Raw genomic sequence first — 114471 nt, forward strand, 5'->3', positions numbered from 1 at the left:
GGTTTAATTTCTTTTTAAAATTATTTTTTAAAAAATAAAATAGCGATGAAATCATTAAAAATCAAAACAGAGACTTATGTGTGGTGTGAGTGTAATAATGTGAATTTATATATGTTCAAATTAAAAAAAATGAGCAACCGATAATAATGATTAAAAAGAAATCAGGAATAAGAAAAATTTGTAATATATATATATATATATATATATATATATATATATATATATATATATATATATATATATCTTTTGAAAATCAGTGAAAAGGTTTAAAACAAAAAGAGTTGATGAATGAATTAAGTTAAAATACGTGGTTTGCACAAGAGTGTTGGTCCAGTTGTGAAAGGCAGAAAGCTTGAAATTCACGATCGACAACCCCACATACAGCATCAGTTGTGCCTTTAGCTGTGAAGCAACAGCAGCAGCTAGGGTGTAGCTAGGTGGTAGCCCATCCCCCCTCAAGACCTGCATGCATTAAATGCTGCATTTTGCTTTCCTCCATCACTCAAACACTACTCATGTGCTGCACCTGGAAATGGAACCTGTGACCAACCTCACTCACTCCTACACTTCTCCTTCTAACCAAGTTTTGACTTCTCACTCACACCACCACCAAACCCCACACATATTCCCACCAACTCTCATCCTTCGTACAACACATATATACACTATTATTGCAAACCGCCAACAAAATACAAACTCACCGTACACTGTCATCAAAAACTTTTCAAACTCCTTCCTCCTTTTATTCATTATAAACAAACAAAGTCCAACCCAAGTTTCTACACAAAATGATTCCCTTCGTAAACTCACAATATAAAATTCTACTAAATAGTAAAACAAATCACAAACCATCACCCTTGTCTTCGCATTTTCAACGCTTTCCCATTCATTCCATTACCACTACTGTTTCCGACCGACCTGCACCTCAGCGTTCGCCGTTTCGACCACGCTACCTTCTTCCCATGCTATTTCCAGAACGACTCTCCAAAAATTAAGATATATGATGCACGCCGTTTCATACCCCGCCTCGCACGTCGTCGTTTTTTATTCTTTTAATTCTAACGCGGTTAGTAACACCAGGTGTAGATTGTTGACGCACGAGGGAACTTGAAAATTGAAATTGAGGATCAAAAATCGAATCAATGTCTACTTCATGGTGGTAATAATAGTAATTAATACATTCAAATATACTAACACTATGTACTCAGGTGAAGGGAGAATTGCAGTGGTAAATTAGAGGGGTTGATTGCGGTGTAGTGCTATTTAGATTTTTCAAATTAAAATATTAGAAACGCTGAGAAACGGAAACGTGACGTCTTCTGATGTGAGGGGAAACAATGGAGATCAGGCCACCGAGTGGGGGCCGCATCTTCGACCTGTAAACCATTTCGTCGTACGGTCTTCTGTAGAACTTCACATAGGGCAAGAACGATTCTCGGCACCTCTCTCCCTTCACGGTCGCGTGGCTCTCTCGACGGAAAAACGTTGCCGGCGACTGCAGGAACGAGGTCCTCGGCGGGGCCGTCACTCGCTGCGGCAGCGGGGTGGAGGGGAAGAGGCCCTTCCTGGTAGCCGGGGGGCCGCGGGGGGTCCTCGCGACGGGCGAGGCGAACGAGAGCGAGCGCGCGTTTAGCGGCGAGATCAGCGCGGGAGAGGGACTCGTGGGTCCCACTTTCGATGCTGACGTGTCGGCCAGGCTCAGGTACCAGGGCTTCAAGGAGTCCAGGTGGTGAGAGACGGTGAATGAGAAGCGGGAAGAGGAGCACGAGCCTATCTTCGCCGTTGATTTAACGCTCGAGGCATCGAATCGGAGGGACGAGGCTCGCGGGTACGCCGCGAAGTCGTTGAAGTCGAACGATTCTTCGAAATCCAACGATGATACCACCGTGGTCCACGATGATAGCTCCACGAACGGCCTAACACCCTGCAGTCCAGTGCACCCAACATGAGAACAACACACACGATAATTGCTATTCTGTAATTAATTTATTGCAATTGATTTGAACTAAATTACATTGATAGGGTACAAAACTAGAAATAAGTGGCATACGTCTTTTTCAATCCTAGCAAAAACCACGTATAGTGTTCCCTCGTACCCTATGAATCTAACGGAGAGAAGTAAAATAGGTTTGGGTTTTCAATTTCAATACGATATGACACGTAGCCGAGCAATATGGTGTTGTGCTGTATTGTTGCGTTTGAATTTATGATAATGAATAGTAACGGGAAATACGGTACTTTTTGTGCATGGGGTACATTTTTCATTTAGTTAAGGAGTGGGTTTGGATATGGTATGGCATGGGGTAGTGGGTGGACCACCAAAAAATCAGGGGAAATGGTCCATTAATTGGCGTTGGTCAAAGAAAGTAGAACATGCATGATCTGAAGGTATGATGATGCCAGAAAGGGTGCATTACATACCCAACCAACACACATAAGAAGGAGACTAGACTAAAATGTGGTGGAACAGTGTTTGAGTTTAACTGGCACTTGGTAAACAGTACATGGTAGACTACCAAAACTAGATACGTAAGGATTTTGAATTGTGGTTACCTTCCACAAGTAAGCGAAAAGTGAGGGAGGGTCTATCACAAAGGCTTTGCATAGTCTTCCTGGGTAGTACTCCGCCACAATTTTCAGTGCTGGTAGCAATTGGTTCATGAAAGCAGATGCTGATCTGTAAAAGCCTGCAACAACCAAATAAACAACCCCTTGTTAATTACATGTTTCCCAGATGTGTTGAATCTTGAGATTAGCTCACGGTTTAGTTGCTTAAAAAATGTGATCATAGTTTATTATAAAATTGTTGGGGGTGAGAAAAAAGGTAAAGGGGTACTGGCAAAAGCTAAAAAGGAGAATCATGGGTTGTTCCTCTGATGCCTTGTGCTACTGCAATAGCATAATTTAAGGAAGCATTAAAGATTGAAATGGACCAATTCGGGTAGAGAATGTCAATAATGACTCCAATTCCCAATAATACCCTTCCTAACATGGCTACATTGTTAGCCTAGAGTCTGAGACACCCCAGGGGCACTCCGGACACTTTCTGTGTGCCCCTCAGGCCCTGCCGGTGATCCCAACAGAGTTCCATATCATCTCTGCCCTCTCATTTATTGTTCTGATCCCTCAATCTTTTCTGTTTACTTCTTTTGTTTGTTTATCAATAATTGCTTCAAAATGGCATTATGGAAATTTGGCTAATGCAACCATCCGCACTTACTTGCGTCAAAAAGCATCACAAATTGCTCTACGTTTTTTGGCATCGTCGAAATAGCCACCTCCATTGTAAATGCCAGCAAACGAGTAAACCTTCAGGGATTAAAAGAAAAAAATTAATAAATTAATAAATTACAATAGCATCACTTTATTTAGTTGCTTCTGCTATAATAATTAATACCACTGATGAAATTGTGAAAGCGTTAACAAACTCTTGTCTCGTGTCTGGTAACTTACATTTTCTGGGAATGCAACTTTTGATAGTCTTGCTTCAAACGAAAAATCTGTCACCACCCCAATTCAAATCACGAGTTTTATTTCAAGTTACCAAATTAAATAATACTATAAAAAATAAGGCAGAAACCCAAAGTCCGAAATGAAGAAAAGGTTAACGAAATTACCATGACAGGTCTGGATTCGTCGTCATGACCAGCCACATAGGCCAACCCATCAGCCAGTTCTGCTGAGAAATCATCCGCTATCAAGTGATCTGTTTTAAAATAATCCCATCAGTTAAAAACGGTATTTACATTCAAAGTTTCAACAAAAATAAATAAGAAAACCAAAAATTTAATAAAATACAAGTACTGCTAATAATATTTTTTTGTGTGTGTTTGGGGGTATACGGAGAAGGAAAGAAAAGGAGAGTGACCTAATGATTACTAGAGTGGGGTGCGTTTCACTTTAACGTTTGTTTGGTTCAATGGAAGGGAAAAGCAAGATTCTTTGGCGAGAGAAAACAAAAAGAGAAGTCGGCTTGTTTTCACAACGGGCAAAAGCTTTTGCAAGAAAAAGGAATTAAGGAGATGAAGTGGGGAAGGAGAAAGAAGAAAGAAGAAAGAACTTGTGGAATATACCAGTGATTACACTCTCTCTCCAGGCAAGACAGGCCTTGAGTTGCTTCGAAGCTTTTTTCACACTATCCCCTTTTGCTTTCAAGAACCGTTTCACACAAGCGTAGTTGCAAAACTTCTCCTACACAATAACAACAGCAAGAACAAAATAACTACAATTTAAGTCATCCTCAAATCACGTCAAGCAACAAAACCTATGAGTGAGTACTGAAAAAGTAGAGGGAAGAGAAAAACCTGCTTAACAGTGAGAGGGGTTTGTTTTCTGAGAAGCTCAAGAACAGCTTCGACTTTGGCTGTCTCCTTGTGATCTCCGAGCTCTGTTTTCTTCCCCATTTCGAGAAACACTAACTTAGAAACGTGAGGAGTTTGCAATAATTACCAAATCTCCAAGAAGGTAGCAAGCTAGAGAGTAGAGAACAGAACGACTATTATTCCAAACTTCTGCTTCACGCAACCATTAATATAAAGCAAAGGGCAGGGTTATTGTCGCTGATCTGAGAGAGAGAAACTTGAATTGAATGAATGTAATGTGAAGAAGGAAGTTGGAGGCTTTATTTATAGCTAAACGACGGAAAATAACGCCGTTACGCAGGATGGGGGGAAACATTAAACACTTATACGAGAAAGGCTTTTTGAAAACGTCAACACTTGTGTTTGTTATTACCCTTGAGAGTCCACAGTGGTTTTTTGAGTCAATGTCCCAAAATGGGTCCCCACTCAACACCGCAATGATGCCCCCGACAAGGATTCGTAACGGAAAACGCCGACTTTGCGTTCTTAAACTAGTTTCAATTTTTCCTAAGTGTTTTAATATTTTCCCCAAGATGTGCCCAAAAGTTGTAAGTGTAATTACACATGAAAAAGAAAAAGAAAACAAATAACACTCTACTAGTTAAAGAGAAAGGTAAAATATAAAATATAGACAAAGGGCAGAGGAGATACAAGACAAATAAAGAATTTAAAAATTGATAGTTGTGAGATATCAAATCATTTAACAGAAATCGAATATAGGACTTCTAAGTTTTTCTAATGCGATGTCACCGACTGACCCATTTTATTAGTCTTTTCTCTATAATTGTGAAATTATTCTAAAATCATTTTTGTCACCATGCAGATGAAATATTCTTGAGAGTTACAGTTTTCATACAAGAAAAGATAGATTTTCTGAAAGGAGTAATTGGGGTTCTCATATCTATCACAATCAATGATTATTAAAAATGTTAAATTTTTATAATCAAAATTAATAGGCAAAACTTATTAATGACTTTATAATATAATAAGGTGGTCAAATTTAAAGTTAATTTCATTTTATTAAATTAATTCAATAGAATAAGATTTGTTTTCAGTGTATATTATTTGGTCTAATTTATAGGTGAGGTGAATTTTTCAACATATTCTCCTGCACCGTTAACATCCAATATGAAAATTGAGAAAAGTTCGATAGACTCAAATTTTAGCTATGATAAGTTTTTAATTTTGATTATAATAGATTTTTAATAACTCTAATACTATATTATGCTTTGGTTTTTAATTCTTATGATAAGTTCGATATATATACTTAGAAGTTAGTTTTTACTTAATTTGAAAAACTTTTAAATTTTATTTATAAATCAATTACTTGAATTATATTATTCAGTGTTAATTATTATATTTTTATATTGTATTTCTTTATTGTTAATCTTATGCACTGTCTTAACATATATTTAATTATAGTTTCAAATAAAAACACCATAATTAACCAAAACATTACTGTCTAACTATGTTGACTTGTGTATCGTAAGTTATAATAAAAGTTTTACCCTTTTTAAAATGAATAAAACTGCCAATTTAATAAGTATTATTACAAGGATAATAAAGAAATAAATATAAAAAGTTAGAATCTAATGTTTTAAAAAAATACTGCTAAAAGAAATTTGTGTACCAATTAAAATAGTTTTTCAGCTAAAAAAATTAGAAATGAATTGAAAAAGCTTACCAAACAAAACCTAGATTTATTATTGTATAGTATGAAATATTAACCGAGTGGTTACAAACAACCAACCAGATATTCAGGTAATCTGTTTATATCTTATTCTGTTTATATTTTATTGGGCTTATATCAGCTTAGGATCCATGAGGTAAATTATAAATACAAAGCCAGGGCCAAAGGCCAGGTATGTTCCACTTACGCATTATTCACTCTTGGCTACTCTAAAATACTCAGTAGTGAAAATCATTCACTAAACATTCAACTAAGAGCCGAGGCTCCACAAAATCACACGCCTAACTTGAGCGTCGGAGTACCTTTTGCAGGTACATCCACCCCCGTCCAAAAGGAGACCGATCGGCTTGCGCCAACACCGATCGGCCAGCAGCTGGAGTTTGGAGGCGAGCGAGCGGCCCAGACGCGTCAGCAGGTTAGTCTCTCGGTCCCCAAAAATATCCACCGAAACATTTTGGCGCCCACCGTGGGGCCGAGCGTCAAACCCAATGATGACCACAAGAAACCAAGACAAGCGTTCAGTATCGACATCACTATTTCGGATCAACACCAGAAAATTTCGACAAAAACTACAGTAGATGAATCATCATCTCTACGTGAGACGTCGTCAACAAGATAAGTATTTTTTGAAATATGAATATTTCATAAAATATCTAATTGATAATAGATATTATAACAACTATTTTTATGTTAAATATATATGTTATAATCCATAATATATTATATGATATATGATATAGTATATAACTATAAATATAGTTATCTAATTATTATAACCGAAACATTTTTTGGCATGATTAAAATAGTGAAAGATATTGTTGTGTTAGAGATAATTATCAACAACAATATTATAAAATCTCAAGACGGTTTAGATACCTTGTTTATTATATATGTTATTTATTCGGTGCAATTCATAATATCTGGTAACCGAATCATTTATTATACGGTTATATACCATAATCATTTTAACAAGACAACATCTTGAAAAAATATATATCAAAATCCACGCCATCAACTATGCGAGTGCAGACTAAGGTCTAGTCATAAACGGACTTCATGCTTAAAGTATCATGGAATTCAATTAACGAAGGAGAGGTCTCCTATTGCAAACACTGATTGCCAATTTCGTCAGCAAAGTTCATAATTAACGATCAAGTCCAAGACCGAGCGGTAAATCCCTCTCGGGAGAGAGGTAAAGCCCTCTCAAAGACGAACGGTAAATCCCGTTCACTAGGAAACAATCCTAGCTCAAAACAGAGGTAAAACCCTCTCAAAGCCGAACGGTAAAGCCCGTTCCCTAGGAAGCACTCCTAGGTCGAAGACCGAGCGGTAAATCCCCCTCGGGACAGAGGTAAAACCCTCTCAAAGCCGAACGGTAAAGCCCGTTCCCTAGGAAGCACTCCTAGGTCGAAGACCGAGCGGTAAATCCCCCTCGGGATAGAGGTAAAGCCCTCTCAACGACGAACGGTAAATCCCGTTCACTAGGAAACACTCCTAGCTCAAAGCAGAGGTAAAACCCTCTCAAAGCCGAACGGTAAAGCCCGTTCCCTAGGAAGCACTCCTAGGTCGAAGACCCAGCGGTAAATCCCCCTCGGAAGAGAGGTAAAACCCTCAGACGAATGGTAAATCCCGTTCACTAGGAAACACTCCTAGCTCAAAGCAGAGGTAAAACCCTCTCAAAGCTGAACGGTAAAGCCCGTTCCCTAGGAAGCACTCCTAAGTCGAAGACCGAGCGGTAAATCCCGCTCGGGTAATGTCGAAGGTCGAGAGGTAAAACCCTCTCGACAAATGTCGAAGACCGAGAGGTAAATTCCTCTCGGTTCCTGTTGAAGGACGAGCGGTAAATCCCGCTCGGTTACTGTCGATGGTCGAGAGGTAAAACCCTCTCGACAAATGTCGAAGACCGAGAGGTAAATTCCTCTCGGTTCCTGTTGAAGGACGAGCGGTAAATCCCGCTCGGTTAATGTCGAAGGTCGAGAGGTAAAACCCTCTCGACAAATGTCGAAGACCGAGAGGTAAATTCCTCTCGGTTCCTGTTGAAGGACGAGCGGTAAATCCCGCTCGGTTACTGTCGAAGGTCGAGAGGTAAAACCCTCTCGACAAATGTCGAAGACCGAGAGGTAAATTCCTCTCGGTTCCTGTTGAAGGACGAGCGGTAAACCCCGCTCGGTTACTGTCGAAGGTCGAGAGGTAAAACCCTCTCGACAAATGTCGAAGACCGAGAGGTAAATTCCTCTCGTTTCCTGTTGAAGGACGAGCGGTAAACCCCGCTCGGTTACTGTCGAAGGTCGAGAGGTAAAACCCTCTCGACAAATGTCGAAGACCGAGAGGTAAATTCCTCTCGTTTCCTGTTGAAGGACGAGCGGTAAATCCCGCTCGATTACTGTCGAAGGTCGAGAGGTCAAACCCTCTCGACAAATGTCGAAGACCGAGAGGTAAATTCCTCTTGTTTCCTGTTGAAGGACGAGCGGTAAATCCCGCTCGATTACTGTCGAAGGTCGAGAGGTCAAACCCTCTCGACAAATGTCAAAGACCGAGAGGTAAATTCCTCTCGGTTCCTGTTGAAGGACGAGCGGTAAACCCCGCTCGGTTACTGTCGAAGGTCGAGAGGTAAAACCCTCTCGACAAATGTCGAAGACCGAGAGGTAAATTCCTCTCGGTTCCTGTTGAAGGACGAGCGGTAAATCCCGCTCGGTTACTGTCGATGGTCGAGAGGTAAAACCCTCTCGACAAAATGTCGAAGATCGAGCGGTAAATTCCGCTCGGTTACTATTGAAGGTCGAGCGGTAAAACGCTTTCAGTTCCGCCAACGCAGCCTCCCTCAAACTCATCAGTCCTATAGTTAACCACGGCTAAAGCCAACCGCTTAACTCGGACTTGGGGGGCATAATGTATAGTATGAAATATTAACCGAGTGGTTACAAACAACCAACCAGATATTCAGGTAATCTGTTTATATCTTATTCTGTTTATATTTTATTGGGCTTATATCAGCTTAGGATCCATGAGGTAAATTATAAATACAAAGCCAGGGCCAAAGGCCAGGTATGTTCCACTTACGCATTATTCACTCTACGCTACTCTAAAATACTCAGTAGTGAAAATCATTCACTAAACATTCAACTAAGAGCCGAGGCTCTACAAAATCACACGCCTAACTTGAGCGTCGGAGTACCTTTTGCAGGTACATCCACCCCCGTCCAAAAGGAGACCGATCGGCTTGCGCCAACACCGATCGGCAAGCAGCTGGAGTTTGGAGGCGAGCGAGCGGCCCAGACGCGTCAGCAGGTTAGTCTCTCAGTCCCCAAAAATATCCACCGAAACAATTATGAATGTCGTTCTTATAGTGGATGTTGTAGGTGAACTACTCATTATTGTACTTCAATTTATTGAAAACACCACAGTAGAAAATTATAACTCCTAAGAACTTATACTTTCTAAAAGCAGAAAATTACTAAACAACCACTTGGTATTTTATTTAAACGACGATTATTAAATATTAAGTCAACCTTTGGAGTTAATTTAAACAAACTCAAATTATAAATTGATATTAGATCGTAGAAAAGCAATTTTTCCAATACTAATAAAATCACTTGTTATTAAAGTAGTCATAAATGTATATTCCTACAAACTTCATATTCAAGATATTCAGTTTTAACTGTAAAAGAGTACAAAAGAACTCATTATAGTATTTAATAGTTAGTAGGGATTTCTCTTTTTGCGACAATTTTCAAATCTAAAAATGTGAAATTTGAAGTAGACTTTGGAAAAATAATAAAAAGGATAAACCATTAGTCGAGAATCAAACTGTTACTAAAACTCTATGGTGACGTTTTCACTAATTCTTGATATTCCTGATTATATATATTTCGCTTGATTTTACCAATTACACTATATGGATATATGAATGACTATTCAATAACTTTTGGCCACAGAGATTGAGTTGTTCCTAAAGCTATTTCTTTTTTATTATATAAAAATTAAATGCACAAAAACATTTAGTGCATATATAATGTGTTTCTAGTTGAATATGGAAATAGTGTTCGGAAGAAGTAAATTTTTATAGTGTACATTAATATTTATAGATATCATTTCACACAATTGATTATTTTAAAAATATTTTAAATTTTCTATTTATGTAAAATTTTATGAATTTTTACTTTCTATCTTAATCTTTTCTACCTTTTTCTTGAATTTGCATTATATTTCAATATAATTGAAAAATAAAAAATGTAATTACAAATAAGATTTTTGAAGAAGCTGCACCATAATAACCAAACAATTGAAGAGAATTGTTGTTATTATTTTTGCATATTTCACTAATTTAATTATCTGAAAGTAAAAGGAAAAAAAGGAACAAGTAAAAAAAAACTAAAGTGTATGCACTAAACACAATGTCTATAAAACTCTGGATTCCAAAAGAGTTTAACATTTAGGCCCTGTTTTTTGAGTGGATTTGAGAGGATGGATTTGAGGGGATTTGAGAGGATTTGAAAATAATTTTTTTTGTCGTTTATTTGAGTGAATTTGAAGGTAAATAAAAGTGAATTTGGAAATAATTTTTTTTAATTTGTCATGTCAATACAATTCTGTACTAATTCTCATAAATTTTATTTCCAAATTCACTCTCATTTACCTCCAAATTCACTCAAATAAACGACAAAAAAAATTATCTTCAAATCCTCTCAAATCCCCTCAAATCCATCCTCTCAAATCCACTCAAAAGAACAGTGCCAAAATGAAAAATCCATGAATCCCGCAAATGATCGCGCAAATTCAATCACAAATCCGTCTGCTCAAACAAACATAATTAGAGATAATATTAATATAAAATACATAAGTTGGTATAAATATCGGTTTACAGATAAGATTTATGATTTGAATTAAATTTAAACTCTATTTCTTGATATATTTTTCCATGGAAGCATCTACTTCTAGCGAAGATAATTTGAATGTTTATGAGTATTTTACTGAATTTTGAATTATTTAGGATGAAGTAGATAACTATAAACTAGAACCCACTGTACCCCGCTACTGTCTGCAAAACAAAATGTACCCGGCATATTATGAATAATATCTTGGAAAGAAAGAAAGAGCATCAAGTTATCTAAGGGACTTTTATATTGCTAAGATAAATTCTAACCATTATTCTAATATTAGATTAAAAGGTGAATTTTAAACTTAATTCAATCACACGAAAATCTTAAGAAATCTGCAAAAATCTTAAGGAATCTGCAAATTTGGACTTGAGTGGACAATCAGTAAAATGCTAAAGTTGTCCATTTTTTTCAATTTAAAATTTAAATAATAATTTTCTATTATTTTCCCTAGCAGATAATTACTTTAGCCTTGTAACTAATAGAAGATACTATAAAATCATTTTTGAAGGACTCTTTGATTTAATTTTTTAAAAATCCATCATCGCCTTTCGGTCCATAGTGTGATTCTCTACAACATTGACATGAGCGCAATTTAAACTTTTTTTCTATACGCAATTATTATAATAAAGATGTATTTTTTATTTTAAATTCACTGGATAGAGTATTTTCATTATAGTCTTGCAAGGTGTCATTCAAAAGTTTCATAAATAATTGAAATTTCATCACTCTCACCTATTCACAAGACATAAAACAAATGACAACCTTTTGAAATAACAAAAGTGTCTCTCAATCACTTCGCAATCTTTCATACACAGAAGTATAAGTGTTTCTTGAAAATTCTTCTGACTCATATCACAAAACATGTATTTTATTCAATCTTACATCATAACATCATCCTATGGAATATCAACTACTTTGTTGTGTCATGTCTATAGTGTGTAATTCTTCAAAAATTTCTCATAAATAAGAAATCTTGTATGATTTTTAATTACAAGTACTTACTCATTCATTAAGTCTCAAACGAGAAAATAAAATTCATTCATGAACCTTGTTATAAAACAATAAAAATCTAAATGCATAAAAATGAAAAAGTTAAATGGCAAATAAAATTGGACGGAAAATACCTTACCCTAACATATTTTTTACTTTTATTCAGTTTCCTTTTCATGCATATTTTTCTCTTACCATTATTTTTGACCTTACTTATTATGTGGGTTTTCCACTTAAACGTTTCTAATATTATATTCTAACTCTTCTTCAAACTTTTCTATTTTACACCTTTCATTACAAAAGATTATTTATATGGACAATTTCTTCATCGTTTCAACCTTTTCACATGAATGAAGAATAAGTAACGTAACCTTTTCTAAATAAATACTACTATATTTCATATAAAAGAACTATGAAGCCAACAAAGGTGCATGTGTAGTGTGTGGTTATCATCGGCACATTACCTCTTTTATATACTAGCAACAACAGATTTTTAAATGAAAACGACAAAGTTTTTGTTATTAACTAAAAATAAGAAAAAAATATAATATTTGTAAGATTTAATTTTTATTTTACAAGTTAATTTTATAAAATTGAATTATACTTAACTTTTCTAAAATCATACTAAGATTATTTAAATCTTATTTTAATCAAATTCATTATGTGACAATGATATTGACTCATATTAGACTATTTACTAATATTTAATCTCACACAAAATTTTTATTCCTCTACATGAAGAATGGGTTTTAAATTCCACATAAACTATGATCGAATTAAAACATAATCTTCACCTTTATGAACTTAATTGTACATAAACTCAATTACTGAGAATTGGTGTATGAAAAGATAAATTTTCCTGATATTTAATCAATATATAAAATTTTTAAATGTGTAGAAGAGACTATGCCTTCTTCAAAGGCCTATTTTTTTTAGCTAATCAATGTAGAAATATCTTGTTAATTCCTATTTTTATATAGTATTGGTAGAGATTTTCAGCCTAATCTCCAAGAAGCCACGAACCAATTCTGTTTTTCCTTAACAATGGACTTTAAATTATTTATAACAATATATAAATCAGCACATATAAATCAGCACGTAATCTTCATAATTATGAAATATAAAGCTGTAAACCAATACATATAATAACATAATTAAGAATCATTACTAATGTATAGTGTATAAGAATTAAACCGTTTGTTTTCCTTCACCATTTTTATTTTTTATCCAAACACAAGAAAAGATATATACGCAAAGAAAAGAATTGTTATCTGTTATTATTAGATAATATATGTTTTGAAAAGGAAAGAAAATGTAATATTAAGTGGTAGGATTTTTTATTTGCGTGTTTTTGATCGTGTGTCTTTGGACAGTGGTTGTGGTTAGGAAATTATGATAGCACAGGAGATGCATATATTCCTTTACTCATGTAGCAGCTAGCGGCAAAGTGGCATTGAATTTTCATAGTGACAGTTCAATTATGATGTGTGAGACCTGAAGTGTGGTGTGTGCAGTGCAGGTCGAAGGGAAAGGCTGCAGTGATGGATTAGGCTGAATAGGAGAGTGACTGTGCGGGAGAGTAATTACTCGAACAAGTACATGATCATTTTTTTGGAAAATGGGATCATATAAGAACTTCTAAGTATGAGGCCAAAACAATACTCGAGCACGTGAACGGATATTGCGGGATAAGTAGAACTATGATTACTATCTATGTGTTACAGAGAGAAGGGTGGATGATTTTGTTTGTAGTAAGTAACTGCTTACTCATTCAAATAATAGAGCTACTACAATACAACCATCTTTCCCTTATCTATGCCTATCTACCTATTAGGTATACCTATCTGTAGCTACCTAGCTTCCTTCTGATTTTGTGAACTGTGGTGTCTTTCCTTTGCTTTGCGTGTCTCCAATCAACACTACTAGTCTCTACTCTTGTTCTTTGCTTACAAGTGGAAAATGGTGAATCCCACTTTTTCTGCTCTCAGATTGTTCTTATTGCATGGGGGGTTAAAGGGAATATTCATTCACCATCTCCACTCTCTGTTGAGATTTTATGGGAGATTCTCCTCTTCTTTTAACTTCTTCGTACCACCTTCCTAACTCTTTTCTCCTACTTTTTTTCCCCTCTCCATGCTTGTATGAATCATTTGGATATATTCTACATATGTCCATTCTTTCTTCAATCATTATTCTCGTATACAACAATCTCTAAGTTTTGTTCCTTCAATTCGTTACTCATTCAACCATAATGCATGCATCACCAATGGACTATAAAACATCAAATCACCATTTTACTAAAAAATCCAGCCAGCCAACCCTTGATTTATTTAATCTAAGCTATAACACCTACATCTTTATTCAAATCAATTCTCCTTTGATTGGTATGCAAAGGACAAAAACATTTTTTTCATTAGCATTATATCAAACAGACCTGATAAAAAAAATTATATCAAACAGCACCTTCAAATAATATCATGACAAGCCACTTTTTTTGAAACCCTAATATCTTGTCATCATTTGAAGCAGTTGTGTAATAGTTAAAAAATTCTGTCTGCTTCCTACACACACATGTCTGTATATATGTACTATATGTATGTACTATATATCTATATATAAATATATCTATATATAAATATATATATATATATATATATATATATATATATATATATATATATATATGTCTCTATATATATATATGTATACATGTATATATGTATGTGTACGTATTATATGATAATTAAGCAATTAATGGAGGTGTTTGGTTCTCCTTAATTAGACCTCATGAATGAGACGCGTAGATATTTAAATTTACTTTTGGCATCATGAAGACAATGAACCACGAACAAGGGAATTCGTACATATGGATACAAAATAATGCATGAAATAGGTGGCTAACACAGTAAATCAGTCGTCCTCATGCATTCCTTATATTATATTTATCGAACACACTGTTTTTGGACGACAAATGCTTGTGAAAACAGTGTTGGCAGACTCACACGGAGAGAAATTGTTCAACACAAAAAATTAACTTTGTTCCATAAGTCAAAACCTTGATACTTGTTCTTCCATGCTATTTAAAAAGACACTTACATAGTAAATGATAGACTAAATAAGTTCCATGTTCATAGAAGTTCAAGCTCCGTTGTCCTTACGGCGGTGACCCACCAAAGATAGAAAAAGAATTAAGAGAGAGAAATTGATGCCCGGGACATTCTCTACACGTCAAAAATTTAAAAATGAACATTTACCATTGCCGAATCGTTTTTTCTCTTATTTAAATAAGTGGGTTTTTGATTTAGGAATTTTTTATGTAGCCATCAACCTCTGCATTCCTTAATTAATTGCATGTGTAGAAGAACGTAGCCCGATTTCGAAAGCCAAAGTCAATATATATTGAAATAGATTAGAGAAATAAAAAAATGGATTAAAGAAAAGAAATAAAATCATATGAAGAAAACAGTACATTTTGTGGGGCTGAGGAAAAGTAAATCACGAAGCTAAAGCGGTGTTTAGGCTGCTAAGTTGGGCTTCCAAGAAGAAGTTGTAAGCTTTATCGTTTTGGTTAAACTAATATTGATAAAGGTGGAATTTAGTGTGACATATGTTTCACTTGTCGTCATTCAAATATCACAGAGATTCTGTTCTCTCTCTTTCCTTTTTTCAACTTCGTTTTATTTTATGATAATTAAGAAAGTGATAGTTAAGTAATGTTTGAAGTTTTGGGTTAGGATAATTTGAATATAATAATAATAATAATATAAGAATGGGGTGAGGTTGGCTTAGTTGAGCTAACTGGTGAGTCTTTGGGAAGAGATATTATACGTATAGTTGGTTGAAATAAATCTGTCCCACGTGGCCAAGTTTTACTAAAGTCGCTTATCTTGTTCTCATCTTACTCACCTACCCTGTGTCACAAAAATCTTTCTTCACTTTCTCTAATTTCAAAATTTGAAACACTACCTCTCTCCCTCCCTGTTGCCCTTGTGAACATAATGACCAATGCATATCGCACACCGCACACACCACTTTTCTTTAACTAAAACCACATCATCATTGAATCATTACTCCCTTTAAATTCAAAGTGCACGTTCCTTTTCTCTCTCTCCTAATAGTAGTTCTCACTGTTTAAAAGATTAGAGAGACAGCGATTTTGCTAAAATAATAGAAGCAAGTATGTAATTTGACTAGAATTGGAGTGAGTGGGGCATGTGTGTCTGCTTTTATGGCCTGAAACGGACAGAACTTATGAGGCTTCACATTACTTCAGAGGACTATCTTCATATGTAAAAGGACTCATTCTGGGACACACCAATACCACATTCATAAATGTCATGTTCCCCACCTCTTCCACTGCAATTATAACTATACTCCTTTTATTTATTTATTTTATTATTATTCATCATGCAACTCATCATCTTACTACTTCATATAACTCTGTCATTAGTGCTTATATAATTTAAGAGGAGCTTTGATACCTAAGTTCAAGGCAAGACAATCTTTCGCTAATTTCTTGTAGGATTTGCATTGAACCCATCTTAAGTCAAGCTTTGACCATTTAATAATTTATTCTTCTTGCGGTTTACTAGTTTTTTCAAAACGATACTCAATAATTAAACATGTATGTTAAAAATTGCAATAGTTTGCATGATAAAATAATGTCAAATTATAATCGTATCATATGATAACAATTATTGTTACCATATATTTTTACGTGCAAACTACGTGTATAGTCTCGCATAAATATATTATAAAAATTCAAAAAAAAAAACTAAATACTAAGCTGGTGTCAATGAGTATCGTTATTAAGCAGAAACAATGGGAACGAAGGACCTGAAGCACATGAAGTAAAGTGGTGATATATTTATGCCAGCTCATTAGAGATGTAAAAATATCAATAGCAATTCAAATTAAAATTTTAAGGAAGTGATCGTTGTTTACTAAACTTTTAGTTTTAATTAACGACTATTTCTGCCACTTTGCTCCCTTTTTCTTTTTCGCCATAGTCGCCAATTAGAAAACTTTATCTAATGTTTTCATATTTGATCCTACCTTCGTTATATCGATATATATAAAACATGAGCTTTTGAATAATGTAAAAATAATGAATTAATTAATCCTGTTCGATCTCTAGCGACAACGTTATTTCCAGTTTTTTTTATCAGTATGAACAAAGACAAGGTTAGCGACAAGATAATTTCCAGTTACAAATAAGAACTCCTTCTACGTTATTATCTTATTGGTATTTTGTTTAAAAAATAATCTTTATCTATTTTGGGAACATTGCATAAATATATTATGTATATACATCCATACTCCAAGTTATTATTATTTTTTCTTCTATATATGTAAGTGGTCAGCACTCATTTAGAAGTTTTCTTAATAATGGAGAGGCAAGTACATAGGTCAAAACGGGAATGAATAACTCAGTGCATCAAAGTTTTGAAAACTCTCTTGCGTATCTAAATATTGAAAATTTAGATTGGCATTAATTAATAGAAGGTAGTTCGCAATAGTTAGCCACATCTCTGAATATAAAAAAAGAGTTGTCTTGTAATAAGAACCTTAAATACAGATACATGGAATGATTGTGAGCACAAAAAGGAAGTTTAAACTTTAAAGTTTAAACCCAAAGTAACAAGCAATCGTAAAGGGGCAAAATAATTAATCAAACGGTAACTTAAAAGGGTTTTCCATGTCTTGCAAACTTTTCTGATCACAAAGACTTTACCCAATTATTTGCTACCATTTTGAACCTAAACCACCATATCCACGGGGATTTTCCTTTTCCAAAAATAAAAAACGTTTGACTAATTTAGCTACGTTGGCTTGTTAATCTTTACGAAAGTAGCTGTAAATTAAGGGGGGAAAAGAAGGTACTATTCACGCTAGAAAAGTAGATGATATCGTTGCATAAAGTGAAACAGTGGATTATGACGTGGACTTGGAACTTTGGTGGAACTGAAATTGACATAATTTGTGTTCTTTTTCTTTTCCAAGTTTTAATTTGTGAAGATATTATCATGCATGCGCACAAGTGGAATAGTTGATTGTTAAGGAACCGTTGCAAAAGCGAAAATAAAAGGGGTGAGGTAATTAGTATTGAGAACCCACCAATAGCACTAAGTTATGATTTTAATTGAGTGGTAATGTGGTTGGAGCAGGCCATTATTTTGTCCTGAGAGTTCAATCGATGATCCACTGTGAACAACTGTTGGACACTTGATGCATCAACACATGGAGAACTGGATTCTCTCAGAGCCTGATCGATCCGGATCCAAGCCTTTTTCTTCTGCATCTGCAATTTTTCTGCAACTTGGACCCCCTTTCAACATCTATCTTTTATTTTCCTTTCCTTTAATTATTACATTCAAACATCTACTTAAACTAATTTAGATTACCAAATAAGAGTGAAAGGAAATAAAATTTTTCAAGATAACTTCTCTTTCTAAATGATGACCAATATGTACACAGTTTGCTTTTTTAAAATTTTCAAAAATGATAGTTTGACCATCGATACAACCAAATCTTACCTTTCTGCGTTTCACAACTCTCGTGTAGATTTACCTTTTGCTTGTAATCAATATTCCATGCTCATAGAGAAGTTTCCGAATGTACATGTGTATATTGTTATGAAAATAATATGCAACTATTCTGAATAGTATATAATATAATCTTCAACGTTATAAAAAACATTATAATAGTGAATTCTAAACAAACCCGTGACAGAGGATGAAGAATGCAATATGAATTAAGAAAAAACATATCAAAATATTGAAACAAACTTCATTATTTAATATTTCAATATGCTACGAATAAGAGAATTTATTGTTATACAAAATCAAAAATATCGCAGGAAACATAAAAGTCGGTTTTGTAGTTGTTTTAAATGAATGCTTAAATTAGCAGATGTATTATTAGTGCATTAAGCTGTAGCAGTGATTTGCCATGAGAATTGTTCTTTGTAGGGCTTTAACTCCAAAACCATTTTCTTTTATTCTATTGCCAATAAGAAGACTCAATGTTGGGCTTTAACGTGAAGCCCGCGAGGCCCAAGAAACTGTATTGTATATTAAAAAAAATTGGAGGCAAAGCATGCATACAAGTAGCTGCTACAGTATTACATTAATGATTTTTTTAGAGACTTGAACACTTTTCTTATATGAGAGAATTTCTATCAATTAAATCAAACTAATTTTAATTTATGGAAAAATTAGTTTATTTTGTTTGAAAGTAATTATGAAAAACTTATCCAACCATTAAAATCCTAAGATTTTTTTATTTGTAAAGTAATACGCAAATCGCACTTTAAAATGCAAATTTAAATTATATAATTTCATTAAAACAAAACAATTTCATAGTTCTAAAGGCAATATCTGATAGATACACATAGAAATACTACATAAACCTGATATAACATATCATTTTGATTGAGTACCAAGTGATGTATGATGTGTGCTAGAATCATCCTTCTATGCTCTCTCTATATATCTATTTTTTTCTTTATATTTCTTTCAGAAATCTCTAAGCAGAGTATATGTTCTTGTACAGCGTTAAGTCTGTGTACTTCCCTTTATTCTTATTACGGATGAAAAAGAAAGACATACCTTTTTCATTTATTTGATTACGCACGAATTTGACAATAGGGAACGCATCTTATTTAGTGGTCCAGAAGGCAAATTGCTAAATCCTCGTGATTTAAAATGCAATGGACATGCTTGGAAATGCATGTTTGTAGTGATTTTTTCAGTTGTAGATGGAATGTTTCTTTCTGTGGTGACCATTTTCAATATTTGTCCAACAACGAGTGTTAGGTGAGAAATGAATAAGCAGAGCATTTATATAAATTTTTGGTTTTCCATTAACATTATATATAGTAAAGAGGTCGTCATTACAAACAACCAAAGCCCATTTCAGTATACACTCAAAATCAATTCCGATAACAATTTTCCAAACATCATTTAAACGCAAATCACACCATTATTGTAAAATTAGATTTTAGTAACACTCATTTAATCTTTAACTTATGCATATCTAAGGAAGTAAATCTATTCTTGAACAGTTAGGAAGAAATTTCAGAAATTTTCAGTCTTATAAGGCATCTTAGTGGTATGTGGCAGACTTTTAAGAAAATCAAGGAAGCATGTACTTGCTTGAAATGCAAGAGGGCAACCTATATGTCAAAATATGAAACCTTCCAATGTGTTTCTTTTACCACCAAGTTATGTGCCACATGATGGCAGAAAATTTGAAACATATCTTGTGGAATAAGGCAGTGGGAAATGTGAAATGAGCACCAAGGTATTGTGTGGTGATCAAAGTGTGAGATGAGATGCATGGGTGATTGGTGGAGTGGCTTCTTCTTGTGCAAGGGAGAAAATGTTTGAAAGGGACAATGTACCAGCAAGAAATTTTAATTCACGAGTGACCTATTATGGTATTTAAAACGTCCCAAAATATATAACAGTGACCTTGCAAAATCTTCACCCTTGTCTAAGAAAAGCCTAGATGGTTCCTCTTCATCTCTCTTACCCCTCTTGTTATCTCCTCCACTTTACTTCTTCTGCATGAGCCACACCCATTTCTTCACCAAATGGGGTGGCTGCAATCCCTCCTCTCTCCACTCAAGAAGTTCTGGCTCCGCTTGAATTCAACTCAAAAGAAGAGTACGTTCCACCATCATCTTTTCTCAATACCAACATGCTTATTCTTTCTTTTCTGCATCTACTTTTAATTAATCCACCACTGCTTCTGTCCTGTTTCTTACATTGCTCAAGTACTTTACACAAACCTTCCATTAACCGATCATCTAATACACCAATGTTCTCTTTCACTTTTTTACCGTTTCATTGGGATTTGAAATCAAGTAAAGACAATGCAATTTAATTCATGTTCTGGGAAACGTGCTTTTTACACAAACACACTATACCTTTTTCTTTGCTAAGGAGTAAGGAGGGCACTGCATGATTTGATTCTTTTTTCCCTCTCACTCCCACATGATCATTTTTTTTCCAACATTTCAGGAAGAGGGATTTACATTCTGTATGAAGATGTCAAGTCTTGCCCCTATGAGGACGTGCACGTCCTCTGGTCAATACTGGTGGAACCGCATTCACCTTCTATGCCATCCAAAAAAATGAAGCCTTTGGACCCAAGACAAAACTGAGAAGTGGCTATAGTAATGATGTACATAATAAAATATTTTGTAGCACCAGTAGCATACAGTGACTTTTGCTTTTGAAGCATCTACCAAGTTCTTATACATAAATATTTACTTATCTTTGTACCCTCTTGAATGCTTTTGGTTTATTATCAAGAAACTTGGCTTCGTGTTATTGGGGAGAATGGGGTAAGAAAGAAGAAGTTACAAAATTTTTCTTTGAAAGGGGTTTGTTTCACATGTATTGCTAGTTAAGGAGTCTATTTGAAGCTGTTGATATGGAAGTTTGTTCCTTTAATTTCCATTGTTGAAGTTGAGCTATGAAAACACATGCTTAAACCTAGTCAATCTAAAAATAAGTGACATGATGTTAGGTAAAATGAGAACAGGTCTTCTGGTTTAATATGTAACATGCTGAACGTGAAAGTCTTCTATATTATGGCTCTTCACAATGATGGAACAGTTCACACTGGGCCTTTTGTAGCAACCACACAGCCTGGGATCAAAATAATTTCTTTACAGCAGAAGCTAATTTAATTGAAATCACTAGCTTTCAACTAATATTATAGTAATCTATGTTAGGAAAAAGTCACTGCTATGTTAGGAAAAAGAAGCATCACAAAGAGTTGATGTGATGCTGTAATTAACTATACAACACACGAGCATTTCATGGAAAAATTTAGTTTTCAAAAACTTAAATTAGAAATGTCTTTTAAAGAAATATTGCACCTAATTATATTATGATTGCTTATGTTTTGAAGTAAAATTACATTCACCTCATCTGGTTTAAACACACATCATATTTTATTTTTTAATAAAGTAAATTTATATTATTTTTTAGAAAATATAATACAACTAAAAGTTATGTAAACTTATGAAATTTAAAATTTAAAGTTTTAAAATATATTAATTAGATATTTTATAAAAAAAAATACAAAGTGTGTGAATATCATATTATAAAAATATTAAAAAAATAAGTGTTTATTTTAAAATTAAACATGTCAGAATCATTCATTGTGACTTGATGAGTGAGTTTATCAGTTATCACTTGTTTTTAATGGAATAAGTTCGTTTTTTGATGTTTAGTTTATCACTTTCCTAAGGTAGTGTTTATATTTGGGATGACATAGGAATAGGTTAGGCCTACGTCTCATTAGCTATCATTTTCAAAATAAAAATTTAAATTCATTTCCATATATAAAATATTATCTTACTTTTATTTTCACTTAATAATAAATATAAACATATTCTTCTCGTACTTGTTTTCTTATTTTTCTAATATAAATATTTAATGTTAAACAGACATTATTTTTCAATGCCAATTTTTAAGTTAAATTATAATGATATAAATGTTCAAATCAAAATAATAAATAATAACTAAATAAGAGTAAAAGAATATATTAAGTAATTACGCACCACTAAAATTTCACAACTAAAATATTTATTAATTTTACAAAACACTATTCATATAATGAAACAAAATTGGTAATATTAATTCTTTTTAAAAAATTATAAAAAATAAATAATTAAGTTTCAAAATATTTTTAAATATTTTTTACTTTCTTTTTCTAAATTTTAATGAGATATTTTTTTACTTTTATAAAGACTATCATATATTACTTGAATGAAATCAAATTAAGAAAAAAAAAATTAATAATAATAATTCAAATTTAAATAATTTTTTTTTTTATCTTTAGAACTTCAATTTATTTAGAAGTTGATAAACAAAATTTGTAACATTAAATTACGATATTATAATACATGAAAAAAAAATTATATAATTGCAAAGATAAAGTTTGTTAAGTAGAATGAAAATAATGCATCTTAAAAGGTCCTACATCACTTAAAACAAGTAAGAGAATGGGTTTGATGAGTATATAATATTCTAAATCTTTAGTTTTAGTCACTTTCGACACTTTGAGTTTGTGTTTGGTTTTAACTTTTTTATATTATTGTACTATAGTGTTGTGAGGTATACTTAAACTCTAATATATATATATATATATATATATATATATATATATATATATATATATATATATATATATATATATATATATATATATATATATATATATATATATATATATATATATATATATATTACAAATAATAAATATTATATTATTTATCAAAATAATAAATACACTTTTATTTGTAAAATATTATTAAAAGAAAATTATTGTATATAAATTTTATTTATAATCATATATTTATCCTTTTATACTTAAAAAAATTAATGACAAAATATACTAATGTATTATAACTAAAAATTTCATATAATTTTTAAATTGTGTAATGAAGAAAAATAAAAGAATAATAATAAATTCTTAGTATTGCAAATAATTCAAATATATTATAATTAGTTATTTGTAAAAATATAAAATACATTTAATTATTTTTTCTTTAAAGATAAAATTCACACTTATAATATATTAAAATTCAAAATTATAATATCACAATTGATATACAGAATATAAATCACAAACGTTTAGGTAAATTGTAATTATTTTTAATAAAATACAATGCAAAAAATTGAAAACATAAGTGTATATAATTACTTTATTTATAACTAGTGGAAAATAAAAGAGTACATAAACACGTGCACATGTGTCAACTTTTTTAGCAAAAATTTATTAAATTCTAAAATATTTTTATTAAAAATTATTATAAAAATAAATAATTTGTATAATTTTTTTATTATATAAATAATTTTTTATTGTAAATAATTATTTAAATTAAAAAAATATAGTTACATGATATAATTGAAAAATAACTTTTTATTATAGATAATCATTTAAAATTTGAAAAATGTTACTGTAAGAACATAAAAAATAGAGTATTGGAATTTATAGGTGTTTTAAAATAATGAGATCGAGTATTTTAATGGCAAAATAATTTAATAATATAAATAAAATTTCATAAACACATCTTATTACCTAAAACACTCATTATATTTTTAGAACTCTTTCTCTGAGTTCCCTCTCCTTTCTGTCTAAGATTTTTGACTCCTAACTCATTTGTTTGACGATTAGGAGGTGTCTAGGAGATCACAATCATGAACTCTTCATTCTCTACTAATTGGTTTTTCATATGGAGTAAGTAAGTGTCTACTCATTTTTCTTTAATTCTTAATTTAAGACACATGCAACTAAAATTTCTCGCATGTATCATCTACTATCTTTTTCTATCATTTTGTCGATCAAAGGTCCTAAAAACTTACTTTGATCACGATTATGTGGTTCGTAGGCGTTTCTAGAATTCTCTGAGTTGGGATAAAAATAGTGTGCTTTATAAAGTTGTGTATCTTCCCAACCAGGTAAGGGAAGCTAGTACTTGTTTTTATTTTGAATTATGAAATATAAATTGATAGTTATTAGTGTGAGGAGTTATTGTATGTTGAATTATTATGCATGAAATGATTGTTTTAATGTAAATTGTTGTGGCGATCAATGACAATCAGTGAAACCTGAGTTCTAGAAAACTGCTCAACTGCAAGGAGTGGCGCTTAGGCACCAGGTTTGTGAGAGAAATATCGCTCAACAACGAGGATGTGTTGCTCAACGTCAATGCCTTTTGTTTGCACTCATTGTTGTTTCATTTTTTAGCTTTTGTGGTTTATTTTAATGATAGGTGGTACTTCATGACATGTTTAGTATGCTTTATGAAATGTTATTAAGGATTTTTGAATGAGGTTGATGTATCTATCAAGGTGTGATTGAATAAGAGTTTATAAAGAGGAATTCTAAGTGATTGTATAAAATGTTGTTTGTATGAATGTAGGAAGCACAGTTTTGGGGATTTTCCTGATACTTTAATGGTCATTCATTCTCAACTAGAGATAAGTAACACATGTGGTAAGAGTAGTAAGATGTCTTAGTCTAAGTGCTCTTTTATGGTTTGAGATGCGGAACAAACGAACCTAATGACTCTACAAAGCAGGAGAGACTACCACAAGTGCATGACCTATCATAGCTCAACATTCATACTATATCCAAATAGTTAGATCTAAATTCATAGTATGCTTAGCATGTTTGTTTAACTTGATATGAAATATGATGAATCTTAATATTTTGTTGTTATTTTTTTTACATTAGTTTACCTTTTGTATGTTTATTTGTTTAATTGTAAGTGGTGTATATTTGGTTATTTTTATGATGATAATGGATGTAAACAAAGAGTGATGAAACAATATATATATATATATATATATATATATATATATATTAATTTTTTTCTTATTTAAATATTTCAATGGATGTTACCTTACTAAATTATAAATGAAGAATATGTTAATAAGAGAAACAAGAAAAAGTATAAAATCCCCGAAGCAAGGTTGCCAACCTTCCTTGTTTTCTTTTATAACTTTCCATTTCTCTTATCTTGTTTAATGATATGTTTTTTCATATGTTTCAACAAGCATCTTATATCATAGAGCATTATTATCTGTACTAAAACAATTTCATATTATAAATACCAATTTTGTGATAAATAAAATTTATTTTAGTTTTTTAAATAATAAATAAAAAATATATAAAATAAAATAAAACAAAAACAAAAAGAAAATCAACAACCCAGTCAGTATAGGGGAAAGAGACACCTTTTTGGAAAAAAACAATCAGACAGATTTGTGAGCACCAAAAGATCAGTTCTTCCATCATTACATTCATCTCCACCATTTTTCTTCATCTTCATCTACACGAGCTATCTGCACTCCATCACCAACACATCCAAAAAAACAGAAAATCGTGAGAGAAAGCAAAAGAAAAATAAAGGAGGAGAAGCTGAGAAAAGCGAGACAGGGAGGTGAGGAGCATCAGAGCAACTAAGAAGAAGAAGAAAGAAGTAGCTCCTAAATTGGTGAAGGTAAAATTTCCTGTTTACTATCTCATTCAAGCTTATTGGTTCTATTTTGCAATTGTGGATGTGGATCAATATCAAGTTTCCACATTCTCTGCACTACATCTTCTTTGTTTCATTAGCTTCAAAAACCAATCTTTAGCCACGCCTTCACTCTCCCATCCATCATCACCTCCACTTTTCATCTCTATTCATCTTCATCATCCATCATCTTCTACAGCTCCACACATGCACAGGGAAATCCCAATAGAACATAACAAAGAACTCTCAGCATCGAGAGTATGAAGAGAACCGGAAATCAGGGGAAGACTTGGCAAGACTGAGAAGAAAGGAGGTGAGGAGCAGCGGCCCCTGAATCGCAAAAACCCGTTTCGGGTCTGCGTCGGTGCTCCGGTGATAGTGCTCGGCCGTGCGACGGCCACGGTATTGTCTTGGTGGTGACTCCAGATTGCGCGGTGGCGCTGGTGGCGGAAATCGCGGCGGTTTCCGATCTGGGTATTGGGAGGTGGTAGAAACACGTTTTTAAAGAGGAAGAATACGGAGGGAGATCATGTCGTCGCCAGCAAAGCTTCCTGTTGTGACCAGCGTCGCTAGCGACGGCCCTGGCCGGTCGAGGAGCATGCGGCGACGGGAGGGGCTGCTGGCAAAGGTGGTTCACGCGAGGAAGATGAAGAATGGAGACCTTGAAGGTTTTTTTGGGGTATATTGACGAAGATGAAGTTGGGTTAGCCCAACAATTTGATTTGTGCACCCCATTTTAATTTCTCTGCACCCACACGTGTTTATATTGTGGCCCATAACTGCTCGCTATTTGCACCTCCATTGGGTTTCACTACACACACCTCTTTTATGTTTTGTTGAGCTCTTTATAAATGGCAACAATCTTATAATGTCCATTATCTTTTGAAATTGCTGCTTCTAGAAGTAGAGCGTGTATCACACTATTGTCTTTCTACTCTAAAAATGACTCCATTTGCAGTGCACATGGATTTTAGTTGTCTTTGAAGATAGATAATTAAACAAACTACTGCGTGTGGGGGGTTTTGAGAGCAGTTTCATCTTTTGAACAGCTATAGATTGGAATTCTCCTCCTTTCATTGTCTGGAGGCTTAACAAATGTCAGCATCAAGGTATCTCCTAAGTAATGGTATCCTTTTACAGTCCTCAGATGTTCCTCCAGTCAGAAACTTCCTTGAAACTCATCCAGGTACTTTCAAAATTAGTAACAATTTAGTAAAATAAGTAATTGAATTATAGCAAGATTTTCTTATACATATTTTGTTTATTTTAAAACTTATTTAGCTAACTTCTGGTCTAGGTGCTTACACAACATCACGTACTTACAACAATGCTTCATGGCTGTTATTTTGGGAAAGGCACATGAAAAGACTTTCAGAATCTATACAAGTTCTATCAAATGTTGCGCCATGGCTTCTATTTAAATCTAATCATCCTGCAGTTTTGTCACCGTCATCAGCAACCTTGCCAATATGGCAACCCACTGTTCAGGTGCTTGTTAATGGTTCTCTATGCAAAGTCTTGCCAATTGCTCTAAAAGAAAGGAAAGATGGTGAGGAGCTGGCCATTACAACTCTTGTTAGTGGTAATTTAGAGGAATTAAATGCATGTGAAACTGTTAGAAAGGAAAACATGAGTAAAATTCTCGATGTGCATGTGCATGTTGAAACTTATGTTCCTCCTACATTCGGTATTTGGGGAAATGGTGTACATTTGGCTTTGGTGGGCTATGGGAGGAATGTCGCAGCTGCAAAATATTCAGATTGGGTAAGGTTAGTTTGTGCATTTTGAATTGGAAGCATTATTAAGCACTTACTTTTTCCTTAAATCCTATGTTAAAAAAATGGCAGGATATTAATGAATAAAGATATAAACACTGAAAGGCATGAACATATAATATATATATATATATATATATATATATATATATATATATACATATATTCTCTATTATGGTTTTCTTAAATTGCCTTAATTAGTTGTCTAGAAATTACGGGCATTGTGGGTTGTAAAGTTCAAGGGGGACGCATCTAGGAAATTATTAATAATTATTTATATATTGTCTTAGAATACTCTTTCTGTTTTACATCCATCCAACATGTATTGCCTAATTAATTCACATCTCAGGTTTGATCTAATTTGGTTTTTTGGAGACACTGGTGTCTTAATGGTTTGATTTCCCAGAAATTGTATAGGATCTGTCGCATGACTATAAATTAAGTTATGTATTAATGCTTGGTTGGAACCAAGCCAATTATTTTTACTAAAATAACCCCTTCGTTTTTAGTGACTATAACTCCAGTAATGAATTGAGGATAATCGACTTTTCTTTTAAATTTCATTATTAATATTTATATCTGCAATCTGCTGTCTATGACAGTGTAAAATTGCATATTTATTTCATTTTCTTGCTGTTTGTTGTGTTGATCTTCCTTCAAGTTAATAGTTGGAAATTTTTCTACAATGCAGGATTAGGAAGCCTCTGGAAAAGCTCAGGCCTCCCTCAGTGACAGAACTGTTGCTGTCAAATGATGGGGATCAGATCCTGGAAGGTTGTGTGACAAATTTTTTTGTTGTTTGCTGCAAGGTGGGCTTATTTTATCTATCAATTTAACTTCTAACTTTCTATCTTACTGTATTCATACTTATCTTATGCTAGATTCTATATGCCTGTTTTTTTAGTACACATATATTGCATCACTCTCAATAATCTGAACCTAAAGCTGTTGCTAAATAATGGGGTTGGATTGAACAAACTTTAATATTCTAGTAAGACTTTTTAAATTTGATTTGTTGTAATGCTACAACCAATGCAACGAGCTTTCTTTAAATAGCGGTGTCTCTTGAGTGGGATGGACCATTCTTTGTTTTGAAAAAGATTTACAAGCATACCAATTTATTAAAAACCTTTAAGTTCATTTTCTATTCGTTTGGCAGGATGGAAATATTCAGTATGAATTCCTATTCTTTGTCATATTGATGAATATACAGTACTCGAATACTCATTGAGTTTCAATCCTTTTTTATATATTTGTGTTCTGTTTTAAATTTTTATGCTTTGATGTTCACTACACTCTGGTGACTGCAAAGGTACTGATGCCATCATTTGAGTTTCCCCTACTCTTTTCCTTTGCATGTGCATGTGCGTTCTTTGAAACATTTTATGAAATAAACTCGTGCATTACTTTGTACTTCTTTTTGCTTTTGATGACAGGCCTGTGTGACTTTTAGTGTTCATTTCTTGTTTCATTTTAGGTTTTGGATTCAAATGATGGGAAGGCCCTCTGTGATTCTTTTGAACTACAAACAGCTCCTATCAGTGATGGTGTCCTTCCAGGAACAATACGCCAACTAGTTCTTGAGTACGGTTTGATTATAAATCTTACTGCTAAATTTTCTTTGACCATAAAGAAACCATGCCCTCGTGTAGGATTTATGTTATTTAATATGGCCTATAGTTTAACAATTTTCTTGACACTAGCATAAAATTAGGGCTGTATCTCGTATTGCCAACAGTTAGACTTAAAGCATTGCCTTTCTGCTTCTGTAGTGTTTGAATATTGTATATATGATATATTGTCTTGTTTGGTTAGTTTATTGTTGTCAGGAAGATGTGATGCAAGAAGGGCAAAAGGAATGAGAAGAAATGGGGGGCCAGTGTATAGGATAGAGGCTACTGAGAAGCACTAACAAGTTGTTTCTCGTGTGATTGAGCATTGACTTGCATTATGTGCAGGGTATGCAGGAGTGAAGGAATTCCATTTCGAGAAGTTGCTCCCTCGTGGTCAGAACATGAAATCTGGGAGGAGGCATTCATCACGAGTACTGTTTTGGCTTTTCAATGTTTTCATTTAATTAGTATTCAAATGCTTAAGAATAACATATTAAAATATGCATTAGTTCTTTTAGAAATTTCAGTATCTGTCTAGACCTAGTGTCTAATAAAACCAAATGGTGGCTAAAGAGTGAGGATTGTTTCTGATAGCTTTAAAGTGGTTCAGACTAATAATTGGCCGCAAGAAATAAACTCACTGCTTTCTACATAAGGATAAAAATCTGTTTTTTAGGCCGTGTTTGGTCACAAACACAATATTCCTTCAACATACACGGAATAACAATATGACACCTTTATTTATTTTTACGAGTCCATAGCACAACTTATGTAGTTATGTATTACTACAGCTGCCACATAAACTAGAAGAGTAAGGTATAAATAAATGCCTACTGACTTTGTTAGGATATGAGGTGGCAAGGTATAATGGGTAATGGATTTAGGATAGAATAAAGAGCGGGAAAGTTTGTTAGGCTGTTAAGGGGAGAAAGAGAGTATAAATAAGTCTTTTGGTAATTCTAAGAGAGGGGAGTTTCGAATATTATTTTAAATCTGGACATTGGCCAGAAGAGGGGAATTAGGCCTCCGATAGGGTTAAGAGGGGGATTAGGCCTCCATTAACGTTATCAGTGTACTCTGTTCTCAATTTCAATACAGAAATTCATTCTTTCTTTGTTCTTTTGTTTACTGTGAGCGTTGATAGTTAGGTTTCCAACCCAGAAACCTAACAGACTTCCTAATAGAGATTCATAACTGTCTAAATCAAATGTTGGCCTATCATATTCTACCATTCACTTGGGACTAATTGTCATTGCAGATAGCTTGAGGCTTTTGCAACATGTGGATAGTATTCAGGTTCCAACAGAATGGAAATCAGCCCATTCTAAAACTTGGAAGGAAATATCATGGACAAAAAAGCAATTTCAGGTGGTACATTTCTACTAGTGCTGCAATTGATTCAGTTTTTTTAAGTGATCTTCTGAACTAGAGTAACTGTAGGGTGGACCAGGAAGGATCACAACTGTTATCGAGGTAAATTATTTATCACTTATATGTAAATTTCGAAAGGAAAAAGCAAGCAAAATAAAACGCTAATCTTCTACCATATATTTTACAAGCAAAATAAAACTTTGATTCAAAATCAAGCTTTGCTTGTCTTTCTAAGATTTCTTGTTTATTAATAATTTTTCACAATACTGCAATCACAAAACCGAAATTCCCTTTCTTTTAACCAGGAAAAGATTAAGGGGAAAGCAGTTATGGAAGGATACCCAATAAGGAACATATATGCTTGTTGAAAATCCCACCGAGTTGATAATACGATGGGATGAAACGGACGATAGTTGACATTCTCCTTCTTTAGTTGGCTTGTACATTGGCTATTGGCTCATCCACTACATGAAAATGTTATCTATTGGAACGTGGCCATTTTGTTCAATCTGAAGTCTGAATAACTTCATGAATTAGTTAGAGATCGAATAGAGAGAATAAAGGAACAAAAATAGAGAATCCATCTCTAATACTGAGGTCTGGCACTATTTTATTTTCTCGTCGTACAATATTATCCTCTTGTATCTGTTTGTGTGGAAAATGACTTGAACGAAACAATGTAATAAAAAAAGTCTTCTAAAAATCTAACCTGTTTGTTTTCAATCGTTGAAGAAAATAAATGGGAAAAGCTAATCTACTATACTGGATTCCCATCACATATATGGGCATATAAGCTTTAGCCGATCAATCCGCGATAGAGTTTAACTCAAAAGGATAAGACTTTTCTGGTGTTGCTCTCAACTGAAGCAATCAAGTGATGGTCATTGAATTAGAAATAGAATGATACAAGTTTCCTTATACCATCATTCTAAGCTGGTCTAAAAATAAAACTGTACGAAAGGGTTAAAGCTGGATGAGATCTCCTGGGATAGATAGTCCATTAATCTACAAAGTGGGTTGATCTACGCCTTTTATCAAGTTGGTTATATTTATAAAAGAAAACAAATCATTTTTTAAAGTTTATTTTCATGGGTTGACATAATTCGAAAAGGCTATAGGGGCTTTCCTGTGGATCAACTCAATATTTTTTTCTGGCTCTTACTTCCTGCATCCTCTCAACTTCTTCACACACTTCCTCAAATTTTCAAAATACCATTTTACCTTCTTTGTAACTGACTTCCAGAATACATTGAAATCTGGAATGAAATTTTGGAACAAGATTCCCATAACAAAATCTTCTGAAACAAATTTTTGGATGTAGTCTGAAAAGAGCTTTTTGGAACACATGAAATATGGTCTAGAAATAGCTTTCTGAAGCAAATTTTTTTCCGTATTTTTTCTCTTCTTCCTCGGAGTTCTTTCTGTTTCCTTCATTCTCTAAAGCGACGGGGATGGTCAGAGTGACGGCGGTAGCACAAGAGTGGCTAAAGCTGTTATGTGGTGCAGTAGTAGAGATGAGGTGCACGAAGCAATAGTCTACTTTTCTTAGTAAAATAAAAAAAAAATAGACAGAAAAGAGTATTACTCCCTCCACCAACACCAATTGCTCTCTGCATCACCTCATATTCATTTTATCCTTAATATAAAACAACATCCGTTTCACCATCCCATACCCAATTTTTTGGCTTATTATATTCAGAGAGGTGCTCTCTCCACTACCACAGAATCCCTGCACCTCCCCAACTTTTTTTTAAATTCCAAAATTATCCTTTTTATTTTTAATATTTACCTTTTTTACTTTTAAGTTAAAACCCTAATTACCCTACACCTCCTCCTCATTTCACTCAAAGTCACAGCCCACCCCCCAACTCTCACTTCCTCTCTTTCTCTCCGTTTCTTCCCCTACCATTCTCCATTTCCGATTCGAGTTCCTTCCTTTTTCTTCTCCATTTTGGTGCATTGGTGGTGTGTTGGTTGTATGTTGGTGGTGCGGTGGTGGTGGCGGTGGTAGTGTGTCGTTCAGATATTGCGAGAGTGACAAATCTGTTTCGTGACCCTGCGAGTGGAAACTCAAATTAGGTGAGTGATGCAATAAATATTATATCGAAAAAACCCTAGGCGTGACGTGAAAACGAATTTACCGGTTGTGGAGGGAGATTGTCGTTGGAGCTATAGCAGAAGGTGTAGGGAGAAGAGTTAAGTTGCTTGCGAACGGGAATGCGAAGTCCATTTGAACCACCGGAACGACAAGGAAATAGTGTGGCGAATCAACATTTCCGTTCTTCGGAAAATTGGGAATGTTGCAACACACAAATATGAACGAATGTTCATATCTGTTTAAGAATCAAACGTGCATTGACATCCGTTTGATTAATAAAATAAAATCAAGAGTCTTCTTCAACAGAAACCAGGAAAACAAGATTAGAAGAACAGTGCATTCTCTGAACAAAGTAATTATACTAATCAAAATTGATTCCAACTACTGTTTGAAGAATAAAAAGACAAGTTTAAAAACCCTAAAGGTTTCGTTAAAAAGTTCTGCCACTTTACTCTTCCTCAGAAGCAATTTCTCCATTCTTCTTGTTGTGCTTCTTAATGTACCTCTGATTCCTCATAAACTTGGGTTCATCCCTTTGGTGGAAGCGTGGTGATGCCTCTTAGGCTTCTTGATGCCATTTTTGTGGGTCTTGAAGGATTTCCGTGTAAGTGGTGTATTTAGGGGTAGAGACCATTAATAAGATTTAATGAAGTTGTTAGATCTCGGTGAAAGTTAAAATAGAAACTAATATTTTACAAAAGGATAAAAGAGAGATGGGGAGGTGCAGTGAGCACTATGTGGTGGTGGAGTGAGCAACCCCTTATATTCAATGGATGTGTGGCAAGTATTTTTTTTTAATTTTTTAAATATTATATTTTAATTAATTTATAAATTACTTTATTTTTTTATTTTTTATAATATATTACGAAAATTAATTTTATTTTATTTAATTAAATAATTATTATTGATTTAATTAAATAATATATATATATATATATATATTAATTTAAAATATATAAATTAATAAATTATAAAACATGTGGTCAACGGACGTAGCACATCCGTTTATTTATAATATTTATATTAAAATAATTAATTAAATAATAATATATAAATTAAATTAATAATAATTATTTTATTATATAAAATAAAATTAATTTATATATAATTATATAATAAATTTAAAATTAAATTAAATAATATTTATATATTAATTTAAAATATAATAAATTAATAAACTAAAAAAAATTACTGAAGATGATGTGATACATTCATTTACTTAATAACATAAAATTTTTTATAATAATTAATTAAATAATAATATATAAATTAAATTAATAATAATTATTTTATTAAATAATATAAAACTAATTTATATATAATTATGTAATAAATTTTTAAAAAAATAAATAATATTTATATATTAATTTAAAATATAATAAATTAATAAATTAAAAAAAAAATTTACGAATGTAACGTGGCAACTTAATAATATAAAAAATATTATAATAATTAATTAAATAATAATATATAAATTAAATTAATAATTATTATTTTATTTAATAAATTTAATTTAATTTATATATAATTATATAATAAATTTAAAAAAAAATATTTATATATTAAATTAAAATATAATAAACTAAAAATAAATAAAAAAACCTTGTGGATGTGGCCACATCCGTTTATTTAATAATATAAAAAATATTAAATTAATAATTGAAAAACTAAAAAAAAACTTTAAAAGATGTGACATATCCGTTGAAGAAAAAATGTAGAGATGTAAGATATTTTAAAATATAAAGGATAATTTTGAAATTTAAAAAAAATGTGGTGTTGTAGGAAACAACGTGGAAAGGTGTACGAGTAACCATCTGCAGAAAATATGTGGAACTGATGTTTGTTTTTTTTTCCTTTTTCTCAACACAAATGTATTAAATCATAACTATAACAAATAAAATCTGTTTTCATTTTACGTTACAAATATGTAATTTAATTCCTACCTTTATTGTTTCCAAAGTTTGTATAAAAAACTATGAAAACAGAATAAAAAATTCACTACAAATTCAAACTTGAAGAAGTACGAAGCAAATAAAACAGAGTGTTGCTTTGCAATTAGGAAAAAAAAAACTTTCTTAAACTAAAACCACATTATTTACCAACATATTATTTATTGGAGTGAAATTCAACCACTACCACCTATGAAAGTTTCGAGTCAGCAAAGGAAAATAAATAAAAAATAAATAAAGTGACTAGGACAGAAGATTAGATCAAAGTCAAAAGTAACCATTAACGGAAAAAATACTTCTAACCAATAAATGGAAAAAAAAAATAAAGCACTTGTTACTTTTTGCTTTTTTTCCTTGCAACTTCTTGAAGCTACAAAACAAAATAAAAAACAACGTAAAGATTATTAGCTGTGTTCTGTTTCGTAGCAAACCAAAAGATTCAATTTAAGTCAACAAAATCTGGCTGCATGACAAGAGAAATTTGGCCGTTAGCAGATGAGCCAGGTTTCAAGTTCTTAAGAAAAACAGTAAAATGTATGAAAATGTCACATGCAAATATGACAACAGTGTTGAACTTTGTCTTTAAGCTGATTGTCAAAATCAGATTACGATTATTCTATGGAAATTATATCTGAAGTGTGCTACTCGAAGAAATCGGAGCAATGAATTAATTGTGATTTTATTCTTTTGGTTTTATCTCATGTTGTGAACATAGTGCCATGTGTAGAAACCGTGTTGGTCACTCCGTGACATAATCCAAGTCCAAAGATCAGATAGCACTAGAATGTTTTTCTTTTTCTTAAAAAACTATTACTTCCATAAGATCTGAGATTACATAACTTCGTAAGAGGATTCTTCGGCACATTCATGCTAACTCTACATGCAGCTATTCTTTTAACAAACAAATACTTCAGACATTTATATTTTAATAACTCGTTTCTTAATATTTTTCCCCCTCATCAATCAACACAATCTTTTAAACATATATTTTATTGGTTGAGACTTAATTATAGCTATAAATCTGAGAGAATTTTATTGAATATTGTTTTGGGTTGAAGGGGGCTGAATTCGAGATTGGAGATAATCCAGGAGCTATGTAGCAAACCGAGCAAGACATGCAGGAAGCTGATCGAATACTGTAACAGACCAGGTAGAATATGCAGGAGACTGACCGAATATTACAACAAACCAGATAGAACATACACGAGACTGATCGAACACTATAATAACCAAATAAAACATGCAAAAGAGTAACCGAACACTGTAACATACCGCATGGATTACTGAGGAGACTCACGAGCTATTACTTTTCAACCACTAGAAAAATGGTTTTAAAAATGTTTTCCTATGGTAGTTGCTAGCATTTCTCAACAAACAAATCCTCATACCAACATGAAGGAAAGAGAAAGAGACACACCCTACTTGGTTCAGAGGCCAACAACAATAAAAACAAACTTGGTTTTCTAAATTATGCTACTCAACGAGTTTAACAGACCACCATCACATGCTACGCTGTAGATTATGTAGGTTTGAATTTTCACATAAGACAAACAAGCTAAAGTACAAAAATGAAAAAACAGTTATTTAAGTTGGTATCATACTGTATATACAATGTTCATACACAAAGAACAATCCAACCGTTTTCTATACATGTCTATTTCCTTTTGAGTTTAGAAGAATTTGAGATTTACCTAAATATCTACCCATAACAGAATTTCTAGATGACATTGGTGAAAAGGATGTAAAAGCTAGCTATACTAGTGTAATTAAAGCTAGCGTCTATCATTTATTTCTTATGGACAACCAAACATGCCATTAGTTTCTTTCTTTTAAGTTATTCACCAATTTTTAATCACGATATAAAATTTTAAAAATATATTTTTTAACTTTTATCGTACGACAATAAAGAAAATTATAAGTGTTTTTTTTATACTTTTTATTTTTATTTTATTTTAACAAAAATACACCTAAAACACAAATGGTTGCTAGTTGTCCGAAACCACCATCCTTTTTTCCTTATGTGGCTGGCACCGCCCCTCTCTAGATGGTCGGCAGACGTGTTTGGGGGCTCCAGGCATAGCTTCCTACAAGCACTTTAATTTTTAGGTATCTTTTGTTTGGTGAGAAAACTTTCTAACCAGGATTAGGTTCAGGATCTATTTGGATTTTTTTTTTCAATATTTATGTAAAAGAATCATAACAAAATTTAATTTATGAAGTTTTTTTTTTCTAAAAGTATTTATGTAAAAATTCATCCTTAATCCTGATATTTTTATTTGTGAAAAAGAATAGAGTACCGTTATCATATTTAGATATTATATTATTGTATAAAGTATTGATCGAGTTTACTTATAACTAATTTTTATCAAGTAACTGAAAACAACTACTTTATTGAAGTTTTTCTTTCAAAACAATTTTTTTTTTACTCATACAACTCAAATATTTGGCAAAAATATTCCACTTCCGTTATTAATGACATGTTGGTTTCTTATTGCACTTATATATATATATATATATATATATATATATATATATATATATATATATATATATATATATATATATATATATATATATATATATATATATATATATATATATATATATATATATATATATATATATCATGCTCTTCAAAATGTAAGTATTTTAAGTTATTCATTGATAAACTTAACTTTTCTAAAATACTGTCAAAGATATCGATTGCTGACACGGTAGCTTGGGTAAGGAACACTACTTACAAAATTAAGAATACAGATTTTTATGTTCTAAAGAAGATACGTTAATAAAGAAAATATTTTAAATATATAAGGTCAATCATAAAACACATTAAAAATTAAGTTAAATATTTATTTTAATAATTTTAATTTGAATTATACTTTTTAAAATGTTCAAATTACGAGACGTGAAAGGATTATAAAATTTAATTATCAACAATATGACGATTTTAGCTGTATTATTTGACTGAAAATTACCTTTTTTTTCTCAGTTAGGAATTTAAATTTACGGAAATTTATTTAAGGAAACATATTCATCTAGTATCAATTGATGGCGTTCCTGCTGAAAAACATTCAGAGAGTGCTTTGTTTTTTTGCTTTTTTTAAAAAAAATTATTAAACTTTGTTCTGGAAAACAGAAACACGTATCATTAAAAAATATTGTAAAATATTACAAATTAAATTTTACAACTAGTTTATAAAAAAAATGAAAACTAAGGTTCAAAATCAATTCTCAGGAAATATGTTAAATTTAAAAAAAAAATTGATATTTTTCAGCTTCACATAATTCTAGCATAGTAGTGTAAATAATTTTAATTGTTGAATTACACATTTACATATATTTAAATCGCTTGAAATTTGATAGACATGACATCAAGATAGTAATAATTTAAGGCTAAAAATGATAAAAAAAAAAAAAGTTACCATATTGCGTTTGGTATCGATTAATCCTATAAGGACTCAAATTTGAAGAAAAAAAAATCTTGAAAAAGGAATCTAGAATCGAGATAAAATTTTGATAATAATAAAATGCAGAAAAAACCAAAAAGAAAATTTGAGGTTGAAACGCAATCCCTTCCGAAAATCCAGAAGCATAGTGACGTTGAAGGGTAGGCTACTTAGAGATGAAGAGCAGTGGTCCCCTTTTCTTTATCAGAAGCCACCAATTACCACTGCTCCTAACTCTATAAACTTTTGCTATATGTATCCTAAACTTTCTCCCATCAAAACTAATATCAATTCGCTGAATTAGAGACCACCCACTTCAAAATTCTTTTCTCCATATTTCTATTTTAGACACTAGTTTGTTAATAATTAGACCAACTAACCTTGAGTGCAACTTTTTGATAACTCCTAACTCAAATTTTGTTCACTACCTGTTGCTGTCCAGAGTGGAGAACTAAAAAAGGAACCCAGCATTAGAGAGAAGTGACATTGAGGGCATGGCCAAATCTAAATAAGTTGATCAATTTCACTAAAATAGTAACGATAGCAAGGGACATCCAATTTCCTAACTAGCAAGGTTTTCATAGATTTCAATGATGCAAGAAAGTCTAACCTCCCATAAATGCACAGGACCCAAATTCCCCTCCCGTGCATAGAGCACCACATAAAATATTTGTTTAATACGAAACCCTATAAAACGTTGGCTGGTCCATGCAGTGCAAGCTGTTGCATTAGAGAGTGATAATGGTTTTACAGCTCGTGATGAGATGTAAAAAGCGGAGGCTGGAAGAAAGGGAGAGAGAGAGAGTGCGTGTTTGTCAGTTACTGTCAGAGAAGCGTGGTGGTAGATTAGAGGTATGACTGAGGTATCACTCTCCTACCTTGTGAAGCATTTGCCTTCTTGTTTAGGTTAGTTGGCACTTGGCAATAACTTTGTCTTTTTCATGGACCTTCCTACGCTCTTTCTCTCTCTCTCTCTCTTCCCTGATTCTCTCTATGTCCACAGAAAACCAAAGTAATTAGTTATCACACTTTCCTATATTCCTTGTATTATGCATTGACAAAACTACCGATTTTTTTTCTCCCTTCTCGTGTTCTTTATCCTTCTCACTTTCTCGCAGAAGAGGAAGTTAAACTCTTTATAAACTATACCAAAGGAGACAACAGATAATAAGAAGCAAAGCATGAATGGTGCTGCATGTGTTGATGCAGAGTGCTGTGAGTTTGTGGAAGTTGATCCTACAGGAAGATATGGAAGAGTACATATACCTTTCCTTTACTCATAAATTTTGTTAGTTCTTTATGTTCTGGTTCTTTGTTCTGATTCCGGGATTTGAATTTCATGTTTTGCAGTACAATGAAATTCTTGGCAAAGGAGCTTCCAAGACAGTGTATGCGTGATATCCTTAGCTCTCGGTTTTCAGCATACCCATCTCAGTTTTCCAAACAAAATCTTTTAACTGCTTGAGATGTTTTCCATTTTGTTGTTTGAGTGAAACAGTTACTGGGTTTCAACAAAATGAGTTGTTTCTCTTCTTTTCTTTTTTAATGAGACCATATTCATTTGTTGCAGCTATAAAGCATTTGATGAGTATGAAGGGATAGAAGTAGCATGGAATCAAGTAAAGCTTTATGACTTTTTGCAGAATCCTGAAGATCTTGAGAGGTTATACAGTGAAATCCATCTTCTCAAGACATTGAAACACAAGAACATCATGAAGTTCTATACTTCGTGGGTTGATACTGACAACAGACAAATCAATTTTGTCACCGAGATGTTTACCTCTGGGACTCTAAGACAGTAAGCCCTCTCCTTATTATCTTCTATGCATGTAAGCGTATATGTGTATATTCGATTGAATGATTTATTCGGGTAGTTCTAGCTTCTGCTTCTTTTTGTTTACAAATGGGTATATGCGTATATGTTTATTATATTCATTGTGTAAGCAGGTACAGACTTAAGCACAGACGGGTTAACATCAGAGCTGTTAAGCATTGGTGTAGGCAGATTTTGGAAGGGCTTCTGTATCTGCACAGCCATAATCCTCCTGTGATCCACAGAGATCTCAAGTGTGATAACATTTTCATCAATGGCAACCAAGGGGAAGTCAAAATCGGTGATCTTGGCCTTGCTGCGATTCTCCGCAAATCTAATGCTGCTCGTTGTGTTGGTGCGTAGAAAAGCAGCATGAAAGCCTTTGATTATGTTCCAAAAGATGAATATGAAAATGTTACTTTCCACTATGATAATTAGTCCTCTATGTCTGCACAGTTCACCAGGTTAAGACTCTATTTTCTTTTCCTTCTTTGTTTTACTCCAGGCACCCCTGAGTTTATGGCTCCGGAAGTGTATGAAGAGGATTACAATGAGTTGGTTGACATATACTCTTTTGGAATGTGCATCTTAGAGATGGTCACTTTTGAATATCCTTATAGTGAATGCAACCATCCTGCTCAAATTTACAAGAAAGTTGTATCTGTATGAAGCAAAAGTCGTTCTTTTATTTAATTTACCTCGACTTTCTGTCTTATATGATTCTTCATCTTTGTCCACTAACTTGTATGCATATTTTACAGGGGAAGAAGCCAGAAGCTCTTTACAAAGTAGTCAATCCAGAGGTAAGACAGTTTGTAGAGAAATGCTTAGCAACTGCGTCCCTCAGACTTTCAGCTAAGGAACTCTTGGAGGATCCTTTTCTGCAAATTGACGATTATGGATTTGACTCAAAAGTAGTGCAGTATCAAAGAGATTGCTATGAAGTAGCCCCATCAATCAGACAGCCTTTGAATGTAACGTATAGCATCAACACCTCAATGAGTGGGTACACTGATAATCTTGGTGGTTATGGGCCCTTCTCTGAATTGGATTATCATCAAAACGATTTCGAAACAAGGGAAATTGGTCTCTTTGATTGTGAAGAGGATGGCAATTTGGCTATGGTTGACACCACAATCAAAAGTGGGAGAAGAGAAGATGATGGCATCTTTTTGAGACTCAGAATTGCAGATAATGAAGGTTAGCATTTCAATTTCTTATTTTCTTTTTGGAATTCTCAGTATTTGATTATTCTATATTCTGTTGTTCTTCTGATAAGCAAATAAACCAAAGTAACAAGACATTACTCTAAACAGGTCGAATTCGAAACATCTACTTCCCATTCGACATTGAGACGGATACTGCATTGAGCGTTGCAAATGAAATGGTAACTGAGCTTGACATAACTGATCAAGATGTAGCAGATTTGGCAAATATGATAGACAATGAAATTGCAACACTGGTTCCCGAGTGGAGAACAGGAGCCAGAATAGAGGAAAATTCAGAATGTTCAGGTGCAGGTGTCTGCCTCAATTGTGCTGCAAACGGTTACTTGTTTGATTATGTATCAAATAATCCATGTGGCAAGAATCTTCAATTTCTTCGTTGTTCTAAAAATGGATGTGCTGCAATTCATGGCCGATTTGAGGAGATAACATACCAAGTTGAAGGGTCTGCAAGTAGTGATACCGAAGGTGCACGGGATGCATCAAGCCATTCCGATGGCATTCATTATACAGATATTTGGGCCCAGAGAGATGAACCAGAGTTATGCCATGAAGAGTTAAAAGACATACACTGTGACCAAACTCACGAGGCATCAAATCCGTTGAACATCAAGGAGGAAGGAAAAGCTGTTAATGTGAATGGAGAAAGTGATCTCAATACCAAAAGGCCTCATTCAAACCCTGCAATAAATTGTTTTATGTTGGATTGTGAAAATGAAATTAGGCAAGAGCTAAGATGGCTCAAAGCAAAGTACCAGATGCAGTTAAGGGAGCTTAGAGATCAACAACTGGGGGTTAAGCCAAAATTTTCTTGCATGTCTCCTGATACGAAAAAAATAAATTGTGGGAAGGATGGAATTCAGAGTTTATCAGCTCAATCCAGATTGAAGATACAAAAGCATAAACCACAATTAAGATCTATAGTTTCCGGGAAGCATTTCCCTCTTGAAGACGAGAAATGCAATAATTATGCTGATCAAATGGTTCAAAATGTTGAGGAGATTAATCAGTCTAACAGTCCTGAGCGAATGCTCACAGCCAAGGATTTCTTTACAGGAGCTTTGTTTCCAAGCTCACTTCAGAGGGCAACCTCCCTTCCCGTTGATGCAATAGATTTCTAGAATCTAGAAACCACCAAAGTTCATAATCATGAGCGGGTACCAATTTAACTACATTAACTGATAGCCTGTTTTCTTAAACTTAGGAAAGAAAATCAGAGCCTGAGACTGATAGGATTTACTCAAAAGACGCTAGCTGTAATTTAGCTTGTGGGCACCCTTTTCCATGATGGTGGTCACTTGACCTAGTATGAAAAATGCCAGATGTAAATCATGCACAGGATAACTCAGTCACATTAATGTAAGTAAAGTTTTCCCTTGAGATGCTGAATTTCAGCTCCATCTCCTACAGGATTACATACCATTGATGATATGAGATGCTGTGTCAGTAAAATCTGTCAGTTTTCTCTATGATATAAGTTTTTATCCGTTTATCATTCCTAACCTTTTCACAAACCTAATGTAATGAGTCATGAGGCAGCTAAATAATGTTCTAAATCAGAAATTATTGTGTGGTTCAAAGCCCCCAAGCTAAGTTTAAAAATAACTAATCAAATTTGACTAAACCATAGACGTGCTGGGTCGAACAATAACTTTTCCAGAAATGGAGGTACCATGGAACCAGATACTTGTACAACTAGAAAACTATCTAATTTGTAGTTCCTTCTTCCTCAGAAATGTAATGAAGTGATGTAAAATATTCATAATTTCTAGTCCTTTATATTACTGAAAAGATTGCACTTTTATTCTCCATTTTGATGAATACTGCCAAAGAGGAATCTGTCTGAGAGAGCACTGTGCGGTGGTTTGGAAGAGCAAAGAAGAAATGGTCCATCATGTAGTGTGATGTTTAATGTTCATCTGGTAAGAACACTTCATCATAACAGCGACGTCACATGGTTTTGCAGCGCCACATCCTAAACTGGCCAAAGGGGTAGATATTTCAAAGGTTCGGATAAAGGTAACTCTGACAAAATACTATTGCCCTGTAAATTTTGCTCCCCAAACAATGATCATATCCGTTAAAGGAATTTTCGAGATTAAGATTTAGGTTTAATAACTTTTTTTTGTCCTAAGGGAATGTTCGAAATTATCACAATTTTTTTTTCTGATGAACTATATATATATATATAGTCCTAAGGGAATGTTCGAAATTATCACAATTTTTTTTCTGATGAAATATATATATATATATATATATATATATATATATATATATATATATATATATATATATATATATATATATATGGAAAATGGCGGACCGTAATCACCATTCCTGTTTTTTTACCTCTTATTTTATAAGATACCGGAATTGTTTATAAAAAAAAATCTGAAAAAAAAAATGAACGCAATTCTCAGATAATAAAAATCAAATATATTAGTATATGGATTACGCTGATTGTACGATTTTTTTTTAAATCATATGAAAGACAACTTTTTTTTTTAACATCATCATGTATTATTTTATCATGTACTATTTTAGTAAATGGAGGACTTTTTCGACCAACATCATCTAAAATATATTATTTTTTAACTAACATTAATCAAGATTTTATTATCCAACATTAGTAAGACAAAACTTTTTATCAATAAATTTTTTTATTCACACCCATTTGATTATTGTTTTTATTAATATAAATAAGAATAACTTTTTAAGTTAATCTTATAATATGAATTATTCTCAAGTTGAGATTGTTTATTTACCAGTGTAAGTTATAACTATTTTCTAATAATGTTTGTTAAGATTTTTTTTACTAATATCAATGAAATTATTTTTTATGGGTGTTTTAGGAAGAGTTTTTCAATTAAAGCTTTTATTGTTTAATTTTTATTTATATTTCTAAGGTTGAAGAAGTATTTTTTGTATTTGTTGACAAAACAATAAAATTAAACTTTATTCGTGTTATCTAAATAAAATATTTGGAAAATAAAAGAAATTTAAATTTAACATATTTGAACTTAAAAAATGTAAATTCTTCCATGTGAAAGTAATATTTTTACCATACTCATTTCTCATCAGCTAAATTGTTTGTATATCAAGGCGTGGGAGACAGAACCAATTTTGTAATTTGGGTAATTTCATGGGTAGACAATACAACAGTATACAAGAATTGCACAGTGTTGAGTGAATGTTTTGGAGGCAAGAAAAAGAAGTTAGTGTTTGTAAGATTTTTGGAGAGGCTTGATTTGATGCAGGTGCAAGAGGGAGACACTTCAGCACACTCTGCTTGTGTTGATGCAAAACCCAAACCCTCCCTCTCTTTCCGACAAATGGGCACTCATTCTCCAATCCGCAATCAAATCCCGAGACCCATTCATCGGAAGATGCATTCACGCTCCCATCATCAAACACGGCCTTTGCCTCGGCGTCTTCTTGATGAACAACCTCCTCAATTTCTACGCCAAAACCGGGTTCTTCTCCGATGCCCACTGCTTGTTCCATGAAATGCCCCTTAAGACTACCTTCTCATGGAACACCATTCTCTCCATGCACGTTAAGGGTGGCCACTTGGACTCTGCACGCCAACTGTTTGATGAAATTCCCCACCCGGATTCCGTGTCTTGGACCACCATGATAGTTGGGTATAACCACTTGGGTCTTTTCAATACCGCTATCAACACGTTTCTCCGCATGGTTTCTTCTGGAATTTCGCCTACCCAATTCACATTTACCAATGTTCTTGCCTCATGTTCTGCAAAGAAGGCCCTGAATGTTGGAAACAAGGTTCATTCCTTTGTTGTTAAACTGGGGCTATCTGGGGTTGTTCCTGTGGCAAATTCACTGCTTAACATGTATGCAAAGTGTGGTGATTCCGTTATGGCAAAGGTTGTTTTTGAGCGGATGAGGCTGAAGGACAAATCAACTTGGAATACTATGATTTCAATGCACATGCAGTTCGGTCGACTTGACCTTGCACTTTCACTCTTTGATCAAATGAGTGATCCCGATATTGTCTCTTGGAATTCCATCATCACAGGGTACTGTCATCAGGGTCGTGACATCAAAGCCCTGGAAATGTTTTCTTCTATGCTTAAGAGTTCATCTCTGAATCCGGATAAGTTCACTTTAGCAAGTGTTCTGTCAGCTTGTGCAAATCCCCAAAGCCTGAAACTTGGGAAACAAATTCATGCACATATTGTAAGAGTCGATATTGACACTGCCGGGGCAGTGGGGAATGCTCTGATTTCAATGTATGCAAAGTCGGGTGCTGTTGGAATTGCTCGAAGGATTGTACAGCTAACTGGAACTTCGAGTCTTAATGTTATAGCATTCACATCACTGTTGGATGGCTATGTCAAAATTGGGGATATAAACCCTGCAAGAGAGATATTTGATTCACTGAAGTGTCCTGATGTAGTTGCATGGACTGCCATGATTGTTGGTTATGCACAAAATGACTTAATTAGTAATGCTTTGGCTCTCTTTAGGTTGATGATTAGAGAAGGTCCAAAGCCAAACAGTTATACTTTGGCAGCAATGTTAAGTATCTTCTCAAGCTTGGCTTCTCTGGATCACGGTAAGCAGCTTCATGCAGTTGCTATGAGATTGGAAGAAGCATCATCAATTTCTGTGGGCAATGCTTTAATTACCATGTACTCAAGATCTGGTAGCATCAAAGATGCTAGGAAAGTATTCAATCAGATCTGCTCCTACAGGGATACATTGACTTGGACTTCCATGATTTTGGCTCTAGCTCAACATGGACTTGGAAATGTGGCCATAGAACTGTTTGAAAAGATGTTGAAAATTAACCTAAAGCCCGATCATATTACTTATGTTAGTGTGTTGTCTGCTTGCACGCATGTGGGACTGGTAGAACAGGGTAAACGTTACTTTAATTTGATGAAAAATGTTCATAACATTGAACCCACCTCTAGCCACTACGCATGCATGATTGACCTTCTTGGGCGTGCTGGATTGCTTGAAGAAGCATATAATTTTATTACAAATATGCCCATCGAACCAGATGTGGTAGCTTGGGGTTCACTTTTGTCTTCTTGTAGGGTTTATAGAAATGTTGATTTGGCTACAGTAGCAGCTGAAAAGTTGTTTTTTATTGATCCCAATAATAGTGGGGCTTACTCAGCACTTGCTAATACACTTTCAGCCTGTGGTAAATGGGAGGATGCTGCTAAGGTTAGGAAGTCAATGAAGGACAGAGCAGTAAAGAAAGAACAAGGATTCAGTTGGGTTCAAATCCAGAACAAAGTCCACACATTTGGGGTTGACGATGCACTTCACCCCCAAAGAGATGCAATCTACCGTATGATTTCAAAAATATGGAATGAGATCAAGAAAATGGGCTTTATTCCTGACACCAATTCTGTGTTGCATGACCTGGAGCAAGAAGTGAAAGAACAGATCCTTAGACATCACAGTGAAAAACTTGCCATTGCGTTTGCATTAATAAATACTCCAGAACATTCTACACTGAGGATCATGAAGAACCTTAGAGTTTGTAATGACTGCCATTCCGCCATTAAATACATCTCTAAGCTTGTGAAAAGAGAAATTATAGTTAGAGATGCAACCCGATTTCATCATTTCAACGATGGTTCTTGCTCTTGTCAGGATTACTGGTAGAAGAAACAGTTACATTTGGTGTAGACTACAATTTGACCAACAGTTTACTAGCACATTCATCTGAAAGGATAAATTTCCCATTACTTTCTATCCACATGTTTGGATCTTGGTCTGCACCCACTTGATGTAGGACTGGCCAGAAGTCACAATACATACGTTCTGCGTTTTCTATAGTTTTGACGACAAAAGAATATTTATGACTGAGACAATCAAGATTGCAGAAGAAGTCTCATTAACAAAGTGGATTCAGTGACCCTCATATTTGTCTTTAAGGGTTCTAACTTCTAGGTGTACGTAAAATATGTAACTCATTTATTCATGACGTTTTAGTCTGGAAGTGATACGTTATTCTGCTTCACTTTACTTTCAAATTATTTTTCCAATTTAACTTTTAACTTTCTAGTAGTATTAATTGATATCTTATGCCAGAAATGGTGCTATATTTACATGATTGGCCATACGGCCACATAGAGGTATGATCGGGTAAGATCACCCAAAAGAGGGGACCGATATCTAAATAGATTGTAGTCAACATCACAATGCGTCATCCAACTAAGATAAGGGAACATGCTAGTTAATCAATCGCACGATCATGAAGAAGGGATTTCGGACAAATGGCCTCCAACAAGAAGAACTCCTAAACATCGTTTCTAATCAAGATTATTGGTAAGAATTACTTAGTAAGTAATGGGTTACAATTGGATCGTGAGTAGGATTTCTTTAATCACAAACTCATCTCAAAACATATAAATAAATATGAAAGATAAGAAGGTAAATGATTACATTTATTATGAGTTTAAGATTTTACTATGATTCCCGGTCGAATTAATCACTGACTTTAGTCGGAGTGTCTTTGACAATGACGTGGAAGCTGAAAAAAATTTAAACTAAAAACATTTAGAACTACCTTAACTAACTTGGAATAAAGTGTGAAGGATTGTTTTGTAGAGATCTTCGACCTTACCTCCGAAATAATAATATATTTATTATGATAATTTAAATTTATAAAAATTCAATTATTATTTAAAAATTATATAAATAAAAGAATTTATATAAATCAATTGATAAAAATTAAAAATATTATAATAAGAATATAAAATAGATATCAATTTATTTCAAATTAATTAAACATTTTATTAATATTTTTGTATAAATAAAAATGGGAAATGGATGTTGTTAATAAAACGAAAAGAAAAAAACTTAAAACTCACTTCTTTCACTGTCTGAATTCACATGTACATATTTTCCCTACTAATGAAATAACAACACTCAAATAAAGGTCTTACAGTAAAAACTATCTGGGGTTTCCAAGGTTGATCGGCCTAAAATCGAACCCTGCCATGAGGTGGATAAGGCCATCAATTTGGACATCTCATAAAAATCCTAATAACATTCAGGTAATGATTCAAAAATACAAACATTATATAGTATATATCAGGTCAGAGACATAACAGAAGTTCTAGTTTGAGTTTCTGGGTTTCTAATTTGAGTTTCTGGATATTAAACTGACAAAGATTCCGTATAATGAACTATTCATTATATGAAAATTTAATTAAAATAAAAATAGGGCTAAGAAATGCTTCTTCTTTTTTCTGTATTTCCTTTATTGTTATGATTATAGATATTTTAACAATAGTACGGTATGTATAAATAATATAAATAGAAGGATCATGTACATAAACCTTTTCCAAGTCTGTAAAACAACTTATGTAGTTATGTATTACTGCAATTGTCACATAACCTAGCATATTCGTTACTTGCACTGTCTAAAAACAAAAAAGTTGTCTTCATTATCTACATGTGCATATAGAATATTTTTAATTTTCTTAAAATCGTAAATAAGATTATTTAATCTTTTAAAGACAATTTTAAATAAAAAAGTCAATCTTGTAGTGTAACTCAAATAAAATTTTATTATAAAATATTATTATTATTATTCTTTCAAGAAAATAAAATCAAATTAGTTATACTGCAAAATATAAGGTTATATAAAATTAACCTCTTTACATATAATTTTAATACAATGAATCCAAAAGTTTCTCTTACACTCTCTTTGTTTGGATAGAAATAACTATTCAGAGAAATTGGAGAAGACAAATTTGTAATTTTATTTGTTTTCGCGTAAATTAATTTGGAAGGAACAATGGGTGATGATTTGCAGGATGTACTGTTTTCTTTATCTGCATTGATAGCATGAAATTTGAGAATAGTTATTAGTAAAAAACTGTGTTTACACTTCAAGGTGCATGGTGTCGTCAAAATGAGGTGGAGTCTGAGATTACAAAATCAAAGGTTGGAGATTCACAATGAAGATGGAAGTCCATGATGAAAATGAAGGAATTTGGTTAAAGAGTAACCGATTCCGGAGTGAGATGTAATCAATTTCACCAAATATTTATAAGAATTCGTAATCAGTTACGTGTTTGAAATAATCCATTCAACATGCGAGAGTAATCCACGTCTCCTTAATTGATTATATGATAATTTTTTAAATTCATTCTAAGTCTTTATCTTTTAAATAGAATTTTATTTTATTTTTGAATTAATTTTAACTTTTTTACTATTTATAATATTTTTTTAACAATAAATATCATTTTATATTATTTTTATCACTAAATTTTTTTTGATAATATTTAATTTCTATCACTTAAAACATATTTTTTATCTATCATAATATCAAATATTATACAAAATTTTACTAACTTGACTTTTAAATCTATTCTCAATTACTTCCAAATCTAATAAAAAAAATACAGAATTTATTTTTAAATTCATCCCATCTTTCTCAAATTCCTTTCCTCTTTTAAACACATATTTACATAACTCCGTATTTATTTTAGGATTCAACAAGTGTGTTTGGAACGTGAAGAGAAAAATAACGTAGTTTGTTTGAGGGAGGAGGTTTGTGTAGTATTTAAAAAAAAATTGAGCGTTGTGTGATTTAAAAATTCCGAGAAGATGTCAGAAAAGGGTGTTTGATTTTATTGGATCTGTTGAAGTAAGAAAGTTCACAAAGTACAATATTTTTCATACATAGTTCTACCGTAGCATTGCATAGTAGAAGGATAGATAGGAATAGACAATATTATGTATGTAGATAAAACATTTTCATATCAGAAATTTACTAATAAATATATAATTGTCATCCTTAAAATATTAAACAATGATTCATCACACCATTTCAATGAATTAATGTAATCATAGGTAAATAAAATTATATGCGTGCATTTAGTTATTCATTAATTATGACAAGTAAATAGTTGACTCAGTCAAACATGAACTTGTTGCGATGCCCTTGATAAAGCTATGTAGCCATTGATACAGCCAAGGAGAATTTGATGACTATGACGGGATAGAAGTAGTCTGGAATCAAACAAAGCTTTATGGCATTTCTGCAGAATCCTAAAGATGTGAAATTCATCTTCCTAGGGCACTTCACTGTGATAACATTTTCACCAATGGCAACCAATGGAAAGTTGAAGTTGGTGATCTTCGCCCTCTTGCGATTATATAAAAATTTTCATTTGCTCCTTTTTGTTTATGAAAAATTAAATCTACAAGTTATTTTTTATCTTTTGGATTATGCAATTAATATTTTTTTTAACTTCTGAATTGTATAATTTAGAAGTTATTTTTTAGATGATAAAGAAATTTTAAGATTATACAATTTATTTATTTTTATATAAAAATTAATTTCGTTTTGGACAACGTGTCTTCTTGATTGCACGATCTAAAACTCTTGTTTTTAATCCACTCATGGCAAAGTGGTGGAAACTATGGGGGTCTAGAAAGAAATGGCCTACAATAAGCCCAAAATAATCGTGCAATTTGTTTGGGCCTGACATTCTTTTTGCTCAAATCCATCCAAGTTTTTCTGTGGACTGAAACCACCCTCGGAGAAGATCGGCGCGGTGCTGCCGTTGTTGCTTCACTCTCAATGGAGCTATCTGCTCCTCCCTCTTTTCCAGCATTTCCTTCTTACCCACTTCTAAATTCAAGGGTTAGGGTTTTCAACGCAATACCCAACCCCACGCCCTCACCTTTCCAAGCTTCAATCTTTTCACTCAATCCACGCAAACTCACTCCAATGGATCTTCCCAGAAACGTCTCTTCCGCTGCCGTGGTGGGAGACAATGATTCGGCGACGACGACGTTGCCTATCGACTCAGGTCAATGCAACCCTCCGTTTCTAATCTTCACTTTTTGAGATTTTGGTTTCTCCAATGCTTTTTTCGATCACTTTTAGGTGCTAGAATCGGAGAGGTTAAAAGGGTCACTAAGGAGACCAATGTATCAGTCAAAATAAACTTGGATGGTTCCGGGGTTGCTGATAGTAGTAGCGGAATTCCCTTCCTCGATCATATGCTCGATGTCAGTAATTTCAACTCAATTTTAGTGCATTCTTTTTAAGTATGGTTTATGTTTTTGTTCATTTCTTTTTTCCTTTCTCCTTCATTTACATTTTAAATCTCATTGTTGTCATCTGCCTTGGTGTTTTTTGAGATTTCAATCCGTATTCATATTCATGTATGATGCAGACAATAAATGTCATGGGAGCCAAAAAAATATTAAATAATTAAATGAAGTATTGTATACTTGACATTTACTTAGTAAAAGACATCTAAAATGAAAATACATATTATTTCATCAAAGTTCGTGCTATAACAGATTAACCGGTGCGGTAATGTGGAATGAAAGAGATGAAAAGCTATAAGAGTTAAACTATTTGATGAGGAGTCTTTTGTCTGTTTTGTGTCTTGAAAAGTAAACTGTAAAGGCTACTGACGATGTAAAACATTCAATGGAGATAATAATTTTGGAAACTAAACTTGGCTGCGTTTTTTCAGCAACTTGCATCACATGGGCTGTTTGATGTACACGTAAAGGCTACTGGTGACATACATATTGATGATCATCACACAAATGAAGATGTCGCACTTGCTATTGGAACAGTATGCAAAGCATTACACGAGCTAATTCTTTCTTTCCTTTATGGTTTTCTATATTATATTTGTTCCTTCAAACTAAAGCATGCTTTATTATCTTGCACTGAAGATTGGCTCGCAATTTTTATCTTTATATACTTTTACCTGTTTCTTTCTATGCACAATGATATCTAAGTATCTGTTGATCATTTTAACAATTATAATGCCGATTCTAATTTTATAGCAACAGGGATTTGTAATTACACTAGTCTGTCTTTAATAATTTTTCATTTATCTATCATGTTAAAACTAAGAGGTTTCTGTTACTACATCTTCAGGCTTTGCTGCAGGCTCTTGGTGACAGGAAGGGTATTAACCGGTTTGGTAACTTCTCTGCTCCACTTGATGAGGCATTAATACACGTCTCGCTGGTAATTTGCATACAATCTGTAGAAATAGTAATTTGTTGGTAAATGTTAGCATATGTGTTGCGGGAAAGTGTGATTTGTCATTGCCTATAAACACGGTAAATTGATAAACACACTTCAAAATGTGTTAGGACTTCTTCTATGTGTAACCTTAATTTTACGCTGTCATATTTGTTATGTGCATAAATAAATTCAAATTACTCTTAAAGTTTAGTTGCTTCGGACGACACCGCATACATGAGCTTGTTTTGAGGCTCGATCATGATCAGCTCTGGTAGTACTTACACAATGCTTCTGAATTAAAATTAGGAAGTTCTTCTTTCCAATTTGATCACTATTACAAGCTTACTTTTTGACTATACATTTGTTATTTGCATAACTACTTTTGAGCATCACATCATTTGTCAGTTAGAATGGTTGTAAACGTTTAGCTTAAATAGGAGGAGGAGTAGAAGGAATTAACATCTAACTTTGTTTTCTCTCTTATTCTTCCATCATGGATTCCTTGCACCCTTTTCCAGGATTTGTCTGGCCGACCATATCTAGGATATAATTTGGACATACCCACTCAGAGGGTTGGGACATACGATACTCAGGTAGTATAACTGTTCAAAGTTAGAATTCTACTTATCAAGCTTCTGATGTTTCCAAATATTTTTTTTATGTGAACCATCTACCGTGCTTCTTGTTCCTTTTGTCTTTACCTTTAGTATTATTATATACTAATGAATTCAACTGGATATTCTCGTTTTTAGTTGGTGGAACACTTCTTCCAATCATTGGTGAACACGTCTGGTATGACACTTCACATTCGCCAGGTATTAATACATAGAGCTTAGGTCATCATCAGTTATAGTCATTCAATTTGTAAATATATTTGTGTGTATCGTTACGAATTAAACATACTGGATGTTGTAGATGTTTGACCTGGAATCTTGGGTATGTCTCAGACACATAGGCTAAAAAAATTAGATGTTGTTTCTATATTCTTCATGCATTAACAGATTGACTACATAATCTCACTTGGTGCCTATACTTCTTTTTTTCTAGTTAATATTTTTTATCCCAATTTTGAAAACCTCGTAACAGAATTTATATGCATTCGTCTGAGCACAGCTTGCTGGAAAAAATTCCCATCATATTATTGAGGCAACCTTTAAAGCTTTTGCTAGGGCTCTTCGACAAGCAACAGAGTATGATACACGTCGCCTTGGAACTGTACCAAGGTATGGTGCCTTTCTATTTTGTGCTGAGACGAAGAGAATTAGTTTTCATTCCATATACTATTTTTTTTTATAACAAAGATGATCTCATAGCTGTATACGATGAACCAGTTTTATGCTTTGTCTTCAAATTATAATAATTTTTGTTTTTCATGCTTTGGATTTACATCTGCAATATGTCTTTGAAAACTCTGAATTTCCATGAATGCGGTTATCTTCTTGTCATGTAAAAAACTAATACTATCCCTTGCTTTTCTGTGCGCAGCTCTAAGGGGGTTCTGTCTCGTAGCTGATATCTTCTATTGGACCTTCATATATTTTTTTGGTATATCATAATTGTTGTGTGATGATAAATGCTTGTTGTACGTATATTTATTTTAGAAATAAAACTATTTTGGTAGTGTTATTTGGCGTACATTTTAAAATAAATAATGGGGAAGTAAACTTCCAGAGTAGTTAAATTAGTTTAACTTTGATTTTAAAACAATTCTTTTTAGTAAAATAAGGCTCTTTAGTAAAAGAATTTATTTTATTAGTTTTTAACTTTGTTTAAATAATGTTTTTTCTAACATTTGAAGCTATAAAACCTTGTAGCTTATTTCTTTTATCATACCTATTTTATTAAAATTTCTTTCATCCTTAAGTTGACCAGCTCCACGTTTTTTCACTTGTCGCTCCCGTTGATTTTGTTTATATTGTATCAAATTATAATCTAAACATCTAATTTTGTTAATGTATAAAATGAGGATAAAATTTAAAAATATTATGTTAATTTTAATATTATAAGGTATTTAAAGAATTAAAGCATTCAATAATGTAAACAAGTATATGATCAATTTTCAAGAAATTCAGTTAATTTTATTAAACGTTTTAAATCCAAATACCTTAACGGATTTTAGATCAACTTTGCACAATATAGCATTGTTTCCGCTCAATTTTAAAAAATGAAAATAATAAGTTAAAACATAAGATTATTGCAAGAAAATATGTACTAGAGGAAAATAAAAAGCTTACTGCTAAAAAAAATGTATGCTGCGCCAGAGCCAAGTTATTGAGCATGTCTATGTCATATTATTTTGTGGCAATGGGATGAAAAACACTTGCAAGATAATTATGGAAATTAATGTTATCTTAATGCAAATATTATTTACTGACATAAATATGGAAATAAAACAAGATAAAAAGATATCTTGAGCTCGTAACACATGTACTTAGATAAAGAATACGTTATAACACATCAAGTGACTAAATTTTTCCAGTCTTTTCTAGTTTTGGACTCGGGAGAGAGATGGGGAGGGGAGGATAATCATCAACCAAAACAAGCAATCAAAATTCAGATGAAGAAAAAAAAAGTTAGATAAATTTTTTGGAACTAAATTAATTTGATTGAAGAATAATTTTGCTTAACTACATGCCATGTAGCACTCAGGGTGTTATTTCTATAACACTTTTTCTACAAAAATTCTTCAGCTGTATTTAGGTAATCTAATATTTCATACTTAACTTCCTGCGACAGTGGAGCTGATGGCCCTGCCTTCGAGTAAAAGTTTGCCAAAGATCTTATTACTTTCTCCAAAATAACATATGATTCCTGCAAGACATCCAAAAAATGATCATAAAAGGATAATCTGCAACAAAATTTCCACATATTAGTAGTAAAGGCGTTGAATTTTCATCGCATAAAGAGTTTCAAGTAGAAATTCATACTTCTTGCACAACAGTCTGATTTCCCCTCCAACTGCCCAAATATTCCCTAATTGACTCCTTTGCGGAATCAGCAGTCCTTCTAAATTTGGCAATGTCATCACTGGTTTCATTTAAAGATTCACGCAGTGTTTTCACTACTTCTCTTGCTGACTTTAAGTAAGCCTTAGGCAACACCTTTCCAGACTTTGTTTTCTCGTTAGGATCAAATAATGATTTAATAGCCCCAATAACCCCTTTATCTTCTTCCTCTTTGTTACCAGAATTCTCGTCAGCCCATACCACTGATGGTGACAAACCACAAGCCAAGGTAGCCAAGGTAGCCAATGAAGGGCCAACACTGACTAAAAGATGTCTGCGACTTGATGAAGCTTCCAGATGAGGCAATGCAATATTAGACCTGGATTGCAGTTTATCTGTTATGTTGCAGAAGTTGTCAATAAATGAAGGACCTACTGTACTCAGGATATCATGTTGTTCCTCACAGATTATGTATAATATTCTTACTGATTGTACTTTCTTTTTCCTTCATCAGAATAAGTCATTATTTCTATAGAATCAATCAGAAAATAGCAATCCAAAGAATTATGTCCTTTAGCATGACAAATAGTGACATGGGAAAAACAGCAAACATAAAAAATACTAAGCTATGATTGGAAACATGTGGAACCAGAACAAATCACGTCAAAATGGTTATATGATACAAAAGCTACAACTAGTAGCTTTCATCCAAAAGTAAGAAACCACATAAGGTGTCGCCAACATGCCCTAAAAAGGCATTTTGAAATTTTAGGACATACCTTCGCTAGCAAATCTTTTGATCCCTTCAACCGTCTTGGAATTTGTGATGGAACACGTTTTTGTTGCAAGGATAATTGCCATCCTCCTTTTGCAAATTTCCACAATACAGAGCTACATTCACTAAATACACAAGGTAGCAATAATTTCACCATCAATCCACCCAGTTAATCATAAATTTTGTCTAGCATGGATGGCCTGTTCTTCATTGAACTGACACTTGTACTTGTACACACGATCACACAAACACACACCAATATATAACTAAATGCCCGCCGCCAGCTCCGGCTGCTTCTGCCTCCCCGACCACCAACCCAGCGCCGCCAAGGGCAAAAATTCCGATTACAAATAAAATAAAATAAAAGCTGCAATGTGCTGTATAAATTCAAGAAGCATACACTGGAAACTAGCAAGCAAAGTCCGAGTACAACAATGAACGGTTCAAAATATGGGTACATAAATCACAATAGAATTCCAAAAGTTTAAAGCGCATTGTAGAACTTAGGACTGAATTCTGGGAGTAAAACTTTTAAAGAAATAACTAAACACAACAGAGAACATAATAGCATTTGGAATAACAAAATGAAAAAATGTTTTGGTTTTCGTACCTGGGCTTTGCAGCAACCACAAACTCTCCAGAATCCCGCGACACAATTTCCTCTCCACAAACACAGCCTTATCCAAAAGGGGATAAGGTTAAAACCTCCCATTACACAATTCTTTATATTTCATAATCATTTTACCTGGTTCTTTATTTTTTGTTATTCATCAAAAGCTTATTTAAACACTAATCAAAAAAGTTTATTCCATTCTTTTTTAATTAATATCTTTTAATGAAAAAATATTTTTATTCGTTGAATACCTTTCATTAGACAATTTTTTAATAAAATGCATTTTTATTCTCTGAAAAAAGTCACCAACATAAGTAGTAGTACTGATCTAAAGTTACTCTATCCAACCAGCTTTTTTTTTCTTCTTTGGTGTGAGTATTGACTGGGATTAGATAAGTCTTCAAATGGGATGGTTGAACCAGTTGTTCTTTTGGATGTTAAGAATCCTTTTTTGAGATATTGGCACAAATTATTTTTGTCATAAAAAGGAAGAAAGTTCTCTATATTAGACGGACATGACTAACCATTTCTATTTTGGTAATTTTGAGGACGGGTGTGTGTACCTAGGAAATTTTGGAATGTTCCATGGAATGTTGGAATTTCGTTGACTCTCCATTTAGGACGAAGGTTGTAATGTTTTTGTTCGTGTAATTTATCTTTAAGGCTTTATTCACTTCGGAGAGATTGATTGAATGAATTTGAGAGAATTTAAAGGTAAATTTTTTTTATTTACTTGAGTGGATTTTAGATGTAAGTGAGAGTGGATTTGGAAGTAAAGTTTGTGAGAATTAATATAGAATTTGATTGATGTGACATTAAAAAAAATTACTTTCAAATTCACTTTCATTTACCTCCAAAATTCACTCAAATAAACAACAAAAAGTTTACTTTCAAATCCTCTCAAATTCATTCAATTACTCTCCTCAAAATCTATTCAAGAGAAGAAGGGCTAAGTGACATAAACATTCACAAGCTTTCCTGATTGGTTGACCTGTTATGATCTCTTCCTGCATCAAGTGAATCAATAATGACTTTCATGAGAATTTTGCTGAGGTGGCGACCAGTGTTATACCCGAAAGTCACGTGAGTCTTTCTCCTTGTGGTTTTCTTAGCGTGTTTAAGTATGACTCCCTCCTCTATACTTTTAGTGAAGAGATTTCTCGCTAGCCGACAAGTGTCATGTATGTACTATTAGTTGATGAGTCATTTGTCAATGACTTTGAGGGGATTTCCCATATTTTAGGTCAATAAGTTTCTGGTTCAATACTTGGAAGTCTGCTTGAAGTTGAGCCACAAGACTTCGAGCTCATAATTGCACTACTCTTCACTTTGTTGGATTAAAATTTGCATTCGATTTTAAAGAGTTGTCATTGAGTTAGACTCCATCTCTTGAGACAATTGAGCTTGACTTTTAAGTAGTGACCATAAAAAGAATAGGGCAAAGAAAAGTTTTACTAAGACCCATGGTGGACACTAAATGGTTTTACTACTTGAATATTAAGCATAATTTTTCAGACAAGTGAGAAAATCTTATTAAATTGAATAACTTTGATATACCAGAGTACTATAACACAAAAATATTAAACTCTTTGACGTGTAAGTTAATATGAAAGTTTAAATCTTATAAATAAAAAATAATGAGTTTGAATGACTATTAATCTTTAATCTTTGAAAATTTTCATATGTATGTATTGACTTTTTAACCTTAACTATTATATGCAATAAAACTAATATATAATACTATGTAATATAAATAAAATAATGACTCATTTCAAATAATAATAATAAATATCCCATCGTAAAGTATAACTATCAAAACGAGCTCTCAGCCTGACCCATTACGGGTTGGTCACTTAGTGACCCAACTCAACCCAACTCATTTATTAGTGAGCCAGAAAGATTTGAACCCGACCCGACCCAGGGTAAACGGGTTGACTCACTGACTCACCTAATTACAATTTGTTTAAATAAAAAAAAATTACAAACTTTTTATAATTCAAATATAAACAAATTTCACTATCGTGTTTAATTAATTTTGAAAATAAAGAATTTAAATAAATTTTTCAAGAAAAAAATAAATATTTTTTTTATAAAATTAAAATTAAATTTTAATAAAATAAAATTAGGTAGGTGGGTTGGTGGGCCAACCTGACTCACCACGGGTTCAACCCGCATGAGCCGGGTTGAAATTTGACCCGCATAAAAAAATACAATTTTTTCAAACCCAACCCGACTCGAACCTATGATGGACCAGATTGGTTCACGGGTTGTGACCCATTTTGATAGCTCTATTATAAATAATAATAATATTATTATGCTATAATTAAATAGTAATATTTACAATAATTATATTTAATTTACAAATATTTCTTTTTATTTTGAAATATTCTTTAATTATTTTAAAATGATGAAACTTATGAATGTTATCGAACCATAAATCATTAATACCGATGGATAAACATATAAAATTAAATATTGTCTATTTATATTTAACCAATATTTATTTGATTTATCGATGCTGATATCTTTCAATTATAAAAAAACTTATAAATGTGTGTCATGAATTCAACCAATTTAGTCTCACAACTTCTTTTTGAAACATTTATCACACTTCTTTTAACGCATGAAAATCTAATTCATTGTTCTAACTTATATTATTAATAGAATGCATTTCATTCATACTTATACATACAATTTAAAAAAGGTATAATATTAACATACACTATAAGAAATCGCTTTCCAAAATAAATAAATATATATATACAGGGGTTTGCTAACGCGCGTACGTCTGTTTTTCAGTTGGTACATTTTAGTAATGTGTACCGGGTTTTAGTAGACAAAAATATCCTTATATATCATGGATTCTAAGTTTTAAGGTTAAGGGTATTTTAATAATTTTTATTCTCAAAACTAAAAAAAAAAAAAGAAATCCCCAAACCCTTACCCACCTCTCTCATTCCTCTCAACCCTTTGTCTTTCATCTTTTTCACTCCATTCTTTTCTCTGTCATCCCTACCGTAGCCCCAATTGAAAAAATAAAAAATTTCTCTCAACCTTTTCTGTTTCATCTTTCTCACTCCAATCTTTTCTCTATCATCCCTACTGTAGCCCTAATTGAAAAAATCAAAAACACTTGCCGTTAAACAATCTTACAAAAAATTGATTTTATAATGAGTTTTCATCTTATAATTTTTGTCTTATCTAATTTTATCCAATTTTCACAAGCATAAAGAATTGGTAATTGACCTGGAAAAAATCAGAAATACTCATTGTTAAACAATTTCTTACAAAAAATGATTTTATAATGAGTTTTTATTTTATGATTTTTGTCTTATCTAATTTTCTCTAATTTTCACAAGCATAATGAGATCAAAAGGAATTGGTAATTGGCCTTGAAAAAATCAGACCACTCATTGTTAAACAATTTCTTACAAAAAATGACTTTATAATGAGTTTTCATTTTATAATTTTTGTCGTATATAATTTTATCTAATTTTCACAAGCATAATGACATCCAAAAGAATTGGTAATTGGCCTGAAGGATTTTTTTAGAGATGATGATTCAGCAGATGATGAAATTAGAGAGGTTAGTGAAGATGGTGAAATTGAAGAGATCTTGAATGAACCTTTGCGTGAAGGTGAATATGTCAATGACTCAACTCTTTACAAAGGCAAATTGTTTAAAGGCAAATGTTTCTGATTTTTTGAATTGGAACTACAGTACGTATGACAGTTTCTTTTTTTTAGTTTTGAGAATGAAAATTACTAAAATACCCTTAACCTTAAAACTTAGAATCCATGACATATAAAGATATTTTTTTGTCTACTAAAACCCGGTACACATTGCTAAAATGTACCAACTGAAAAACAGACGTACGCGCGTTAGCAAACCCCATATATATATATATATATATATATATATATATATATATATATATATATATATATGAGATTTGCTAATGTAAGGATTCTTTTAGTTGGTACATTTTGGCAAAGTGTACTAAATTTTAGGTTATAAAAAAGTCTCAATTAAAAAAAAACTAACTTTAAATCAAAGATATTTTAATAATTTTTAAAATTTAATTTAAAATTAAAAAAATGAAAAAGTAGTTATTTATCATCTGATTGGTCCACATGTATTGTAAGACCCTGAAAATTAGAAGAAATAGTAAGTTTGGGTCATTAGGAGACTAAGAAAACTCAAGATGTAACAAGTTGTAACAAAAGTACGAAATATATTACAAAATACAATGCTGTCGACTTTGACAAGGTTTAGTATTTCATTTATAATTTTTTTTATAAATTAGATATTGAGTTGATTCTTCTTCCATTAGAAAGTAGATTCGAATAGCTTCGATTCGAGTACTCATACGCGTAATTCCGACATCGGGAAGGGGTTCAACCAGACTGACAAAGTTGTCCCAGTGAGTGAACACGTTTTTGACGCGTTTTGAACGCGTTTTTGACTGGGTAAACGCGTTTTTACTATTTAAACGCGTTTTTACTATTTAAACACGTTTTTATGGTTATTTAAGAGTGTTTTGGGGCTGAGAGAAGTTCCTAAGTTGAACCGGAGGTCAGAGCACGAAGGTTTTGAAGCAGAGAGACTTTGGAGTTCTGTTTTGAGTCGGGGGAACGTTCGCAAAGAGTTTTTGGAAGATTAGCTGAGGAGAAAACCGTAAGGGGAGCTAACCTTGAGTCTTTATGTTTCTGTATGATCTTAAATTTGGTATATGTTTAGGATTTTGATTCTCTTTATGATTTTAGAATGAAATTCTGCTTCTGTTGTATCTTTTGAATTGATGTACGGTTTGGAATTGGGATATGCTTCTGTTTTGATGATTTTGATGAGATTTTGGTAATTTGAATCGGTGGAAGTTTTTAGGTATATGTATGGTTTGAAGATTTTGAATCGGTTTATGGATTTAAAAGGAGACTAGGTTTTTGATATGAAATGTTGAAATTGTACTATTTATCCGTTTATCCGCTGTCTTCCATTAATATATTGACTTTAGATGTTTATAAGATTTGGATGAATCTGGGTTGTTAATATGAGATGAGTGAAGACTTTATAAAAAAAATTTTAAGTATTGATTTAGAAAGAAATCTTATGAGGAAAAATGAAGTTTATAGAGTTAAGACATGAATCTTTGATGTTGGGAGTATTTTTGGTATCTGTGATGATTAAGGATGAGTTTTTGTATGTTTAGAAGGCCTGTATGATGAAAGGAATAGTCGGTATAGTTCGGAAATTGAATTTTTGTGATTCTGGAATGGTAAACTCGCTGGAGCGAGTTAGTCAACTCGCTGGAGCGAGTTATGAGTGACAAATTTAGTGTTTTTGATGTTTTGGGAGTTCTGGATGTTCGTTTTGGACGTTCTTTAGGTCGTTCTGGGGGTTTTTGACCCTTCCGGAGCCATTGGTGAGGGTTTCCAAGCTGTTTGAACTACTTAAATGTTCGAAGTAATAGATCACATAGATATATGTGTTAATAAGTGATGTTTCTGTGATGAATTGAAATGTCTGAGTATGTACGAGTTATGTTTTTGAGATATGAATAAGATGATAATATGTTGACATGCGTATTTATGAATGGAGAGTGTGGATAGAGTTCCAAGGAGGAACTCCTTATTGATTTTGTGTCAAGTACTGTACGTATGAATATAGGAACTCCGACTTAGGGGTTCATTCTTATGCTCTCAATAGTCTCAATCTCACTTAGAGAGAAAGCTATGTGGTGGAGAGTGGAAAATCCTTACCGAAGATCCACAGTGTGAGTGGACAGAGTAGGAAGGATGTAGCTTCAGTGGTGATATTCATATCCGAAGATCCAGTTTGGAGGACAGAGTAGGATAGAATAATTGAGCTAGCGAATAAGTACATCCATGTCCGAAGATCCAGTTTGGGGACAGAGTAGGATATGATGTAGCTGAGTAAAGTACCACTGTAAGTATAGAACTAGCTAAGAGTTCAATATTCATACGAATATCTGGATGAGTGAATTTACGATGAGTATGGTATGTTTATTGTATTATTGAGTAATTTAACTTGTAAGTTGGAAAATTAGTTATTTATGTAATTTACCATAACCTTTTATGTTGCATTAGCTCACCCTTGCTTTGCCTGTTGTGTGGTTGCTATTTTGTGTTATGTATTTTGTTTGGCGATGATCATCCGGTGGATGGGAGCAGAAGTTGCTGATATGCCGGTGGAGCAAGCTTTAGATGGAGGATCGACGGAAGCTTAGTTTTAAGAATGAGCCTTATAATTTTAGTCTATGTTTTAAGTGTGAACTGTATTTTAGTTTGAAAATTTGAGTGAGGGTTGTATAATAATGAGGAAAACTGTTATTCCTCCTCCTATCAACTGTTCTATTGTATCAATGATGTAAGAACTCTATTATAGTTTAATGCTATAATAATTGGGATGTTACATTAATGGTATCAGAGCAGTTCCTTTTCCCTAGGAATCCTGTAGGTTATGAAGATATCATGTCTTAGTTGTGTGATCTTAGTTGCGTATTCCTATTATAGGAATTGAATTTTAGACTAATGGTTCTTCTCTTTGGCCAGAACCATGGCACGCAGATCACCTCCTCCTCCTCCTTCTCCTTCACCTGCACAGTCTGATGTTTCTAATTTGGTGAGAGTAATGGAATCTTTTGTGGTGGCGATGCAACAGCAGAATGCATCGTTGATACAACAAAACACAGTTGCATTACAACAATTGGAGGCTGCTAGGGTGTCAGCTGAGGCACACCAGAGGCAATTTGTGGAACTAATAAACGGTGGTGCAAGAGCTCCCGCTGACCCATTCTATATTCCGCCCACTCCTATTCAAGAGTGGAGTCTAGAGAATTTTCTTCAACATCATCCAGCTAAATTTTGTGGCAATACCAGTGCCGACGAAGCAGACCAATGGTTTAGAGATATGGAGAGAATTTTCAATGCCAAAAACTGCCCAGACGATAATAGATTGGCTTATACTGAATATTTGTTGTCAGGAGAAGCCAGTCATTGGTGGACCAGTACGAGAACACTGTTGGAAAGGAGTGGTAAACCGATCACTTGGAACTTATTCCAGAATAAGTTCTATGCTGAGTACTTTCCGGACAGTGTAAGGTATACCAAGGAAGTAGAATTTCTCCAGTTAGTGCAAAGGGGAATGACTGTGACAGAATATGCCGATAAATTTAAGCATCTTAGTCGCTTCCATACTCTGGATATGGATGAAGAATGGCAGTGTAGGAAGTTTGAAAATGGACTGAGAGGAGATATCAAATTGCTGGTCAAAGGTTTATGTATCAAGGAGTTTCCTACATTGGTGGAGAGAGCTAAAGTGTTAGAAAAGACAAAGAATGAAATGCAATTTCAGCAGAGACCACCCCAGAGGATTGGTGGACCATCTGGGTCCAAATTCCGGCCTGGAGACAAGAGAAAGCCCTATTCTAAACCTCCTTTCCAGGGGCTTAAAGGACCTTCATTTCATCAATCTGGCCAAGCAGGACAACCTGGAGTGGTGAAGTGCTTTAATTGTGGAGGACCACATTATAGGTCCGTTTGCCCTCAGTTAGTTGGTCATATGAAGTGTAATGCCTGCGGGAAGGAGGGACACTTTGCCAGGAATTGTCCCACATCTGGAAGACCAAGGGTTCAGCAACCGACTAGTCAGTCTCAACAGACGGCAGATGTCAAACCTCAAGCTGTGGGCAGAGTATATGCAATGACCGGAGCAGAAGCAACTGGGCCAGGTAATCTTATCATCGGCAATTGTTTATTGTTTGGAAAAGCTTGTTGTGTTTTGTTTGATTCTGGAGCTACGCACTCCTTTGTTTCTGATGAGTGTGTGAGAAAGTTGGGACTGACTGTGAGTGAGCTACAATATGACCTAATAGTATCTACTCCAGCTTCTGGCTTAGTTAAGACATCTCTAGCATGTACTAGATGTCCTGTAGTAGTAGAAGGACGTCATTTTAGAGATAATCTTATCTGCTTACCTCTACAAGGTTTAGAGGTAATTTTAGGAATGGATTGGCTAACTTCCAATCACATTCTCTTAGACTGCGGTGCAAAAAGATTGTTATTTCCTCAAGAGGAAGAGTCGAAGATATTATCTTCAGGGAAATTGTGGCGCGAAGTACAAGAAGGGTCGTGTTGCTTCATAGTGTTGACACACATGGAGGTTAACCAGAGTGGAGGGAGCATAGATCACTTAGTGGTGAGTGATTTCATGGATGTGTTTCCTGAAGATGTACCGGGACTGCCTCCTCAAAGAGAGACTGAGTTCTCAATTGATCTGATACCAGGCACCGGACCAGTATCAATTGCTCCGTATCGGATGGCTCTAGCGGAATTAACAGAATTGAAAAAGCAGATAGAAGACTTGCTGGAGAAGCAATTTATCAGACCAAGTGTTTCACCTTGGGGTGCGCCAGTGTTGTTGGTCAAGAAGAAAGATGGGAGCTCCAGATTGTGTGTGGATTACAGACAACTGAATAAGTTAACTATCAAGAACAAGTACCCGTTGCCAAGAATCGACGACTTAATGGATCAGTTACATGGAGCGAAAGTGTTTTCGAAAATTGATCTACGATCAGGTTATCATCAGATTTTAGTAAAGGCAGAAGATGTACAAAAGACTGCTTTCAGGTCTAGATATGGACATTATGAATACGTGGTTATGCCTTTTGGTGTAACCAATGCTCCTGCTGTATTCATGGACTATATGAATAGGATATTCAGACCTTTCTTAGATAAGTTTGTCGTGGTCTTCATAGACGACATTCTTATATACTCCAAGACTCGGGAAGAACATGTGGATCACCTTCGAACAGTTCTTAAGGTGTTAAGAGATAAAAAGTTGTATGCCAAGTTGTCCAAATGTGAGTTTTGGATGAAAGATGTGCAATTTTTGGGACATGTCATATCGGATGGTGGAATATCGGTAGATCCGGCTAAGGTCGAAGCTGTACTTCAATGGGAGAGACCTAAGTCTGTAACTGAGATCAGGAGCTTCGTAGGATTAGCAGGGTACTACCGTAGATTCATAGAAGGATTCTCCAAGATTGTGTCACCATTGACGCAATTAACTCGTAAAGATCATCCATTTGCTTGGACAAACCGATGTGAAGCCAGTTTTCAGGAACTAAAGCAGAGGTTGACAAGTGCTCCTGTATTAGTGATCCCTGACCCAAGAAGATCTTTCGAAGTATATTGTGATGCTTCATATCAAGGACTGGGCTGTGTACTTATGCAGGAAAAGAAAGCGGTAGCTTATGCTTTGAGACAACTTAAGAATCATGAGAAGAATTACCCCACTCATGATTTAGAGTTGGCAGCTGTCGTTTTTGCTTTGAAGATTTGGAGGCATTACCTTTATGGCGCACAGTTCCAAGTGTTCAGCGATCATAAAAGTTTGAAATATCTTTTTGATCAAAAGGAATTGAACATGAGACAGAGAAGATGGATGGAGTTTTTGAAGGATTATGAGTTTGAACTTCTATATCATCCCGGTAAGGCTAATGTAGTAGCAGATGCTCTGAGCAGAAAGATGGTGCATGTATCCACTATGATGGTAAAGGAGTTAGAATTGATCGAGAAATTCAGGGATATGAAGTTGTATGTTGAGTTGAAGTCCGATTTCATCAGTTGTAATAACTTAGTGATATCAAGTGATTTGTTGAGTTTGGTCAGAGATAAACAATTATTAGATGCCGAGCTACAAAAGACGGTAGGTTTATTGGGTACAGATCAAGCTAGAGAATTTATGTTAGGAGCTGATGGTATTTTGAGATTTAGAGGCAGAGTTTGTATTCCAGATGATATTGAGCTGAAAAAGTTGATTCTCGAAGAAGGACATAAAAGTCGTCTTAGCATGCATCCTGGTATGACCAAGATGTATCAAGATCTCAAGGAGTCTTTCTGGTGGTCTGGAATGAAAAGAGATGTGGCACAATTTGTATCAACATGTTTGACATGTCAAAAGGCTAAAGTGGAACATCAACGACCTGGGGGTATGTTGCAACCGCTTGAGGTACCTGAGTGGAAATGGGACAGTATTGCCATGGATTTTGTAACACATTTACCACGGACAGGTAAGGGGCATGATGCTATCTGGGTTGTGATAGATAGGTTGACAAAGAGCGCTCACTTCTTGGCGATGAATCTGAGGATGTCTATGGTGAAGCTTGCCCAACTGTATATAAAAGAAGTAGTGAGACTACATGGAATACCATCGAGCATAGTGTCAGACAGGGATCCGCGATTTACATCGAAATTCTGGCAGTCTTTACAACGTGAGTTGGGTAGCAAATTACATATGAGCTCTGCGTATCATCCACAAACTGATGGACAGTCTGAGAGGACGATTCAATCCTTAGAAGACCTGTTGAGGACTTGTGTTTTAGATCACTTGGGTATTTGGGATGAGGTCTTACCATTGATTGAATTCACTTACAACAACAGCTATCATGCAAGCATTGGCATGACACCATATGAAGCACTGTATGGTAGGAGATGTAAGACACCCCTATGTTGGTACCAAGAAGGAGAAACAGTGATGTTAGGACCAGAATTGATTCAGCAAACAACAGAAAAGGTGAAACTGATACAGGAAAGGATGAAGGCATCACAGAGCAGACAGAAGTCTTATGCAGACCATAGGCGAAGGCCTCTTGAGTTTGAAGTGGGAAGTCACGTGTTTCTACGAGTTTCTCAGATGACTGGAGTAGGGAGAGCTATCAGATCCAAGAAGTTATCTCCGAAGTTTCTTGGTCCATTCCAAGTCATCAAGAGAATTGGACCAGTAGCATATGAGATTGCACTACCTCCTCAACTGGCAAACTTGCACAATGTATTTCACGTATCTCAATTGAGGAAATATGTGTCAAGTCCTGATCATGTACTCGAAGTGGATGACGTTCAAGTCAGAGAAGATTTGTCATTAGACGCAAAACCAGTACGAATTCTTGATGTTCAGGCGAAGCAACTAAGAGGAAAGGATATTCGTACAGTCAAAGTATTGTGGAATGAGAAGACCCAAGAGATGACTTGGGAATTGGAAGAAGAAATGAAGACCTTCTATCCTCATCTGTTTGATTAACAAGTGCATTTTTCGAGGACGAAAAATTTTAAAGGTGGGAAGAATGTAAGACCCTGAAAATTAGAAGAAATAGTAAGTTTGGGTCATTAGGAGACTAAGAAAACTCAAGATGTAACAAGTTGTAACAAAAGTACGAAATATATTACAAAATACAATGCTGTCGACTTTGACAAGGTTTAGTATTTCATTTATATTTTTTTTTATAAATTAGATATTGAGTTGATTCTTCTTCCATTAGAAAGTAGATTCGAATAGCTTCGATTCGAGTACTCATACGCGTAATTCCGACATCGGGAAGGGGTTCAACCAGACTGACAAAGTTGTCCCAGTGAGTGAACACGTTTTTGACGCGTTTTGAACGCGTTTTTGACTGGGTAAACGCGTTTTTACTATTTAAACGCGTTTTTACTATTTAAACACGTTTTTATGGTTATTTAAGAGTGTTTTGGGGCTGAGAGAAGTTCCTAAGTTGAACCGGAGGTCAGAGCACGAAGGTTTTGAAGCAGAGAGACTTTGGAGTTCTGTTTTGAGTCGGGGGAACGTTCGCAAAGAGTTTTTGGAAGATTAGCTGAGGAGAAAACCGTAAGGGGAGCTAACCTTGAGTCTTTATGTTTCTGTATGATCTTAAATTTGGTATATGTTTAGGATTTTGATTCTCTTTATGATTTTAGAATGAAATTCTGCTTCTGTTGTATCTTTTGAATTGATGTACGGTTTGGAATTGGGATATGCTTCTGTTTTGATGATTTTGATGAGATTTTGGTAATTTGAATCGGTGGAAGTTTTTAGGTATATGTATGGTTTGAAGATTTTGAATCGGTTTATGGATTTAAAAGGAGACTAGGTTTTTGATATGAAATGTTGAAATTGTACTATTTATCCGTTTATCCGCTGTCTTCCATTAATATATTGACTTTAGATGTTTATAAGATTTGGATGAATCTGGGTTGTTAATATGAGATGAGTGAAGACTTTATAAAAAAAATTTTAAGTATTGATTTAGAAAGAAATCTTATGAGGAAAAATGAAGTTTATAGAGTTAAGACATGAATCTTTGATGTTGGGAGTATTTTTGGTATCTGTGATGATTAAGGATGAGTTTTTGTATGTTTAGAAGGCCTGTATGATGAAAGGAATAGTCGGTATAGTTCGGAAATTGAATTTTTGTGATTCTGGAATGGTAAACTCGCTGGAGCGAGTTAGTCAACTCGCTGGAGCGAGTTATGAGTGACAAATTTAGTGTTTTTGATGTTTTGGGAGTTCTGGATGTTCGTTTTGGACGTTCTTTAGGTCGTTCTGGGGGTTTTTGACCCTTCCGGAGCCATTGGTGAGGGTTTCCAAGCTGTTTGAACTACTTAAATGTTCGAAGTAATAGATCACATAGATATATGTGTTAATAAGTGATGTTTCTGTGATGAATTGAAATGTCTGAGTATGTACGAGTTATGTTTTTGAGATATGAATAAGATGATAATATGTTGACATGCGTATTTATGAATGGAGAGTGTGGATAGAGTTCCAAGGAGGAACTCCTTATTGATTTTGTGTCAAGTACTGTACGTATGAATATAGGAACTCCGACTTAGGGGTTCATTCTTATGCTCTCAATAGTCTCAATCTCACTTAGAGAGAAAGCTATGTGGTGGAGAGTGGAAAATCCTTACCGAAGATCCACAGTGTGAGTGGACAGAGTAGGAAGGATGTAGCTTCAGTGGTGATATTCATATCCGAAGATCTAGTTTGGAGGACAGAGTAGGATAGAATAATTGAGCTAGCGAATAAGTACATCCATGTCCGAAGATCCAGTTTGGGGACAGAGTAGGATATGATGTAGCTGAGTAAAGTACCACTGTAAGTATAGAACTAGCTAAGAGTTCAATATTCATACGAATATCTGGATGAGTGAATTTACGATGAGTATGGTATGTTTATTGTATTATTGAGTAATTTAACTTGTAAGTTGGAAAATTAGTTATTTATGTAATTTACCATAACCTTTTATGTTGCATTAGCTCACCCTTGCTTTGTCTGTTGTGTGGTTGCTATTTTGTGTTATGTATTTTGTTTGGCGATGATTATCCGGTGGATGGGAGCAGAAGTTGCTGATATGCCGGTGGAGCAAGCTTTAGATGGAGGATCGACGGAAGCTTAGTTTTAAGAATGAGCCTTATAATTTTAGTCTATGTTTTAAGTGTGAACTGTATTTTAGTTTGAAAATTTGAGTGAGGGTTGTATAATAATGAGGAAAACTGTTATTCCTCCTCCTATCAACTGTTCTATTGTATCAATGATGTAAGAACTCTATTATAGTTTAATGCTATAATAATTGGGATGTTACATGTATTAGTAATTATTATTTTTTATTTTAAAAAACAATTCCCTTTTAAAAATATATAATAAAAGATAATAACTACTAATACACAGCAATCATGAATGATAGGGTTTATAATTTAGGATTTATGGTTTAGGATTGAAAGTTTAGCATTTATGATTTTTTTATTAAGTCATGGATGATAAATAAATAATTTTTATTTTTTATTTTAAATTAAATATTAAAATTATTAAAATATGCTTGAGTTTAAAGTATGTTTTTCTTTGAATGAGAATTTTTTTTTCGTTAAAACTTGATACACTTCGTTAAAATATATTAACTTAAAAAAGACTTTGGGTAAATTAACAAACCCATATATATATATATATATATATATATATATATATATATATATATATTCATAATATAAAAATATAATATAATTATAAACATGTTTTTTATATAAATAATTTTATTTTCTACGAATTAAATATTATTTTAAAAAAATCAGAGAACACACTCAAAATCTTATTGCCACTTTTTAACAAACAGCAAATAAATTTTCAAGAGTTGCTTTTTGTAAGCTTTGGTAAATGGATTCCTTTTTTTGAAGAAATTTTGTTGATAATGGTCAATCAGAGCCTTGAGCTCCAAAATAAAAGTGAGGTTCCTCTTCTTCCCACCAGAATGATTCTTTATTTATTTTCTTTTTCGTTTAATCTCTTCGTTGTTTTAAAACTAAACTCGTGAAACTCACCTGGTAAAGTTGGAAAGGGCCGGAGTATTAAAGCAGAGAAAGCAGTGCCCCGGCCGTCAAATTTAGCCGGTTAGACAAAGATCGGCAAAGATCCCTTGGAATCTCCTCCGTGCAGGATGGCCGGCGGCAACCATCCCAAGTCTTCTCTTCACAACAAACCTCCGCCCTCTTCCACCGCCTCCGCCTCCCACCGTAAATCCCGCTGGGAACCAAACTCCTCCACCGTCAAATCCCCACCCGATCCCAAACCCTCCACCGCCCCTTCCCCCAAACCCAAGCCCAAACCCAACTCTAACCCTAACCCTAGCCCCAAACACCCATCTGATCACCCTCCCCTTCTCCCCTTCCCTTTCCCAGACCCCGCCCCTCTCGGCCCACCCCCTCCTCCCGCCTACGGCTTCCACATGCTCGAACGACGTACCATCGTCCTCGCCGACGGCAGCGTCCGCTCCTACTTCGCCCTTCCCCCCGATTACCAGGACTTTGCGCCCCGCCCTCTCGACTTCCTTCACCGCTTCCCTCCTCCCCTCAGCCCCGGCCGATTCCGCCTCCCCGACTTCCCTCCCAGCGCCGCCAAGCGCAAGTACGGCGAAGACGATGGCTCCCGGGATGACCTCGCCAGGCAGAGGGAGCAGCTCCTTCGTAACGCCAATGGCCTCTCTAGGATTTCCGGCGGCGAGTTCTCTGCGGGCCCCAGCGGCGGTACCCCCCTCAAGCGTGAGTTAGTGGACCCCCCTGAAATGAGGCCCTCCAAGCACTCGAGGCACGACGGGTCGAGTTTCAGTAGGCACCCGCAGGTGGATCAGGACGCCCTGAAGAAAGCCTTCGTTAACTTCGCGAAACTCATCAACGAGAATGTCTCGCAGAAGAGGAGTTACTTGGAGGATGGGAAGCAGGGACGTCTTCACTGTCTTGCTTGTGGCACTGGCAGGTTTGGTGCTATTCACATCATTGCCATTGTTTCTTCGAAGTTTGTCTGTCTGTCGTGTATTATTTATTTATATCGTTGAAAGCAAGGAATTAGTTGATGGCCTTGAGGGGGATACGGGCTTCGGTAGCTTCAGACAATAGGCATAAAAAAATACATAACGCTATTTTTTTTCCGGTTAACTTTTCCATCTTAGCATGACAATCGTAAGTAGCAAAATTTAGGTGTCCCAGCTTCTTGCTGCTAAGGTATAGAAGATTGACAACCGGTTATATTGAAATTTTGGAGAACCAAAGTGGTTGGTCTGGACTTCATTGGGGCAAGATGTATTTGCTTTTGAGGCGCTCCTTTGACTACCTTTTTAGCTTACTAGATATAGGGAGACAAAAGAAGTGTTATTACTTTTGGAATTTTTGTGATAGCTCTAAATTTGTAAGAAATTAGGTGTCTTTAGTTTTGGAGGACAGATCTTTCCTGTCTTGTATACCTGTGCAGTTCAGTTCAGTAGTGGAAGTTGATTACTTTATTTCAGGTTAACACCCCTTACCACTTGGATTTGTCTGGAGCTTAGGTTTCGAAAATACTAGGTTCCCGATCCTACTGTTTCCTCCTCATGTAGCGTATCCGTTCTACTACTACCTGCTTTTTCTGTTGTTCCTTTAAAGTTCAAAATGCAATATCATAAAGTATAGCTGTACGATAAAACATCTCCTTGAACTTCACTATTGTTCGTAGACAATTCCTAATGCTTTTTATTTTTATTTTAGTAGTCCTGTGTGACGTTCTTGTTAATTTACCCATCATTTTGTAATATTCATTCCTAATATTTAAACTTTGAAACTTGTGTCTGATGTCTTCTTTCATTTTTACTTCTAGGTCATATTTTGTTTGTCCCTTGGTAAAATAGCAATGTATGTAATTTATCGTACTCCTACTTTAGTGACAGTCCTTTGCTTCTAAAGTCTGTCTCCAAAGCTCACGTTTAAGCTAACTACTTCCCTTAATTTCTCAATCAAAAGTATATCATCTGCAAAAATATTTAATTAGGGTGAGATGGCAAGCTAATCCTAAACTAGATCAGGGTTATCAAATATCATCGACAGTGGACTGCGGTTGCACTTCTGTCCCCCGCCACCTCAACAAGGCAGTGGTGAATCAGGTTTTCTGTCATGGTTTGTTGCTGTTGCTATGGGGGTTGCGGTATGGCACTGTGGATCGGCCATGGCTTTAATGGTGTTGTCATTTCCACATATATCTCTTGAGTAAGGAAAAAGTTTTGGGTCATGCAGCCCAACTCGAGTCTGTATACTTATTTGTGGATTTTGTTTCCTTACTGGGCCAAAGCCGAGCCACTTAATTTTTTTTTCAAAAAGGGGGGTTGGGTCATACAACCAAAAACCTAAACCAAACCCAACAAAACTTTAGAAAAACCCTATTGTGCCACCCCTCACTTCCTCACTCTTACCAACTTCATCTGTCCATGCTGCTGCTGTCCAATTGTGCCACCCCTGGCATGTGTGTGTGCGTGTGACATCTTAACTAAGGTTCTCCCTCAACACGTTTTGCTCTTCTTCGTGCCAAACTCAATATGAAGAATTTTCTTTTGAAAAATCTTCTCCTTGAGTTTGAGGGGGGCTGTTAGTATACTATAGTTACCTATAGTTGGCTAGTATGCGTAATTTTGTATTGTACAGCCGTAGGTTCTATTTTAGTGTATCTATTTTATTTTCTTGCACAGCTGTCAAGTGTATAACAGTTACAGCTGACATGTATAAATAAATCAGTGAGCGTATGTTTCAGTGTGTGATGTCTTAACTAAGGCTCTCCCTTCAACACGTTTTGCTCTTCCTTGTGCCAAACTCAATGTAAAGCATTTTTCTTTTGAAAAATCTTCTCCTTGAGTTTGAGGGGAGTGGTTAGTATACTATAGTTACCTATAGTTGGCTGGTATGCGATATTTTGTATTGTACAGCTTTAGGTTCTATTTTAGCGTATCTATTTTATTTTCTTGTACTGCTGTCAAGTGTATAACAGTTACAGCTGGCAGTGTATAACAGCTGACATGTATAAATAAGTCAGTGAACATATGTTTCAGTGTGTGATGTTAATAAAATACGTTTAGTTCATTCTCTCTGTTTTCTCTGTTCACTTTATTCAAGATTGCATTAAATAAGGGATATGATAGGGAAATTTCCTACCCAATTTTTTCATTATTAGATATTAATTTTGTTCGTTATCATTTGTATTTCTTCATTATAAATAATAAGAATAATCATGTGTGTACACAACACACAAAATTCATTATATTCATTCTTGGTTTCTATGTTCTCAACATGGTACCATAGCATACCATTTTCTATGACCTGTTTTGTCACTAAGTCTTTCAAAATGGTGTCAAGAGCCTAGTTAGAAGGAAATCCTAATCTGTGCTTTCTCAATGGACCTATTGCTCATAAGTGTATTTGTTTTTTTTGGAAACAGTGTATGCTTCCGATGTTTTTTGTTTTTTGTCAGCTGTTATTGCTCACAAAAGTTACCGTGCTCATCACCAATGTCACTGTTCACCAACCCATCATTGTTCACTGCTAATGTTATTGTTTGATGGTGGTGTTTCTGCTCACCACCAATGCCTTTTTGATGAGCTCTTGTCAGCTGATGAACACCAGCACCGGAATCACTTATCTCTGAGCGATGAGCATTTTTTGCTCTCCAACAGTCATTGTGCATCTGATCATTTTTGCTTTCCGATGACTATTGTGTTTTCTTAGAACTTTTGCTTTTTCCACAGTTGCCATGTCCTGAGTTTCTTTTGTTTTTGGGCTTCTATGGTGTTCTTTGAGCGTTTTGCTTTTCAGCTGTCACTGTGTCCTTTGAGCTTTGTTTGCTTTCTGGCAACTGCTATGTCCTTTGATAATTTTTACTTTCCGGCTGCTGCAGGCTACTGTGGTGTCCATTTTTTCTTTTTTGCAAGCCCTTGTCATCTATCGATTTTTGCTCAACCTTAGGGGTGGCAAAACATGCTAGCCTGTTGCACCAGTAGCCTGCAGAAAGCGGTTCTGCATGGGATGGCCCACCATAGTCAGCTTTGGCTGAAGTCCTTGGCTTTTCTTGTCAGAGGATATGCTATATATATATATATTAGTCACACTTAATCATGAAAATATCTTTTAAGTCTTTGACTGGTTAATTAATACATTTCATTGGAAAAGTTAAGAGGATTACTTCCATTACTTGCTAAATTATTCAATTAAAATCAATAATTAGAACTTAATTTGTAAGTGTTCTGATTTAAATTTCAATATTGTTGCACATTTGGCTGGTGGGTTGGCAAGTTGAAAATGCCAACGCACTCTGTCAAATTGGTGATGGGCTAACTGATTAGCTCTCATTCCATCCTTACTCAGCATGGCGTTAGGGCAGACAAATTCTGTGGTTACCAAGCCCCCACAAAAATCTGACAGCTATAGCACACATTCAGTTAAGCCTAGAAAACTTTGTCCTTGAAACATTTTGTCAAATTTAGTTCATTGCTTATGGTTGACAGCATATAATCTAGTCACGAAGCTTCTGATGTCATGCTTATGAGTATCAAGAGTTCTCAGTCGTTTAGTCCATAAAAATCTCAACTGGTTTGATGTTCACGTACGAATTTAATCTACAGTACTGGAAACTAGTTTATAATGTGATTTCATTTGCTCTGTTACTGGTCAGGAAATCTTGTAGGAAGAAGATCTTTGGTTGAGGTATAATTGGAAAATAATTTGTAGTGAGGTAGTGAGCCCTTGAATTTTTGTGTATTTGCATATATGTTGTTTTCTTTTGTCGGTATTCAGTCATTTCCATTAGTATTCATATTGAAATGACCAGTGTAACTGTTGAACTTATGCATTTCTGCTGTTGCTGTTATAGTTCATTAGAAATAGTGGGAAATGGTATTTTTTGACATGTTACTATGAAGTGAATTGATGATTCCTTAGGATCTGATGGATTGGGAAACCTAATTCTTAGATCAGATATGCTTGTGATGTTGCTTATCTCGTAATTCGTATGCGTCTATGATTATCTTTCCTTGATCTCTATTTTGTTGTGGGCCAGTGGCTTGTCTTTGGAGAAATTTAGGTTGCCATATAATATAGCTAGAGCTCTTATGTTTTCTAATATGGAATTTGTAAAACGCCTGCTTGTTAGGAAGTTACGTGTATATGAGAGGAGAAAGAGAAGTAATTAGAAGTTAGTTAGCCTAACTGCAATAACAGTTAGGAAAGGCGGGATGGGTAGTATAAAAGGGTGAATAATTGAATAGAGAAAGGGTTGTTGTGAGTTGTTAAGGAAGCGTGATTCCTGTAGGGGGAGGTTAAGCTCCCTAGCTGTATCCAGACATTGTATTCGTGTTTGTGGATAATACAAAGAGAGTTATACAGAAGTTTCGGGTTGTTCAGTGTGCGTTTACATTAGGTTCTTGAATTAGGAACCTAACATTTGGTCCGACCTGCCGGATCGAGAGAGGGGTGACGGAGATGGAGAGCAAAACGGAAGGAAGGTTGGAGAACCTTGAAATTACGGTAGAAGGGATTAAGGCGGAAACCGCTGCGATACGACGGGACATGCAGCAGATGATGCGGATCATGGGAGGCGGAGTGAACAATCAAGATGGAAGGTCTGACGGAAGCAGTAATTCAGTGAACGATAATCAAGAAAGACGTGACCAAGGTAGCTTCCAACATAATTGGCAGAAACGGGTGGACCTACCGGCGTTTGAGGGAATGGAGCCGCACAGTTGGATTAGTCGGGCAGAGCGTTTCTTCGACATCCAGAAGGTAGCGGAGGAGGACAAGGTGGAACTTGCCTACATTAGCATGGAAGGTAGTGCAAGTTATTGGTTTAAGGTCTGGAAAGATAAGGCAACCAATCGTTCGTGGACGGGTTTGAAGTTGGCATTGTTGAATTGGTTTGGAGGAGGTTTCAGAGGAACCGTATTCGAACAGATGGCGACGCTACGACAGGAGGGAACGGTAGAAGAATACGTCAGAAATTTTGAAATCTTGCTGGGCCAAACCCAGGGATTGGCGGAAGAGCTAGTATTGGGTTTTTTTCTCGCGGGTTTACGAGAGGACGTTAAGGGACAAGTTTGTATCCAAGACCCCCAAGAATTCATGGTGGCGGTGAGAATTGTGCGGGACGTGGAGGATGCCCTGTTCAAGGCGCGGGGAGGGGTGTGGAATGGCTTTAGGCCGAACACCACGAGTACGCGGGTCTCGTCGGCGGTCATTCGAGGGGATGCCGATCGGTCATCGGTGAATCGACCGGGAGGGACAGCGAACAGTGGCGCGAAGAGACGAGAAGGAGGGACGACAAGTGGTAGTGTAAGGGGAAGTACCGTCGGAGGTGGTGATAACAGAGCGCGAGCGGTGCGCAACTTACCTTACCCCGAATATCTGAAGAGGAGGGAAGAAGGACGCTGTTTCCGATGTGGGGGCCCTTTTGCGCCGGGCCATCGTTGTGCCGAAGGAAGTTTGAGAGTTTTGTTGCTAGCGGAGGATGAGGAGGACGGCGGCGATGATGAAACCGACCAAGAAGTCAAACCGATGGAATTATCTGCATGCTCAGCGGGGGGTTTAACTCATCCTCGAACAATGAAAGTGAAGGGGAAGATCGGAGACCGAGAGGTATTGGTCCTTATTGATAGCGGGGCCAGTCACAATTTTATTAATCGGAGGTTGGCGGAGGAGTTGGAACTAACTATTACAGATACGGCCCCGTATACTGTAAGTCTAGGGGATGGACAAAGAAAGATAACGAGGGGTTGTTGTGAGAGAGTCGTCGTTGTTCTGGGGGAGGCGGAGATTGAAGAGAAGTTCCATCTCTGAGTTAGGCGGAGTCGATGCTATATTGGGGGTGGAATGGTTAGAAAAATTGGGTGAAGTAGTGTTAAATTGGAGGGCAATGACCATGGGGTATTGCACGGGGGGTAAAAGGGTGGTGATACAAGGAGATCCTGCTCTAACCCGACAGTTGGTGGAGCCACACGCTTTGTTGAAAATGACAGATGCTGAGTCATGGCTGATTATTTGGGAGTTGGGCTGAGTGGAGAATGAGCTGAACCGGGAAGAACAGGTGGATTTGTCAGAAGCACAAAGGGCAGAGATGGGGACGCTTCTACAGAAGCACTACTGTGTTTTTCGAGAAGTGCAGGGGTTACCACCGACTCGAGACTTGGTGCATCGGATACCATTAAAAGAAGGAGAAAACCCAGTGAACGTCCGCCCCTATCGTTACCCACATCTGTTAAAAGGCGAAATCGAGAGACAAGTGGCTGACATGCTGCGAGCGGGAATAATACGACCCAGTTCGAGTCCATATTCTAGTCCGGTGATACTGGTACAGAAGAAAGATAAAAGCTAGCGTTTTTGCGTGGACTATCGGGCGTTAAACCGAGCGACGATTCCAAACAAATTTCCCATCCCTGTCATCGAAGAGCTCCTGGACGAGTTGAGAGGGGCTGCTTATTTTTCGAAGATCGACCTTAAAAGCGGCTATCACCAGGTCAGAATGGGAGAAGAGGACATACACAAAACGGCATTTAGGACTCACCAGGGCCACTACGAGTTCCTCGTGATGCCCTTCGGTCTCACGAATGCACCGTCAACGTTCCAGAATGCGATGAATGAACTGTTACAAAGGTACTTACGAAAATTTGTATTGGTCTTCTTCGATGATATTTTAGTTTACAGTGCCAGTTGGGAGGAGCACCTGGGACATGTACATCTGGTGTTGGAAGTATTAGAAGGAAGTGACTGGATAGCTAACAAAAGGAAATGTGAGTTTGGGAAAAAGAAAATAGCGTACTTGGGGCATCAAATTTCAGAAGCCGGTGTTGAAATGGATGGGGACAAAGTCAAGGCCGTGGTAGAATGGAAAGAACCGAAGACTCTGAAAGCATTAAGGGGGTTCCTGGGTTTAACGGGGTATTACAGGAGATTTGTGAGGGGATATGGAAAAATAGCTAAGCCTTTGACTGAGTTGTTGAAGAAAGGCAAATTTTTATGGTCAGAGCAAGCCAGTCACGCCATGGCAGAACTGAAGAAGGCGATCACTACAGCACCAGTTTTAACTTTGCCTGATTTTAATCAGGAGTTCCACGTTGAATGCGATGCCTCAGGAGGGGGAATAGGAGCTGTACTCACCCAAAGCAAGAAACCCCTTGCGTTCTTTAGCAAAGCGCTGTCCGAGACTTCCATGAACAAATCGATATACGAAAAAGAGTTAATGGCGTTGGTATTGGCCATCCAACACTGGAGACCTTATCTACTAGGGAGGAAGTTTTTAGTGCATACTAATCAACGCAGTTTAAAGTATCTGTTGGAGCAAAGGATTACTACATATAGCCAACAAAACTGGATAGCCAAGTTGATGGGCTATGATTTCGAAATCATGTATAAGAAGGGGAGTTCCAATACGGTGGCTGATGCTTTATCAAGGAAGGAAGCCGGAGAAATGGAGGAGGCAGAGTTACGAGTGATGTCTAGGTCCTACTGGCAGGATTTTCAGGAGGTATTAAAGGAGGTGGAAAGAGATGAGACGTTGAAAAAGATAATAACTGACATTCAAAGGGATCCCGAATGCCATGCGGCGTATACTTTAGAGAATGACCGACTGCACTACAAGGGGAGACTTGTAATATCCGAAACATCTACCTGGATTCCCAAACTATTGGCTGAGTTTCACGTAACGAATACCGGGGGACATTCTGGGGTATTTAGAACATATAGGAGGATAGCCCAGTCGCTTTATTGGAAGGGTATGAAGAAAGCTGTCACCGATTTTGTGGCTGAATGCGTGATTTGTCAGCAGCACAAGTATATGGCAGCTTCCCCCCAAGGGTTGTTGCAACCTCTACCGATACCGCAAGCAGTATGGGAGGAGATCACCATGGATTTTATTGTAAAGCTACCTAAATCACAAGGTTATGATGCTATATTGGTTGTAGTGGATAGGCTGAGCAAATACGCACACTTTATGGCACTTAGACATCCTTATTCGGCTAAAACGGTGGCGGAGGTGTTTATCCGAGAGGTTGTCAGGCTACATGGGGTCCCTGTCTCAATTGTGAGTGATCGAGATCCCTTGTTCTTGAGTACGTTTTGGAGGGAGCTTTTTAGAATGCAGGGGACACAACTCAATATGAGTACTGCTTACCACCCGGCCACGGATGGACAGACCGAGGTCATTAATCGGATTTTGGAGGGATACCTGAGATGTTTTTGCTCAGAGCAGCCCAAGAACTGGCATGCAGTGTTACCGTGGGCTGAGTACTGGTACAATACCAGCTACCAGGGAGCGGCGAGATGCACGCCGTTTGAAACGGTCTATGGAAGAGCTCCTCCATCCTTGAACAGATTTGTACCGGGGGAGTCAGTGGTAGAGGCATTTGCACAAGATCTTATGACAAGGGACGAGGCTTTGAGACAACTGAAATTTCACCTAAGTCGTGCTCAGGATTTAATGGTGAATCAAGCAAATAAGAAGAGAAGAGATGTGGACATTAAAGTGGGGGATTGGGTCTATCTTAAAATTAGACCCCATAAGCAAGCATCTATACCAGTTCGTCTACATCCTAAACTAGCAGCTCGATACTTTGGCCCTTTCCAGGTGCTTCAGCAGGTGGGTCCAGTGGCATTCCGACTACAGCTGCCAGAAAATGCACGTATACATGCAGTCTTTCATGTGTCACAACTCAAGAAAGCGGTGAGATCAAAGAAGGTTGAGAAGGGTCTACCAACTGAGCTACAAACAGATGGGCCTACATATTGGCCAGTGAGAGTGTTGGGGACGAGGCAACGACAGCTAGGGAATGAGAAAATACAACAGATCCTGGTTCAGTGGCAGGAGGGTGGCAGCGAAGGAGCTACGTGGGAAGACATGTTGACTATCCAAGATCAGTATCCTGATTTTAATTTCAACCTTGAGGACAAGGTTGCTGAAGAAGGGGAGGGTAATGTTAGGAAGTTACGTGTATATGAGAGGAGAAAGAGAAGTAATTAGAAGTTAGTTAGCCTAACTGCAATAACAGTTAAGAAAGGCGGGATGGGTAGTATAAAAGGGTGAATAATTGAATAGAGAAAGGGTTGTTGTGAGTTGTTAAGGAAGCGTGATTCCTGTAGGGGGAGGTTAAGCTCCCTAGCTGTATCCAGACATTGTATTCGTGTTTGTGGATAATACAAAGAGAGTTATACAGAAGTTTCGGGTTGTTCAGTGTGCGTTTACATTAGGTTCTTGAATTAGGAACCTAACACTGCTTCATTTAGCTTTGTATTTGTAACAAGTTTATAGTTCTCTATGCCTTTTAATATGGAAATAGTTCTGCTTTCGTTTTTTTTGGAAATAGTGTTACTTGGTTTAGATGTTGGGCCTTGGAGCAACAATATATAACCTAGGGTTTAGAGAAGCCACAATATCAAATTGTGAGAAAAGCCTCTCTGCTCCAGGGGGGTTGTTTAAGGCTATTTATACCCTCCTAGATTCCACATGATGGGAGCCAGCTGTGTTGGTTTGCCTTTTCTTCCTCCCTTTTCTCTAATGTTGCTTGATTTATAAAATGTAATACATTGCCATCAAACTCTTAATTATTCTAATATATGAAGGCAGCATAGCCTTCTCTGTTCTGTATGTATTAAGACTTTTAAATATTTTTGATCATGTGATGCAGTGTTTGTTAGAGTATTGTTATGTTATTCATTCGTTAATTAAAACTAGGGTAATTTTTTAGTTTAATTGTTCAAAAGAAATTTGATCATATGGGCATTTTCTGAGGGTGATAGAGATTATCTTGACGTAGGTTGATCTTATTATCTTAATACACAGGTGGGCTTCTTCCATCTCTTTTTTTTTTCGTGGAACCTTAGAACCATGCATATATTCTATATACAATTATCTCCTGCTTCCTTTAGTTGATGATATACATTTTCTTCTGAGTTTTCTCGCTTACCTCTTCCTTTTCTACTGGAATTTAGCCGTACAAGTCCCAGTTTATGTCCAGTCAGTTTCCTTTAGTTCATTGCTTCTGAAGTTGACTCTTGGCATCATTGGTGATAATTTTTTATACCAAATAGAGTTATCCTTCTGTATCTCTTTAGAGAGAGCAATGTACCTTTATATTTCACGAAATGGAATAATTTTTCTATGTTGTTACTTTGTCTTTGGAAATCTTGGAATCTGCAACTCTTTGGTACCGAGCTTAATTTGTAGTGCTGATTAGAACTTTCACGGGTTGTGCTTCTCCACTCTCAGGTTTTCTTAAGTAGTACGTTGGTGCTTTGATGTAGATGTTGGTTCACTGTATGATTTCAGAAAGAACATCTTAGGTTTTAAATCTAAATGAAAGGAAGTGAACATGTACTTTTACTTTGCCTTTTCTGTGTACTTACAGGATGGAAGCCTAAAGTATATTCTTCAATGCCCTTGATATTCCAACTTTCAGGTCTGCTAAAGATTTTCCAGATATGCATGCTCTCATTATGCACACTTACAACTCAGATAACGCTGATTCACATGTTGAACATTTGGGATTGCACAAAGCTCTGTGTGTCTTAATGGGTTGGAACTACTCAAAGCCTCCTGATAACTCTAAGGCATATCAGTTTTTATCTGCGGATGAAGTAGCTGCAAATCAGAATGATTTGATCATGTGGCCACCTTTGGTGATCATTCATAACACAAATACAGGAAAAAATAGAGATGGCCGTATGGAGGGTTTGGGAAACAAAACTATGGATAATAAAATTAGAGGTATAATGTGAACCTCCATTATTTATCGTCTTCTATTATGATGTCTCTGTTAATGGTGGTTATGAGCTCAGGAAAATCTTTCTTGCATGCATACTGAGTTGACCCTGTAGAGCATTTTCAGTAGTTAGTTACCTTTCCCAATATTCCTTTCAGCAAAACCCTGTTTTAGGCTGATGTTTAATGGAATATTCTTATGGCAGTAACACTTCAAGGATGAGGAGATGAGAAGTCATTTTGACTGTATAAGATTTCCCATCAACATCAAACTAGAAACTGGGACAGTAGAGACTCCCCATATTTAAAATACAAATTTTGATTTTATTTGACTTTCCATTAAACATCAAAAAAGTTTTTGGAGTTGATTGTTCTGTCAAGGGTGCTCTTTTGCTTTTTTTTTTCTTTTTTTTTTTTTTTTTTAATTTTGCGAAGTAATAAGTCCTGTCTTATATATTTTCGTGGTAGGTTCTTGATCTGGTTTGTGTATTGAGTAACTAAATTTATATTTATCAAAAGTTTGGTCATTTCTAATTTGTCCTTATGTACTGCCCCTTTATGTCTCAGTTTGAATTCACTGTCTTGTTTTCGTTAGATCTACAAATTATAGTTAGTTTTTCTGGAACTTTCTGGTATTCTGTTTTGGTATGTAAAAAGAATAGCTTTTTATGTGCAGCTATTGGTTCTCAATGAGTGAACTTGTTTCACTCTATATCCATGGATGCATCTCCATTACAGCTTTGACAAGATTATGACAAATTGTTGATAATTTTTATTTTAAGTTTAATTCTACTTTACAAAATAAAACCGTTCTTGATTTACTTGAATTAAGTTTTCAGAACTTTTTTATAATGCTTGAGTCGAGTAGATGGTTTAGAATTGTTAGATTCTTTTTGTTAAATTTACATATCGGTTAAATTTCCTTATGGTGGGACTGAATGCTATTTTGTTTAATTTTTTGATTGATTTTGGGTTGGCTGGATGTAATTGTCGTACTAACTTTTAGATATAGCTTCCTAAGGATTCAACTTCTCAATAAGCAATACGGATCACTCTTGATTTAGAGTGTGACTAGAATGCATTGGGAGGATGTTTGATACTAAAACAGGACTCACATGTCATAGTTGGTTAGGTGCAGAAGCAAAGTTCATGCATGCAAAAGTGATACACACATACACAACAGGTGCATCTAACTACAATCAGATGGTGAAAATTGTGTTGATGTTAGGTGAGAAGTGTGTGTGTGTGTGTTTGTGCATGTAGCTTTATGTGGGGGAGGTGGGGGGGGGGACTATTTCATTCCTCCACATGATGCTTAGATATATATAATAGATGTTATTTTATTTTTGAGACATTTAAATCAAAATATATATCTATATATATATGTGTGTATGTGTGTAGAAGTTCTTTCCTTTCTTTTAAGAGTTACCATTTCATAGATTCATTTCTAATAAGGACCATTGAACCTCATGATGACTTCTCTCCTTTATACTCTGCTTCGTCCATCAAAGGAACTACTAAACATTGGTCCCAATTCATCATCAGTGTGGTCAGTTACATGTTGTGGGCCACTAAAATTCCCTTCCACTCCACCCATTCTTTGCATACTTTACTGAACTATGAGAACTGGAAGGCAATGGAGAGTGAGTAGCTCAAAATGGGTTTTGGCACAAAGATACTTCATTGACAAACAAACATGGGATCCTTTAAAATAATCCTTTGAATAAGTTTAAGCAATAACAAGTACGAGGACATATAAGCCAAAAAATAGAGAATAAAACAGTTTGTGCTTCGGATTTGATGAATTTCTTTAATTTAATTTTATTTCTCCTGATGACATTTTATTGATTTTGGTGTTAGTTGAGTAAGCTTCCCAATCCTAAATGCATCCATTGCGTAGCACATTATTTAGACTGTATATGTGACCTGAATCGAAATGCATCCTTGCGGCCCCTCTCTCATAATTTGATTTATTGGTTGATTCTTCTGTTTAATTTTAAGTTCCTTTGGCTAGCTTTAAAGTTGTTTCTTGGAAGATAGATGGAGAGTTGTTCTTAAATAGATCTTTCTACCCGGATTGCATAAATACTAGGGGATATTTATTTGTTACCTGTGTATTTATGCATGTCCAATCGTGTTTGTATCTCAATGACAGTTGATTGTACAACCAAGGAACTAGGGTGTGTTGCTATTAACTGTGTTATTCTAGTAGGATGTGTTGCTTTTCATGTTGTACCAAGTTTTCTGATGTTAATCTAGTTGTTGCCTAGCTGTGTTCTTCGTTTGATTTGATACCTAGCCTTCAGGGCATGTGTTTGTTGAGTTGAATTGTGTTTGGACATATGAACTTGTCCATTTATTTACGTAATTCTGCACGTATGTTGCTGTGCATTTATTCCCATGAATATATTGATATTTTAACGATGGTCGGTTGGAGAACAAGCAAGAAGTTTTGGTGAATGTTTTTGTTGGACAACTCTTCAGCTGTGTGTAATTTCTGGACATTATCTAGTTTTTGCCTAACTATGTTGATTTTGCATCAAGCACCACCAAGGATGTTTATGTAGCGATGGAGAATATTAAGTGTTGCATGTGCATGCCTTTCTTACCCATCTCTTTATGCATGCCCACATGTAACAGATCGTTTATGCACACATTATTTTATTGATATCTGTTGGAACAATGAGGAAAGGAATGAGGGGTTAACATTATTGAGGATTGTTGTTTGCGAAAATAATTACTATTCATCTGTTAACCACATTGTTTTAGCACATATTGTAGTATTGATGTTATATATAAAGATCAGGAAATTTAAATTATATTTGTAGATCGTCAGCTTTACTAACTAGTCAAGGTAATGCTACTGCCTTGATCTTGAACAAGGTGAAAAGGAGTCGATTTTTGATCTATGGGTTTCCTTTAAGCCATATGAATTATGCTGTACTTGTCTAGTGTTTTTTGTGCCTGATGTCTTTCAATTGCGCCTGGCTCTACTATCTTTATCAAATCTCAGTGACCAGTGAAGTGTTGCTTCTTTTCTGCTTGCATACTTTTTCTTTTGAGGGGGAGCTGTTCTATTTTTTCTCATCTCTCACTTTTCTAGCTACGTGCAATTGCATCTAGTGTCTCTTACCTCTTTTTTATCAACTACTAGCTTGTGAATTCAGCTTATCTGTGAATCAGGATTGTAGTCCTATTGCAAGTGCTTGGGTACTTTGTTCTTTCAAACAGCTATAAGCTAATTCTCTTAAACTCTCTTTTTTATTACCAACTAGCTTGTGAGTTCAGCAAATCTTTGTAAATCGTGATTGTGGTCTTACTGCAAGTGCTTAGTCACCTTGTCGTTTTAAGTAATCTTTAAGCTAATTCAGTTTAGACCTATTTTTGGTTTTGAATATATTATATTATATTGCCAATAGTCTGTTTTGTGCTAATTAAATAAACCATCTATACAGATGAGTAAAAAATTAGATGATACAAAAAATCTATCTCCAATAGTTCATTTGCTTCCCTTGCTTTCTATTCTCTTGATTTAGATAGTTTGCTCACTGATCTGCCCTTTGTTTGTTCTCTTCTACTTCCACCAAATTTCACTCCCTCTTAGTTTTCCTTGAAGAACAGCAATTTTGTTGGGCTTATGTAAATTAGTTCGTCTAAGTGCCTTTGGTGGAAGCATTTATGCAAAGGCTCCTTGTTAGGAAGCACCTAACAAATTCTAAAGTTTATTTTTGAATCAGCCTCTCATATCTGATGATATAGTGAGCTTTTATATTTTTTCCATCTGATATTCATGCATGGTTTTCCAGAGCTTGGATTTATGGGTGGCAAATCAAAGTCATTATATGGAAGAGAGGGTCATTTGGGCATAACACTGGTTAAATTTGCTGGGGACCAATCAGGCTTTAAGGAGGCCATTCGACTTGCTGAACACTTTGAGAAGGAAAACCATGGACGCAATGATTGGACCCGTCTGCAGTCACAAACATTAGGAAAGGATGATGAAAATAATGCAAACCTTGTTAAGGTGGATGAGAAAAAAGGAGAGAAACGGAGGGTCTTGTATGGCTATCTTGGGACTGCTTTTGATCTTGACAAAGTTGATTTTGACACAAGGAAGAAGGCTGTCATAGAGAGCAGGAGAGAATACAAACCACCCATGTAGTGTTTGACTATATGCCAATGTAAAATGGGATACATGGAAAGTCTTTCCAGTTGCATAGAGACGATTCCTGAAGATGATAAAAGGTTTTATGTATTTTGCTGACCGTTTCAATGTACGATAGGAGGCAGCGTTATCATCATTTTTATTTTAATTCTAAATTTATACTGAATTTTCTGCCATAGTTACTATTTAGGCACATTAAGAAGATTTGCATGCCTTTACACCATCTGACAACCTGGAACGCACTATCTCACTTAAAGTCAATGACTGGTTTCTAAAGTCTTAGTCTTATCCTAACTTTTCCCCATGTTGGCTGGGAACTGTTTGTTTACAGTTTACATTTTTTAATTACAATGGCGGGGCATGGAAATGTGTACTCATGATTTCCTGCGAACTCTGTAAATCCCTTATCAGTAGCCCTTTTAATTGATTATTTGCAGTTCAGTTTAATTGATAGAGGAAACCCTCTATCCACTGCAAATTCCTAGTTGTTGGTGTTCGTTTTCTCTATTTTTTTCTTTCAACCTTTCTTTGAATTTTTGGTCAAAGGATGTAGAAGGAGGGCTTATTGATGATATGGCCTTAAGTTTCAATGAAAAAGGTATTGGTGGAGTTGGTGGATTTTGAATTCGCAGCAATGTGATTGTATTACAGCTTACTAAAGTTTAAGGCACCGATGCATGTATTTTGTATGTTACCCTGCACCACAAGTGGTATTGGGAAATTATTTATAATAGAAATAGGTGGATTATGTTGGAGTTGGAGGTAAAGCCAGATCTCGCTGTCTGTATGTACATCAGCGGAAGTAGTGTCTATAAATAACTGAAGATGGTATACTCTGGTCTGGCTACAAAGATTTGCTGGGAGATGTAGTTTTTCTTTTGTTCGTAGGATACCAAGGATTGTTACTTTCAAGCGATATCGTTTGCTGGGAGATGTAGTTTCTTTTAGTAATAGTTTTATTTTTTGTTTTCATTCATCAGCATGGAAACCTAATTAGGCCTAGAAGTGCCTGAAAAATCATGTATGCTTTTATTTTTTATTCTCGTGCTTATTGAAACAAATTTATGTGTTTTCAATTGGCAGGTTCACTAATGAAATTAATTTTATCTAACAAAATTAAAATGATACTCGCATGTATTTTTTGCATTAAAATGTATTATATACAGAATGATCCTGTAGTACTACTTTTTATATTTTCGTGAATGATTAATCCACGTTATATATATATATATATATATATATATATATATATATATATATATATATATATATATATACACACGTTTCAAAGTTAGTATTAACAGACAATTACTCTTGACATTTATGTATATGCATAATTAACCTTCAAATAAAAAAAATGTTTAATTTATTTATTTCACAAATTATGGATCCGTATGTAAATTGGAGATAGTTTTATATAGACGGCTAAAGTTTTCTCTTTCTGAATTTATTTTATCTAAGAAAACAAGATGCTTTAAAACAATATATAATGTGATCTTTTTTTTTTATATATATAAAAGGTGTTGTTAACGTACCCTATCGAAATATCCAGATAATTTTGTATGAGATGTTTATTTTTGTTCTTTTAACTAATGGCTTTGGGACAGTGGTTGACAAGAGTTGAAGAAAAAATAATGTTATAGAAGGAAAATATAAAAATAATTTGAAAAAAATAAAAATTATTAATTGAGAGAGATGGAAGGAAGCGGTGTGTGGAGGAGGAATTATAGGTTATTTAACAGAGAGAGAAATTTGTAGGGATGCATGTGTCTTTGTGTGACAGGAGGTACTGTTGTTTATTGTGTTTGTCTGTTTTTAACCCTTTGGTTTGAATTAGTTTAGATTACTATCTCATTCCCTTTTACTACTTTATCTGACTCTTCCTGCTCCACTCCTCTCTGTCTCACTCTCTCTCATCAGATCCATCTTCGATTTCTGGGAAAGTTCCTTACCTTATCTCTACCATTCATATACATTCTCTCTTTCCTCCCCTACGCGCCTATTATATATACTCTTTCCTACGACACACACCATTTTTTTTATTATATTTTTTTTCTCCATACTCATTTCACCACCACTAATATCATTCTCTCCACACAACTAACAACTTTATTCATCAGATCTTATACAAATTTTTCTATTCCATCTTTTTTATTATATATTTTTTTTCTTTCTTTTTTCATTTAAAATTGTATATTGCTTACATTGATATTAAAACAAGAATAAAGTAAGAATAAATCCTTCTATAAAAAATAAGGCATGATAGAGAAATTTAAGATAACTTTTAATATATATTTATGTATAATTTTTTAATTAATTTAAAGTTTAATTTATATTTATGATAGATATCAAATATTTTCACAATCAAATGACAAATTATATTGTTCCCACATTATATTAATAAAAAATAGTAATACCGTCTAAATCAAATTCGTAATCATGTCCATCCTTCTTTTCTCATGCATATATATACATTGGATTATTTCCTTAAAAACAAATTAAATTAACTTAATTAGTTTGTTTAGATTAGTTTTGCATTAGACGTTGGTCCTTCAATTGTCAAACTAATAAAACCAGTTTAGTTTTGAATTCAGATATCATTTCATAACTTTGGAATAATCACATGAGCAAATCTGAATCAACTGAAAACCTTCTTTGTATATACGTGTACGAGGAATATAATGTCATATCAATTCAAATGTATAAATTTTCAATCAATCTAAATCTTTTTCTTTTCTTTAATTTAATTTATTTCCTGCGCGCATAACGAAAAAAGTTACTAAGTTAAATAAAAATAAAATTATAGAATCAAAAATATATTAATTGAATACGTACGGTCTTAAATCGGGCATATAGTTGAATATGTGATTACAAGTCAAGTTGGCTTGGTAGTGATATTTATAATCAATAAATATACTACAATTATTAACTTTGTTGTCTATTATTTTATGATTATCAAAATAATGGACTTGTATGGAGTTATGAAATTGTTTTAATTATAATTTTGTTTTCATCACAGATTAATCATTTTTACTTCGTGGATTTCAAAATAAAACAGGCGAATATTTTTTTTAAAATACCTTTTAAAATGACTATGCATGAAACAGCAATATTTATCAATTACACAATATATATGATCAAAATCTACTTTAAATACAACTAAATTTAAAGTAAAAGGTACGAAAAGTTATAACTTATAGAAAGAATAAAAAATATAAATCAAATTATGAAATATGAATGAAAACATTGCTTTAAACATTTTTGTTTATTTGACTTTAATATTAATATTATTGATGTGAAAATGTTGTATTAATAGTAAAGAAATTTATTTTACATAATAATCTCTAATTAAAATACAGTGCATAAACTTGTATAAAAAGAGTATATTTGAGTTTTGAAACATTATCTAAAAGCAGATATACAGAAAACAGGTATTATATATAGCAACCTGTGTGTTTGATTTATCGTATTTTGAAAAGTGAAAATAAATAATTTATAGAAACTAATATCAAGCTGGCCTAGTTGGTTTGCCCTGTTCGCACACCCAGCGCATTGTAGCATCGCCCCTCAACCACCTTTTTCAGACAACGACAACACGTGTCTCCACCTTACCCATCCACGTCAGCACAGGCTCTTTCCCTCACTCTTCATTTCATTTTACCAGCACCACCTTTACTCTTTGGTTCGTTCCTTCTTTCATTCTTTCTTTCTTCTCTGATTGATTGAACGCAGTGAGTGAGTGAGTGAGTGAGCGAGCGAGGTAGGGTTTTCGTGTGTTCTCTCTAGAGTTCGCGACCATGGGGTCCATCCCCGATCCTGGCGAGTTGAGCGAGTTGACTCAGCCGAGCTTCGACGAGTTCCAGCGCCAAACCTCTCTCATGACCAGCTGCACCCTCCTCTGGAAGGAGCTCTCCGACCACTTTTCCTCTCTCGAGGAGGACCTCAAGCACAAATCCGAAGCTCTGAAACGCAAGATGCGCACGCTCGACACCGCCACCTCTGACTCCCTCCGCCTCCTTGACCGCCGCGAAACATCCCTCGACGCCACTCTCCAGATCGCCCTCCGCACGCTCGACACGCGCCGCACCGCCGCCATAACCTCTTTCCTAGACGTCCACGCGGACGAGGACGGCGGCGAGGTTGACGACGCCACCGGCCTCGTCCTCAAACTCAAGTCCTTCTGCCTCCGCATGGATGCCTTTGGCTTCTGGGCCTTCCTCAGCGCCAAGAAGAAGGAGCTCGATGGCTTACGCGCCGAGGTCCCCGTCGCCCTCGCCGAATGCGTCGATCCGGCCAAATTCGTCCTCGAGGCCATCTCCGAGGTCTTTCCAGTCGACAAGAGAGGGGAGAAGCCCGGCCACGACCTAGGCTGGGCCTGCGTCCTTGTACTCGAGTCTCTGATTCCGGTCGTTGTCGACCCGGTCATCGGAAAATCGAGGCTGTTGGTCACCCCCACTGTGAAGGAGCAGGCCACGGAGATAGCGGAGACTTGGAAGGCCAGCCTGGAGGAGCGTGGCGGCGCGGAAAACGTGAAGACACCCGACGTCCACACCTTCTTGCAGCACGTGGTTACCTTCGGGATTGTCAAGAACGAGGACTTGGATTTGTACCGGAAGCTTGTTATTGCTTCCGCTTGGAGGAAACAGATGCCGAAGCTCGCGCTTTCGCTTGGTCTTACTCAGCAAATGCCTGGTATAGTCACAATTACGGTTCTCCGCAAATTGATTTTGTCGATTTGTTATTTGCTTGCTGAAAGTGTTGTGTTTGCGTGGATTGTTTTTAGATATGATTGAAGAGTTGATCAGCAAAGGGCAGCAGCTTGATGCAGTTCATTTTACATATGAGGTGGGTCTTGTGGAAAAGTTCCCTCCTGTTCCCTTGTTGAAGTCTTTTCTCAAGGATGCTAAGAAAGTTGCGGCTTCTATTTTGGAAGATCCTAATAATGCAGGCCGAGCAGCGGTATTTTTCCCATTTTGATTTTAATGTCTTTGCTTTTGTGTTTTGCTTTGGTTTAGTTCTTGAACGAGTAAAACTTTTCCAGAAACATTTGTATCAGATGAAAATAACAGGGTAAAAAGAAGTTTAGTTATTTTCTAAGCTCAACATCTGGAGAAGTGGATAAATTAAATGTGAGAACTTTTATGAGAATTAAGTTTAATTAATTCATAAGGAAGTAGTTTAATTCATAAAACAGAAGTTAGCTGTAGCTCATAAGGAAGTAGTTTAATTCATAAAACAGAAGTTAGCTGTAGCTCATAAGGAAGTAGTTTAATTCATATTATTTCGTTCATTTAGAAAAGCTTATGGAGTAGTTTATCCAAACCAGCCCTTACTAGGTCAACGTGCAGAGGCTGAACTGTCTTTTCTTTTATGCTTGACGAGTTTATCTGTAAATGTGTAGTTGGTAGTTGATGCACGTTTCTATTTTTGGTTTATTTTGTATAGACAGAGGATGCACCTTATTAGAAAGAATATGCCTAGGATTCAGTTTTAGATAGGGGAAGAGAGTGGTGATATCTTTCAGGTCTTAGTGTTAGTACTTGGTTAGACACTGATCCGATTTCTTATTCTTCTCATCTATTTGTTTTGCTTCTTTGGTTAGTTGGAAGAAAATAAAGGGCCGGAAATGGTAAAAGCGCTCTATTTGTGTAGTGTTGTTTTCTTGAGTTATTAGAAGTGGTGGGTTTAATATATTAACGATCTTTTTGTTTTTTTTCCTTGTTGAATGAAATTTGGCAGTACCTAGCTGCAAGGAAAGAGCAGTCTGCACTCAGGGCTGTGATTAAATGCATTGAAGAATACAAACTTGAGGCTGATTTCCCTCCAGAAAATCTGAAGAAGCGACTTGAACAGTTGGAGAAGGTGAAGACAGTGAAGACCGAGAAAAGGAAACCGGCTGCTGTTCCTGCCAATAAGAGAACTCGAGCAAGCAACAGCAATGGAGGTCCAATGCCACCAGCCAAAGCTGGGCGTTTGACTAATGCGTATGTATCATCTTTCCCTGCTGCTCCTACATTTGTTAGGTCTCCATCACACGGGCAATACCCAGCTGCTCTTCCACCATACCCTTCCCCACCCCACATGTATGGCAGCAGAAGTCCCCCGGCAAATCCTTATGCTGCTTATTCGCCTGAGCCTGCACCAGCTATTGCAGGGTCTTACCCAGCGGCTCCCATGAATTATCCTGCATATGGTGGCTATGGAAATGTCTTGGCACCCACTTATCAGCAGGCTTACTACCGATAGAAATGACAACCCTCGAAGATGGTAACCACTGATATGACGACCTTGATCCAATTTACTTTCGCAATGTTGTTTGTAATCACTAACCGTTTAACGGTAGCAGTTCTGTGTGTTAATTATAACTACTGTCCCACTTCCTGCTCTGCGTGGGGAGAAGCTGTATTTCTAATGTTGATCCCATAGTACTAGGTGATTGTGGAAAGTAACTAGGACGGCCAAGAAACATCAGAAACTCAACAACCACTGTTCGGTTTAGTTGTAGAAAGACTTACTGTGTTTACATTATATGCTTATCTTGGGATCGAACCGAAGGAAAACAAAAAGAAAAAAGGTAATCTGTTTCTTGGCAGCTGTTGACTATGGTATAAAGACTATAAAGGAAATAATTTTGTCTGAGATGAATGTTTTTACATTGATGATGGGTTCTGATTTCGCACTACTGGACTATGGTGTTTGTTAGTACTGCATTCTTCCAAAGAATAGTTCTAAATCTTTAGTATTTAACCCTTTATTTATTAAATGCATGAAGTGTTAATGTGTTTAAGATGTTAAACATGTTTTTTTATGTAATATATTTTTCTATAAAATGTTAGGAAGATCAACTAGAGAATATTGTAGGAAGACTAACAATTACCTTTTTATTTCCCCAAAACCTAAGATGATGAGAAAAAGAATGTGAGTAACCTAGGTGGAGAAGGAAAGTTGGAGAATCCTGCCAGCTAAATCAGGGATGTGTATTTGGTTTGGTGGGACAGTAACAGTATATCAGTTGGGGATAAAAAATGGAGGGAACAGATAGCAATTATGTATTCCTAAATAATAGGAACATTATTCTCATTCACGCTACTTACCTAATTAAACCGAGCGCAACAACCCATATAAAGGAAGAGAACATTCAGAACGTGAGTAGGTAGTAAAGACCACTAAGGAGGCAGGGAATCTTTGATGAGTATCCATAAAAAGAAGGAAGAAAGCACTCGGAACATACAGTTATTGCAATGACCACTACGGAGGCAGGGAATCTTTGATGGGTAGTTTTTTGCACTCCTATTAGCCCAACTATGGTATTTTTGTTAGTACCTCATTCAACCATGGTATCTTATTATTCCTTTTGTGGCATTCTTCTAAAGAATAATTCTAAATTAATCCTCTCTTTACTAATGTAGAAAGTATCGATGCCTTCTTATGTTTTTGAAAAATATTTTTCATATATTTTATTATAAAATGCCAAAATTAAGGATGCAGAGAAAAGAACGCGAGTAAACCAGGTTTAGAAGGTAGTAGGAGAAATTGCCGACTAAATTTAGTTTGTGGTATGTATTTAGTATGTAGAATATTATTTGTTATTGAAATAAAATATGAAGGAAAGAGATTGCAATTATGAATCCTAGGAAAAAAGTATTGACACTACTCAACAACCCAAGAAAAGTAGGAAGAAACACAGAAGATAGGTGGTTGCAAAGAAGACCACATGGAGGCAGGGAATCTTTTCTCACATGTTAAGCTAGCTTACACAGTCGAGTTACAACTTGCTACTCCACTTTTCTTATTACTCATACTTTGCTTTGGATTACTTTGATTTCACATTCGACATTTCCACGAGGACATCCAGTTTCTACTCGGTCCTTCCCGACGATTCCCTGTTACAGTAACTTCCGATTATGTTTGTAGTCTGAACCCTCATATTTCATGTACCATTGTTTCTGTGATGTCAAAATCCTTCAAATGGATATGATATGATGTTGTGTTTTGTGGATCATGATGCTTGAGCTTGGCGAAAGTGTGAAAACAAGCAGGGCTAGTAAGGAATGTGGTTGCATCATGGATGACATGGTCTTCGGGTCACAAGTTAGTGCCCCTTGTATGGTGAGAGTGAAATGGCTTTTTGATTTTAGAACAGATTATACGATAAATCGTGGCAAATATATCTATAAATTTGATCACAGTTCCCGGGATAATCCAGAATTGGAATAATGAAATATTCTTATAGGGAAATGAGAAGACAAGAAAATAGATAAAAACAAGTCTAAATGTGACTTGCATAGACGTTGATTAAGTCTGAAGTAAAAGCGAAATAGCAATCTGCTGTACAAAATCAGTGACAGTTCTTTTGTGAGTAAGACGCAGACTTGGCAAGGTTCCTCCTACTTTTTACTTGTCCAAGGGTCCTTATATATCATGAACCATCAAAGGTCTCCGTTCATGCTTACATTATTGCTGTCATTCCATTTCTAAATATTCCAAGTTTGGCCAAGCTAGCATCTAAGGTTGTTGTGGAAGTAGCAATTTTGGCTCAGTTGAACACGTAATTTACACTCCAAGGAAAGAAGAAAACCTGAACGAAGGAATAATAGCTTGAAAATTGAGATTGTTTTTCAGCATAACATTTGATGGTGACGTCAGTGCGAAGGTAGAGATTAAGCAAGGAAAACCCAGAAATAAAATCCAGGGCCACGTTTTGTAGTTGATGTGATTGATAATTGGGTAATCTGGAGACATGAATGACCGATATAAATGAAGCATCTTCTATGAGTGTAGTAGCACCTTAATGGGGGACATCAACTATATTTTCACGTGAAAACCCTAATTGTCTTTGTGGAGCTACCCTTCTCACGCTCAACTTCTATTATTTCAAATTTCAAATTCTATAATCCTAATATTTTTCACATTCAGAAATAAATTAAAATTCAAAACAATAATAATACTTTAATTATATATATTATTTTTTAACTTTAAAGTTTTAATATATATTATTATATTATTAAAGCGGATAGTTAAGTGAATTTTTTCCTTTGAAAAAAATTCAATCTATCATTTCTTATATTGATTAAAAAATTTGTTTTTTAATATTTATAAATAGATAAAGGTGGCAAGATTTTTATATCTTTTTATCTTTAAACTTTAAAAACAGACATACATCTAGTATTTCTTAACTTAAAATGAAGAATTTTTAAAACTGACTAAATTGGCAGATTTTTATTTTATCAACAAAATTGTCAGATTAAAAACATATACTCTTATATTTGAAAAATATTCAATTTAATTTAACATTAAATGACGTTCGTTATTCATTTTTTTTATGATAATTTCTTGTGTTCTGCCTGCGTGTAACCGATCCAGTTTTGATGAAGTCATACCTTGAACCTCAAGCATGATTGAAAAGCCCAATTATGGGAATTAAATCAAAATTGCATATTTCTATGTATAATTTGCTTTACTTCAGATTTTATATTGTCCAAAATTTGAATATCCCTTTTCATATATGATAAAATTCAATAGAAAAAAAGTATATATACTTATTTCTTAAGTATTACTACCAATAATAATTAAAAGAACTTAAATTTAATTATTAAAAGTTGAGTTTGTTTAATTGAGTAAAAATTAATATCATTACAAAAAATATATAAATAAGTTACATTAATATAAGTCATCTTAAAAAAAAGTTGACAATTGTTATTGTTATAAAATATTTATTTTCTTCATCATCGTATTTATTACTTTTATGTTAACTAATAAACTTAAATTATTACTGTAAATAATTTATGTGATATTGCTATTTTAAGGAGTAACCATTTCAGTTTCTTACTCCACGTATAATCAATCAAAGATAAGATGAGATTGATTGATCTCTAATCGGTTTAATTAATTAATTTTTAAGTAACTATAACTTATAATATAACTTAATAATAACAGTGTTAACTAACTAAAGTGTCAAAGTTTAAACCATAAATAATTAATTTTTTTTATCAAATATTGTTAGAATAAATTAACATCAATCTCATATATAATAGAAACTACATTATTATTATTATTATTATTATTATTATATTTACTGTAGTAATTATATAATAGAAACTACATTATTATTATTAAAAAAGATAATCTATCAATATTTTATGAGTGAACTCGTTTTGATAAATTTTTGCCGGCATTATACAAACAATCATAGAAAACTTGCCAAAATGGACCGTTAGTACAGATTATCATATAGTTAATTATAATAATTTTTTGTTTATATAGAAAAAAGTTTCTTGTAAAATGTATTAAACGCTACAACCATGTTTGTTGTATCACATTGTCGTATCCCATACAACTAAAATATCAATCTGTATTTTTTATATAAATTTCTTGTCCCATAAATTTGTCACATCATAGTTTTGATATTACCAAGGAAGTAAGAAAATTTATTTCCTTAAAAGAATATGAAGAAGATAAAAGTACATGCAACTTTAACTCAAAATACTTTGACAGAAGAACACAAACCAAATCATATAGAAAGGAAGCAAGTAAACTTAATTAAAATAAATGAAGAATCAGTTTGAAGATAGTAAGAGAATATATAAAAGAACATATTGATAAAAACTATTTAGTTAATAAAATTATATGTTTTTATGTAATTAAAAGAAATATTATATATAAGATTGTTGTGATGGTATAAAATGATTAATAAAATTTAACAAGTTAAATAATATATTATATAAAATGAAAATTCATAATAAAATTGAACAGGAAGCACTTGGATCAAGTGAAGCAAGATTGAAATTCGTGAAAGTAGAGATAGAAAGGTAAAATTTAGGATTTCCAAAAGATTACCTATGTTAGGCGGTACTTGAATCAAGCTTAGCACCATGAAGGTAGAGAGGAAATTTGTCCCCAAGGCTGGCCGCCACTTACCTCAAGCCGGGTGCCACCTCCTAGTGGTCATCTAAGCTGAGTGCCAGTGGGACAGAGAGCTAGTTTCTTCCGTCTGAGTGCACGCACGGTGTATAACATGAGGCGTTGGGCGTCACCACTTTTGCTAATTTGACACGTCTGACTTATTTTCCTTGTTTCATTGTGAAAAAGAGGGTCTTTTAGGTTTTCCAGATGTGTGGAACACACCTTAAAGACCTTTGGGGCTATTAGTGTGCCCTGAAGCAGCTTCTTCCATTATTCAAATGTCCTTTTTAGGCTCTGGAGCAGCTGCTGCAATGTTACCCCATACAACACTTCCTGTGCATTTCCCATGCTTGTATGGGAACACCTTGTTTTGATATATCATCAGATGTTGAACACCCTACAATCCACTCATAGCCACACTGCTACCCCTAAATTAAGGTGTGCCCTGAACCACACCAAGTTATAAACTGAATCACTAAATTTATAGCAACATTGGTAACAATCGGATAAAATTGTCTGTTTCCCACCTCAACCACCAAAAAATATGTAATGCCCCCATCCAAGGCAGAAGATATATCAACTATAGCACAACACAACCAAAATCAAATCAACCTGTCCCATACATAGATCACTCTGCAGAATCCCTTGTCAAACTCTACCATATAAACACCCTGAACAAGCACCTGTGCAGAATGGACACACTAAGAGAATGGTACAATACCCCTGCACAGTTTATTAGAAAATGGCAGATACACCGTGAAAGTAACAATTGATCTGCATTCACCATCAACATGGGTAAAGAGAACCTGATGTGTTGTTTCAAAAACATTCTTTGACGCATATGAAACAGATAAAATAATGGGAGTATGGAACTATTACCAATAATCTTTACAAGAACACCAACCATCCTTAAAGTGATGAAAACGATTATTATCTCTCACGATAATATCTCTTCCAACAATTTTTGAGATGAACTTAATGGCATTATGACAATCTCCACAAATCCTAAGATTTTTTGTAATACGTATGGGCACTCCATGAGGGAGAGCTATGAGGCCAAATGCTAGAGCAATCTTCTCACTGTGGTACCATAATTCTGAAGCCTTTTCTTCTTCTTCTAAATCAAAAAGTGATAGTTTGGTATCAGGAACATACCCAGCTTTCGTCATCTCCTCTCTGAGCTTAGCTAGCATTGCCTGAATTTCAGAGTTCTTTTCATGAGAACTATTCTTTGCTTGGAAAACATGGACTCTATTCTTTACAGCAACCCAACTATAACCAACATTTTTTTTAATTCCAATATCTCTCATTTCCTTCCTGACAATAGTGGCTTCTTCCCATCTGCATTTAGCAATTACAAGCATTAGCAAAAGAACCATAAAAAATATTAATTCAGAAGGAAGAGACAGTTTAAGTTCTGGCTAAACATGCTAAAGCAACTACAGAAAAATGAAAACCACCACAACAATAATACAAACCTTATCCTACTAGAAGCAGAAAAATAAAACAGAAGGTAAATTCTTTTGAGACTAATTTGGATGGGACAGCTTATTCTACCAAATAGAACGAACAACTCAGCAAACTTATCCATTCTATCCAAGGAAACTTAGTTATTGAAATTGTAAATTTTTACCTGCCAGCAGATGCAAGCATGTTGGAAAACACTACATGGTTGCCAGAGTCATCAGGATCTAGCTGGAATAATTTTTCAGCTGCAATTTTCCCCAACTCTGTTTTCCCATGCATCTTACAAGACCCGAGTAGAGCTCCCCATACAGATATAGTGGGAAGAATTGGCATTCTTTTAATAAATTCATATGCACGATCTACCAAACCAGACCTCCCAAGAAGGTCCACAATACATGCATAATGCTCAGCGCCTGGTTTAATTCCATATCTCCCTCTCATGGATTCAAATATATGCAAACCTCTCTCCACTGCCCCTGCCCTACTACATGCTGACAATACAGAAACTAGTGTAACATAACTTGGTGCTATACCAAAGCTGCCCAGTGTCATCTCCTCAAATAAAGTCAATGCCATGTCAACATCGCCCAAATGTGCATATCCACCTATCATTGCATTCCAAGTGACTAGGTTCCTCTCGGGCATTTCTTTGAATACTTGCTCTGCGTTTTCTATACTTCCGCATTTTCCATACATATCAACAAGTGCACTCCCAACAAATATATTCTCCTCGACACATGCTTTAACAGCAAGAGCATGAACTGACCTGCCCAGTTCAAGCCCTCCAAGCTCCGCACACGCACTGAGTACACTCGATATCATGAAATCTGTTGGCTCAACCTCCTTCCTTGCCTTCAGGAAGACCATACACGCTCTCTCTTCCTCGTGGTTTTGCACAAGAGCAGCGAGCATAGAGCACCAGGAAACAACATTCCTCCTGCCACTGCCAATTCTATTAAAAACCATTTCAGATGACACCACGTCCCCACATTTTCCGTAGAAATCAATAAGCCCATTGGAAACAGAGACATCCTCCCGGTACCGGCTCCGAACTATAAATCCGTGTAACTGAATTCCGAGCTCTAAACTCGCCATGTCAGCACACGCATTGAGAAACACACAAAACGTTATCGCATTGGGCTCTCCACCCACACAAAGAAACCTTTTAAACGCGGAAACTGCATCCAAACACCGGCCATCCTGAACTGCATTGGAAATATACGCATTCCACGTGGCCAAGTTTCTGTGCGGCATTTCGTCGAACATGTTACGAGCCTCGACTCGAAGGCCGGTTTTGCTGTACATGTCAAAGGCGCTGCACCCCACAAACACGTCCAATATATTTCCACCTTTTAGAGCGAGGGCGTGAAGCTGTTTTCCAGTAAAGGGCATGTGCAACGAAGCCGAAGCTTTGAAGACGCAGGGAAACGTAAAGTCGTTAGGGAGAACACACTCGCGGCGCATGTTACTGAAGTAGAGGAGCGCGGAGGTGAAACGACGGTTGTGAACGCAGCCGGAGATGAGAGACGTCCAGGTGACGACGGTGCGGGGATTGGTGAGTGACAGAAGGATTTCAGCTGAGTTGATACGGTCGAGTTTGGAGTACAAGTTGACGAGGTGGTTGCAGAGGAAGGAGGAGAGAGGGGTGTCATGGGTTCTGAGGATGAGCGCGTGGACGGAACGGCCAAGCAGGGAAGAGCGGGTTGAAACAGCTGACTCCAGCAAAGAACCAAGCAGGTTTGGAGAGGGCGCGTTCATGGATATGGTGATCGGAAAACAGAGTACATTCTTTTCAGCCAGCTTTCGTTTTCTTGCATGCCATTTCAGATTGGAAAAAGTTTTTCTAACTAAGTTTTTTTTTTTTACAACTTTCTTTAAGATTTCAAACATGAAGACCAGTAAAATAAATTAATGACATATGGTATATTTTTCGGTATAGGTAGAGTCACCTAAGCTCTACAAAATTTTTTCCAACCACTGTCTTGGTTCTCTTCGGCTTAACTTCAATTTAATACAACGATCGAAAGTCGGTAAGTTAAGCGCGATAATAAATACGTAATCAAAGAATATGTTTATCTTTTAGGGTTGATTTGTATTTATAGTTTTGGTTATGAGTTTCAGATTATTAAAGTTTTAATCACAGTTCAATCCACAGTTCAATCATCCTTAATCAGTGTTTTATCTTAATCATGTTCAAAAATTACTGTCACAGTTGTTCGACCTTGATATTTCTCGAGTACTGGTCGTCGACGCCGTCTAGAAATCACCAATCCAGTCTATTATCAACAAATTTGTTAAAAAAAATTGTCATATCACAATCCTATTATTTTTCTCTAAATAATGTTCAAACCTTATATTGCTTAGTTGATAATTAAATAAAGAGGCTTTTTTTTTCATTTGACTTTTTTTATCATGAGAAGAAAAAAATAAAAATAAGAATATTTTATTCCACGGTCATGAAAACCATACACGAAAAAGGGGGGAACAAACTCTTTAATGATGCCAATTTTTCTTCAAAGTTATACAAAATGACAAATTAAAAGAAAAAATACCATGGAAGTCATGCGGGCTTAACAATTCATTTCATTACAATTTCATCTTTTTATTTTAATTGAAGCAGTGTTTAAGTGGTATGATTTTAATATATTATGATATAAACTGAGGTTATGTAATATTTTAATACACATTTGACAGATAAATAAATGAAGATTTTTTCACATGAAAGTGTGAAATACTTTGAATATAAATATTTAATAAAATTTTATTTAGTGTACAAACACTTTCTAAAAATTTTCAAATTAGAGACTCACGAGAATCCCATCAAAAAGTTGTAACTATTTTTGGGAATTTTGGAGTCCTAAAGGTGTTTTAAAACATCATGTTTGTCAAGTTTCTTTTGTCTAAGTTCACATTTATTTCCATTATTATAACTAAAAATACTATAGGATGGTCTTCATGGACTATGATTCCATGCTGATCTTTATTAGTAAACATCGCATCAGGCATAGCCTTTGCAAACTCTACCTTTTCGATTATCATCACACTCCGAGAATATTAATTCAATCCATAATTATAGAGATGTTTCAAAATTTGTGGTAATTTATTCCTATCATGGATTCGAGTCGGGTTGAATTTGAAAAAATTGTATATTTTTATGTGAGTTAGATTTCAACCCAACTTACTTAAACTCGACTCATGTGAATTGATCTCGTGGTGGTCGGGTTGGTCCACCAACCCACCAACCTAATTTTATTTTATTAAAATTTAATTTTAATTTTATAAAAAAATATTTATAATTTTTTTTGCTTGAAAAAATTATTTAAGTTCCTTATTTTCAAAATTAATTAAACATCTATATTGGGAGTGAAATTTGTTTAGATTTGAATCATAGAAAGTTTGTAATTTTTTTATTTAAAAAAATTATAATTAAGTGAGTCAGTGAGCCAACTCGTTTATCCATCAACCCGTGGTAGATCGACCCAGATTCGAATTTTTCTGGCTCGCTAATAAATGAGCCGGGTTGGGTTGACTCACTAAGTGACCAACCCGTGGTGGACCGGATCGAGTCGGGCCGAATGACCCATTTTGACAGCTCTACATAATGGGTGTTTCACCATGCATCTCCAACACTTCATCTGCACCTACAACTTTTTCAAAAAATTCTTTTTAATCTTAGTAAATATTTTTTTTACTTTTTCTCTTTCTATTTAAAGTAATTCTAAACTTCTTTAACTCTGCACTCTTTTAACAAAATTTTTAAAACTTTGTCTTTTATTTATAATTTAATAACTATTTAATTTAATTTAAAAATCTAATATTATTTAATATTTTAATTATTATTAAAATATAATTTTTTCATTTAAATTAAATTATTATTAATTTTAAATAGAAAATAAAATTTTAGAAAAAGTCCCCATAACTATGTTATCGGAATTCCAATTCCCACACAAAAGTTTTAAAAATTTGTTTTTTATTTATACTTTATTAATTATTTAATTTAATTTAAAAATTTAATATTTTCTAATATATTTTATATTTAAATAATTATTAAAATATAATTTATATTATTATAGTAGTAATATATAAAAAAATAAAAGAAAAATAAAAATAATTTAAAATTTTAAAAATTTCGAAATCCTATTTTATTAATTTAATATATTTATATATATTAAATCAGATTTTATATAATTATTTTTATTTTTATTACTTTTATTTTAATTATTTTAATTTTAATTTTTATAATATAATTATTATAATAATAAGTGTTGGGAGTGCAGGATGAAACACCCTACGTAATTAATCGGCTTATGGGCTGGCAAGGACGAATATTAGAACATTGGTGATGCAGTCATTTATAGGCCTATTGAACTCCTCATGTATGCTCAACAAGTCCATGAATGACTTCAGTATACTCTCTTATGTCTTCACTTTAATATCTTTAATGGTTACATCTTTTACGAATCCTTAACAAGTCGGATAGCATTCAAGCTCCAATATAAGTCAAGATGACCTTGACAGTATATAATTCAATGAAAATTAAAAAGAAAAATTATTTCACAAGAGTTGTGTTAGGCAAACCTAACAACTTCCTATTTTTTGTAATCTTTTCACATTCATCTATTACAATAATTTTAAAGAAAAGTTACTCCATTATAATGATTTTGCCAAAAAAGTGTAATTTTATATTATAATTTTTAAAAGTAAAGTTTCCATTCCTTGTTTTCTTATTCTCTTTTCTTAAATATGCTTATTACAAACCAAGCATACCACATGTAAAAAAAATTCTTAGATTGTTTTAAATCACCATTCTCTTAAAAAAAAGGTAACGTTATTAACTAGCTATCCACTAATTTTTTTTATCTCTATCTTTAAGTCAAATTTCGATAATTTTTTCTAAATGATTATCAATGTTATTAGGATGGAATTATCTCACAACTTTTATTTTCCATTGCAAAATTAGTGTACATTTTATGTCTTTTTATTCTTTTCCAGGAAAATGTTCGAAAAGAATAATCTAATAACAATCATTTCGTCTTAATTTACTTTATTCAATTATAAAAAAACAAAACTTAGTAGGTTTAGAAGCAACATCTTACTTTGAAAGAGAGGGAAAGACTGAAATATTTACCTTATTTCTGAATTTTGTTCTCTCTCCGAGGTCCCCAAATGTTACAAACTAATAAATTCCATTTATGTTTTTAGGTGGATGCTCCCTTGCCCTAAGGCTATGATGGACGGAAATTTTATAAACTTTTGTATAGAATAAGAAAAACTAATTAACTTTTCAGTCCATTGTAATTTTAAATATTTTTACTTAAATTTTCATTAAATTATTTGTTTTAAATACTTAAAAATTACATATTTTTAATTATTTTTTTTTATTTTTTTTAATTGAATGATGTGGTTGTTTTTATTTTATGTTGAATTGTACATTTGTTTCTTTTATTGAAAAATATATTGGATAACAAAATTCTTATTGTTTTACTGCATCACGTTGGCACAACAATTTCTTGCTATACTTCCGTGAAAGTTATTGAAAAACTTAATCTTATTATCTAATACATTTTCAACGAAAATAATAAAAGTCATTAATTACATTAACATTAATATTATTTTATATTATTCACAAAACCTTTATTTAAAAAAAAAGACTAAACTCAAAGATCATGTTACCTGACTAACCAAAAATCAACTAATAGAAACTCAATTAGAAAAAACATGTTATTTTAAGATTAAAATTAAAAAAAAAAATCAACTAGAGATAAGGCTAATTTAAAGTATATAAGTGGATGCAAACTTTACCTTACAAACCGATTTTGTAGAGTTGAGTTAGGCTTAAAGTACACTTCTTAATATGGTATCAGAGCTATGGTTAGAATCTATCCTAACGATATTTGTTGTTTGTTGGACATGTTGTTCCATCCGTTATCGGACCAGCCATTAATGTCTAGTCTTACTCTCGAGATATATATATATATATATATATATATATATATATATATATATATATATATATATATATATATATATATTTATATTTATATCTCGTAGTGAGGGGTGTGTTGGAAGTCTCACGTCGGCTAGATGATAAGACCAATTTAAAGTATATAAGTGGGTGCAAGCCTCACCTTACAAGCCGATAAAGTTAAGTTAGACTTAAAGTCCACTTCTTAACGGATTTCATATAATAATAAAATTTAATAAAAACTAAGTTAACATTTAACGTTTTAAGAAAATCTAATAAAATACAAAGACATTATAAATTTTAAAAATGATGGGATACCACACACAAAAAAAAAAGTATGGGGTGTGGGAGGAAACAAGTAAAAATTGTTTGACTTCTGAAGTTAAGATATCCTTCTTTTTTATTTGGTAATGGACTGGACTAAAAGAAAATCCATTCGGCATACTTTTGTGCAAAATACCTACGACTTTATTTCATCTAAAAAATGTTCTGTACGTTTGTATTTACTTTAAAATACTTTTTTGTAAATTATTTTGATTATTATAATTATTGTATACTAAAGTTGTTGACTTTCTAATTTTTATGAATATAAAAAAAATCAAATTAAAAGGAATGCATCGGGACATCATGTCAAATCTCCAAGAAAAAATAATTCTCGTGTTTGACAGTGAAATACTTTCTTGACAATAAAACAAGGTGTCACAAAGTCTCAATTATTTCAACAACTCTTTTTCATTTTTATACTTATTGATTAGTTTAAAGTTTTGTAGAGAATTTGCAAATGATTTTTGTTTTTACTATCGGTTGTAGCCAGTGTTGTAATACAATTATTTGCGTATATAAAGAAGTAAAAATGAGAAAAGGATAACAGAGAACATAAATGAAGAAACATGAGAGAAGTTTAAAAAAGCAGATGAATTATAAATATAAATGAAGCATATGGATAGAAGCATGGCGCACGAAACATGCAATGGACGTTGTCGTTGTGCATGAAAACAAGAACAGTGGCTACCTAGAAGCCTATATAGTCCTACAAAAGAAGGACATATGTGTGTAAGATAAAACAGGATTTTGAAAAGAATACAAAACCACTTTTATCACTCCCAATATGTCCTGTTTCAGCGCTCCTAACTGCAAAACAACATACCTTTCTTTCTTGCATTTCCATTTCTGCTTCATAGGAATTCAAATCAATTTAATTTTCTAAATTAAATTATTTCGAGTTAGTTTTTTAATTAGCTTTTTTGCTTTAAATTTAATCAATTCTCATTAACATTTTTTCGATCAATGACTTTCAGTTTTTGTTTTTTTTTTCCAAAGCTAGGTCATTAGCAACTATAGCTTTTACTATACATATTTTTGTTTCTTTTTGTTTCTTATCTCTTTAATATTCTTATAATTTTATATTATATTATTGATGATAAAGATCTTGTATTGATCAGAAATAATATCAATTTATAATACATATACATAAAGATAAATTTCATTTTACTGAGTCTATTTAGTGAGAGTCATTAAAAATTTATCCTATAAATTTAAACATGTTATTTGTGTTTTAGAAGGTATTGAAAATCATATATAGACGTTGAGTTAATTCCAAATTCAACTATCTTATATGTTGATATAAGAGACATTAAGAAGAATTCATAATAATTTATGTTTCTGATCTTCAACAAACATTAATTTTTTTATTCTCAGTTTTTTACATTAATCAGGATATACTTAAACTGCAAGTGGAATGATGAATACCTTTAATCCACTTTTTGTCTTAAAATTTGTTTGATTTCTTAGTTTGCGTTCAATATTATGAATATGAATCAAATCATGAACTCCTCTTGCATTGTTTTTGCGAGAAAATGAATTAATTAAAAAAGTATTAGAATTATATTCAATATATCATTTGTTACATTTTTTATCATAGAGGTTTTCCTGTTTATATTTTTCTCATTAAATGGCTTATTATATTTTATCCTTTTACCTTTCATTTTCTAATATCTCTTCTTATATGCCTTTTATCACCATCCTTATTACACTTTACAATAATTCAATAACTCAGTGTAGTGATTATGAGCTCACACAATATGAAAATGATACAAGTAATATAATCTTAAGATCCATATATATAAAGCTATTGTTCTATGCATATACTATCCGACAACCAGAGATTTTGTCATCCTTTGTATTTTAATCATCTAACTTTTTACTTACTCAAATATGCATGTCTTGTGGGAAGTGAAGTGTGTAGGTAAAGGGATCCACTTCAAAGATTTGTATCTGCACAATATTTGATTCGAATGTATTCAATCAATATAACATGTTTATATTGGACTCTATTTTTAACTTTTCCTCTACGTTGCCATTATTTTCAATTATGGAAGGGGTCACAGCGTCAAATCCTGTCCAAACTTCAATGTTGGTGAGCTTACGTTTAAGAAATAATTCATACGGCAATTTATTTAATAATGTCTTGTCGCAATATTTATATGCCTCGTATTTCTCTTTTCTATTTCTTAATAGTAAATGTGTTCTACTGTACATGTAATATTTCTTATGTTTTATTATTTTGAACCATATAATAAAACATGTTTACCACATTTTATGATTGAACTATTGATGTGCTGCGTTTCATCTTTGGTCCATCAGGGATATAACTAAATCGAAAAATCACTTTCAGAAAGATACGTTGCGTAGGGTGCTATCTTCTATCCAAACTAACTACCCATCAGATCATATGAAACATAAGTTAAATAATTCATTGAATCCAACTTCTCAATCATGAATCCTGAATCCCAATAGTAGATTCTTCTTACAAAAGAATTAATATACGTATACAGTAATCTTACAAAAACAAACCTTATAAAGATGAATGTAAGAGAATATATTGAAATGAAAGGGCAAGGTGTTACGTGTATCTTAAACTTGTGTACTATTTTATGTCAAACGGTTTAACTTAACTAACCGATTTAAGAATTTTTACCTATGGTAAGAAAGTGGATTTTTTTTTCCAAAATATGGGAGAGAGGCTAAAAGTTTAAGAACAATCGAGTGTTTTCTTTTAACAAATAATGTGCCCACAGGCATGGTGAAAAAAGAGTAAAGGTTTTGTTAAAAGGGGAACTTTGTAAAAGTAATCTTAAACAAATGGTTCGTAACAAAACAGAAAAAAAATGTATACATACCTCGTTCCTGTTTCCATTCGTATGATAAAATTAAGAACGAGAATCTTGCGTGTTTTGGCTTTTCTAGAGCAGTCCTTATCATTACTGTTTCTAATACAGCTATTAATTAAGTCACTGGCGGTGTTTACCAAGCATGTTTTATCGTCAAACATGATTTAGTACATTAAGAATGTTGTTTTATTTAGTTAAAGTGAGAAGTGTATATGGAGGTTGGTATACTCGCGTAGGGATATTTTAAACCCTCTCTACCCCCACTCTAAGTTAGCATATGCCATATAAACCTGTCGTCGAAATGAACATTGGCATATAATAATAATGCATACACTTAAAGACAAATAGTCCGGTATATGAACTTACCTAAACCAACTACTTTTAATTCATAATTAAAATTAATTAAATGCAAAACGATAAGAGTATCCATTCTTTAGCCGCAGTTGTTGAAGCTCTCTTTGGATACTCTTTGTTTGTCCCCAGGTTTCCCCTACAAGGGCAATTAAATAAATAGCAATTATTACGTAGAGTAAACCCCCAAAAAGCTTTTTATGCTCAATGCCAATTTGTGTTCTTCCACGATAAGTAATTCTTGCCCATGGTAAACATATATTTTGAAGACCAACTGGGGATTTGAACCTCACAACACCCTCCTGTGGACCTTCTGAATTTTCGTATTGAAGCAAGTTGTGATTTTATAATTGCCTTAGTATTGCAATGTTTGATAGTTAGTACTTTTAATTGGCAAAAGACAATCTTTGTGCATGTGTTGGTTGTGTGGTTTTTGTATTTTTTATTATTATTAAGAATTGAGGGAATTTACACTATCTACTCAACCAATTGAGTTAGACCATTCAGTTCCGAAGAGCCACGTTAAGAATTTAGAAATAAACTAAAATTTGGAGTGGAACACAAGTCTTCTACCAACTGATGAGCTAAATCATTGTGTGCCTTAGTAATAAAGACATTAAAAACTGGACATGTGACAAGGGAATGAAAATGCAGGAAGACACAGCACTGAGTTTGGTACATCAGATTCACTAAACTGTTTGTTTCTTTGGCTGTTGTTATTCACTAAGCAATTTTAATAGCTAGTTTGGTAAAGAACCTTATCTAGTTCTGTTTTTTTGTTGTCACTTGTCAGTTTTGCTCTCTCCCTCGTCCTTGATTGTTTTTGTACTTGTTTCTGCTTTTGATGGGTGCATTATTTTCATGGGGTGAAAAAGCTGAAAAGAAGGGGGAAAAAGATGTCCTGCCACCTGCTGCAACCTCAACTCCCCCTCCCTCCTTTAATTTATCCCAATATTCCTTTTCATCCTTCCCACGAACACTCCTATCATACGGTCCAATTTCTTTCCATCAAGGATCGATATCATTGTCTCTACAAGCTAAAATCACATCTTGCAGATTAAGCTCAACGTGTAAAATCATAGAGATACTCACATACCTGCATTTTACTATTGAAAATTAAAAATGACGATTGCGTTATGAGGAAATTAATATCTGTGTGGAGGGCATGTGGCTGGAGAGACAAAAGAAAGCCCACCATCGTACCTTACTACATACAAGAAAAGCAAGGTGCTCGTGAGTTAGTGTGCAGAATTCCCCTGCTATTCGTCTAGTTAATTATACCATCATAAGGACCACACACACAGCGGCAACAGCAACAAACACAAGGACAATAAACCAACACTGCTTGTCACCCACTATCCCCATCACCAACGTCACACAAAAACTTCAACAAATTTTACACCACGCTTTTTCTTTCAAACCCAGAGACAGTATAGTATAGTTTAGTTATTTTACATAATAGGAACAGAAAGAAAGAAGCAGCAGCACTATATACTTTTAATACATGATAACGAAACAGCTTCATCGAAATACACACCTGCTTATCCTTCGTTTCGCTAAATTTCTCTTTTTGATCGTCAAAATACAATCGCCGCTCCGGTACCCCTTTTACCCAAGACAAAGATACGAAAACTAAAAAAAAAGGAATCCCATGAAGTGGATCGCACAACCGCCAATATGTTCTTTATCTGGTAAGATAAAATAACTCGAAGCGAACCAACCTCGTGTTAATGAGTTAATGTTTTTTTTTTTGTTCAGAGGAAGTTTCCGGACAGGCTACGGTGGCGCCGGTGGTGGTGGGTGTTGTGCGTCCGACAGGGGGTGGAGGAGAGGAGTTGGAGGACAAGGTCGGTGAAGGCGCGAATGATGTACTTGTGGGTGTGAGAGGGGTTGAGAGCGAGGTAGCATAGGAGAAGTTCGTGGAGGTAGTCCCAGTCTTGGGTGATGTCGACTTGGCGTGAACGGATCATTTCGTGCATTGAGCGGAGGAAATCCACGTAGGGGTTGAGGGAATACTTGGGGACTGTGACGCCGCCGCCCGTGGGGACGAAGGTGCGGGTGTCCGGGGATTCGACGATGGAGTTGGAAGTGCCCGGGGAGGAGAAGAAGAAGCGCTGGGAGGCGAAGACGGAGGCGAAGTCAGGCTCCGTGGAGGAGGAATGGTCGTCGTCGTCGGAAGAAGAAGAGGGGTGGGTGAAGGTGGTGGAGTTGTCGGTGGAAGGTGGAGGGTGAGGGTGGTGGAGAATGGTGGGGTATTTGAGCTTGAAGAAACAGAGGTGAAGGCGTTTGGAGAACAGGGTGGGCATTTTTGCTTTGGAGAATTAGAGAGAGAAGAAGGACGAAGGAGAAAGAGTTTGTTTGTGTATGCCTTATATAAACTTCTACATCTGTGTTTCCTGTGCCTCTTCACACTCACCAATCATACACACACATGCTACATAATTCATGTAAATAAATACTACTTATCAATTTTTTTTTCTATTTTCTTTCTACCGTTAAATGTCATATTAGTTACATTATATTAATACTTCTTTTTATCTTTTTCTGGGAGTAAATCAACCTATGGTGTTTAAGGATACTTCTGTTTGATAATTTTGCTTTGTAGACCACGTTTTTTCTGATAATATTTTAATTCTCCAATTATGGGATTTAAAATTTTGTATGAAGACTGGTTATTCGAGTGATTATTATTGTTAAAGAAGTTAATAATGTATGTGATTTTTGTACATACTTGTCAAATCAATGAACTCGACAGACAAACGACTCTTAATCGATTGGTTAAAATAATAATAACAGCTACAGTTAATGAAATAATAAAAATAATTTATTGATAATGAATCAGACTTAAGGATAAATTCATTTTAATATATATTTGACAAGAACGTCAGGTAATTAACTCTGATTATTCATTTTTAGTACAAGAATGATTGAGTAAATAACTCACTTTAGCGTCTAAGTGTCTTTGACCGGTACTCACCATGTGCCAAAGACAAAGAAAAAAGAGCGAATAACGTAGCTCAGAAGATCGTCAGAAAGCCCGCCCGACCTTCATAACACCTTTGAATGCTTTGAATAATAAGGAATCCCAACCTTTACCCGAAACAATTTTTAAACTATAACACATAGAAATCACTTGCTTTGAAGATTCTAGTTTGTACTCAATAGAACAATCTATATATACATATTGTAATAGAACGATGATTAATTGGATACAAAGAAATTGATTGATCTAATTAAAATTAATTCAATATTTAATTAATTTAAATAAAACAATAATCAAATTTAATCATAATACAATAACTCGATTCTATAAAAATTAATGAAAAAAACTGTAAATATAAATTAAATATATAATTGTTAAGACGTTTTATTACCCATCTATTATAATATTAAATAATTTATCTATTAAATTTGAGTTTACTTTAATATTGAAATATTTTTAACACGTGCTTTTCAATCGATAAAAAAATATTTATTTGATAACGAAAAAGATAGCATTGAAAAATTAGAAAAATATTGTTCCACTCTACATTATTAATGAAAAAACAATAAATTCATTTTATTACAACTATATAATTGTTATTATTTCGGTTATGGTTCTCTGTTTATTATGTTTTAAATATTTGTCTGTCACAGTTCATGTTGGAATCTTATTTGTTCAAATTGATAGGTTACGTTATTTGATGGTCCAAGTTATAAAAATTTAATAATTTTATTAACAAATATGTATTAAATATTATTATCATTAATTTATTTATCTCGAACTTGTAGTTATAAATTTCAAACTAAATTTCAAATTATTCATTATATAACTACGTTCAATTAATATTAATCATGTTTTATGATAAATTATTTATATTAGATTTAATTATTAAGTGTTAAAAGTCACATTAATTAATGATAAAATTAATTTATAATTTATTATGTGCATACCTAACTCAGTCAATTGTTCATCCGTTATCCAGCTGCTATTTTATCACCATTTAAAAATGTCTAATTCCACGGACATGTATAATTATTCGTCAATAGTAAAGAGGTAAAAGGTAGAAGAAGGTTTGTGGGGGAAATGGGAGGGGTAAGCTATCTTTTTGTGGTCACGGGTTTTCCAGTGTTCTTTTAAGGGTATAATTCATAACTTCATTTTTTTAGTGCAAACAACAAAAGGTCTTAAAATATCTTATGTTCCTTCGATCAAGACTCTCAATTTTGAATCTTATCCTCATTTTATCTGCATAATTTTTTTAATGCATCATTGTTTTTCAATTAGATGCCTTTCAAAATAGGAATTAGATTAATAAAATTATAGAAAAAATGGCAAAACTAGTATATGATTATTTTTTTTTAATACAGGAGAATCCCTGCACTGGACTCCTACACATGGGGGGTCCCAATGTAGGTAGGGCTCAGACCAATTCTTTTTCAAAAATAAAAAATAAAAAAAGAACTTCCACATGAGTTTATTTCTATTTTAAAATTTGTTTGTTTGATAATGTTATCTCCAAAATTATTTCAGTACAGAAAAGGATTTATTTAAATAGTACAGAGGAAATATTAAATTACAAATTTTGCATATTAAAATACCATGTATAAGTATGTATTTTAAATGTACGGATGATGTATTTTAAATATAATTAACTTAGAAAAATGTCAAACTTGTCATTCGAATGTTATATATATATATATATATATATATATATATATATATATATATATATATATATTAAGTGTTCACGGATAGAAAAAGAAAAAAATCGAGAAGGATAAATAAAAAAAATGCATAAAATATTATTTAAACAAGTGAGCTATTTAAAACTGATTTAAATAACAAGTGGTTAATTAAAATTTGATCCAGTTTTGTCTTTATTTTATTTCTTATGCTAAAAGATTAAATCAAATTACAAATATCACTGACGGAAAATCCATTACAAATATATTGAACTTATGTTAATTTTTTCATGCTACTGACGGAAAGTCAATTACAAATATTTTTTTACCTTTTTTATATTTATGTTTTAATTTATACAAAATGATATTATTTAAAATTTAAGAAAAATTATGTCCCATAATAAGATTTATGCCTATGGATTTTTTTTATATTTCATTTATTATATATTTAACTTTTTTATGTTAGTCCTATTCCTCAGATGAAACTAATAACACTATAAAAATTTATTCATATCTTTTTTCATTTTACTTTTATTATGATTTCTAAAATTTTACTTAATCTTTAATAAATAAATAAAAAAGTTGTAATATCCAGGAAAATAAGGATAGATTGGTGTATTAAAACCTTTCAACTAATTGAAAATAAAAGTTTAGTGATTGTAACTCAGTTACACATAGAACGTTACATAACATGAAAAATAAAGTGGTTATATTACAAATAATAAACCTATCTTAAAAGGGTAGAGAAATTACATACTCACTAATTTCAACATGAAAGTGACTTTACATATATTTTTGTTTGGTTTAAACCTTGAAAATGAATTTATAATTTTCTATATAAGAACGAAAAAGTAAAATTATTTCTTTGAAACTAAAAATGTTTTGGAATTATTTCCATTTTAACCCAAACATACACACTATCATGTGCCAGTGAACACTACTCAAAATTTACCAGGTACACCAGTACTATCCTTCTATTTCCCTTTTACAAATAAAACAAAAACTGAAATAATAAGAGTAATTTTTAATAAAAAAATATCAGACCAAATTTGTTCAGACCCAAACTACAAAATTCGTAACTTCATAACATATATGTAAATATGAAATTGAATCTGATAAATATATTATACCATTATTTAATTATGAATTAATACTCTAGATTTATTCTGAAAATAAAAACTTAAAAATGATCAATATTATCTTTTTCTGGGTAATCGGTTACTGCTACAAATTATAATTAAATTCATATAAATGAACAAAATTAATAATAATCTTACAATTGAATTGTCGTTGGAGTAAATTAATAATGGTTAGATTAA

General features: G+C 34.2%; 11 protein-coding genes and 1 long non-coding RNA gene across 18 annotated transcripts; 8 read left to right on the plus strand and 4 right to left on the minus strand.

The window, feature by feature from the left end:
* Positions 1–1120: 1120 nt before the first annotated feature.
* On the minus strand, positions 1121–4604 carry LOC108325261 (uncharacterized). Its single transcript, XM_017558303.2, has 7 exons — positions 4305–4604; positions 4074–4191; positions 3618–3706; positions 3454–3500; positions 3221–3309; positions 2554–2687; positions 1121–1924 (listed from the first exon to the last, which is right to left on the minus strand). The coding sequence occupies exons 1-7, from the start codon at positions 4401–4403 to the stop codon at positions 1286–1288; spliced, it is 1215 nt and encodes a 404-aa protein (XP_017413792.1). The 5' UTR covers positions 4404–4604; the 3' UTR covers positions 1121–1285.
* A 21094-nt stretch (positions 4605–25698) lies between these two features.
* On the plus strand, positions 25699–31380 carry LOC108326141 (uncharacterized). Of its 6 annotated transcripts, XM_052874343.1 has the most exons (10): positions 25702–25950; positions 26165–26644; positions 26924–27151; positions 27263–27734; positions 28432–28549; positions 29218–29324; positions 29699–29784; positions 30612–30721; positions 30794–30826; positions 31030–31378. In XM_052874343.1, the coding sequence occupies exons 3-10, from the start codon at positions 27061–27063 to the stop codon at positions 31090–31092; spliced, it is 1080 nt and encodes a 359-aa protein (XP_052730303.1). In that variant the 5' UTR covers positions 25702–25950; positions 26165–26644; positions 26924–27060; the 3' UTR covers positions 31093–31378. The 6 variants fall into 6 exon arrangements, 5 of the variants coding, with proteins under 5 accessions (XP_052730304.1, XP_052730303.1, XP_052730301.1 ...); XM_052874344.1 differs by having other exon boundaries at positions 25701–26644; positions 30804–30826; positions 31030–31380; XM_052874341.1 differs by having other exon boundaries at positions 25702–26644; positions 27015–27151.
* A 7780-nt stretch (positions 31381–39160) lies between these two features.
* LOC108326187 (probable serine/threonine-protein kinase WNK9) lies at positions 39161–42725 on the plus strand. Its single transcript, XM_052874345.1, has 7 exons — positions 39161–39473; positions 39568–39605; positions 39788–40015; positions 40165–40385; positions 40536–40693; positions 40792–41230; positions 41347–42725. Exons 1-7 carry the CDS (start codon positions 39399–39401, stop codon positions 42375–42377), a joined length of 2190 nt encoding a protein of 729 aa, XP_052730305.1. The 5' UTR covers positions 39161–39398; the 3' UTR covers positions 42378–42725.
* Positions 42726–44193: 1468 nt separating this feature from the next.
* On the plus strand, positions 44194–47297 carry LOC108324237 (pentatricopeptide repeat-containing protein At2g22070). Its single transcript, XM_017557114.2, has one exon. It carries the CDS (start codon positions 44554–44556, stop codon positions 46900–46902), a length of 2349 nt encoding a protein of 782 aa, XP_017412603.1. The 5' UTR covers positions 44194–44553; the 3' UTR covers positions 46903–47297.
* A 3442-nt stretch (positions 47298–50739) lies between these two features.
* LOC108325258 (imidazoleglycerol-phosphate dehydratase, chloroplastic) lies at positions 50740–53884 on the plus strand. The gene is made up of 8 exons (XM_017558300.2): positions 50740–51071; positions 51149–51273; positions 51750–51854; positions 52166–52258; positions 52777–52851; positions 53011–53073; positions 53372–53481; positions 53744–53884. Exons 1-8 carry the CDS (start codon positions 50840–50842, stop codon positions 53769–53771), a joined length of 831 nt encoding a protein of 276 aa, XP_017413789.1. The 5' UTR covers positions 50740–50839; the 3' UTR covers positions 53772–53884.
* Positions 53885–54668: 784 nt separating this feature from the next.
* On the minus strand, positions 54669–56745 carry LOC108325405 (photosystem II D1 precursor processing protein PSB27-H2, chloroplastic). The gene is made up of 4 exons (XM_017558473.2): positions 56589–56745; positions 55983–56103; positions 55186–55598; positions 54669–55069 (listed from the first exon to the last, which is right to left on the minus strand). The coding sequence occupies exons 2-4, from the start codon at positions 56062–56064 to the stop codon at positions 54932–54934; spliced, it is 633 nt and encodes a 210-aa protein (XP_017413962.1). The 5' UTR covers positions 56065–56103; positions 56589–56745; the 3' UTR covers positions 54669–54931.
* A 4193-nt stretch (positions 56746–60938) lies between these two features.
* LOC128195767 (uncharacterized) lies at positions 60939–63024 on the plus strand. Its single transcript, XR_008247612.1, has 2 exons — positions 60939–61269; positions 62784–63024. It is a non-coding gene; the product is annotated as an uncharacterized LOC128195767 (long non-coding RNA).
* Positions 63025–63168: 144 nt separating this feature from the next.
* Positions 63169–64466, plus strand: LOC128195730 (uncharacterized). The gene is made up of 2 exons (XM_052874099.1): positions 63169–64342; positions 64435–64466. Exons 1-2 carry the CDS (start codon positions 63169–63171, stop codon positions 64464–64466), a joined length of 1206 nt encoding a protein of 401 aa, XP_052730059.1.
* A 6081-nt stretch (positions 64467–70547) lies between these two features.
* On the plus strand, positions 70548–86806 carry LOC108325819 (protein SUPPRESSOR OF GENE SILENCING 3 homolog). Its single transcript, XM_017558898.2, has 4 exons — positions 70548–70664; positions 70770–71691; positions 82166–82473; positions 86274–86806. Exons 2-4 carry the CDS (start codon positions 70877–70879, stop codon positions 86627–86629), a joined length of 1479 nt encoding a protein of 492 aa, XP_017414387.1. The 5' UTR covers positions 70548–70664; positions 70770–70876; the 3' UTR covers positions 86630–86806.
* A 3496-nt stretch (positions 86807–90302) lies between these two features.
* LOC108326014 (FRIGIDA-like protein 4a) lies at positions 90303–93271 on the plus strand. 2 transcript variants are annotated; one of them, XM_052874346.1, is made up of 4 exons: positions 90308–91324; positions 91416–91591; positions 92235–92261; positions 92372–93271. In XM_052874346.1, the coding sequence occupies exons 1-4, from the start codon at positions 90430–90432 to the stop codon at positions 92876–92878; spliced, it is 1605 nt and encodes a 534-aa protein (XP_052730306.1). In that variant the 5' UTR covers positions 90308–90429; the 3' UTR covers positions 92879–93271. The 2 variants fall into 2 exon arrangements, with proteins under 2 accessions (XP_017414721.1, XP_052730306.1); XM_017559232.2 differs by lacking the exon at positions 92235–92261 and having other exon boundaries at positions 90303–91324.
* Positions 93272–97310: 4039 nt separating this feature from the next.
* On the minus strand, positions 97311–100980 carry LOC108325123 (pentatricopeptide repeat-containing protein At4g14850). The gene is made up of 2 exons (XM_017558134.2): positions 99168–100980; positions 97311–98875 (listed from the first exon to the last, which is right to left on the minus strand). Exons 1-2 carry the CDS (start codon positions 100889–100891, stop codon positions 98410–98412), a joined length of 2190 nt encoding a protein of 729 aa, XP_017413623.2. The 5' UTR covers positions 100892–100980; the 3' UTR covers positions 97311–98409.
* An 8871-nt stretch (positions 100981–109851) lies between these two features.
* On the minus strand, positions 109852–110908 carry LOC108325502 (transcription repressor OFP12). The gene is made up of 2 exons (XM_052874347.1): positions 110209–110908; positions 109852–110119 (listed from the first exon to the last, which is right to left on the minus strand). Exon 1 carries the CDS (start codon positions 110791–110793, stop codon positions 110242–110244), a length of 552 nt encoding a protein of 183 aa, XP_052730307.1. The 5' UTR covers positions 110794–110908; the 3' UTR covers positions 109852–110119; positions 110209–110241.
* Between the last annotated feature and the right edge of the window lie 3563 nt (positions 110909–114471).

This window comes from Vigna angularis, chromosome 3 (genome assembly GCF_016808095.1).
Source record: "Vigna angularis cultivar LongXiaoDou No.4 chromosome 3, ASM1680809v1, whole genome shotgun sequence".
NCBI lineage: Eukaryota > Viridiplantae > Streptophyta > Magnoliopsida > Fabales > Fabaceae > Vigna > Vigna angularis.

Excerpts from the sequence above, each read along its gene's own strand:
- LOC108325123 (XM_017558134.2), bottom strand. The coding sequence starts at position 100,891 with ATGTTTGAAATCTTAAAGAAAGTTGTAAAAAAAAAAAACTTAGTTAGA. Across the intron at positions 98,876-99,167 it reads ATGCTTGCATCTGCTGGCAG|ATGGGAAGAAGCCACTATTG; the intron begins GTAAAAATTTAC and ends TGCTAAATGCAG.
- LOC108325261 (XM_017558303.2), bottom strand. The coding sequence starts at position 4,403 with ATGGGGAAGAAAACAGAGCTCGGAGATCACAAGGAGACAGCCAAAGTC. Across the intron at positions 3,707-4,073 it reads GAGAGAGAGTGTAATCACTG|ATCACTTGATAGCGGATGAT; the intron begins GTATATTCCACA and ends ATTTTAAAACAG. Across the intron at positions 3,310-3,453 it reads AAGTTGCATTCCCAGAAAAT|GTTTACTCGTTTGCTGGCAT; the intron begins GTAAGTTACCAG and ends TAATCCCTGAAG.
- LOC108325819 (XM_017558898.2), top strand. The coding sequence starts at position 70,877 with ATGGCCGGCGGCAACCATCCCAAGTCTTCTCTTCACAACAAACCTCCG. Across the intron at positions 71,692-82,165 it reads CTTGCTTGTGGCACTGGCAG|GTCTGCTAAAGATTTTCCAG; the intron begins GTTTGGTGCTAT and ends TCCAACTTTCAG. Across the intron at positions 82,474-86,273 it reads TATGGATAATAAAATTAGAG|AGCTTGGATTTATGGGTGGC; the intron begins GTATAATGTGAA and ends ATGGTTTTCCAG.
- LOC108325502 (XM_052874347.1), bottom strand. The coding sequence starts at position 110,793 with ATGCCCACCCTGTTCTCCAAACGCCTTCACCTCTGTTTCTTCAAGCTC.
- LOC128195730 (XM_052874099.1), top strand. The coding sequence starts at position 63,169 with ATGGCACGCAGATCACCTCCTCCTCCTCCTTCTCCTTCACCTGCACAG. Across the intron at positions 64,343-64,434 it reads AGCAGAAGCAACTGGGCCAG|TGTGTGAGAAAGTTGGGACT; the intron begins GTAATCTTATCA and ends GTTTCTGATGAG.
- LOC108324237 (XM_017557114.2), top strand. The coding sequence starts at position 44,554 with ATGCAAAACCCAAACCCTCCCTCTCTTTCCGACAAATGGGCACTCATT.
- LOC108326014 (XM_052874346.1), top strand. The coding sequence starts at position 90,430 with ATGGGGTCCATCCCCGATCCTGGCGAGTTGAGCGAGTTGACTCAGCCG. Across the intron at positions 91,325-91,415 it reads TCTTACTCAGCAAATGCCTG|ATATGATTGAAGAGTTGATC; the intron begins GTATAGTCACAA and ends GATTGTTTTTAG. Across the intron at positions 91,592-92,234 it reads ATAATGCAGGCCGAGCAGCG|TTGGAAGAAAATAAAGGGCC; the intron begins GTATTTTTCCCA and ends TTCTTTGGTTAG.
- LOC108326141 (XM_052874341.1), top strand. The coding sequence starts at position 27,061 with ATGTCAGCATCAAGGTATCTCCTAAGTAATGGTATCCTTTTACAGTCC. Across the intron at positions 29,325-29,698 it reads ATACGCCAACTAGTTCTTGA|GGTATGCAGGAGTGAAGGAA; the intron begins GTACGGTTTGAT and ends CATTATGTGCAG. Across the intron at positions 29,785-30,611 it reads GGAGGAGGCATTCATCACGA|ATAGCTTGAGGCTTTTGCAA; the intron begins GTACTGTTTTGG and ends TTGTCATTGCAG.
- LOC108325258 (XM_017558300.2), top strand. The coding sequence starts at position 50,840 with ATGGAGCTATCTGCTCCTCCCTCTTTTCCAGCATTTCCTTCTTACCCA. Across the intron at positions 51,072-51,148 it reads GACGTTGCCTATCGACTCAG|GTGCTAGAATCGGAGAGGTT; the intron begins GTCAATGCAACC and ends GATCACTTTTAG. Across the intron at positions 51,855-52,165 it reads TCGCACTTGCTATTGGAACA|GCTTTGCTGCAGGCTCTTGG; the intron begins GTATGCAAAGCA and ends CTACATCTTCAG.
- LOC108326187 (XM_052874345.1), top strand. The coding sequence starts at position 39,399 with ATGAATGGTGCTGCATGTGTTGATGCAGAGTGCTGTGAGTTTGTGGAA. Across the intron at positions 39,474-39,567 it reads CTACAGGAAGATATGGAAGA|TACAATGAAATTCTTGGCAA; the intron begins GTACATATACCT and ends CATGTTTTGCAG. Across the intron at positions 40,016-40,164 it reads ACCTCTGGGACTCTAAGACA|GTACAGACTTAAGCACAGAC; the intron begins GTAAGCCCTCTC and ends TTGTGTAAGCAG.
- LOC108325405 (XM_017558473.2), bottom strand. The coding sequence starts at position 56,064 with ATGGCAATTATCCTTGCAACAAAAACGTGTTCCATCACAAATTCCAAG. Across the intron at positions 55,599-55,982 it reads CAAAAGATTTGCTAGCGAAG|ATAAACTGCAATCCAGGTCT; the intron begins GTATGTCCTAAA and ends GCAACATAACAG. Across the intron at positions 55,070-55,185 it reads ATCAGACTGTTGTGCAAGAA|GAATCATATGTTATTTTGGA; the intron begins GTATGAATTTCT and ends GATGTCTTGCAG.